General features: G+C 45.8%; 4 protein-coding genes, 2 long non-coding RNA genes and 2 pseudogenes across 16 annotated transcripts; 3 read left to right on the forward strand and 5 right to left on the reverse strand.

Moving 5' to 3' along the window:
- Nucleotides 1–16,214: 16,214 nt before the first annotated feature.
- On the reverse strand, nt 16,215–19,763 carry LOC102541374 (HLA class I histocompatibility antigen, B alpha chain-like). Of its 4 annotated transcripts, none has more exons than XM_072945441.1 (8): nt 19,610–19,763; nt 19,035–19,304; nt 18,561–18,836; nt 17,668–17,943; nt 17,437–17,550; nt 16,987–17,019; nt 16,796–16,843; nt 16,215–16,631 (listed from the first exon to the last, which is right to left on the reverse strand). In XM_072945441.1, the coding sequence occupies exons 1-8, from the start codon at nt 19,671–19,673 to the stop codon at nt 16,627–16,629; spliced, it is 1,086 nt and encodes a 361-aa protein (XP_072801542.1). In that variant the 5' UTR covers nt 19,674–19,763; the 3' UTR covers nt 16,215–16,626. The 4 variants fall into 4 exon arrangements, with proteins under 4 accessions (XP_072801542.1, XP_072801543.1, XP_072801540.1 ...); XM_072945442.1 differs by having other exon boundaries at nt 16,796–16,839; nt 16,983–17,019; XM_072945439.1 differs by having other exon boundaries at nt 16,593–16,843.
- On the reverse strand, nt 16,215–119,149 carry LOC102541718 (BOLA class I histocompatibility antigen, alpha chain BL3-6-like). 6 transcript variants are annotated; one of them, XR_012062269.1, is made up of 9 exons: nt 119,019–119,149; nt 118,440–118,709; nt 117,963–118,241; nt 117,069–117,344; nt 116,838–116,951; nt 101,606–101,638; nt 101,410–101,457; nt 73,153–73,284; nt 70,463–71,649 (listed from the first exon to the last, which is right to left on the reverse strand). XR_012062269.1 is itself a non-coding variant. In XM_072945437.1 (8 exons), exons 1-8 carry the CDS (start codon nt 119,080–119,082, stop codon nt 16,627–16,629), a joined length of 1,089 nt encoding a protein of 362 aa, XP_072801538.1. In that variant the 5' UTR covers nt 119,083–119,149; the 3' UTR covers nt 16,215–16,626. The 6 variants fall into 6 exon arrangements, 5 of the variants coding, with proteins under 5 accessions (XP_072801538.1, XP_072801536.1, XP_072801539.1 ...); XM_072945437.1 differs by lacking the exons at nt 70,463–71,649; nt 73,153–73,284 and adding an exon at nt 16,215–16,631; XM_072945435.1 differs by having other exon boundaries at nt 70,463–73,284.
- LOC140687865 (NADH dehydrogenase [ubiquinone] iron-sulfur protein 8, mitochondrial pseudogene) lies at nt 31,126–37,437 on the reverse strand (annotated as a pseudogene).
- LOC102542512 (popy Class I histocompatibility antigen, A-1 alpha chain-like) lies at nt 57,623–66,750 on the forward strand. The gene is made up of 7 exons (XM_072945432.1): nt 57,623–57,747; nt 57,953–58,222; nt 58,428–58,703; nt 65,530–65,805; nt 65,923–66,036; nt 66,439–66,471; nt 66,614–66,750. Exons 1-7 carry the CDS (start codon nt 57,624–57,626, stop codon nt 66,733–66,735), a joined length of 1,215 nt encoding a protein of 404 aa, XP_072801533.1. The 5' UTR covers nt 57,623; the 3' UTR covers nt 66,736–66,750.
- LOC102542278 (class I histocompatibility antigen, Gogo-B*0102 alpha chain-like) lies at nt 70,463–76,411 on the reverse strand. Of its 2 annotated transcripts, XM_072945445.1 has the most exons (8): nt 76,285–76,411; nt 75,700–75,969; nt 75,221–75,496; nt 74,338–74,613; nt 74,107–74,220; nt 73,640–73,672; nt 73,447–73,494; nt 70,463–73,284 (listed from the first exon to the last, which is right to left on the reverse strand). In XM_072945445.1, exons 1-8 carry the CDS (start codon nt 76,346–76,348, stop codon nt 73,262–73,264), a joined length of 1,104 nt encoding a protein of 367 aa, XP_072801546.1. In that variant the 5' UTR covers nt 76,349–76,411; the 3' UTR covers nt 70,463–73,261. The 2 variants fall into 2 exon arrangements, with proteins under 2 accessions (XP_072801546.1, XP_072801545.1); XM_072945444.1 differs by lacking the exon at nt 70,463–73,284 and having other exon boundaries at nt 73,358–73,494.
- Nucleotides 75,347–86,326, forward strand: LOC140687751 (uncharacterized). Its single transcript, XR_012062274.1, has 3 exons — nt 75,347–75,482; nt 82,875–82,988; nt 83,697–86,326. It is a non-coding gene; the product is annotated as an uncharacterized lncRNA (long non-coding RNA).
- Nucleotides 101,655–104,331, reverse strand: LOC140687748 (patr class I histocompatibility antigen, A-126 alpha chain-like; annotated as a pseudogene).
- Nucleotides 103,877–109,314, forward strand: LOC140687749 (uncharacterized). 2 transcript variants are annotated; one of them, XR_012062271.1, is made up of 4 exons: nt 103,877–103,958; nt 104,400–104,450; nt 107,856–107,975; nt 109,109–109,314. It is a non-coding gene; the product is annotated as an uncharacterized lncRNA (long non-coding RNA). The 2 variants fall into 2 exon arrangements; XR_012062272.1 differs by lacking the exon at nt 103,877–103,958 and adding an exon at nt 104,061–104,090.
- Nucleotides 119,150–120,612: the final 1,463 nt, after the last annotated feature.

The following is a 120,612-nucleotide window of genomic DNA, read 5'->3' on the forward strand; positions in this document are numbered from 1 at the left end:
TAACAATGCAAACACTGCACCGTGAGCTAATCAAAATGGTAAGATTTATAAATTTATGAATTATAATTATAGAGGGAGGATGGTGGTGTGGGAAAGAACCAATTAACTAAAGATGGTATATAAAACTGAAAAACAAGGAAGGAGTATTATAAACATGCTATTTAGAGGCATAGAAGAAATAATTAGAGAATCAGCTAAAAGTGTTTTAAAAAAATTTGGGGGGGAATTAGCTTTATTTATTTATCTATTTTTTTGATGAAGGTACTGAAGATTGAACCCAGGGTCTCGTGCATGCTAAACACATACTCTACCACTGAGCTATACCCTCTCCACTCAGTTAAAATTTGAAAAATAGCTTGTCTATGAGATTTAAGAGACGGGGGGACATGGAACAGTGAGCCATCTGCTTGGATATCAAGTCTTGTAGAAGTATTTTACTTTTTAAAACTATGTGCATATATCCATCATCTAAAAATAAGAGGACAACCTAGTAAATGTGAGATGGACTCGGGAACTGTTCTGTAAGAAGAGTCATAGACATGGGGCAAGTGTTGGGAGGAAACTGGACATAGAGTGGCAGATGTTTATGGGAGAGTTTTGTTTTCATTGATTTAGATTTGTTTGATTAATTTTAATGGGAGCAATGGCAGCTGTAGGCAGGAACAAAGGAGGCAGCAGGAGTGAGAAACTGCTGATACAGGGGACAGAGGAGCCTCATCCTGTGCCCTCTCTGAGAGGCAGCCTTAGACAGGAGGGACCATCCATCATCACTGGGGGGAAGGTGAGGATACAGGTGCAGATGCAGGAGTGTGGGAGGATGATGATGTCATTCTCACCTGAGTCCTCTTATTTTCTGAGTGAAAACAGAGCTCACCTTTAAGAATAAGGAGTGAGGAGGAAGTGGAGGGGATTGAGGAGGGAGGAGGAAGTGAGAGACAACCCTCTTAGGAGGTGGGAGAGTGAGCTGACTCAGGACATGGCATCTGAGAGTGCAGGGTGGGGGCCACTGAGGTCTGTGCTCATCAGCCTAGAGAAAGTTCCAGCACTTGGGCAGCAGCAGAAGGATGTGTAACAAAGTGAAAGAAAATGCAGTTATTGTTGGTGTGAGAATTATAGTTCATTTTTCTTTGTCATTTTAACATTTATACTTTGTTTTACAGTGAATATACATTATATTATATACTATACTTTACACATATACATTATAATAAGGATTTTAAAACTTTGTTAAATTTTTAAAAAGAAAGGCAGATGGATAGAAAAAGACAAGAGCAAGAACAGGGGAATGCAGAGCTGGAGCCACGCAGGATCTTTCCCTTCTTTTGGGGGTGTGGTCATTTATTAGTATCTTATAAACTCTTTGATACTTCTAACAATAATTTTTTTTGTATTTTATGTGGCATTTTTAGCTATATCCTTGGACAAATTTTTCCATACAATCCAGCCCATCTTTTCCAGCAATCTAATCTCTAGGCAGAAGAGCTCAGTCAAAAGGTGATGGGTCTGGAGTAGAGGATCAGAATGTGCGTCCTGACACATGAGCTGAAGAAGAATGTCAAGTGTTTCACAAGTGTAAGGGATTTTAATGTCATGTGCTTTTTGAAAACATTATTTATGTGCACAAAAGAGAATTCAAAAGATACTCAAGAGTATACAAAAATAAGTAAGTCATATTGTTTCCCTCATCCCCTGGTCACCCAAGTCCTCTACTCAGAAGCCACTGCAGTTAGTAATTTCTCACTTATCTTCCCAGAAAAATATATTTATGCATTGCTGTATACTGTTATCTGAGTAAAAGCTCCAGCCATGGACAGAGAGAAATTATTTGCAAATTCACATATCTGATTCAAGACCTGTTTTAGAACATACATAGAACCCTTAAACTCAGCAATATGAAAGCAAACAACAATTTAAAAGTGGAGAAAAGTCTGATAAAGATTTCATTATAGAAGATTTATTAGTGGAAATGGGTATGAAATGGTGGTCAACATCATGTTATCAGGATATGTAAATAAAAACAACAGTGATGCACCATCACACCTATGAGAACAGCTAGAATCCAGGAATAGGAGATGCCAAGTGCTGAGCAGGACGTGGAGCCGCAGAAGCCCCCCCACCCCACCCCACCGCCTCTGCACTGCTGCAGGAATGCGAAGCAGTGCAGCCACTGCAGGGACGGTCAGTAGTTTCTTATAAACACTGACACAGACTCACCGTCCAACCTGCTGATCACTCCAGTACTGTGTCATCTCATTTGAAAACTTATATTTGCACAAAACCCTGCACAGCAGTGTTTATAGCAGAGCACCCCTCAAGTGTGGGCTTCGCTTAGTGGCTTTCTTCTAAAGACTACAGTATGAAAAGCGGGGAAGGAAAAGTAAAAATCCAGGAGAAACCTGGGAAACCTACCGTAGCTAGGTGACGAGGTGAACTTGTTAGTGATAATCAAGTGGAGAGCACACAGCCTCGATGTGTGGAGAACGTCACTTCATCTCTGTGGTCTTTTTCCCCCAAACCCTTTGCCCCAGTCAATCAAGTCAAATGAGTCTACAACATCCCTGAGCAGTACACCCCATGTCATCAAAACCGGGGGATGTCTGCCACAGCCCGAGAAGTCTGAAGGAGACAGGATTGGGACTCAGTGCAGTGTGGTTTTGATAGGATCCTGGATCAGAAAAAAGGAAAATTAATGAAATCTAGATAAATTTTAGAATTCAATAATATTGTATCAATATTGCTTTATTAGCTGTGACAAATGTATGACAGTGATATAAGATATTCCCATAGGGAAACTGAGTGTGGGACATACAGTAACTCTGTACTAACTTTGTTACTTTTTTGTAAATCTCAAACTATACTAAAATTCAAAAAATTTTAATATTTGCCAGAAGTGAAGAGGCAGTGGAAGAAACTGATCAGCTTTTGAGTTTTCAGGTTGTTTTCATCAATGAGGTTGTGAAAGGGGTATTGAGGAGAAAAGACGGGAACCTTAGAGTCAGGGCAGGGTTCCAGAGCTCTCCTCTCCTCCACTCCCTGCCCGCCCGCAGCCCGAACCCAGAACTACTCAGAAGGCACCTTCATCTCCCATCTCTGACTCAGACCACAGCCCCTCTGCTTCCAGGACTGTGCTGAGTAGGAGAGAGCAGAGTGGTGGCGCCCTCGTGTGGCCACAGGGATGATGACAGGAGACCTGAGCTCCCTTTTTAGTCATTGTTCTGACTATTCAAAGTCCTTTGTATTTGCATATAAATTGTAGACTCAGCAGGTAAGTTTCTTAAGAGACACTGTCAGAGTTTTGATAAGCGTTTAGGATTCCGAATTGAATTGCTCTCAGTGCATAGATTGATTTTGGGAGAACTGGGGCCTTAACAATATTGATGATGCCAATAAGTGAATACGGAGTTTATCCCTATTTCTTTAGTTTTTCCTTACTTTCTCTCAGGCACACTATGTAGACTTCAGGGTTCAAATCTGGCAAACTCTCTTTAAAATGATGCCTGAATATTTTATTTTGATGCTATTATGAATGGAATTTTAAATTATTCATTTTCTTAATGTTACATTACTGGTACATAGCAACCCAATTGACCTTGTAGCCTGCAGTCTCCTTTTATTTACCTGTTAGTTCTAGAAGCTTTTTTGGGGGGAATTTCTATGCACACAATCATGTCACCTGCAAATAAATCCTTTTTTATATTTATATCTCTTTGATTGCTTTTCATTGATCAATGCTCTGGCTAGGACCTCTAGTACAATAGAAACATACTAGATGTTTAGTAGAAATGGTGAGTGTTGGCATCCTTACCTTGTTCCTTACATTAAGTAGAAAGTATCCAGTCTTTCACCATAAAGTATGATGTCAGTTCTAGCTTTTCCGACGATGTCATTCATCAAATTAAGCAAGTGGGTTTTTACTCCCAGTGTGCTGAGAGATTTGATACATTAATATGATATATTACAGATTTCTATATATTCATCCAAAGGTGCCTCCTGAGATAAATTGTTCTTGCTCCTAACATGTTGGCTTCCACTTGCTGATGTTTCCTTAAGGATTCATGAGTGACATTGATTTGAAGTTACTTTTTTTGACGTCTTTATCTGGTTTTGGTATCAGGGTATTACTAACCTCATAAAACAATTTGGAAGCCGTTTCTTCCTCCTGAATTTTCTCCAAGATTTGTATAGGACTGGTGTTGATACTTCAATGTTGGATAGAATCCACCAGGCTCCATCAGAGCCTGGAGTTTTCTTTGTGGAATTAAAAAAAGTTATGTATTTAATTTCTTTAATTCATAGGAGATTAATTAGTTTTCCTATTTGTTCTTAATTCAGTTCAGTATATGATGTCTTTAAAGAAATTGGTTCATTTTCATACTCATTATCTAATTTATTTGCTTGAATTGTTTGTAAGAGTCTCTTATTATTCGTTTAAAGTGATAAATCTCCCTCTAATGCTGCTTTTGAAACATCTCACAAATTTTTACTTCATTTCCATTTAGTTAAAAAGATTTCTAATTTCCCTTCTGATTTCTTCTTTAAGCCAGGATTATCCATGAGTTTAAATTGTGTTGGTTAATTTCTGAATGTTAATAAATTTTCAAACTTCCTTTGTCCTTCATTCTCACTATTTACTATTAGAAGTTGTTGAATTTATAGGTTTCAAAACACGGCACAACTATTATTTCCAAAAGACTTCAGGACACCAACAATAAGAAAAAAGAAAAGGCAAACAAACACGTTTTTCAAAAGTTGTGCAATACAGGGTAATGCTAAACTGATGATTTCCCTAACTCTCAGAGTGATGAAGGTACAGCCCAGGCACGCTGTGGCTCAGACTGCCTTTGGGCTCAGTCTGCAACATCAGCCCTGCCCTGGTCTCCAGCTTGCTCACCCAGCCGGCGCATTTTGGAATTGTAGCCCCACAGTCGTGAGAGCCAATTTTTAACTATATATGTACGCGTGTCTTGGGGCTCTGCATCTGTGATGCACCGTGTCTAATGCAGGACTGTTACAGGCACTAACAACAACAGCTAAACCCTTGCAGTTTTCAAGGAATTTCTAAGGCAGGTGGTGGCTGTGCAATCACGTGACACCCACTGGCCAGGAAAGCACATGAGCAGAAGAAACTCTTCTTGCTTTGGGGGAAGGTGGAGGATGAGGTGAACCATCCCTGAGGAAGTAGCGTTTCAGCAGAGATGAAGGGGGCAAGACCAGAGGTTAGGGCAGGTCGCTGGGGTGGAATGTGCCAGATGAGGGAAGAACAAGGGATCAGAAGTCCTGACATGGAAAGGACACATTTGAGACCAGGGTGGCTGGGACGAGGACAGTTGCAGGCTGTGGCTTCTATCCAGGGGCTCCCTCCCTCTGCCTGCTCTACCTCCACACTCAGCACGTGGACCCCCCGGCTGATTCAGAAGCCCTAGGATTACAAAATAGTAGGACCCGGAGGCCCTGGGCCTTCTAGCCTAGTGGCTTTGTTCTGGAGATACTGAAGCTGAAGCCACAGAGGGAAGTGACCTCCCCAGGAAACGGAGGGTGTGGCACGGATGGAACTCGCTGACTCTGAGGCCAGGGGGCTTTCCACGAAGACAACAGAGGTGATCTGGGGGAGGGGACTTTGTGGGGAGAGTGAGGTAACATCCAGGGGGTGAGATGCAGGAGACCTGGGGGGGAGTCCTACTTTCAGGCAAATGACACCTCTTTCTCTGCCATGAGAGCGTTTCCCAAACTCCCCCACTCCTCCTCATCCTCTGCTTCTTCAAGCCCTGCTCAAGAACGACCTCCTTCTGGAACGTTTTCTTATGGAGGTGTTGAACTAACATTTCCACTTTTTCTCTCCAAATACTCTCAGTGCCTATTCAGTGTGGGATTTGAATTCACTTGTGAGGTTGCGGTACAATTGTTTTTCCATCATTTTATGTTTGTGCCCTGTCTCTCCTATTACACACACAGACACACACAGGACAAACACCCTCATTTCTCACACACTGGGAAGGGAGCTCACTCAATGAATAGCGGAGCTTACTTTGAATCCACTGATGGTAACCCCAGGTCACACTCTCTGCAGCATTTCTGTGTGGCTGTGTCTGACCAGCTCCCGGAGTCCCTGCCTTAGTGCTTTTGGTTCATGGATGACAACTCTTCATCCCCATGACAGTGAGGAGGTGAAGGCGAAGTCTTGAGTTCAGGGCTTGATGCAGGAGCCAAGTTGCTTTGATGACGAGATCAGGATCTTCACAAGTCAGATTGAGATTTTCCAATAAATCTGAAAAACTGCAGTGATACTACAACCAAACAACGGAGCGTGGTCTGAACAAACAGCATCTGCTGCAGAAAGCAGGTGGGTGCCTGGGATAACAGGGGAAGCAGTGCTCATCACCTCACCCCGGTTGTAGGAGCGGGAAGTCCTCTGGACATGTGTTCCCACAGGGACAGGATTGGCAGGTGTATGTGTACAAGTTATCCCTTGAGAATGAAGGCTGGGGTCTTTGAGCCATTAATTAATTAATCATTAGCTCAGCAATCTCATTACATCACGGATACATGCATATAATTTGGGGGCTCTGGACGTGGGAGAACAGACCGTTGTAACCTAGTACTTGTCCTGAAAGAGCTTACTATTAATATGGGGCGGCACCCATACTTCTGGGGACGCCTTATTGACACTTTGATGCACATGCAGTGATGTCATAGATCAGAACTATCTTTAGGAGGAGAAGCAGAGAAATTGTTTACTCAAGTTCATAGGTGTGACACCGTGGCGGTTAGGGAGAGTTTATGAATGAGGTGGATTTTGAATGATTTGTGTGTGACTGTGTGATTAATGTGTAAGATTCGTGCTGACGAAGGACAAAAAGGAAAAAATGTTTCAAGGAGTCAGGAGTTAGTGTGCGCCAGGGTGGGGTAAATTTGACACAGTGAGTTTAGGAGATATGTTGTCATTTAATAATTTCTAGTTAATGTCTCTTGAGTGTTTAGCAGTATTGAAAGTTTGTGAAAGGCTTTGAGTGTTCATTCAAGGCATCAACCAGTGAGAAGTACAACTCAAGGTGAATAACGAGACTGTTCAGATTTTACCACTTGAATCTGTTAGGAGCATGAATTCAACAAAGGTTTACCAGATGGTCACATTCCAGGCACCCACGTAGTCCTGCCTTCTAAGGGCTCACAGTGTAGGAGGAGGGAGTGACACACAGTGATGTTGGTAAAGTGTGTAAGGGTTGGACTAAGAGCTTGAGCGGGGGGCTGTGGGCGCACCCTGGCGGGTGTGGTGAACCAGGCTGGGGCAGTCCCGGAATTATTTGTATTTGATTCTGAAATTCACTCAGCAGCTTTCTCAGCCGAAATTTGGTGCTTGTTAGTGTTGAGTTGTTTGCATCTCCAGCACCTCAAGGACTGAGCATGGTGCCCACTCTTATGTTCATAGTGTGCCCTGTGACTCTGTTCTCAGGAACTTGTACTCAGAATCTGAGACATTGGCAGAGAAGAGACCTGTGGGGTCATCATGTAGCCCTCCATTTACAGAAGATACAGAGAACCGTGGAAGTTAAATAACTTTCTTAAATGACACAGTTCATGGCAAACCCCAAATCTGTAAGTCCCCATCCAATGCTTTTTCGATACATCCTGGAAAAGAGTGTAGCCCACTCCCCAGTGCAGAGCTGACGGCAAGTAAAAGAGATCAGAGTCAGGGAACCACATCAGTTTATCTTACAGAGGGAAACCAAATATATGTGTTTTCGACACCAAGCGATTCTGACACTGACTGCCTGAGACCCCAGCCATGAAGGGCTCAGTCCCCCAAGACTGGCCCCACTTCAGATGCCAATTCAGCTCCATGTTGTTACCTAGGCTTCTGACCAAGTGGCTATAAATCAGGGGTTCCCATGGCCTCCTGCTCTGGTTTGACAATTTGCTAGGATGGTTCACAGAACTGAACAAAGTGTTTCCTGACTAGATTATCGGTTTATTACAGAAAGATACAACTCAGGAAGTTCCAGGGGCAAGATGCATGGATTAGGAGGGTGTAGAGCTTCCGTCCCATCTGCACATGTGTCACCCTCCTAGCACCTCAATGTACCCCCAGTACCGACGCTCTCTGGACTCTGTTCTCTCTGTGGAGGCTTCATTACATAGACGTGGTTGATTAAACCATTGGCCACTGTGACTGAGCTCAGTCCCAGCCATTCCTCCTTCCGGGAGTCGGTGATGAGGATGAAAGTTCCAACCTCCCAATCCCAAAGTTGGTTCCCTGGGCAACGAGCCCCCATCCTGCGGTTATCAGCTTGTTAACATAAACTCAGGTGGGGTTGTGAGGGGCTTGTGATGAAGGACAGGTATATTCACTTTTATGCTCAGACCTGATCCAGGAATGGAGGACAACAGACTGCATATTATAAAGAGACGCTTTTGTCACCTTACTGCTCTGGAGCTCTTTCAGAAACTGCGAACAAAAACCACGTATTATAATAAGAGATGCTCTGCTGGGCTCAAGGTTTAGGAGGTTACAAAGGCTGCAGGAGCTGTGTGCTGGGGCCCTGGATGACACAAAAACATATCCTTCTTACTGTGTCACAGTGTCACAATCTAGAATGTGAATGTCCCCTAAGGAGAAGCCAAGAGAATAGGAGGGGTATGAGGGGGCAGGGATCATGGATGGAGAGGCCTCAGAGGCCCGTCTGCCTGACTGACACTGCCTGGTCCTGGGGGCGGGCCAGCCCCCGCCCCTCCAGTTCACCTACGACCGTGATTTCTGGGAGGACGGCAGGACCACAGGGCCCTGGCTGTGATGGTGACGACTCCCTGAGCCTGGATATGGACTCTCGGCAGAACAACGCAGTCTCCTTCACGGCCGCTGCACAAAAATGGGAGGCCAGGGGTATCTTCATAGAGAAAGGGTGTATTTGAGGAGTGCGTCCTGTGGCTGCAGAGAGACTTGGAGCTCGGAGGGGAGAGTGTGAACCACACTGGGAATGACCTCCCGTGGCCCACCCAGTCCTCCCCCAGCACCCAGCCTTGGCCAGTTCTCTCTCCGCGGTGCTGGGGGCTCCCCAGGGCCCATCAAGCCAAGGGGACTCGGACATGCCCTGTGGGATGGATGGGGCCAGGGGGTGAGGACACCTCATCCATCTCAGTCTCCTGGGCGGGGCCACCTCACCCGTTCTTCTTGGGCCCTTGTGGGGTGAAACCACTGCCAGGAGAGCACAGAGGTAGTTTCTAGGCTCTCAGAGGTTTATATTCACACCACAGTCCCTTTCTCACTAGAGACCAAGCAGCTGGGAGTGTCTAAAAATGTTTATCAAGAAACATGGACTAATGGGTTTGATAAGAGGGAGCAGAGTCTTGGAAGAGGCTCCTATCCTGGAGGAGGAAGTTGAACAGACCTCTCATGCCCTTGGCTTGGCTTAGCTTAGTGCCCGTTCCCTTCTCCCCGTGCCGGGAGGATCTGCACTGCCTCGCGCTGCTTTGTATCCAAAACTTCAAGAGATATCGCATCTTTGTCTTTGGAGTTGATGCGGCTGAACAAGCCCTTCCCTGCGTCCCCCCTGCTTTGTCTACCACACAGCCTCCAGACCCACCTGACCCACATCCCGGCCTAAGAAGGACATCACCCTGAGGTGCTGGGCCCTGGGCTTCTACCCTGCGGAGATCTCACTGAGCTGGCAGCCTGATGGGGAGGACCAGGTCCAGGATACGGAGCTCGTGGAGACCAGGCCTGCGGGGATGGGACATTCCAGAAGTGGGCAGCCCTGGTGGTGCCTCCTGGAGAGGAGCAGATGGAGAGGAGCAGAGATACACATGCCACATGCAGCAGGAGGGGCTTCAGGAGCCCCTCACCCTGAGATGGGGTGAGGAGGGAGAATGGGGTGGGAGCTTCTTCTCAGGGAAGTGCCAGCCCACTAGAGACTTTCAGCAGGACCAGGTTCAGATGTGAATTCGGGGCCCCTCACTCCTTTTTCCTCCTGATATCAGTCTTCCCAGCCCAACATCCCCATCAAGGGCACATTTGCAGGCCAGGCTCTCCTTGGAGCTGTCATCAGTGGGGCTGTGTTTGCAGGAGTTTAGATTATTGGAACTTTGCTCACAAGAAATGTGACCTAGAACAAAAGAGACCAGATGAAGAAGAGAACCTTGGATTTATTGTTCTGACCTAAGGGTCTTTTACCCCAAAGGGTGGAATTGCAACTCCTGCCCTTGTGACTCCTGCAGCCAGTGTGCAGACTCCTGCTGTGCAGCAAAGCATCAGGGGACCCTGCCTGGTGGGAAGGCCAGCGGGGAAGCTACAGATGTGCTGGGAGCCTGGAGACCTGTTGACCTTCCAGAGCCCAAATCCAGGTCAGGCCAGGGCACGTGGCTGCCTCTGGACCCCAGGACCCTGATCTGAGGTCAGGTCCCCGGACGGTCTCTGTGGGTTCCAGGAGCAGGGCCCGTGAGGCCTAGAAGATAACAGGTGCCTGAGAAATGGGTCTCTTTCTAGTGGGACAAAAATTCTCAGGTTCGCCTCCAGCAGGATCCTAAATTTTTTACAAAGATGAAGTAGGAGTAAGCCAGGCCCTGAACTGAATTGGCAAAAGTGGAGGGAGAGGGTAATGTACATGTGTGTCTGTCTGTGTGGGTTCACATGGGTATAGAAACCTGTGCGGCACTTGAGTGTGGAGGATGGTGTATATGTGTGTACATAAGCATGTGTGGGTCTCTGTATGTGTATGTCCGTGTTTGTGGTGTGTGAGTGTGCGTTGCACTGACTCTTCCTCATCCTTAGGTCCACCCTGGCCTCCCCGTGTTGCCCCTCCTACCACAGGGGACAGAAAGGTCAGAACAGCTCTCTCTCTGCTTGTAAGAAGAGGCTCAGGTGATGTGTGTTGAGAAAATGGGTCCTTATCATCTTGGAAAAATGTATCAGGAGCTAAATCCATGGACTTTCTTTTTTCCCAGGATTCTTCATTAATAAAAGGATCAGATACTGTTTTAAGGAATTAACATGAATTAAATCATTTAAACCTCATAAGAGCCCTCTGAGATAGGGACAGCTATCAACCCCATTTTACAGACAAGGAAACTGAGGCCTCTGAAAGGTTGACTGACTCTCAGTTGGCTGAGCCATGATTCCAAGGAAATAGTGTGAACACTGAGCCCAAGTGTGTCCTTGCTCTGTCACGCTGAATCCCTGAACTGTTCACCTGCTTCACTGAGGGTCACCTCCTCTGGGGGCTCTAATCGTCTCCCTTTTCCTCCAGGCTCTGAGACTGGATGGGAGTCTGCTGTGTTTCTCACACCCGCTACAGCTGAGCCCATGGGGTGTGAGGTGACAGGAGACTTGGCCCCTCATTGGCTGATGGGGTATGTCTGCTGAAGGTGCTGGGAGGGGAGGGTCACACCGGGCTGTGGGGCATCAGTGGTGTTTGGATCCAGGCTGTGAGCTGGACGATCCAGATGCTGAAGGAGAGAGCAGCAGGGACCGCGCAGAGTTTACCCATCACTGTGTTATCTCACAGCCCGAAAGCACAGCCCCACATGCCCCTGAGAGTTACAGGGGTGGTCACTCCTCTCCTTCCCATCCCTGCTGCCCTGACTTCTCTCCTTCCCACTGACTCCCTGGTACCATCAGCTCCGAGGTGACACCACAGCCCTGCTCCCAGCACGTCCTCCCTCCCTGCCTGCCACTCCCTGCTGGGCTCCTGGATGGAGGGAGAGGAGAACAACTCGGATAGAGAGACAGCCTGACGTGTGTGCTGGTAAAGGGAAAGCGGGGGGTGTGTCCTCAAGAAAGGGAAGGGCTGCCTTAGGGAAGAGGCCTGAGCGGCTCCCTGTGGGCGGTCAGACTGGTGACCTCGGTCTCCTGCTGGCTGTGGGTCGGGCGCTGACCTCAGCTCCTTGCCACGTGGGCCTTCCCAGCGCAGCGGCTGGCTGCACCAGAGCTTGCGAGCCGTGCGGACAGTAGTGGTCAGCTAGCAGGATGGGGTCACGCTCTTCTAGGGTCTGATCACAGTTGTGACATCCCCGTTGTCACAATCTATTGGTTAAAAGCAAGTCCCAGGTCCCACCCACACTCTTGAGGGGGAGATTCCACAAGGTGTGACTCCCAGGGGGCGGGGATCGTTGGGCACCACCTCAGAGTCTGTCTGCACAGGGACGTCCCAGGTCAGAGAGAGCAGGACCACCAGGCAGTGCGGCCTCTGCCCTGGACGTGTTCACACACAGGCCGCACATCACTGAACACTCATTGTCACTGCAGATCCACGTTGGACAAGATGATCTGCAGGACTGAGCTGTGTTCACAAAGCACCGTCCTGGATACAGGCATCAAACTTTCCTTTGGAAGGTTTCTCTCCAGTTCTGTGTGAACCTGAGAGAGGGTCCTCTCGGAATATTTCCCTCTGATTTTCAGGTCTCCTACATCTTAGGAAAGATGTATCACTAAAGTGAACCATATTTTTCTTTCCTTGTCATCCTGCCAGCAGATCCTGGGCTCCCACTCTTCCTTCCAGCTTGCTTTCATAAAGGATCCCACAAATTCTGTTCAGGTGACTTTTAATTGGTGTTGTAAGCAGACAGGGTACGGGGTCTCCAGAGGAAACGAGGAAGGTACAGCTTTTCGACATAAGAGAGGCATTTGAGGACTAAGCCATTTTGTGATCTAAGCCTGGTCACATGCTTGCCCTTGAACAAGTCTCAGTAATAATGATCTTAAGGGAACAGAAGGAGTGACTGATCCCAGGCAAGAGAAGTAACAACAACTTAAATAATAAACCAGGTAATAAAGACCCCAGTTCCATGATTAAGTGCTGGATAATATGATGACCCAGATGTGCAGTTTTAAATTTCGATCTTAAGGGAAAGAATTTTTCAATGCCTTTGCTTTCTCTGGTTGTTCATTTAACATGGTCTTAGCTACCTTGGGTCATGCCAACAAGGGCAGGGGGCCAGGGACAGTAGAGAAGGCAGGTCAAGGGACCTGGATGCCTGGACAGCCTCGTGGTGCAGACACACCCGAGCTGCCCTGGAACTGCCTGCCTCCCTGTCATGGAGACACAGACAAGCTTCCATCCTGTTAGACCACTGCTATTTGCGTTTCTGCTGCACACGCTGAGTTAATCCTTACGGAGAGAACAGGACTTCCCACGGGTGTGTGGCCAAGATGGTCTGTTCTGGAGATGAGCAGACATTTATTCACAGTGTCATCCCTGTGGGCTCCTGGGACGTTACTGTAGTTGGAGAAGAGGGAGCTGGGCCCCAGGGGGCAGCACAGGGAGACTGCAGACTATTATCCTCCTCATATTTCTACATGGGGTGTGACCTAGGGGAGTGTGTGGGTCACCATTTGTTAGATTTGGGAACCTTCCCTTCTTCACTTCCTTCCTGTCCTTTTTACAGACATTTCCCCCTACGTTCCAGCCGGGATGAGAATCACTGCTGGTGTCTCTTCCTCCTTCTCATCCTGTCTGATGGCACGGGGTGTTGGGGCTGAGATCTAGAGGAGAAGCTCCTCAGGAAAGGAATGCAGGGTCACTGCCATTGGGCTCCATGGGAAATCTCTGCTGCCCCAGCCTGGCCTGGAGAGCCAGCCTGAGACAACTGACCCCAGGTCCCTTGTGTCTCCTCTCCCAGTGATTCCAAAATACACAGCCCAGCACCTGCCCTGTTCTGTTTGTTACATGCAAGTCATTAGGTCCAGGTTAAATTTCAAAAGTATGTATTACACATGGGCGTGATACCAGAGAGGGAACACTGGGGACCAACGTAAAGTCTGCCAACCGCAGGGTGACTCTGGGAACCATCTGACATCATGGCCTCTCACAGGGCTGAAGCTAGGAGTGAGGAGACTGGAATAAATAAAGAGATCAAGTTCACAGGATTTGGTGCTCACTCCACAGCAATCCGGATCAAAACTATGTTCTCAAAAAAAACTCTCCCAGTCTTCCAGGTAATTTGGAATTAAAAGAGACAACTGTGTAGATAGAAGCATAAAGGTAGGGAATGAAAAGAAAGGCAGCCGTGCTGAGTTAGCGCTGTCTCACTGCCATTGGCCATGACCCTTCCAGTTTGTGCAAGAACTTCAGGGGTGAATCAAGTGGTTGTGTGAGGGGGACCCCCCCATCCTTTAAGTCTCTGAGGAGGACATTTACCTCTGTCATTACCCCCAAGATACAACATTGTCTTTAATGTTCCATCTTGGCTGAGCTTGGGGGGTTTTTCAGGGGCTTCTACTTGGCTTTTCTCACTAAAAGCTTTTATCCCGAAGGTCATAGAACCAACATGAGGATTCTGGCCAACTCTGCATACATCACCTCTAAAGACATATTTGGAAACTGGGAAGATTCCCATCAAGTGGATGTGTGGAGACAGAGAACCCACTGAGATACGGGTGGATCGAAAAGGACTTGAATTATGTCCTCCTGTTCCCCAAAAGCTTCTCCTCTAATGGGGTTTCATGCTGGAACTTTTGTTTCCAGATATCATTGTCAAAATGGACTTTATCCAACAGACATAAAGGGACTTAGGTCTTCCCTTTTGTCAATGAATGAAAATCTTAAAAATAGCCACTTGTCCCTACACAGAAAGACGTGGAGAATTCCTACCGCACACAGTTGCCATGTATCGCGGGGTATTTCCTCAGGGGACCTCGGCTCCCTTCAGCCAGTGAGTCCTGGGTCTGAGAATTGGCTCAGGTCTGGAAACTGGATAAGGGATGGTAACTTTCTATTAGGCAGCTCATCTCAGCCTAAAATTTAGTTATTCTTATCTATTGATTATCATGCTCGGCAACTCTTGTTGTCTGTCCACCCACCTTGCCCCAGAAACACCACAATCTACGAAGCATTTCCATAAAGTCCTTGCAGTCAGACTTTCCTGCTTCCATTGTGACATCGCTGGTTTTAGGGATTTAGTCCTTGTTTCTGTCTTGCTGTCCCCTGTCCTCTGACTTTCTGGGACCCTATTACCCCTGTTGCTGCTGTAATATTATCTCCTAGAGTCAGTCCCTGCCTGCAAAGGACAGACACTCTGAGGTCCCTACTCTGCTCACTTGCTCAGTCCTTATTGCCTGAGAAAGTTTCCTTTGTAAGACAGACACCTGGGTTTCTTCCAGTTTTATTTTATGCTAGAATGTCCACTTCCTTGAGCTTTTTCATGTCTTTCTTTTCAATCACCACGGTGGTTCTGGCATCTCTGCTTCATCTGATATGGGGCCAGAACCTTTCGTTAGAACAGCTTTATTGAGATATAAATGAGACAGCTCACTCAACCATTGGAAAGAATCGATTACAGCATATTCACAGAGAGGTGTCAGGGCAGCCACAATAAATTTTCGAACATTTTCATTACCCCAAACCATTTTTCCATCTCTCGCAAGTGGTGATCTCCCGCCCACCCCACAGCCACCTGTCTCCACAGCACACACAATATTTGTTATCTTCAGAAAAAGATATCCTATGCTTATGGGTCTCCTATTACATCCTGCTGTGAATCTGCATTACATCTGTGGTATAAACCATGAGTTTGGCCTGGAGCCAGCACTAGGATTACTAGTGCTAAAGGCAGAGAGAGGGAGTGGCTGCAGAGAAGACAGAAATCCAGTAAGAATTAAATGAAGATGGGAAACTTTTGGGTCCCTCTTCTTTGCTAATTCTAGAATCTAGTTCCTTAAAAAAGATGGGAGAAAGATGCAAAGAAGAATCAGGCCAGAGCTGGATAACACTGAGAGTTTCTCTCTTGATACCCCTGAGAGCCTGTGGGCAGGGACCCCTTGGAATTGTGGGGACATGACAGGCAAAAATGACTCCTCCTGCTGTCACAGATGGGGGACACCCAGAGCAGAATGAAGCCAGAATTCTACACACGAAAAAGAACATCATAATTTAAAAAATCCTAAAAGGGCAAAATATGAACGCACACACAAATAGACAGGGGCTGAGGGCTGGACTTTTTCCTGAGCCCAGGGCGACATGGTCACAGGTAGGCCTCGCTGTCAATGTCCTCCAGACAGGACAAGGCCCAGGTGACTTCTGAGTCTCTGTGATCACAGGTCCTGGTGGGACCAGGTTCTACTGAAATTACAAGGACACAGGACCAGAAGATGACCTATCCCAGTAGTGACCCCTTCACAGCCCACAAGGAACTGAGCACTGACTGCGCACAGTCCTTGCCACACTCCCTCCTCACAGCCTTCTGTCCCCCCTGCAACAGGCGCAGTACAACAAGCATGCAGATTCTGGAAGGTTCTGAGTGCTTCTTTATTTCCACTCACAAATTTTAGGAATCTTCACCTTTATTATTTCATTAATGGCTTATGGCACCAATTACAAAAAAAAAAAACCAAATTCATATCCAGATTTATTTTCATTAGGAAAGTAAGAAATTATTATAAAATGCAGCACAAAGTTAAGACAGAGATGGAGATGGCCCAGCCCCACCTCTGCTGGAAGAAAAGTCAACCAGGGAAGAGAACACAGGTCAGGGTGGGGAGGGGTGTGGGGGGCAGGGGTGGGCCAGTCTCCCCACCTCCTCACATTATGCTAATAGGAGCACAGATGTGCAGTTGCAGAAACAGGAGTCAGGGGATCTGAAGTCATAAAGTGGGTCGTGAACACATCTTGCACCACTCAGTGCACTCACAAGGCAGCTGTCTCACACTGTGAAAGAAAAGAATCAGGAACCAATTCAGGTCAGCCATGGAAGTGCTGACATTCTCAACAGCCCCCCACATGCTCAAAATGTCCCACTCAGAGAATCCCCACACCCACAGTATCCCCTCTGCCCCAAACCCTCTCCCAATCCAGGCCCCCCAGGGTGTCACCTCTGGGATCCGTGAGAGACACATCAGAGCCCTGGGCACTGTCACTGTCTGGGGGAGAACAAAACCAGGACGTGGTCAGAGCCCACAGGAGAGAAACCAGAGAAGGAATTCTGAGGCTGGTGAGCTCCCCACATGGCGTCCCAGGTCCACCATCACAAGGGTCTCAGGAACCACACTCACTCCGTACTTACTTGCAGCCTGAGCATAGCTCCCTCCTTTTTCACCTGTCAGAAGAAAACATCTTGTGAGAGGCCAGGGAGAAGCCTGACTCATGAGAGGAACCCCTTGTTCTGGACCACAGAGAACTTTCTAAAACTGTGACCAAAAATCAAGGACAGGATCAGAACATGAAGGAAGGACATGTGGGGGGACTGGGCCAACTACCTTCTTCAGGTCTGTCCTCAATGGGGGTCTATCCATCTGACTTTTGACTGCTGGGAATCTGATCCCCAACTGCAATTCCAAGCTGAAAAATTTGTCTTTCATTTTCATAAGTGCTTTACAAAGTGTTAGCCCTCAGCTCCAGACGGGCAAGCACGTGTGTGAACAGTACCTCCCAGTAACGAGGCAGGCAAACTTATACTGGGCTTGACACCCCTCAAGTTAGACAAGAAAAGTCCAATTCCCCCTCCCTTCCCTACCTGAGCGCCTCTTCCTCCAGATCACAAATCCCCCCACCACAGCTCCAATGACCACAAAGAGAACCAGGCCAACAATGATGCCCATGATGGGGACGGTGGGCTGAGGAGGTGGCTCTGCAAAGAGAAGGGAACAGGCCCTGACCTCAGGCTTGAGTCCCGACCTTGCTGAAGGTCACCAGAAGGGCTTCTGCTTTATCAGAGAAGAAGCTCCACCCCCGTCTCCCTCCTCACCCCATCTCAGGGTGAGGGGCTCCTGAAGCCCCTCGTGCTGCACGTGGCACGTGTATCTCTGCTCCTCTCCAGGAGGCACCACCAGGGCCGCCCACTTCTGGAACGTCCCGTCCCCTGCAGGCCTGGTCTCCACGAGCTCCGTGTCCTGGGCCTGGTCCTCCCCATCACGCTGCCAGGTCAGTGAGATCTCCGCAGGGTAGAAGCCCAGGGCCCAGCACCTCAGGGTGGCCTTATGGTCAGAGGTGGGGTGATGCGTCACATGTGTCCTTGGAGGGTCTGAGGAAGAAGAATCAGAAACTTGTCACTCTGGGTTACCTCCATGAGCCACTGATGCAGCATCAGGTGACCATCCTGAGACTGGACAGGATGATGGGTTTGAAAAGAAGCACAAACCCAGGACACAAGCCTGCACCTGGATGTCTGGGAATATCTCCTAGTCCTCGGAATGTTTAATATTTCAGAATGAAAGACAATATGGGAGGCTCCAGGAATGTAAGGTGGGGAATACAGGGTCATGTTCATGACTTTGGTGGAGGATCAATGCCTCAGAAATGCTGGAATCTGGATTCAAACACGGTCTCGGGCTGAGAACAGGCCTGAGAAAGAAGGTCCTGGTTCACAAGATGGCGGCCGGGGTCAAAGGGCACCGCGGGTCAGTTATTTCGGGGACGGTCTCCCCCTCTTTATCCTGAAGAGCCTGGATTTCCTCACTGTCCTTTAGAGAAGTCGGGCCCCTGGCAAGTCACTCTCCTGTACAGAATACGGGGACCTGGGCGGACCCCTCCCTCTGCAGCAGGAAGCCCGGCGGTTTCCCGCAGGATCCCTCCTCCCCTCCTCGTGGGATCCGAGCGGCAGCCCGAGGGGAGGCCTGGAGGCCCCGCGGCCCCTCGTACCTGCGCGCTGCAGCGTCTCCTTCCCGTTCTCCAGGTATCTGCCGAGCCACTCCACACACCTGCCCTCCAGGTAGTTCCTCTGGCGCTCCGCCTCACCGGCCGCCTCCCACTTGCGCTGGGTGATCTGAGCCGCCGCGTCCGCCGCGGTCCAGGAGCGCAGGTTCTCGTTCAGGGCGATGTAATCCTTGCCGTCGTAGGCGAACTGCGTGTACCCGCGGAGGAGGCGCCCGTCCGGCCCCACGTCGCAGCCGTACATCAGCTGGAAGGTGTGAGACCCTGACCCCGCCCCGCCCCCCACAGTGATTAAACCTCAACTGAAAATGAAACCGGGTCAAGGTCCCGCCGGCTCTTCCCGGGTCGAGGGCCGGGCGGGCCCCGCAATGTCGGGGTGACCCTCGGACCCGGAGACTCGGGGGCCCCCGGCCCGTCCCTGGGGAGGGGGTCGTGAGCTGGACCCGGGCCCGCGCCGCTCACCGGCCTCGCTCTGGTTGTAGTAGCCGCGCAGGTTGTTCAGGCTCCCTCGGAACGTCTGTGCGGTGTCCTTGCAGATCCGCGTGTTCCGTTCCCAGTACTCCGGCCCCTCCTGCTCCACCCACCGCGCCCGCGGCTCTTCCCTCGGATTCGGGGCGTCGCTGTCGAACCGCACGAACTGCGTGTCGTCCACGTAACCGACGGAGATGAAGCGGGGCTCCCCGCGGCCGGGCCGGGACACCCCGGTGTAGAAATACCTCATGGAGTGGGAGCCTGGGGGCGCGGAGGGGTGAGACCCGGCCCGACCCTCCTACCCCCTTGGGTCCCGGGTCCGAGGTGACGGGCGGGGAGGAGGGGGCGCGTGAGACGGAAAAGGGGCGGCGGGTGGAGAAGGGTCGGGATCAGATGGGAGAGAAGAGGGGGCGGGAAGCAAGGGAGCGAGGACCCGGGATCCGGGTGGGGTGATGGGTCTGGGCGGGGGCCGGCGAGGTCGCACCATCCTCGGGGTCCTGCCCTCCTGTCCAGAGGCCCCTCGCTCCTCCCCCGCAGAGGCCGTTCCCTCCCGACCCCGCACTCACCCGCCCGGGTCTCGATGAGGGCCAGAGCCCCCGAGAGCAGCAGGAGGAGGGCTCGCGTCCCCATGACTCGCCTTCCCCGACTCTGAAGACAAGCTGAGTGGAGGCAGGTCCGTGCGGACTTTATAACCGGGAACCGGGGTGACGCTGATTGGCTTCTCCAGAAACAGAACTCGCAATGGGACTGAGAAGTGGGGCCGCGTCACGAGTGTCCAGGCAGGAGCGCCCGACACAGGTTGTGAGAGAGAAAGTGAAACCTGGAGAGATGGGGAACCCCCAGCACGGAGCGTCCCCGCCCCAGACCCCACCCTAGGCACACCCCGAGAACCTTGCCCTTCTGGGGACCTGGGACTTTGCCCTGATCCCTCCCCTCCTGCACCGAGGGCTCTTTGACACACTGTCTCCCCGGGTCCTGGCCCAGGGCTGTGTCAGTTTGTGATTTTGAAAACATTTTGGTCAGAATGCTCACACAGTCTTACAAATGAGTGAGAAGCCAAGGATTATTCTGTGTATGTGGGTACATCTACCGATATTTTTCATAGTAGGAATAACAGTTTAAATTTTTGTATTAACTTTTGAGAATAATATTAATAATCCATGCATTTAATATAAAGATAGTTTCCCAAAATAAACATGGTAGTGAGAAGGCATAGCTTTTTACATTTTTACATTTTTTCAAGTCTCTTTCTAATTTGTCTCAATAGAAGACCATTGGATTTTCATGCTTGCTGTTCCATTTAATCAACATAAGTGAAGTCTCACACTTATGTAGGAGTAGTATTTTAAATAACCTTTTCAGATCATTATGGATGGTCCTCTTTAATGCTAAACTAAAACTACACACATGGTAGTTTGTCAAAGTTATTTGCAAAGTGGACCTGAGACAGATCACTGAATATTTCCTATTACATTAGAATCCAAAGCCTGTTTTGCACACTGAATGTCTCTGTACTAATGTAAGATTTTAAAAAAGTAATACATTGTTTCAGTAAGTTATACAGATCTTCCAATGTCATTCATTCTTTCAAGTAAAAACAGTATTCCATAAAAAAGAGGGTAGTTCAGTTCACACAAATTATTTCACATGGGACACAGTACTTTGAAATGTAGCAGAAGTGCTTTATGTGTACGTCCCATGTCATCATAGAAGATATTAAGGATGAAGACTTAGGAACGATAATTTTAATGCTTCATCCAGGACGTTTTAAAGCAAACCTTATTTTTGCCCTGCAAAAAGTTGTGAAAATAATTACTACTACAGTTTGCTTCCGTAGTCTCCATTACTTTGAAGCTGTACTGTACCTCAAAGCAGATGTCAACATAGTGAGGAAGCAAATAGTATCTTAGTAATGCTCTGAAAATAATTTTGACTGGGCATCTGACTGACTCTCACCCATAGGGAAGGCAGACTAGAGCGAGGATACAGCTGTATCTGGACAGAAGTAGTGGTCGCTGTGTTAGCACAGGGAGAGGTTTGGTGCATTGTGAGGGTTGCAGTGCCAGCTTGTTTGGTCTGTCCTTAGACAGAATATGTCATGGTCTTGTCTTGTCTTGTCTTCCTGTATCATGGTCTCAGGTGTCCCTGTCTGACGTTGATGTTCTGTGAGATGACTTATGTCAACAGCAGAATAACCTGGCCGAGTAGGGAGCATCAGCCCCGCTTCCGACAACACTGAGGCCCGTGTAAGTGTCAGACCAGTTCCTGTGGGCAGAGGCTGCTTTGTGCATCTTGAATTCAATATTTTAAAATAACTACATCCAAAAAAGAAAAAGAATATTAAAGAATGATTTGGAAAAGAAGAAATGCTATATGAACATATTAGTAATAAATGTAAACAAACATGAAAATGTGGAATAAGAAATGGGAATGAATTCAAATCTATCATCTTTGCAAAGATGAAATGAATGAGGGGAGGACTGACAAGAAATGAGGGAGAACAGACTGTTGTAAAGACTGATGAGATTGAAAACTGGTACAGAAATCTTAAAGGTCCTTTTGCAAAATGTCTCAATAATTTCAATATGTTAACACTGAAATATAGACATTTTTCTTTTACAAATTTATCCTAAGAAGATAATCACACATGTTCTCCAAAATAGATACTGAGGGATACATCTTGAATCGTGGTTTATAGAAGCAAAGAGTGGAAATAATCTAAATGCTACAATCACTGTAAAGATGGTCACTATGAACAGAGGAGCACTGACTATGTCTCAGGCAGTCATTCCATGTGATTTACATGCAGAGTCAAATTTATGCCTCAAACCCATGAGGCACCCAGCCTGTGATCCCTTTGAGCAGACAGGGAAAGGAGACTCAGAGAAGTTAAGTAGCATCTATTTCGAGGCCACCTTGCATCAGGATCTGGAGACATCGGAGAAGAGCAACAGTTAAGCCCCAGGTGATGGGCGATAGGCTCTGCTGTGCTGGAGAGGGACAGAAATGACTGAGACAGATGCACATCACGACTGTCCAAAGTGCTGTGAGGAAGAGCTCATGATGCCATGAGAGCAGATAACAGGAGTCCTGACAGGTCCCCTGCTGCTGTTATCAATAATATCTGAAAGACAGAAAGGATAAATGGAATATGAAACAAAAATAGAATTCTATACAGTTATATACAGTCATAGAATGAAAAAGAATTCTTGGGATTAAAAATATGATCATAGAAATGAATAATTCCATAGATGAATTGGAAGTTTACAGTCATGCTCCCAATAAGTAGATGGAAAAGTAATGGCAAGGAGGAGAGAGGACCTGTAAGAATATGTCTGTCGGTCACAACCTTCCAACAAGTTACAAATACAAGTTTCAAAACTAATGGAGAGTAGGGAATGATAAAAAAAATCAAGAAGACTTCTCAGAGTTTACAGACAAAATTTACATCTTGAACAGCCTACACAAATTCTTAGTGCACTAGATGGAAACAGACCCACACCAGACACATCAAGTGAAATTTGAGAAACAGGTTGGAAAAGAAGAGACCTTGAAAACTAAGAGGCAACAAACATGTGCCCGGAGGCTAGAAGACATTGAGCAATGCCTTCTCAATTCTGAGGAAAAAATAAGTGTTTCTAGCACAGAGTTGTGTATCTAGTGAAGATGTGAGTCAGTCCTAGGGCAGCCTAAGGCCCTTCAGGGTTACAGTGTTTCACTTTCCTTGTTCCTTTCCTCAGGATACTGCTAGGCAAAGTGGGGGAAAATGGTGGAGTAAATCAACAATGGGGAAGCCATGGAATCCAGGCCCCAGGGGAGCCAAACAAAAGAGCTAGAGGGCTGCCCAGGAGGCGGTGAAGGAGATCCAGGGCGTCAGCCCTGCCCCAGGTGTGCAGGGACCCCTTCCACACGAGGCAGGCCTGAGGGCTGTGGGACAGGGCTGTGCAAAGAGACGAAGTTAGTAGAATATCAGATGTACTCAAAGATGTTCATGAAGACTAGACTCTGAGGAGACCTTGGGATGGTTTAAAATGAGTATAATAACACAATTATTTATTCCAGGGAAAATTAAAAATTCATTCAAGAAAATGAAAGGGAAAAAATGAAAATAAAAGGAAAGTAATCATAGTCTACTAAATGCTCAGTTGTGTCTTTCATGTCCATCATCATCATAATGTAAATATTGCAGATTGAGCTAATCAAAATTGCAAAATTGATAAATTTGTAATTATAAATTATAATTGTATTGGGAGGACAGGGGTGTGTGAAAGAAGAACCAATTAACTAAGATGATGCATAAAAGTGAAAAACAAGGAGTATTATAAAGAGGATGCTAACTAGAGGCATTGAAATAACAATTAGAGAATGAGCTGAAAGAACTAAAACAGCTTGTCTCTGAGATTCAGGAATTGGGGGAGCGTGGAAGACGGAGTCATCTGCCTTGATATCAAGTCTTGTAGAAGTGTTTTACTCTTTAAAGCTATGTGCATGTGTTCATTAGCCAAAAGTGAAAGGATACCCCGGTAGGAGTGACAATGGACTCAGGAGCTGTTCTGTAAGGAGAGTCACAGACATGGGGCAGTAGTTACAATAAAACAGGACATACAGTTTTTATGGGATGATTTGTTTTTATTTATTTAGTTTAGGTTGATTATTATTAAATTTTTTACTGGAAGGAATTACAGCATACCTGTAGGCAAGAAAGAACGATCCAGAAGACAGCCAGAAGCTGCTGATACAGGGGAGGGAGGAGCCACACCCTGTGCCCTCCCTGAGGGGCAGCCTTAGATAGGAGGGACCATCCATCATCACTGGGGGGAAGGTGAGGATACAGGTGCAGATGTGGGAGTGCGGGAGGATGATGTCATTCTACCTGAGTCCTCTTTTATTTTCTGAGTGAAAACAGAAGTTCATCAGTAAGGATAGGGAGTGGGGAGGGAGTGGAGGGCATTGAGTAGGGAACAGGAAGTGAGAGACACCCTCTCAGGAGGTGGGAGAGTGAGCTGACTCAGGACATGGCATCTGAGAGTGCGGGGTGGGGGCCACTGAAGTCCGTGCTCATCAACTTAGAGACAGAAAGTTCCAGCCCTTGGGCAGCAACAGAAGATTGGATAATAAACTAAAAGAAAAAGCAACAAAATATCTCCTGTGTGAGGATTACAGTTCTTTTTACTTTGTTATTGATCACTGTCAACACTTTGTAACTTGTTTTACAGTGAATATACATTGTTATCATATATGATACATTACCTGTACATCATAATCAGAATTAAAAAACTATGTTTATATTTTTAAAAAGTAGAAGCAGGTGGATAGAAAAAGTCAAGAGCGTGGTGGAGGCGGAGAGCTGGACGTGCCGGGCTCCACGCCTGGGCTGTGGGCTGTGAACTCACGGAGCCTTTCTCCTTGTCGCAGGACCATGTTCTCTGCGGAGGCCAAACAGGATCTTTCCCTTCTTTTTTGGCATGTGGTCTTTTATTAGTATCTTGTTGCCTCTTTGTTGCTTTTAGGATGGTTTTTGTATTTTACATGGCATTTTTAGCTATTTCCAGTGGGGAGAATTGTCCATACAATGCAGCCCATCTTCTCCTGTAATGGAAATTCTGTGTCAGAAGAGCTCAGTCAAAAGGCTGAGAATGTGCGTCCTCACACATGATCTGCAGATGATCTGTCAAGTGTTTTTGGAGCGTAAGGGATTTTAATGTCTTTTAGTTTTTGAAAACATTATATGCACACAGACAATTTAAATGATACTGAAGAATATAAAAAAAAAAACCTCTTATTGTCCCCCTCACCCCCTAGCCATCCAAGTCTTCTAGTCAGAAACCACTGCAGTGAGCAGTTTCTCTTCCCAGAGAAATATATCCATGCGTTAGTGTGCAGTGTTGTGTCAGTCATAGAGCTCAGGGCACAGGCTGGGAGAAATTATCTGCAGATTCACATGTCTGATAGAGGACTTGTTTAGAATGTACATCAGACTCTTAAACTCAGTAATATGAAAACAAATAACGCAATGAAACAGAATAAACAAAAGCCTGAGCGGATACCCCATCAAAGAAGATACACAAATGGAAATACACATGAAAAGATGGTCAACATCATATATTAGGATATGGAACTTAAAACAATGACTTTTTGTTTGTTTTCCCCAAGGTTTCTGAAAACTTTATTTATTTATGTATTTATTTTACAATACCAAAATTTTAAACTGAAGTATAGTTGATGTACAGTATTATATGTTACAGGTATACAATACAGTGATTCTCAATTTTTAAAGGTTAGGGGATAGTGATTATAAATTATTGGCTATATTCCCCGTGTTGTACATACATCCTTGTAGCTTATTTTACACCTGATAGTTTGTACCTCTTAGTCCTCCACCTCCATTTGCCCCTCCCCTTCCTTCTCCCCACTGGTGCCCACTAGTTCCTACTCTACATCTGTGAGTCTTTTCTGAAAAACAATGATGTTGTCCTATCACACACTGATGAGAACAGTTAGAATCCAAGAACGGGTGATGCCAAGCGCTGAGCAGGATGTGGAGCCGCAGAAGCCCCTGGCACTGCTGCAGGAACACGAAGCAGCGCAGCCACTGCAGGGACGGGCAGCAGTTTCTCATGAAGCTACACAGAGACTCGCCGTCCCACCTGCTGATCACTGCAGTACTCCTCCACCTCGTTAAAAAACTTATATTTACAGTATGTACATTCCTCAAAAGACTAAAAATAGACTTACTGTATGATCCAGCAATCTGACTCCTGGGCATATACCCTGAGGGAACTTTAATTCAAGAAGATACCCACACCCCAATGTTCATAGCAGCACTGTTTACAATAGCCAAGGCATGGAAACAACCTAAATGTCCATAAACAGATGAGTGGATAAAGAAGTTGTGGTATATTTATACAATGGAATACTACTCAGCCATAAAAAATAATAAAATAATACCATCTGCAGCAACATGGATGCAACTGGAGATTGTCATTCTAAGTGAAGAAAGTAGAAAGAGAAAGAAAAATACCATATGATATCATTTATATGTGGGATTTTAAAAAAAGACAAATGAATTTATTCACAAAGCAGAAACAGACTCACAGATATAGAAAACAAATTTATGGTTACCAGGAGTGACGGGGGTGTGAAAGGATAAATTGGGAATTTGAGATTTGCAGATACTAATATATATAAACTAGATAAATAACAAGTTCATGCTGTATAGCACAGGGAACTATATTCAATATCTTGTAGTAACCTATAATGATAAAGAATATGAAAAGGAATGTATGTATGTATATGTATGACTGAAGCATTATGCTGTACACTAGAAATGTATATATTGGAAACTGACTATACTTTAATAAAAATATATAAAACTTATATTTGCACAGAAATCTGCAGATTAATGTTTGTGGCAGAGCGCCCCCCACATGTGGGCTGCACACTAGAGACTACAGCATGGAAAGTGGGGAAGTGAAAATATACGTTCACAAGGAGACACCTGGGAAATGTACCTTAGCCAGCGGAGAGGAAATTCTCCTTTGTGTGGAGAATGTCGCTTCATCTCTGTGACATCTCTTCCCCGAAACGCTTTGCCCCAGTCGATCAAACTCAAGTTGAGAGACAGTCTACCACATCCCTGAGCAGTGCTCCCCCAAAACATCAAGGTCATGGGAAAGGAGGGAAGTCTGAGGGACTGTCACAGCCAGAGGAGCCTGAAGGAGACACGACTGGGACTTAACGTAATGTGTCTGTGATCGGATCCTGGATCAGAAAAAAAGAAAAACATGAAATCCAAATACATTTTGGAGTTTAGTAATAATATATCTGGAATATTTGATTAGCTGTGACAAACGTATGAATCTGACCTAAGATGTCTCCTGAGGGGAAATTGAGTGTGGGATATACAGGAACTCTAGTAACTTTGCTACTTTTTAATAATTCTCAAAGTATTCTAAAATAAAATAAATTGAAATATCTCTCAGAAAGGAACAGGGGGTGGAAGAAACAATGATTACCTTTGAGTTTTCCAGGGTGGTGTCATCAAGGTGTGCAGAGGAGTACTGAGGAGAAAAGGTGGGGACCTCAGGCACAGGGCAGGGCTGCAGGGCTCTCCTCCCCTCCACTCCCTGCCCCACCCCCGCGCCTGGCCCCAGAGCTACTCAGAAGGCATCTTCATCCCCCACTGCTGTCCAGCCTCCAGGTCAGACATCTCTGTGACTCAGACTATAGCCCCTCCTGTCCCAGGGCTGTGCTGAATAGGAGAGCGCAGAGAAGCAGCGCCCTCGTGTGGCCACAGGGATGATGACAGGAGATCTGAGCTCCCCTTTGACCTCCTCAGCGGGAACCTGCCCAGGGCCTCCTTGGGCTCCCAGTCGTGGGACAGGGCTGTGCCCACAAGGGGGTGCCCCATCCAGCCTCAAGTTTAGAGTCTGAATTGTTTCCCAAAATACACACTGACATAGACGTTTTCCACCCATTAAATGACTAAGCATTTTGGCCTCAGGGAGGAGCCAATCTTCAGGGAGTAACAGCTGGTTCCTGGCTCTAGGGCGGACCCCACAAACATACAGGGTATCTGCAGTCTCCTGGGATGGGACCTTGAACCTCAAGTCCCTGTCACTTGTTCCTGCTGCTGCTTTCAAAGATGGAGGCTCCTCCTCCAGGAAATCCAAACTGGTTTCTCCATCCCTCAGATGGGATAAAGAAGGGAGGCTGAGGAGAAAGAGATCCCCAGGGTGATGGCCTAGGAAGCAGGGAAATCTGGAGAAGTGCAGAGAGGGAGGAAAGCGTGACAGTAGGGGATGGAGGCCAACAGGACTGGAGAAGGAAGAAGCAGAAAGGAGAGGGGCGGGGAAGGGGTCAGATCAGTGGCCACGAGTGCAGGAGAGATGGGGGTCTGTGTGGGGAGAGGCACAGGGGCTTTGGCCTGGGCAGAGGCAGAGGCTCCAGTTTTCACCTGGATGGTAATTAGGGTGTTAGCTCTTATTTTGATGGCAAACTCTACTTAAGTTTTAGGTATTTTTCTGTGCTGAGAGGTATGGTACAACAGACAACATGACTCATGTTACACAACTCAGAAATACACACGGAAGAAAGGGAAAAGGAAAAAGGAGAGAGGGGAGGTAATAAGGAATTCCTCTTGGTCCAGAGAAATAACCCTCCCATCCGCAGCACCCACATCCCCCACAGATGCAGGATGCTGGCTGCAGGGAGAGTCAAGGAAGAGAGGACCCGTCCCCAGCGCACAGCCCCAGGCTACTGGACATCGTCTTTATATGAGCTAAGACAGTAAAGAATGCTCTGCCAAAATGACTGTCCCCAGGGCTGAGGAAAAGAACTGCCCTGCTGGTGCCCACCTGGAGAGCAGAGGACAGGATGTCAGGAAGAGCCTGGAGACCACAGTGGTTACAAGGAGATCAGCCAGGAGTCTGGGCTGCGGTGTCCTCTGAACATTTCCCTGAGAACACAAAGACCACCTTTCGCTTCTGAAGACCTGCAGGACCTAGGGGCCAAACAGGGTACCCAAGGATGCAAACGGTGAACACTCCCATTGAGGCATCACACACCCTTTGAAGCCTTGATGCCCTCCCCCTCTCCCATCCTGAGAGCGCAGCAACTCAGCCTCCTGCCTCTTCTCCCCTTTCACGGACCTAACAGACAGGGACCTGCTGTCTGGGAACCTCAGGCCTGTCTCCAGCCATCTTCAAACCCTGAAACTAAAGGTCTGCAGTCTTGGACACAAAGCTAATTTCTGACACTGAGGCTGATGCAGGGTTAGGGTTAGGGTCAGGGTCAGGGGAGCTCCCCAAGGCCCCACAGGCTGCAGCTGACCCCCACCTCCCACTGTGCAGAATCATAAGATTCTGGACATAAGACTGGGACCTGGAGGAGACACATCAGCCTCATGAAGGAGGGAAAAGCTGCCTTAGTCTCTCTCCTTACATCCACAACCAGTGAACAAACACAGCACAACAAAGGTGACTCTGCCCACCACACCAGGACTCTGGAGAATTCCACACAATGGACGTGTAGAGGTGGGTAGTCTGGAACCCCTGGAGGAGGCATAACCCAGGGAACAGCAGAGACAGAGCCTGCGATCCTGGTCCCCAGCTGTGGCCATTGAGCTGGAAACCCCAGGACACCCAGTGTAGCAGGGAGGTGACTCATAGGAATCCAGCCTTCCAGCCACAGCAGTGCCCAGGGCCCCAGGTACCTAGGCAGCAGCAAAAGGTGGTCCTGGGCCACTGAGATACCCATGACGTTGATTCCCCAGCTGCCCCTGTTCCACTTACAGCAGTGGAGCCAGAGAACCTTACAACACAGGACATGGTAGAGGTGCCGGCACCACTCCAGGTTGCCCTGTTCATCCCTGGCCCCTGTGACTCAGGGGATCTGGGACACGAGAGAAGATCCCACTATCCTGGTTCATCAGGCAGCGATGCCAGCGGCACTGGGAGCAACAAGGCATCAAGGACCCTGGAGGCACAAGAAGCAATAAGGGCAGGGGGCCACCCCTGACAGAGGTGACAGAGGATGGGAAGTGCCAGCTCTCAAACAGAATCAGAGGCCGCTCAAGTCCTATAATGGCACCCACTGGACCACAGAAGAATGGCCTCTGCTTGCTCATCTTCTGAATGGTTAGAATCAAGCAAAAAATGCTATTTCTGATGTGTTGGCAGAGGAGCGACACATCAGGCAAGGTGAAGAACCACAGTAACACTGTATCACAAAGAGTAAATGACAATTCTCCAGAAATCAAACATACAGCCATGGAATATTGCAATCTGACCAATAGAGAATTCAAAATCGCTGTCATGAAGAAACTCAACAAACTACAAGAAAACTCAGACAGGCAGTATAATGAGCTTGGGAATAAAGTGAATGAACAGAAGGAACACTTTATCAAAGAGACTGAAATGCTAAAGAAAACTAAGTAGATTTAACTGTACGAATCTGGCACATGTTCTTTTAGTTGAAAGCTAAATATTTTCTTCTGATGCTATTACAAGTTGAATTCAAATTTTTTATTTTCCTAATTGTATGTCACTGATACAGAGAAACCCAATTGACCTTATACACTGCAGTCTTCCTAAATTCAAGTATTGCTTCTAGAATATTTTCTTGCCTGAGGAATTTATGTCCATGATCTTGTCAGCTGCAAATTTAATGCACTTAACTTCCTTTTTATAAACTATATCCCTTTTATTTCTTCTCCTTGTATTAATGCTCTGGCTAGGAGCTCCAGTGCGATGTGTGATAGCAATGGTGACTGTTGACATCTTTGCCTTGTTCCTTGCCTTAAGTAGAAAATGTTCAGTTTTTCACTATAAAGTGTGGTATCAGCTGGCGGTCTTTCCCAGATGCCCTTTACCAAATGAGGAAAGTGGCCTTTTATTCCTAGTTTGCTGAGAGTTTTATTGTGAATGGCTGTTGAATTTTTAAAATGATTTTTCTGCATGGAGATGACCCTACATTTACTGTTTTTTATTCTATTACTGTGACACCTTGCACTGATGTCTGTATATATTGTCCAAACCTGCCTCCTGACATGAAACTCACTTGGTCATAATGTGTTGGATTCAATTTGCTGATGCTTTGTTAAGGATTTATGACCGTCATTGGTCTGAAGTTACCTTTTGACATCTTTGTCTGGTTTTGGTATCAGTGATAAAGTATAAAACAGTTTGGAAAGTGTTTCTTTTCCTGTATTTTCTCTAAGAGTTTGTGTAGGAGTGCTGTGAACACTTAAATGTTGGGAAGAATTCACCAGGGAAGCCAGCTGAGCCTGGAAGTTTTTTTGGAATACGTTTTAAATTATGAATTTAGTTTACTTAGTTCATAAGGGATTATTTATGTTTCCTTTATCTTTTGAATTCAGTTCAGTAAATGGTGTCTTTAAAGAAATTTGGGTCAGTTCATATCAGTTATCAAATATATTTGCTTACATTGTTTATCAGAGTCTCTTATCCGTTTAAAATGATACATTTCTCTCTAACACTTTTTTTGGGGGTGGGGTGGGGGGTGGGGGTTGGAGAGCTTCTTTATTGGGCAGGAGGGGCCACGGGCCGGCTGGGCGGGCACGTCAGCGGTAGAGGTAGTCAGCCTGGCAGCGATCTCGGCCTCCCACTCGTCCCCGTTGTTGAGCAGCTTGTCCTTGTTGTACAGTAGTTCCTCGTGCGTCTCCATGGAGAACTCGAAGTTGGGGCCCTCGATGGTGGCGTCCAGGGGGCAGGCCTCCTGGCAGAAGCAGCAAAGTTGCAGTTGGTCATGTCGATGTTGTAGCGCCTGGTCGGGCGGCTGCCGTCGGCCCGTGGCTCAGCCGCGACGGTGATGGCCTGGGCGGGGCAGACAGCCTCGCAAAGCTCGCGGGCGATGCGGCGCTCCTCCCGCGCCGGGTAGCGGCGCAGTGCGTGCTCCGCCCGGAAGCGGGGGCTCAGCGGGCCCTTCTCAAACGGGTAGTTGGTGGTGGCTGGCTCCCGGAACAGGTGGCTCAGGGTCACGCCCAGGCCTCGGAAGAGCTCGGTCCTGCTCGGAAGAGCAGGGTCGGAGCTGCCCGGTCGGTCACCGACTTCATGTCCATCGAGGGCTCCCGCATGTTCACATATTTGTAGGTGGCTGCGACCGCGCTGCTGTGGAGGCTCCGGCCACTGGGATGCCCGGCACGTGCAGCCAGGGCCGGGCCCGAAGCAGCACGCGCGTGGTCAGGCAGCATCTTGAAGCGCAGCCGTTCCTTCCGTGCGGAGCGGTCTGTCTGCCGAGACGCCTCTCTAACACTAACACTGGTTTTGAAGCAACTCACAAATTGTGACTTCATTTTCTTAGAGTTAAAACGAATTCCATTTTTCTTCTGATCTCTTCTTAAAGCCATGATTATCCATGGGTTTGAAGTGTGTTGGTTAATTTCTAAATGTTTAGGGATTTCCCAGGTATCTTCGTGATACGCATTTCTGATTTCATATAATTGTAGTCAGAGAATATACTATATGATTCCAGTCCCTTTCAACTTCTTGAGACTTGTTTAGACCCAGAATGTAGTCTATTTCTGTGAATGTTCTAGGCGCACATGGAAAAGAAAGTCTATTCTATCCTTGTTAGTTGTGATACTCAATACATGGCAGTGAGGTCAAGTGGGCTCTTGCTCTGGTTTAAGTCTTCTATGACCCTAGCTATTTTTTATTTACTTGTTCTTATTATGAGATAGGACAATTGATCTAGAAATATAATTGATTTGTGAAGTTCATTAATATATAAAAATAATAGAGAGCAATATATTTCTTTATCAGTTCTGTTACTTCATACCCATCTATTTTAGGATCTGTAATTAGGTTTTTATACATGTATTACCTTTCTCTTGTGATACAGACCTGTTATTATAAAAAATCCTTAGTCCAAGGTATATCTTGGTGAGTCTGACAATGAAATTTGAAAATAATACAAAGAAATAGAAAGATATCCCATGTTCTTGGATTGGAAGAATTTCTGTTGTTAAATGTTCATCCTACCCAGGGCAATCTACACATTTAATGCAATCCCTATGAAAACACTCAGGACATTTTTCACAGAACTAAAGCAAATAATCCTAAAATTCAAAAGACTCCAGAATGGCCAAGTAATCATGAGAAAAAAGGAAGAAAGCTAGAGGTATCCTTTTCCCTGACTTTAGAATATACTACAAAGCTAAGGTAATCAAAGCAGCATGGTTCTGGCACCAAAACAGACACATGGATCAAGGGAGGGAAATACAGAGCCCAGAAAGAGACCAATGCACCTATGGTCAATTAATCTACAACAAAGGAAGTAAGAATGTACAATGGAGACAAGACAGTCTTTTGTATAAGTGGTCCTGGGAAAACTGGACACATACATGTAAAAGAATGAGATTAGAACATTTCCTCACATATACAAAAATAAACTCAAAGTGAATTACAGACCCAAGGGCAGGAGCTGAAAACACAAAACTGCTCAGAGCCTAAGCAGAACACTCTTTAGCATGAATGGTAGCAATATGTTTTTTTGATTAGTCTCCTAAGGCAAAAGAAATAAAGCCCAAAATAAACAAAAACAAATGGGACTGAAGGAAACTTAAAAGCTTTTTCACAGCAAAGGAAACCATCAACCCAATGAAAAGAAAACCTACTGAATGGGAGAAAATATTGGCAAATGATATGACTGACAATGGGTTAATATCCAAACTATATCAACAGCTCTTACAACTCAATATTCAAAAACCAAAATAACCCAATCAAAAAGTAGGCAGAAGACCAGAATATACATTTTTGAAAAAAAGACATATGGTGGCTAAACGACATGTGAAAAGGTGCTCAACATTGCTAATTATGAGAGAAATGCAAATCAAAACTGCAACAACGTATCACCTCATAGTCATTAAAATGGCCATCATCAAAAAGCATATAAATAATAAATGCTGGAGAGGGTGTGCAGAAATGGCAACCACTGTACACTGCTGGTGAGAATATAAATTGGTGCAGCCACCAGGGAGAACAGTATGGAGTTTCCTCAAATAACTAGAAACAGAGCTAACATAAGGCTCCAGCAACTCCACTCCTGGATATATAGCCAGAAAAAAGTGAAAACACTAATTTGAAACGATGCATGCACCCCAATGTTCATAGCAGTGCTATTTATACTAATCAAGATATGGAAAACCCCAAGTATCCACCAACAGAAAATATATAAACAAAATATGGTGTTTCTATATATATGTATATACATACACACATACATTATATATGCAATGGAATATTACTCAGCCATAAAAAGGAATGAAATTCTGATATTGCCAGCATTGTGGATGGACCTAGAGAATATTGTGCTTCATTAAATAAATCAGACAGAGAAAGATAAATACTGTATGATATCAGTTATACATGGAATCTAAAAAATAATATAAACAAATGTGTAAAGTAAAACAGAAACAGATTCACTAATATAGAAAACAAACTAGTGGTTACCAGTGGAAAGAGGGAAGTGGGGAGGGGCATGATTAGAAGATGTGATTAAGAGATACAAACTATTTAACATAAAATAGCTGAGCAACAAGGATACATTCTATAGCATGGGGAATCATAGCCATTGCCTTGTGGTAAATTTTAATGGATTATAATCCGTAAAAACACTGAATCACTATGCTGTACACCTGAACTTAGTATAATACAGTAAATCAACTATACTTCAATGAAAATAAGGTAATTAAAAAAGAATACAGAAGTCTATGATCATCAGTTATATGGAAAATGGAAACGACGTGCTGCATGCACTTTCCCTACATACAATATTCATGCAGTCATGAGTCAACACTTCCGTATTTCCACAGATGCAGATTACCCTGACAGGTTAATGATTGACTAGATAGTGAAACCATAGAGATCTAAGGGGCCTCATAGAGAAGAAGAGACTGAAATGGATTGAGGGAGTAAAATGAAGAAGTGATTAGGAACAGAACAAGGGTCCTATAAGACCAGAGTGTATTGAAGTGGGTTTGGGGGAACATTAAGTACAGTTTTGTAGCAAATGTTCCCTAATGACCTAACTCTAACCATATGTCTGAGAAAGAACACCTCCCTCTCCCTCTCATTGTCCTGTTCACTCCAGAACTGATGGCCTCTTGCTCAGAGAATAGTCACATTCGCTGATGAAATCACGACCCGCGTCCAGGCATGGCCGGGTCTCTGCAGAGCTGGGAGACGGGCTGCAGAGGAAGCAGCAATGGTCGCAGAGGAAGGAGAAGTCAGGGGCTGATCGTGAAGAAACTGTGAGGAAATGGGGCGTGTACAAGTCACGGTTAATACCTCCTCGGTTTTCCAGGTGATCCAAGCAGCAGGAAGTTAGGAATGGAGTTTAATTGTCAGAAGAAAAGCTTAGGGCCCATTTGTGCAGGGTTTCAATATAGGGATCCCAAGAAAGAAGTAAAAACAGATTAAGATTTTTTTTTAAAGTAAATAGCTTTTGCCCACTTTAAAAAAAAGAATTTGTAGACATGATTTGTCTTCATCTAAGCGAGACAGAGCCCTCAGTCCTCCAGGGAGCACACATTCAACTCCACGGAGGGTCACTTGAGACCGTCCATCTCCTGAGCAGCTCCACCCCCACCCCGGCCACCGCTGATGAGACTATGAGGGGTGTCACCATGAGTGTTCTCGGCATATGTTGGTTCTCCACTTTCTAGACTCACAGTGAGACTGACGTCTTGGTCCTACTGTCGTGTGTGTGGCAGATGGGAGTTCAGGTCAGGACTGTGCAGTAAGTTGTCAGCAGGGGTGACAGGGATCCCTCCTGCACGGCGTTAACTGCAGGTGCGGCCCCCACTCTCTCCCCTCCGGCACAGCAGTACCCGTGTTGAGCTGGAGGCTGTCCTGTGCCTCCAATGAGCAGAGCCCCTCTCACCATCCACCACAGACAAGGAGCACTGGAAGGAAAGAAATCTTTTTCTTTTTCTTTTTTTTTTTGACATGAATATTTTGTCTTTTATTTTTCCTCATGTTAACTATATCTCTTTATGTGGCATAAAGGCTTGTCTCTAAATTCACACCTAGAACGTGATTTTCAATCTTCCCTTGCCTCCTCCTTCTATTGATATTCTGTAACAAAGGATTTTTTTCCCCAAGACAGATTTCTGTTTCTAGTATTGATAATCATATTTTTTAAAATTTCAGTTTGATCTAACTCTGTTACTTTTAACAAAATATTAACTGCTGCTATGTATGTATGCTTATTTTGTGTGTGTGTGTGTAAATTTCACATTCAGAATTCTGAATGTTCTGTTCATTCTGATGCTATTATAAATGGAATTTAAAATGATTCATTTTCCTAATTTCATGTTACTGGTACACAGAAGCACAGCCACCCACCACAGGCAAGGACCACTGGAAGGAAAGAAATCTTTTTATTTACGCCACCGGCAGAGGGGTGTTGTTTGTTACTGCAGCATAATCGAGTCCATCCTGATACACTGAGACACTAGGATTGGAATCTGACCTCAGCTTCTAGCCCTAAAGCTTGCCTTTAGCTGACGCTTCAGCCAGCCCCTCAGCGGTACCCAGCACAGCTAAGCCAGTGTGCAGACCACTGACTCAAATTCATTCCTTGGATTTTCCACTTCAGGACCAGGGAGAGTAACTCTCAGTCTTTCTTTGTTGGCAAGATGAGAGGTATGACCCTAGACATGGCTGAGGGTACAGTTTGTACAGGTCAGTGGTCTGAAAAATGAGTCAATAAGAGCAAAGAGGAAATAAGAAGTGGGAGTGTTAGTTGCAGTCAAGCCCCTGGTGCTACTTGTACCTGAGACTCCCTGGTCCCCTGCTTTCCTTTAATCTGTTCAGGAAGATATCGACCCCCGCTGACCAGGCTAAGTTGAATTTCTGACACTTTCAGCCAAAAAATACTGATGAATATCACAAGGTTTTACTTCTCTAGAAATAACAAAGTGTTTTTATTTATCCGAATAGTAGAGCCCATGTGAAGTAAAAGCCCTATTTATCAAGAGCATTTTTGGTTTTACAACTCTGTCCAATCATGTTTCTTTCAACCCTGGAAACCCGGAGGGGATCCTGGAGGGGATGCGAGGTCTCAAGCAACCCCAAGGCTGCTGTGTCTGCAGGTGGAGAAGCTGCGATGCCTCTGCTGCTGGAGACGTTTAGAGACAGTGAGCACTCACAGCGATTTTAACGAGTAGAACCCAGGCTTGAAAGAGCAGCTCTTGGTGCATTTAGAACTGTGTCTAGAACACAGCAGCTTACTCGTCTGTACTAGTGAATAAGGCAGTAAGAGTGCAAGCCACCCCAGAGTTTGCACCTGGTTCAGACAAGACAGTGATGGGCTGACTTACATCGTGAGGCCTAGTGTCTCCCTCCTCCTGCAGCCCCGAGAGGCACTTGTGCTCTGTGAGATCTTTGCAAACCACACACAGGAATAGCTGTTCCTCCTGGAAAGAGAGAAAGATGCTTTTCCTGTGCTGCTCACAGAACCAGACTTCCTGTGCTGAAGTCTCACCCCTGGGCTCCAGTGTTAGGAGGCTGGGGACCAAACTGGCCAGAATCCAGTTGGGCCCGATGCCCCCTCTTGAAATGGCTGCTTGCAGAAGGGACAGCACAGAGCTTCCTCGATGGATCTGAAAGTGACCTGGCACCTGGTGACGCAGGCCTGGCAGGAGCAGTGGCCACAGAAGAGGCTCACAGGGTCCAGCACGTGCTCCAGGCAGACCCTGCAGGTCACCTCTCCCAGGAGGTCCCCACAGTGGGCCCACTTGCCGTGACACCGTCCACTGTGTGCTCAGCATTTCCTTCTCAGCAGTGACTCTGGCAGGAGGAGGATGCGGTGAGGAATGTAAACAGTACCTGAGGTGGGAAGAGGAGGATTTGGGATGGAGAGGGGTCATCTCGGCCACTGGTGCGGGGCCTCCCCAGGAGCATCCTCACTGGTCCCCACACATACTTCTCATCCTCTCTAGTCTCTTCTCCGCTTGCAGATGGAGGGATCTCTTTGAGAATGGAAGCTCACCTGTGCTGCTCTGTTTCCAGCACCAGGCGAGGAGGGCTCCGAGGGCCTGGCCTCTCTCCTCAGCCTCCCCTCTCTGTCCCACCTTGTTCCCCTCCTGCCACCAGAGCAAACAGGGTTGAGCATCAGCTGTGTGCGCGGCACTGTTCTGAGCACCTCACAGGTGTCAGCTCAGCCAGTCCTCACCTTGTCTATAAATCCTCACCCATTTTACAGATGAGGAAAGTGAAGGGCACTGGGGTCAGTCACCTGCCAGGGTCACACAGCGAAGTGGGAGAGGGAGGAGATGCCGGGTCCAGGCTGTCCAGGTGGAGCCCGCACTCTTCAGCACCATGTCCGGCTTCCTCCAGCCTCCCTGGACCTGGTCAGTCCCACAAACCACCCCACACTGTCCAATATACATACAGGACTTCTCATCAGTGGTTTCCCTCCATGTAGAACACACCTGCCCTGTCAACCCCTGTTCATCCTCAGGGCTCAGTTCCCATGTCACTTCCTCAGGGAGGACGTCCTGAGCTGCTCCCAAGTAGGGTGGGCGCCCTCGCTCTACACTCCAAATGCCTGCCTTTCCACTTGATTATTTAGCGTCTAAAGATGCAGGGCATATTTGACTTGCTAATTTAGGCTTCCCCCCTGCCTGGCAGATATCATGCTCTAACTGAATACCATTTGAGTTAAAAAATGAACACACTTCCCCAAAGTGTTGATAGGCAGAACTTTATGTTTCCAGTGGGCTGAAACGTATTTGGACCAACCTTACCCATGATAATAGTTTTTTTTCTTTACCTTGATGCAATATACCTTGCTTATTAATAGAATACACTTCAAATGTTTGGAGAATGTTATGTGAAGAATTAAACTAATTCTATTTGACCATAGAGGTGAAAAATCGGTTGTTTCTGTGGAAGCATCACAGAGACAGAATTGGGCTCATCATAAGGCTTTGTTTGTTTCGTTTTTTAATTAGACTTGACACAGGAGTCCGCTTCCTTGGTAGCAACTGAGTTCTCCATCACTAAAGGGCTTCAGCCGTTCCCTCTTGATGTTGTAGAGAGAAGCATGACCCTTGAGGGGACCAAGCACCAGGTCTCCAAGAACCTTCCACACTGAAATGACCATTGTAGATGGAGCCCTGGCCGGGGTTCTGGGGACCTGGGTTCTGTGAGCCGTGTGATCCTGGGCTTGGCACTTCTGAGTCTCATTCCTAACACTGGACAGTTAAGCTGGGATTATAACACCTGCCTGCCTTCACAGAGATGTGAGTGGAATACATTGGATAATCCATGTAAATTCTTGTTTTATTTTTGGTTTTGTTTTTTCTTTGCATCACAGCAGCCAAGATCAACTCTTCCTTCTCCCATTTTTTTCTGATTGCACAACATCACACACCAACAAAAAGGACAGCAAATAAATTTTTTAATGGGAAAAAAATTCACTCGCAATCCCACTACCTAATATAATAATATAACATGTTCATTTTCTTCCTGTTGTCACCAAGAATGGCCTTGGGAACTAACTTGAAAAACCACATCAGTTAACAGCACCCCCACCAGTCCTGGGAGCCTTATGCTCTTCCAAAACTTGTCATGTGTGAGAACAGTAAGAGTGGTGCTTGCTTGGACGGTTGGAAGGGAAACAGATTTCAAAGGTATGTATGGGAAAGAGAAAATAAATAAACATGGTTTTGTCTCCTTTCTCCAGACCTTTGATCAATATAACTTGTTCCCTCCCCTCCGCTGTTCTCCTGTCTCCTCACGTGCTGTGTGTAGACACGTGAGTGAATTCCAACTCAGTCCTGTCTGCCCTTTTCCCTCTGAGAATGAATACTAAGAAGATTCATCCTGAACGCAACACATGGTGAAGAAGGAAGGGAGGGGGAGAAATAGCCTGGCTTTTGCCTGAGATCCTGCTGCACACAGAGAGGTCAGCCTGGGAGAGATGGGGGGAACTCAGGAGACTGAAAAGAAACCACCATTGTATGCCCTCTATCATTAAACCTTGCGCTAAGGAGCTGAAATAGACACTATTCCATCTCCCCTCTTCCTCCCTAGAGCTTTGGACAAGGGTTCAGGTCAGCAGTCGGTATCGACCTGTGTTGATCGTGAGTCCCGAAACCAAGTCAGCCAGGGCACACACTCCCCCCATTCCCAGCCTGTTGGACTCCCTCCCTGGCCACCCTCCTGACGTCTGTTGAGCAGAGTGGGACAGCAGAATGAGGAGTGGGTTCTGGGAGACGGCACTCCCTACAAGGATGGAGGAGACCCCGTTGTGGTGATGGAAGGTGCCCTCTGTCTGCCCCTCAGGAGAACGCTCTGCCCTCACTTTCCTCTCTTGTTTTGGATCCCATCCAGACTGCTCCACCTAAAGACTCAAGCTTCCTCTCCCCACAGGCAATCAGGAAATGACTCCTTTCCTGACTAGGTCTGTCTAGTGCCCAGTGAGCTCAGTTACTCAGAAAATCCTCCCGCACCCTCGACCCCGCAGCTTCACGCCCTTGGAGCTGCTTAGGGAGCTTGTGTTCTCCTGACTCCTGCTGCCCTCACCTGTGCAGCTCACCGCAGAGCTAGTGGCAGCCACCAAAGCACACAAATCCTCGGCTTCATCAGGAAACGGGGGAAGAAGAACAGTCCTGCTCCCCTCTGAGCCTTGTCTCCAAATGGAGATGCCCATGTGGACAAGTCAGTGTAACTGAGCAGGGCCCTTTGGGGCCTTCCCGGCACAGAGCCCTTCCCCGTGTCCTCTGCTGCAACTGCTCCCTGAGGTGCCCAGAGGGAGACAATAGTACCGGATGCAGATTTCCTGAGTCTTACAGGTGCCAAACCACCCCTAGGTGAAGAAAGTAACTCCTTGATGACCATGAGACCTACTGGACCCTAAGGACTGATGATGTTAACCCCTGTGACCCAGTCTTGTTACCTCACCATCAATCTGAGAATTGTGTACCAGCGGATCACGTAGCCTGGGACCCCCTCGCTCACCTGGCCTTAACTCTTCGGGAAGTTCGAGGTTTTTGAGCACAGGCCACCCATCCTGTTGTATTGTCCCCTTACAACACGGTAAATGCCGCACTTTCCTTCACCACAACCCTGTGTCAGTACAATTGGCGTTACTGTGGGACGACAAGAGGACCCAAGTTTGCTTTGGTGACATCAGCCGGGTCCAAACAAGGCAAAGAGTGAGCATGAGGAAGTCACATGACTTCTGCTATTCTATTCCTCCCTGTGCCTGTCCTTTCTGTTTCTCAATAGCTCTGCTCACAGATAAACTGTTAACAGGAAAGGCCTGGGAGCTGCTGGACTCGCAGAGCCCAATCCCAGGTGAGGGCAGGCGCGTGGCGGCCTCTGGCCTCCAGGACGCTGATCTGAGGTCAGGTCCCCAGCCCCGCTCTGAGGGCTCCAGGAGCAGGGCCCTGTGAGGCCCGGAAGGTACCAGATGCCTGGGGATCTAGTGGGACAGACATTCTCAGGTCCTCCTCCTGCATCATCCTGATCTTGTTTGAAAGGTAACAAGGCGGTAAGCCGGGCCCACACTGAACTGACGAATCTGAGGGAGAGTGCACTGTGTGTGAGTGTGTGTGCGGCGCACATGGCTCCACAAATGTGTGTTGTGTGAGGAGGTGTGTGTATGTGTGGAGGTGAGTGAACTTGAAACTGTGTGGGTCTTTCTGCCTTAATAACAGTGTCAGACATCGTTGTTTTTATTCTTTTTAAAATAATAGTTGGTTTACAATGTTGTGTTCCTTTCTGGTGGACAGCAGGGTGATTCAGTTGTGCATGTATGTGTCCTTTGTCATTGCTGGTTATTACAGGATGTTGACTGTAATTCCCTGGGCTATGCAGCAAGACCTTGCTGTTGATCTATTTTATATTGAGTAGTTTGTATCTGCTAATCCCAAACTCCTAATTTCTCCCTCCTCCCCTTTCCCCTTTAATAATAAAAAATTTGTTTTGTGTGCCAGCGAGTCTGTTTCTGTCTTGTAAATAAATTCATTTGTATCTTTTCTTTAGATTCCAGAGATAAGTGATATCATATGGTGTTTGTCTTTGTGTCACATATTGTTTAAATGGATTTACAGGAATTATATCATTTATATCTCATGAGAGCCCTCTGAGATAGGGACAGCTATCAACCGCATTTTACAGACAAGGAAACTGAGGTCACAGAGAGCCTGACTGACTCTCAGTTGGCTGAGCCATGATTCCAAGGAAATAGTGTGAACACTGAGCCCAAGTGTGTCCTCGCTCTGTTACGCTGAATCCCTGAACTGTTCACCTGCCTCACTGAGGGTCATCTCCTCTGGGGGCTCTGACAGCTTCCCTTCCCCTCCAGGCTCTGAGACTGGCCAGGAGTCTGCTGTGTTTCTCACACCCCGTACAGGTGAGTCCATGGGGTGTGGGGTGACAGGAGAATTGGCCCTTCATTGGCTGATGGGGTGTGTCTGCTGGAGGTGGTGGGAAGGGAGGGTAACGCCGGGCTATGGGGCATCAGTGGTGTTTGGATCCAGGCTGTGAGCTGGACGATCCAGATGCTGAAGGAGAGACCAGCAGGGACCACGCAGAGTATACTCATCACTGTGTTATCTCACCGCCCGAAAGCACAGCCCCACATGCCCCTGAGAGTCACAGGGGTGGTCACTCCATCCTTCCCATCCCTGCTGCCCTGACTTCTCTCCTTTCCACTGACTCCTTGGTACCATCTGCTCCGAGGCGACACCACAGCCCTGCTCCCAGCACGTCCTCCCTCCCTGCCTGCCGCTCCCTGCTGGGCTCCTGGATGGGGGGAGAGGAGAACAACTCGGATAGAGAGAGAGCCTGACGTGTGTGCTGGTAAAGGGAAAGCGGGGGGTGTGTCCTCAAGAAAGGGAAGGGCTGCCTTAGGGAAGAGGCCTGAGCGGCTCCCTGTGGGCGGTCAGACTGGTGGTCTCAGTCTCTTGCTTGTTGTGGGTCGGGCGCTGAGCTCAGCTCCTTGCCACGTGGGCCTTTCCAGTGCAGCGGCTGGCTGCGCCAGAGCTTGTGAGCAGTGCAGACAGTAGCGGTCAGCTAGCAGGATGGGGTCACGCTCTTCTAGGGTCTGATCACAGGGGTGACATCCTCATGGTAATATTCTATTGGTTATCAGCAAGTCCCAGGTCCCACCCACACCCCTGGGGGCGAGATTCCACAAGGTGTGACTCCCAGGGGGTGGGGATCCTTGGGCGCCACCTCAGAGTCTGTCTGCACAGGGACGTCCCAGGTCAGAGAGAGCAGGACCACCAGGCAGTGCGGCCTCTGCCCTGGACGTGTTCACACACAGACCGCATGTCACTGAACAGTCATTGTCACTGCGGGTCCACGTTGGACAAGATGATCTGCAGGACTGAGCTGTGCTCACAAAGCACTGTCCTGGATACAAGCATCAAAGCTTCCCTTGGAAGGTTTCTTTCCAGTTCTGTGTGAACCTGAGAGAGGGTCCTCTCTGAATATTCCCCTCTGAATTTTCAGGTCTCCTACATCTTAGGAAAGTGCCATCAGTAAAGTGAACCATGTATTTCTCTTGTCACCCTGCCAGCAAATCCTGGGCTCCGACTCTTCCTTCCAGCTTGCTGTCATACAGGATCCCACAGAGTCCCTTCTGGTGATTCTACTTTGCTGGTGGTGTTAGCCGGCAGGGCAGGGGGTCTCCAGAGGAGATGAGGCAGATACAGCTTTTTCACATAAGAGAAGCCATTTGAGGCCTGAGCCATTTAGTGATCTAAGTCCGGCCACAATGCTTGCCCTTGAACTGGTCTCAGTAATAATGATCTTAAGGGAACAGAAGAAGGAGAGACTGATCCCAGGCAAGAGAAGTAACAGCTTACATAATAAGCCAGATAATAAAGACCTCAGGTCTGTGTCAATAGTAAAATGGGCCTGAAGCACTTTCTTGAGGGTTTTGCAGAACTTCAAGCCCCAGCGGGCGCTCAAACTCCAGGTGACCTGGAAACTTAGGGATGATGCTGCTGACCTTTATGAACCCGGAGACCTCCATCTACTTAAACTTGGACTTTGTTGCCCTTTGCCCCAATTCTATACCGAATTTTCCTCTGCTTAAGCCCCTTCATTTGTACCCTTAGCTTAAAACCTCCCCAACTTGGCTGTGTGGGGAGACGCTGCTTTGGGAAGATGCAGCGTGCTCTCTTCAATTGTTGCAAGTAATTCAGGCCCTTCCACCCCTGTGTGAACTCTTGGTGTTTCACTCACTGAGGCCCAGTAGAGAGCCTGACATCCAGGATAAATAATTACTAAGTGAGTGTGGGGTTTTCTCTCGTCCTTCAACATTCATTTCAATAGACTAATACATGCACAAGGTTGAAAAAATTCCTATGACATAAAAGGGTAAACAGTGAAAATTACATTTCTGAATTCATCCTATTCATAATTCTTCCAAATTCCCTCCATGGACAAGGTGACTGTTACCAGTCTCAACAGTGGTATAGAGATTCCATTGTATCTGCTGTTATTTACCACACATTCTCTCTGAAACTTTGTTAACAATTAACAATATATTCTGAGATTATGCCATTTTTTAAATACAAATATGGTTCAAGATAATTTTAATAACAATTCTGCACTTCTGATATTTAAAAATGTATGTATAGCAAAAGTCATCTCTCTTCCACACTAGTGGAGTATTTTTCCTGGGCTCCATCTCCCAGATTAAAAATTACATTCATTCTCCAGTCTCTCCTGAGGCCAGTTGTGTCACTCTGATTAACTTCTGGCCAATATGATGAAGCAGATGTGAAGTTTTAAATGTCCACCTTTAAGGGAACAATCTTTTCTTCAGTCTCTACATTCCCTGGTTGCTCATGAAACATGGACATGGTCTTAGGTCCCTTGGGTCATGCCAGCAAGGGTAAGATCCCAGGGACAGTAGAGAGGGAAGGTCATAGGATCCTGGATGCCTGGACAACCCCGTGGTGCAGAGGAACCCGAGCTGCCCTGGAACTGCCTGCCTCCCTGTCATGGAGACACAGACAAGCTTCCATCCTGTTAGACCACTGTTATTTGTGTTTCTGCTGCACACGCCGAGTTAATCCATATGGAGAGAACAGGACTTCCCACGGGTGTGTGGCCATGGTGGTCTCTTTTGGAGATGAGCAGAAATCTATTCATAGTTTCACCCCTGTAGGCTCCTGGGGCATTATTGTAGTTGGAGAAGAGAGATCTGGGCCCCAGGGGGCAGCACAGGGAGACTGGAGACTGTTGCCCTCCTCATCTTTCTGCATGGGGTGTGACCTAGGGGAGTGTGTGGGTCACCAGGTGTTAGATTTGGGTATCTTCCCTTCTTCACTTCCTTCCTATCCTTTTTACAGACAGTTCACTCAACATTCCAGCCGGGATGAGAATCACTGCTGGTGTCTCCTCCTCCTCCTCATCCTGCCTGATGGCAGGGGCTGTGGGGGCTCAGATCCAGAGGAGAGACTGCTCAGGTAGGGAAGGACCTCAGGGTCATTGTTGTTGGGCTCCATGGGAAATCTCTGCTGCCCTAGCCTGGCCTGGACAGCCAGCCTGAGACAACTGACCCCTGGTCCCTCATGTCTCTACCCCGGTGATTCTAAATCATACATCCCAACACTTCCCCTGTTCTATTTGTTACACGCAAGTCATTAGGTCCAGATTATATTCCAGAAGTGTGTATAAAATAACAAAAGTGGAGGGTCAGGTTGGGAGTGGGGCAGGGAGTGGAGGAGAGGAGAGCCCTGCAGCCCTGCCCTGTGTCTGAGGTTCCCATCTCTTCTCTCCACAACACACTCTTCACCCTTGATGAAAACACCCTGAAAAACTCAAAGTCTGTATTGTTTCTTCCACTCACTGTCAATTTCTAAGGGATAGTTTTTAATTAATAAAACTTTTTTGAGATTAATTTGAGATTTACAAACAAATTGCAAAGTTAGTAGAGAGTTCCTGTATATCCCACATTCAGTTTCCCCTGAGGAAACATCACCATCACAAATTATCACAGCTAATGAAGAAACATTGGTACGTTATTAATAAACTCTAAAATTTATTTGGATTTCAGTAGTTTTTTTTTTCCTGTTCCAGGATCCTATCAAAGACACATTATATTAAGTCCCAGTCCTGTCTCCTTCGGGCTCTGTGGCTGTGGCAGTCTCTCAGACTTCCCTCATTTTTGATGACCTGTATATTGTGGAGAGGACTGCTCAGAGATGTTGTAGACTGTCTCCCATTTGACTTGAGTGACTGGAGCAAAGTGTTTGGGAGAAAAAGAGCACAGAGATGAAGTGACATTCTCCACACATCCAGGGTGCATACTCTCCACTTTGCTGGTGTTGCGATATCATGTACACATACACACCGTATGTGGAGAGAGCTGATGGCTACTCTGAAGCTTTATTAAGTTACACAGTCTTATATAGCAAAGGATGACAAGGGAAATGATTAACAGGCAGCGTCTGGCTCTAGGTCAGAAGACCCTTTATGTTTTGGTTCGTGTTGGCACCAGCGAGCCCCACAGCTTATCAGGGTGGAACGTATGAGAAACGGCTGCTTTACAATATTCTTCTTGGACTCAGGTGGCTGTGCCTGTCTTAGGTTGCCCCCCTCTGGGGATCTTACTGGTCCTTGGGTAACCAGCCTTCTCACCTCTGAGTCTGCAGCTTTTTATAACTTGTTTACCATTCCAGCCCAAGGCTTGTTCCTTTGTTCCCACAGTGGGGGGCTTACATATCCCCCTTTATTATTTTGTTTTAAAGCAACGAAACAATCATGTTGCATAGAAGCTAGAAGCCCCAACATAGCCAATGTTTGTTTTCAGCCTGTTGTTGTTTACACAACCAACATATACACCGCAACATACATGGGATAGTAACGCCGAGGAGGCAAAAAAGCCCTACATGGAGAAAGGTTTGTAAATTTAGTTCTGAGAACCAATTTTTTGGCTTGAGCCAATATAAGCCATTTTGTATTTGTTTACTCTAAAAGTACATGTAAACTTTGCTCATTAGACCAGGTTTTGTTAAGTGTTACAGGAAACCAGATATGAGCTTTTTTAAAATACCAAAATAAAGAACACATTTTTAGAGGTTACATTAGCATTGGATAATCAGTCAAAGTATTAAAAAGGCGAGGGTAAATTAACCATATATAATTAACAGTAATATTAGGCCTGTTAGGCCCCCACACCAAGATATATGGATGTGTAATACATATCATAACAGAATTAGAAACATTTTGTTTCAGTTTTATAGAGTATTTACCAGAATGGTTGTTATAGTGGCCATGATAAAGAACCCTGTTAATAAAAGGCAACCTTAACCTCCAAATTGTTTTATGTCTAGGACTAAAAATTGTATTTCCATCCATGAGTTGCAGAATAGGCCTGGATAGACTGTGTTTACTCCATGTGATGGGCACTGAGGAATTCGTATTGAATTGTATGGTGACGTTGTTACTGTTTAAATGTCCGTGAGGTTCCCAATTTAGTAGAGTCACGTTAAAAATGGAGCTTTCCTTAGGTTGAGGAATTTGACAAGGAGTCCATTGTACCGAGTAGAACTTACACTTCCAGTCCGGTTTTGGTCGGCAAATGGGTACAGGAGGAACTTGAGAGGCATTCACAAATATTTCGGAGGATGTAGGTATGGCAGTAATAAGTGTAAGGTTTGTTGTAGTGTTTCCCTTTTTAGGTTGGTAATATAAATACAATTGAGCTTGTAATTGTATGCAAGGAGAATTACTTGTATTATTAAATGGGATTCATATAGGAGGATTTTAAGAGTACAGGATCAAAAAATCGTTGCTGCGCTGATAATTTTCAGTACTGGTCACCGGTGGGATCCATGTTTCACCTGTTCACTCAGAATCATTAGAGGCAAGAGGGGGATCTGCATGCCACCAAGTTAAAGGTGTGAATAAAGGAGGGTTCAGAACATAAGTCCAGTAAGATAGGTTAAGCTCAGCATGCAAGCAGGCAAAGAAGAAAGAAGTAAGTATAAGGGTGTAGAACCATACTTCACCCATCTTCAGCTGTCCTTTTCAATGAACTTCTTAACACTCTTCTGGGTAAAGTACCCACTTTAATCCAGCACCTGTATCAATACATAAAGACTCCCTCTCCCAACATTTTACATCAAAAGGCCCTTCCCAAATATCAGTAAATGGTTTTCTTATTTACACCTTAACTCCTTTTACATCTAAGGGTGTGTTTATAAACTTTCTAGCTGGTGTCAATCTATCTAGTCCTTGATTTAAAAAATTAAGTGTAAAAAGTGCATGATGTAATATATTATGGCTTTTCGTATTCTATAATTACTCCCCCTTTTAATTTATGCAAATAAGATTTTAATGTTTAATGATGACATTGCTTAACAATAGCTTGACCAGTGGAATTATAAGGAATACCAGTAGTATGGTCAATTTTTAAATTTTGACAAAACTGTGAAATAATTTGTGCAGAAAACTCAGGACCATTGTCAGTTTTAATTTTGTGGGGTTTACCTAAAACACTAAAAGCAGATAACCAATGTCGAATGACGTTTGCATTACATTTGGTATGCAAAGTGGCGTATATAAAATTAGAAAAAGTGTCCACAAGGAACTATGATATATTTTAAACGTCTGAAGGAGGGAAACAAGATGGTGTCTGTTTGCCAAATTTGATTACCCTGAATACCTCTTGGATTAACATCCTCTAAATTATAATTTGGTTTAGCAATTGTAAATTGATTACATTGTGAGTATGTCTGTATGATTTGTTTTGCTTGTCTTTTAGTTTTATCATAAATAGCTCTTAAGGCCTGGACATTGCAGTGGTGTAAGGCATGAAATTGTTTAGCCTTTTTAAACTTACTAATAGCAGGTTGGGTTTGAACATAATTAGATACTGTTTTATCAACATAATTGTTGCCTTCTAACAATGGTCCTGGTAAATTAGTATGAGATCACATATGAGCAATAAAACAGGATATTCTCTATTGTGTAAAATATTTTTAATATTTAAAAAATGTTGTAAATGTATTTTTGAGGATGCTTGAAGCAATAAAGCAGTGGTTAATAATGGCAATGCATTTGCCGTATATTGAAAATTAGTAATTATATTTAAAGATTTATTCGTTTTTTTTTAATAGGGCTAGCTATATTGTAGCAATTTTAGCTATCTGAGTACTTTTTTGTCTTGTAGTAAAGTTTGAATGCCATTGTTTTTTATTAAACCATGCAATGGCAGCCTTGGACGTGTTTTGAGAACCATTAGTAAACAATGTAACTGCCTGCAATAAGGGTTTTTTAGAAATAATAGTCATTAATTTTAGAGGCATTTGTGTGTAAAATTGTAATAGGGGATGTGAATTTTTTAAATGTAATTTTTTTCAGATAATTTTTTAAAGAGGCCTGGATAGCCTCATTTTGTATAAAATATTTTTGGAATTGGCTGGCAGTACATGGTAACTTTATATTTTGAAGATCTTGTCCCATTAACTATAAACAGCGATGTCGAATTTTGTTTATGATATTAGCGTAGACATGGTAAGTAGTGGTTAAGGCCCGAGTTAATGAGTGAGACACATAAACCCACTTTAATAAGAATAAAGTGTCTCTTTTTTGTATAAGTACCCCTGTAGGTGTTTGAGGTGTATTTAAAACATTAAGAATAATAGGTAATTTAGGTTGTAACCGGTGTAAAAATTGACAATTTAAAGCTTTAGGGGTTACTGTACGTAATGAGGCAGGTTTCTTATCTTCTTTTAACAATTGAAATAAATGATGTAATTGGACTGTAGATATTTCTAAAAAAGGTCTGACCCAGTTAATATGTCCTAGCAATTGTTGCAATTGAGCTAATGTTAAACAAGGCTTGATATTTAATTTCATATGGTGTGGCCTAATAGTTTGTGTGTTAATAGTTATTCTAAGAAATTTTTAAGGTTGCATTTTTTGTACTTCATCCTGAGCAATAAAAGGCCCTTAGTTTGTAAAAACGTAATAGTTTTCTGAAATAATAGAAGGAGGTTAGGTTTGTTATTTACAGCCAGGAAGATGTTATCTATATAATGAAAAATATATATTTGAGGAAATTGTTGACGTATAGATTTTAAAATTTTTTACTAATTGCTGACATATATTAGGACTATTTTTTATACCCCGAGGAAGGAATTTTTATTGATAACGTTTAGGAATCTCCTGATTGTTATAGACAGGAACAGTAAAGGCAATTTTTTTTATTAGCTTTGTGCAAAGGTAATGAGAAAAAACAATCCTTTATGTCAATAAGAATTAAGGGCCAAGAGTCAGGAATAAGTGAAATACTGGGTAGCCCCTTTTGTAAGGGTCCCATAGGTTGCATTATAGCATTTATAGCATGCAAATCTTGCAATAACCTCCATTTTTCTGATTTTTTCTTGATTTCAAAAACAGGTGTGTTTTAAGGACTAGTAGAAGGTTTTAAATAACCCAGCTTTAGTTGTTCTGTAGCCAATTTTTATAATGCTTGTAGTTTTTCTTTAGGAAGGAACCATTGCTCCACCCAAACAGGTTGCTGTTGGGTCCATGTTAGAGCAATGCAAATAAAATTTGGGATAGTAGCAGCAGCCCCTATTAAAAATGATCAATCTTTAAGGTTAGGTTTTACTGAGCAAGAAGGTCCTTGCCCCACAGAGTGCAGGGTATTGGTAATATAAAACGAGTTACAAAGGCCATTTTATTTTTAGGCCCTCGGATCTTTAGTGGGTGAGAACTTATTTTAGGTGCCATTAATCTATAAACTCCTTGTACAGTAACATCAGATTTGTGTTTTTGCCAATCAGAAGGCCAATGAAAACTAGAAATAATAGTTTTGTCCACTCCTGTGTTCAATAACCCCGTAAATTGCTTTTCTTGTATTGAAACTGTTAATATAGGTCTGTTATTGGTTAGTGAATGTGTCCAAAAAGCTTGCTGTCCTGTCCGAAGCCCTTATCTCCTCTACTATTTTTAGCAAATTTTTGAGCAGGTAAATAAGGCATTAAAATAATCTGAGCGATTTGAGATTGCTTAGGAATAATGTAAAAGAAGAGGCATGAACCATAATTTTAACTTCTCCAGTATAATCATTATTAATAACACCAGGTAAAACTGTTAACCCTTTCAAGCCCACAGATGATTTCCCTATTAGCAATCCAAAATACCCAGAAGGTTAAGTTCCCCAAACTCCAGTAGAAATTAAGTAGGTTTTATTACTGTCACTTATCAATTCATTATCAATAGTATCTAAACTTGTGCTCCTGGGGAAGCTGTGATGAGGTCAGAAATGCTGGGATGGGACTTTGGCTAAGAGTGATTTCCTATATTTGTTTTTGAGGGGCACCTGGGAGGGTGCCCTACTTTGAAATAGCCTTTAAATAAATCCTCTGTTGTACTGTCAGTTGCTGTCCCATGGTTAGTTCGCAGCACGCCTGATAGGCTGAAAATCCCCAATATAAATTTTTCCCCTTACTTACATGTAGTTGCTACGCTGATATCACGTCGGGGTCACCAAATGTTGGTGTCGCGATATCATGTACACATACACACCATATGCGGAGAGAGCTGATGGCTACTCTGAAGCTTTATTAAGTTACACAGTCTTATATAGCAAAGAAGAATGACAAGGGAAATGGTTAATAGGCAGTGTCTGGCTCAAGGTCAGAAGATCCTTTATGTTTCGGTAAATCATGTTCGTGTTGGCACCAGCGAGCCTCACAGCTTATCAGGGTGGAAGGTATGAGAAACAGCTGCTTTGCAATATTCTTCTTGGACTCAGGCGGCTGTGCCTGTCTTAGGCTGCCCCCCTCTGGGGATCTTACTGGTCCTTGGCTAACCAGCCTTCTCACTTCTGAGTCTGCAGCTTTTTATAACTTGTTTACCATTCCAGCCCAAGGCTTGTTCCTTTGTTCCCATATTTGGGGGCCTACACACTTGATTATCACTAATAAGTGCACCTCATCACCTGGCTAAGGTACGTGTCCCAGGTTTCTTCTTCTGAAGTTTTATTTTTCCTTTCCCACTTTCCATACTGTAGTTTTTAGAAGGAAGTCATTATGTGCACTTGAGGGGCACTCTGCTATAAGCATTGGTGTGCAAGGTTTTGTGCAAACATGAGTTCTAAAATGAGTTTTGTAAGTACTGGAGTGATCAGCAGGTGGGACGGCGAGTCTCTGTGTAGCTTCATGAGCAACTGCTGCCCGTCCCTGCAGTGGCTGCGCTGCTTCGTGTTCCTGCAGCAGTGCCAGGGGCTTCTGCGGCTCCACGTCCTGCTCAGCGTTTGGTATTACTCATTCTTGGATTCTAGCTGTTCTCATTGGTGTGTGATAGGATAACATCATTGTTTTTCAGAAAAGAAACAGACTCATAGATGTAGAGAAGGAACTAGTGGTTACCAGTGGGGAGGAAGGGGGAGGGCAAGATGGATGTGGAGGATTAAGAGGTACAAACTATCAGGTGTAAAATAAGCTACAAGGATGCATGTACAACACGGGGGAGATAGCCAATAATTTATAATCACTATACCCTAACCTTTAAAAATTGAGACTCACTATATATTGTATACCTGTAACATGTAATATTGTATATCAAGTATACTTCAGTTTAAACATTTGGTATTGTAAAATAAATACATAAATAAATAACATTTAAAAACCCTGGGGGGAAACAAACCAAAAATGATTGTTTTAAATTCCATATCCTAATAACATATGATGTTGACCATCTTTTCATGTGTATTTCCATTTATATATCTTCCTTGATGAGGTATCTGCTCCGGCTTTTGTTTATTCTGTTTCATTGCGTTATTTGTTTTCATATTACTGAGTTTAAGAGTTCTGTATATATTCTAAAACAAGTCCTCTATCAAGGACATGTGAATCTGCAGATAATTCCTCCCAGCCTGTGCCCTGAGCTCTATGACTGACACAACAGTGCACACTAACGCATGGATATATTTCTCTGGGAAGAGAAACTGCTCACTGCAGTGGTTTCTGACTAGAAGACTTGGATGGCTAGGGGGTGAGGGGGACAATAAGAGGTTTTTTTTTTTATATTCTTCAGTATCATTTAAATTGTCTGTGTGCATATAATGTTTTCAAAAACTAAAAGACATTAAAATCCCTTACGCTCCAAAAACACTTGACAGATCATCTGCAGATCATGTGTGAGGACGCACATTCTCAGCCTTTTGACTGAGCTCTTCTGACACAGAATTTCCATTACAGGAGAAGATGGGCTGCATTGTATAGACAATTCTCCCCACTGGAAATAGCTAAAAATGCCATGTAAAATACGAAAACCATCCTAAAAGCAACAAAGTGATGACAAGATACTAATAAATGACCACATGTCAAAAAAGAAGGGAAAGATCCTGTTTGGCCTCCGCAGAGAACATGGTCCTGAGAAAAGGAGAAAGGCTCCATGAGTTCACAGCCCACAGCCCAGGCGTGGAGCCCGGCACGTCCAGCTCTCCGCCTCCACCACGCTCTTGACTTTTTCTATCCAACTGCGTTTACTTTTTAAAAATATAAATGTAGTTTTGACTTCTGATTATGATGTACAGGTAATGTATCATATATGATATAATGTACATTCAGTGTAAAACAAATTACAAAGTGTTGAAAGTGATCAATGAGAAAGTAAAAAGAACTGAAATCCTCACATGGGAGATATTTTGTTGCTTTTTCTTTTAGTTTATTATTCATCTTTCTGTTGCTGCCCAAGGGCTGGAACTTTCTCTAAGTTGATGAGCACAGACCTCAGTGGCCACCACCCCGCACTGTCAGATGCCGTGCCCTGAGTCAGCTCACTCTTCCACCTCCTGAGAGGCTGTCTTTCACTTCCTTCTCCCTCCTTGATCCCCCCCACTGCCTCCCCATTTCCCATCCTTAATGGTGAACTTCTGTTTTCCTCAGAAAATAAAAGAGGACTCAGGTAAGAATTACATCCTCCTCCTCCCCTACTCCTGAATCTGCACCTGTATCCTCACCTTCCCACCAGTGATGATGGATGGTCCCTCATGTCTAAGGCTGCCCCTCAGCGAGGGCACAGGGTATGGCTCCTCCCTCCCCTGTATCAGCAGTTTCTGGCTCTCTTCTGGATCATTCCTTCCTGCCTACAAGCATGCTATAATTCTTCCCGCTAAAAAAAAAAAAATAATAATCAAACTAAACTAAATAAATCAAAGCAAATCATCCCATAAAAACCCACCACTATGTCCAGTTTCATTTTAACTACTGCCCTATGTCTGTGACTCTCCTTACAGAACAGTTCCCGAGTCCATTGTCACACCTACTGGATTATCTTTTCATTTTTATCTAATGGATATGTGCACATAGCTTTAAAGAGTATAAGACTTCTACGAGACTTTATATCAAGGCAGAAGACTCAATCTTCCAGGCTTCCCCAGATCTTGAATGTCAGAGACAAGCTGTTTTAGTTCTTTCAGCTGATTCTCTAATTGTTACTTCAGTACCTCTAAACAGCATCCTCTTTATGATGCTCCCTCTTTGTTTTTCAGTTTTATGTATCATCTTTAGTTAATTGGTTTTTCTTTCACTCTCCCCTGTCCTCCCACTATAATTATAGTTCATAATTAAAAATTTATCAATTTTGTAATTTTGGTTAGCTCAACCTGCAATATTTACATTATGATGATGATGGAAATGAAAGTCACAACTGAGCATTTAGTAGACTATGATTATTTTTCTTTTATTTTTTTGAATGAATTTTTTATTTTCCCTGGAATAAATGGTAGTTTTGTTGTACTAATTTTAAACCATCCTCAAACTCTCCCCAGAGTCTAGTCTTCGTGAACATCTTTGAGTGCATCTGATATTCTGTCCACTTCCTCTCTTTGCACAGACCTGTCCCACAGCCCTCAGTCATGCCTCGTATGGACAGGGTCCCTGCACACCTGGGGCAGGGCTGAAGTCCCGGATCTCCTTCACTACCTCTTGGGCAGCCCTCTTCCTCTCTTGTTTGGCTCCCCTGGGGGCCTGGATCCCATGGCTTCCCTATTGTTGATTTTCTCCATCATTTCCTCTGACTTTCCCTAATGGTATCCTGAGGAAGGGAATGTGGAAAGTGAATCACTATAACTCTGAAGGGCCTTAGGCTTCCCCAGGACTGACTCACATCTTGACTAGATGTACAGATCTCTGTTGGAAATACTTATTTCCTCAGAATTCTGAAGGCATTGCTCAATGTCTTCCTGGCACGTGTTTGTTGCCTCTTGAGGTTTTCAAGGTCTCTTCTTTTCCAACCTCTTTCTCAGGTGTCACTGTGATGGGCCCTAGTGTGGGTCTGTTTCATCTAGTGCACTAAGAATTTGTGTAGGCTGTTCAAGATACAAGTTTTTGTCGGTAAACTTAGCAGTTTTCTTGAATTTTTTTTTATCATTTCCTACTCTCCATTATTTTTGAAACTTTTATTTGTGACTTGTTGGAACATCGTGACTGATAGATATATTCTTACAGGTCCTCTCTCCTCCTTGCCATTAGTTTTCCATCTACCTACTGGGAGCATGACTGTAATCTTCCAATTCATCTATGGAATAATTCATTTCTATGACCATATTTTTAATTCCCAAAAGCTCTTTTTTATTCTATGATTGAATATAATTGTATAGAATTGTTTTTGTCTCATATTTCATTTATCTTTTCCATCTTTCAGGTATCATTGATTACAGCAGCAGGGGACCTGTCAGGACTCCTGTTATCTGCTCTCATGGCATCATGAGCTCTTCCTCACGGCACTTAGTGTAGTCGTGATGTGCATCTGTCTCGCTCATTTCTGTCCCTCTCCTGCACAGCAGAGCCTGTCTCCCATCAGCAGGGGCCTAACTGTTGCTCTCCTCCAGAGTTTCCAGATCCTCATGCAAATAGATGCTCCTTAGCCTCTCTGAGTCTCCTTTCCCTGTCTGCACAAAGGGATCACGCAGTGAACACCTCATGGGTTTGCTTTGAGGGATAATTTGACCCTGTATGTAAATCACATGGAATTACTGCCTGAAACATAGTCAGTGCTCCTCTATTCATAGTGACCATCACGACAGTCATTGTAGTATTTAGATTGTTTCCATTCTTTGCTTTTATAAAGCACAATTCAAGATATATCCTTGACTAACTATTCTTGAGAACATTTGTGATTATCTTCTTAGGATAAATTTCTAAAGGAAAAATTTCTGTGTCAAAATGGAGACGTATTGAATATATTGAGACATTTTGCAAAAGTGACCTTTAAGATTTCTGTACCAATTTTCAATCCCATCAGTCTTTTCGACAGCCTGTTCTCCCTCAGTTCCTGTCAATCCTCCCTTCATTCACTTTCATCTTTGCCAAGATGATACATTTTAATTCATTCGCATTTCTTATTCCACATTTTCATTTTTGTTTACATTTACTTAATACTAATATATTTGTTTAACATTTGCATTTCTTCTTTTCTAAATCGTTCTCTAATATTCTTTTTTGGGGGAGAGGGTATAGTTGTTTTAAAATATTGAATTCAAGAAGGACAAAGCAGCCTCCAACCATAGGAACTGGTCTGACACTTACACAGGCCTCAGTGTTGTCAGAAGCGGGCTGATGCTCCCCACTTAGCCGTGTTACTGTGCTGTTGACATAAGTCATTTCACAGAACATTGACATCAGACAGCGACACCTGAGACCATGACACAGGGAGCCAAGACAAGGGCAGGACATGATTCTAAGCACAGACCACATAAGGTGGCACTGTGTCCCTCACAGTGCACCAAACCTCTCCCTGTGCTCATCCAGTGACCACTGCTTCTGCCCTGTTACAGCTGTATCCTCTCACCCAATGGGTGAGATTCAATCAGATGCCCAGTCAAAACTATTTTCTTAGCATTACTAAGATACTATTTGCCTTTTCACTAGGTTGACATCTGCTTTGAGGTACATCTTAGAAATAATGGAGATTATGAAAGCAAACTGCAATAGTAATTATTTTAACAATTTACTTGCAGGATAAAAAAACAGGTTTGTTTTAAAACATCCTGATTGAAGCACTAAAATTATTATTGTTCCTAAATCATCATCCTTAAATCATATTTTAAAAATATTTTCTATGATGACATGGGACGTACACATCAACCACTTCTGCTACATTTCAAAGTACTATGTCCCATGTAAAATAATTTGTGTGAACTGAACTACCCTCTTTTTTATGGAATACTATTTTCACTTGAAAGACTGACACTGGAAGATCTGTATAACTTTTTAGTGAAACAATGTATTATTTTAAAAAATCTTCTATTAGTACAAGAGACATTCAGTGTCCAAAGTAGGCTTGTAAATTTTAATGTAACAGAATAACAAATATTCACTGATATTGTTTCAGGACCACTTTGCAAATAACCTTTGACAAACAACCTCTTTGGTAATTTTAGTTTAGTATCAAAAAGGACCATCTACAATTATCTGAAAAGGTTATTAAAATACTGCTCTTACATATGTGTGAGAGTTCAATCAAAATAACGTAATAAATGCAGCAGCAAACAAGAAAATCCAGTGGTCTTTTAATGAGACAGACTAGAGACTTGTAAAAATGTAAAAAGCTCCAGTCTTCTCACTACTATGTGTATTTTTTGGAAATTATTTTTTATATTAAATGCAAAGGTTGCTAATATTATCCTTAATAAAAAATAAAAATTTATTATTCCTAGTGTGAAAAATAGCGATGGAAATAACCACATAAAATTATCCTTGTGGTCATCACTAATTTGTACGAGTTTACGTATTCTGACCAAAATATTTTGAAAATCATCAATTTACACAACCCAGGGCCGGGACCCGGGGAGACAGTGTGACGAAGAGCTCTCAGTGCAGGACGGGAGGGATCGTAGCAAAATCCCAGGTGCCCTGGAGGGCGTGGCTCTCGGGGTCTCACCGAGGGCGGGGTCTCGGGCGGGGACGCTTGGTGCCGGGGGTTCCCCATCTTCCCGGGTTTCACTTTCTCTCTCACAACTTGTGTCTGGTCCTCCTGCCTAGACACTCGTGACAGAGTCCTAGTTCTCACTCCCATTGGGTGTCGGGTTTCTAAAGACGCCAATCAGCGTCACCGGGTTATGAAGTCCTCGTCGATCGGTCTGGACTCCGCTTCTCAACTGACTCCGAAGATGCTGGCCCTGGGGCCCCGAACTCTCCTCCTGGTCCTCTCGGGGGCCCTGGCTCCGACCGAAATCTGGGCCAGTGAGTGTGGGGTCGGGAGAAAACGGCCCCTGTGGGGCAGGAGCGAGGGGACCGCCCGGGGGTAGGGGCGGGCAGGGATCCCGAGAAAGGTGCGAGGTCGCCGTCCCCCGCCCAGACCCATCACCCTACCCGGCCACATCACCTCGGACCCGGGGCCTCGCCAGGAGGAGGGTTGGGCCGGGTCTCACCCCCTTCTCGCCCCCAGACTCCCACTCCATGAGGTATTTTAACACGGGGGTGTCCCGGCCCGGCGGCGGGGAGCCCCGCTACATCTCCGTCGGTTACGTGGACGACACGCAGTTCGTGCGGTTCGACAGCGACGCCCCGAATCCGAGGGAGGAGCCGCGGGCGCGGTGGGTGGAGCAGGAGGGGCCGGAGTTTTGGGATCGGAACACGCGGATCTCTAAAGACCACGCACAGATTTTCCGAGTGAACCTGAACAGTCTGCGTCGCTACTACAACCAGAGCGAGTCCGGTGAGCCCAGGTCACGACCCCCAGCCCCAGGGACGGGCCAGGGTCTCCTGAGTCCCAGGGTCCGTGGGTCACCCCGATATCGCGGGGCCCTCCCGTCTCCCCGAACCCGGAAGAGCCGGCGGGGACTTTCACCCGGTTTCATTTTCAGTTTATGTTTAATCAGCGGGGGGCTGGGGGAGCGGCGCTCACCTCGGGGCGGGGTCAGGGTCTCACACCTACCAGAACCTGTACGGCTGCGACGTGGGGCCGGACGGGCGCCTCCTCCGCGGGTACGATCAGTTCGCCTACGACGGTGCGGATTTCATCGCGCTGAACGAGGACCTGCGCTCCTGGACCGCGGCGGACGCGGTAGCGCTGATGACCCAGCGCAAGTGGGAGGCGGCCGGTGAGGCGGAGCGCCAGAGGAAATACCTGGAGGGCAGGTGTGTGGAGTCACTCAGACGGTTCCTGGAAAACGGGAAGGAGACGCTGCAGCGCACAGGTACGAGGGGCCGCGGTGCCTCCACGATCTCCCCTCGGGCTGGAGCTGGCGTCCCGCAAGGAGAGGAGGATGGGATCCTGCGGGAATGCAGCCCCAGCTTCCTGTTGGGAGAGGGAGGAATCCGCCCAGGTCTCCATATTCTGTACAACCGAGTGACTCGCCAGTGGCACCACTTCGCTACAGGACAGTTCAGAAATCCAGTCTCTTTTAGGATAAAGACGGGGAGACTATCCCTGAAATAACTGATCAGTGGTGCCCTTTGACCCCGGCTGCCATCGTGTGAACCAGGACTTTCTCTTTCAAGGCCTGTTCTCAACCTGAGAGCATGTTTGGAGGCCTGACTCCAGCTTTTCTGATTCATTCATCCTCCCCCAGAGTCATGAATATTACTCTGTATTCTCCCCCTTACAGTTCTGGAGCCTTGTACCTTGGCTTTCATCCTGATTCTTGAATTTTCCAAGGACTAGGAGATATTCTCGGATATACAAGTCCAGGATGGTGTCTGGGATTTGTGCTTCTTTTCAAAACCATTTGTTGGGGGACACAGCGATCCAGTGCACAGGCAGTTAAAGAATTTACCAAAGACAAAGGGTGAAAATAGGCAAGAAGTTTATTAGGTACACTGTCATAGACAACAGTGGGCCACACAGACGAGGGGTTGCCTGTGCGAGCACCGAGGGTGACCGTGCAGGGTCTTTTATTGAGGAAGGGGCTGTGAACACAATGGGATAGGGGAGCAGATTTTTGATTGGCTAGAAGTGAGGTAAGGGGCTTTGGTATACTGGAGGAGAATAAGTTTACAGCTCCAGTAAGATGGAGACATGGGCTGACACGAGCAGGGTAATGGGATTTATGACTCCAAAAAAAGAGGAAACGTGGCCAGAGACAAGTCAGCCTGAGCTGTGGGGACGTTAGCTATTTTCCAGGGCTGTTAATTCTGCTAAGGCAAACACACATCAGGAAAGGGTGTACTTTGTTTTTTTGAAGGATTGTAGGCGGACATCTCAGAGCACAGGAATGGGGGTCACAGGGCCTCAGCAGGCACCAGGTGGCACCGCTTCCCCCTCAACAGATTGGCAACATCAGATCTTTGGCATGTGGGCAGAGGTCTCATCTTTTGGTTTGTAAGAACAGCTCTCTTTAATGGCCAAAGTAGATGTCACCATTAATGATTTTAGTATTTTTCTAGATATGAGAAGATGCAAGAATTGAGCTCATAACATCTTTTCCTGAAAATGTCTAACTATCTGAAGGCCTATTTTGCCAGTTGTCCCAGAGCACAGTCCCAGTCTCATTCCTGATCTCCACCCTGAGCTCCTTTTAGAGTGTGCTGGAGGTTAGTGACTGTAGTGGCAGATGGCAAGTGCTAACTTTAATTGGCAGGGCCCCTGATGATCATAAATTTGACCACAGCTTGGGAGGCATTTTATGACCATTTTGTTCCACGGTGCTAGGAATGCTCATCCCTAGGTCAGGTGAAGATTTTGTCGATAGGCCATGTGTTATTATGGGAGTAGGCCTTATTAACAGCACCAAAAAGGCTCTGGACCACCTGTCTTGCTAGTCTGTTATGGTCCAGGAAAATATTCCCTCTTGTTGCTTCTTTTCATATTTAGAGTTACACTATTACAATCATAAATCTATAGAACTATGTATCTGGCTAACTGCTTTAAGTTGTCATCATTTTATCAGAGGCTCAGTCACACAGTTATGTAAGACTTAGCTCTGCATAAGATTGTGAGATACATTTAGTTTCTAAGCAAAGGTGTGAACAATTATCAAAGTAATTGGTATGGAGGCCTGATCTGCTGTCTCGGGTCAGCTGTCTACTTCAGATGTCGTCTTTTTCTCATTCTGGTCTGGTAGCTTTTTCTCCATTTGAGCATCATTTTAAGGTGCAGCAGCCCTCTCTATAGGGCAGTCCAGTGCGGGGGCCCTTTTTGGAGTGGAACTTAATCCAAAAGTCAATTTCCTTCAATTTACTGTGAGCTAATTAAGAGTACCTGATAAAGGTCCTTCCATTTAGGTTGAAGATTGCTCTTAAATTATGTTGTTTTTAGTATGCATAATTTCTGGTAGGTCATGGGGCATTTGATTTTCATCCAGGGCTAGATTACTGAGCTTCAGAAACAAACCTAGTTTCCTTTTAATAATTTAATTAAACTTTGTAACAATATAACATAACAACAAGGAATGGTCTGGGCAGAGTGTCTTAGTAAATACAGATGTCAATTAACAAAACTAAAATATCCACTGAAACATAATCTTGTTTTCCTCTATAATTACCCTCATTTATCAAATATAGACAAATTAAGATGAATTTGTTTGTAAATTGTCTGATTAACTGGTCATATAGGCTCTTTTAAATTGGTTGTGTTGGAATTTTTTTTTTTTGTAAGTTGTCTCAGGTTGAATTTTTAAAAGGTCTCTCAAGGCCAGGAAAGCCATGTCTTACAGATTTAGGCGAATTTTAAAGCTGTTGAGAGCCTAAGAGTTTTCAGTCTTTGGAGGAATCAGGTAGAGACAAAAAGATAAATGTTTCACTTTTGTTTACAGAGGTATAATTTACTGAATTGTTACATCAGAATTAGCTTGAGAAGGATTTTTTTTTAATATCTGGAAAAGCACGGATTAAAAGCCAGTACTATTTCAGATAAAATTAAAAATTATAACCATATTTATTATTTTACTCAATTCCATGTAACTAATCTTTTTTTAACAGTTTTATGAAATCAGAGTTTTTATTAGCTTAAAAACATTTTATTACCCAGTTTAGCAGTATGATTTAAAAGTTATTAGAAACCTGTACGTGTTAAGGAAGTCCTTTTTTAAAATTAACCTTTTTGAAGAGAAAGCATTTTTTCAAAACAGGCATCAGAGTAAAACTGTACTGTTTATGAATGACAAAAGACTTAAGCAGACACAGCTAAAACCCTGTTTACAAAGCAATTGTCCAGAAACTTTGTCACTACTGTGACAGAACAGTTTAAGATAGTAACTAGAATTATAACTGGTAACATTTTACCAGACATACCAGATCTTTAGGATTCCTTAAAATCTTTAGAATATCTATACTAATAACATTTTTTCATACAGTATAAACTTAGAAGATTTATTATTTATTTGACAATAGTTCCCATGTAATTTAACGTACCAAATGAACCTAACTAGTTTCAGTCTCGCTTTGGGAAGTTTCAGGGGCTCTCTGAAGCATTCCAAAGTTAGCTGGAGGTTAAAAGGACATTAATTACAATTTGATATTTGGGAGGCTTGTTAAAAGTTTTAAAACATTTGGTCAGGTAAAATCATTGGTCACTGTGAAACAGTACTTATTCATTCAACCAAAGTGACAGTGGTTTTAAAAACAGATATAAGTCACTTAAAGGCACAGATACACAATCTGTTATCAAAAGTTGTACTCTAAGAAACTTAATTTTTTTAACATAGAGAATCAAAACCCAGTATGTATCAACTTACTTTTAACAACAAAATCTATTTATTTAGACTAAGTTTAGTCAATCCCAACCATACACAAAACTCTTTTCTCAGGATTTCTTCTCTACAAACCTTTTATCACTTTTTGAATCCGTATTACTTTGTCCCTTATTTTTCCATCCAGAAACAACTAGCTATAGGACAAACCTACTTTTGTTTTCCCTGAACACAATTCCATCCCTCATACCTTTCTTACTGAAAACATATATCTCACTTTCCTACTGTATACTGAAATGTTTCCTTTATTTTTCCCTAGTAGCTCCAAATAAATATTCAAAATAGAATCGTCAACTCTTAAATTGGAATTTCCAGTGAAAACTAAGAAGTAGGCAAGTATGAATTGTCTTTTATATTAGCATTCTGTAGATTGGCAAACATAAATACTAACAATTTCTAAAAACCACGTTTTCTTACAGAGAACATCTCAGGGGGGCACCAAACGTATTTATTAATAGTCTTAAATAGTTTAAGTTTCTCTCCAAGTGGAAGCCAGTGTTTAGTAATTAATGTTTTAGTGTCTTATTACCTCATTTGTATTTAATTTACTTATAAGAATTTCACCATACCAAGTTATTTTTTGTTGACAAATTTGTAACAGATATAACAAGGTCTTATTTGACTTTTATTAAACCTATGTACAACAGAAGTATAGTGTTTAACATGGATGACTTGTCTATATTAATTAAATTAGCAAACTTTAATGCCAGGTACTACTAATTTAATACTGAATGTTTTCCACTTCATTTGACCCTGAAAGTTACTTTGTTTAGCTATTTTAGAATTAGTTTGTAAGCACTTATTTTAGGCCAATTAAATAGAGCTCTTTTATAAATTTAATTTTGATAACATTTTTAGAGGTAGAGACATCTCATGTGTATAATGTGTGCACAGACATACATATATCCAGACAGACACAGACAGAGATCTCATAGTTTTTCTGCTTGAGTTTTTAGAAGGCCTTTTACCACTTTTTTCCTTTGGTTTGAAATTTTACTAATTAGCCCAATGCTGAAGTCTTAGACATAGCAGGCTGTGTTTGTATTATAAGGACATTATAAAGGTTAACTTCAAGCTTTCTCTTAGGAATATCTTTGTTTTCTCAGGTTTAGGATTTTGAAGCTAGTTTTTTTTTTCTAACTATATATGCAAAAGAACCAGTTTTGGAATTTTCAAAGAGCTTCTCTAAACCATTTTTCTTTGGAGACTAAAGAATATTGTGGCCACACAGTGTTATAATATAATTTTTTTCTCATACGCTCATAACTAAAATCTTTCCAGTTAGACAGAATTGCCCAAGAGGACTCCGTGGTGGAACAGAACCAGAATTTCCCATTTCCCAAGACAGAATGAGAATTACAAATCATGAGACAAACAAAGTACAAAATACACACATGTACGTCTGTCATAGACTGACCAGTACGAACCCTAATTTTTGAGAGACAGCCATAAGGCTTGGACATATGGGACCTTGGGCTATTTGTTTAAGTTGTGGCTGAAGAGATCGAGCTGACAGATGGTGTTATAGAGTCCCAGTAAGGGGCCAAGTGTCCTGATATGGGAGTTGGTATTGTGGCCAGGCAGTGTTGGAGAAAAAGACAAGGCACTCTCTCTTTAAGGCCTGGGGATCACACTTATCCCAGTTCTTTAAAATGAAACCCAAAGGTGAGTCCTGGGGGATAGAGGGAGCATTTCCTGTAGTGATTAAGGGCAGGTATCAAAGAGAGAAGGAAACCAGCGCAGACTCTATTCTGGGGCGTCTGTCCCCCAGAAAGAGAGAGGCTAACAAGAAAGAGGCAGCTAAACCCAGAAAAAGAGAGGTCAACCTTCCAGCATCCTCTTACTTTGGGCACCCCGTAAGAAAGAGAAGCTGAAACCAGTGCCAAGGCCACCAGTGCAGAGGCTGAGAAACCGACCAGTGCAAGAGCTGAGGGCAACCAGCCCACCAGCACCAAGGCTAAAATGGAGTTGGTGCCAAGGCTGAACCGGCACAAGGGCTGAGCAGTTTAGAAAGAAGGGAAGAGGGGAGAATCTCATCCGCTGGCAGCTTCTACCTGGCATGGGGATCGTAGACTCAGCTGATGTATTTGAAGTGTCCAGGTCACAGAGGCAGCGTGGGAGGGAGACGCAGGAGGAGAGCGTCTGGCAGTTAGGCTCAGAAATTGAGGCCACAGAGAGCAAGAAGAGGCAAGTCTGTACTGAGTCACAGTGGGGAGTTTATGGGGTGGACCTCCCAGTGCTTTTACTTGCTGGCCTGACCGCTCCCTATTACATGTCTGAAGCCGACCAGGAGACAGGGTCCTGGGTGTCCCAAGGCAACAGATGACCAGTCCTTATGTGTGCCTTCCCCGACTAGATGCAAAGTCCCCTCTGACCCAGACACGGGACATGTAGTAGCAGGGAGGAAAGGAGCAGAGGTACTTGGAAAAGAAGGCCCTCCCCGTGTGCATCACCACTGTGGGCCAGGGTCACTCCCCTCTGTCAGACCGAGTTTTAGAGCCCACTAGAGTAGCCCACCCAGGGTTCCTCAGTCCTCCCTAAGGCTTGGGGAAGTCCCAGACGCTAGGGAATAGCAGGAAGGGAAGTGGGAGAGAGAGTAAAGCAGAGAGGGGGATGGGGAAGCCGCCCTGGCAATCTGCCCTCCAGTATGCAGCATTCATCCAGCCAAGGGGAGCGGCTCCCGTAGGAAGGGGAGGGAGGACAGAGAAAGGGAGATCCACCCGTAGGGCTCATCATAATTGGTGGGGTCCCCATGTGTTTTGGGGTTCCCTATATGGGCCACCAAACATTGGGGGACACAATGGGCTGCTGCACAGGCAGTAAAAGAATTTACCTAAGACAAAGAATGAAAATAGGGAAGGAGTTTATTAGGTACCCTGTCATAGACAACAGCGGGCCACACAGATGAGAGGTGCATGTGTGAGCACCGAGGGTGACCGTGCAGGGTCTTTTATTGAGGAAGGGGCTGTGAACACAATGGGATAGGGGAGCAGATTTCTGATTGGCTGACCTGAGCAGCATAGTGGGATTTATGACTCCAATAAGGAGGACATGTGGCCTGAGACAAGTCAGCCTGAGCTATGGGGAGGTTAGGCATTTTCCAAGGCTGTTAATTCTGCTAAGGCAAACACACATGAGGAAAGGGTGTATGTTGGTTTTGTGCGGGATTGCAGGCAGATACCTGAGGGCCCAGGGATGGCGATCACAAGGCCTCGGTAGGCACCATTTGGCACCGCACAATTATCCTGTCCTGTCTCAGGATGGTCACATGATGCTGTTTCAGTTGCCCATGGAGGTAACCCAAAGTGTGAATTTTCTGATTCTTTTTCCTCAGACCCTCCAAGGACCCATGTGTCCCGCCACCCCATCTCTGACCATGAGGCCACCCTGAGGTGCTGGGCCCTGGGCTTCTACCCTGCGGACATCTCACTGACCTGGCAGCGTGATGGGGAGGACCAGGCCCAGGACGTGGAGCTCGTGGAGACCAGGCCTGCAGGGGATGGGACCTTTCAGAAGTGGGCAGCCCTGGTGGTGCCTCCTGGAGAGGAGCAGAGATACACATGCCATGTGGAGCACAAGGGGCTTGAGGAGCCCCTCACCCTGAGATGGGGTGAGGAGGGACACGGGGGTGGAGCTTCTTCTCAGATAAAGCAGAAGCCCTTCTGGAGACCTTCAGCAAGGCCAGGACTCAAGCCTGAGGTCAGGGCCCCTTCTCTTCTCATTGCAGAGCTGCCTCCTCAGCCCACCATCCCCGTCATGGGCATCATTGTTGGCCTGGTTCTCTTTGTGGTCATTGGAGCTGTGGTGGTGGGAGTTGTGATCTGGTGGAAGAGGCGCTCAGGTACGGAACGGAGAGGGAATCTGACTTTTCTTGTCTCACTGGGGTTTCAAGTCCAGGTAGAAGTTTGTCTGCCTCATTACAGGGAAGAACTATCCACACACACGTGCTTGCCCATCTGGAGCTGAGTGCTACCACTTATTGTAAAGCACTTGTGAAAATGAAAGATTTTTCACCTTGATAATTCCAGTTGGGGATCAGATTCACAGCAGTCAAAATTCAGAATGATAGACTCCCCTCAGGAAGGGAGTTGGTCCAGTCCCTCACATCTCTTCCTTCATACTCCTGATCCTGTCCTGGATTTTTGGTCACAGTTCTGGAAAGTTCTCTGTGGTTCAGGACAAGGGGTTCCTCTCACAACTCAGTGTTCTCCCTGGCCTCTCACAAGATGTTTTCTTCTGACAGGTGAAAAAGGAGGGAGCTATGCTCAGGCTGCAAGTAAGTACGGAGTGAGTGTGGTTCCTGAGACCCTTGTGATGGTGGAGCCGAGAGGCCATGGGGGGACCTCACCCCCTCAGAGTTCCTTCTCTAGTTTCTCTCCTGTGGGTTCTGACCACGTCCTGGTTTTGTTCTCTCCCAGGCAGTGACAGTGCCCAGGGCTCTGATGTGTCTCTCACGGATCCCAGAGGTGAGACCCTGGAGGGCCTGGATTGGGAGAGGGGTTGGGGCAAAGGGGATGCCCTGGGTGTGGGGATTCTCTGAGTGGGACATTTTGAGCATGTGGGGGGCTGTTGAGAATGTCAGCACTTCCATGACTGAACTGAATTGGTTCATAATTATTTTCTTTCACAGTGTGAGACAGCTGCCTTGTGAGGGACTGAGTGATGCAAGATGTGTTCACCACCCTCTTTGTGACTTCAGATCCCCTGACTGCTCTTTCTGCAGCTGCATCTGAATGTGTCTGTGCTCCTATTAGCATAATGTGAGTAAGTTGGGAGAGTGCCCCACCCCTGACCCCCAGGACCCCTCCCCACCCTGACCTGTGTTCTCTTCCCTGATTGACTCTTCTTTTTCAGCAGAAGCAGGGCTGGGCTGTCTCCATCCCTGTCTTAACTTTGTGTTGCTCTGAGTAATACTGTCTTACTTTCCTAATGAGAATGAATCTGGATATGAATTTATTACTGCTTTGATGGGTTGATGGAATAATAAAGGTGAGGATTCCCAAAGTTTGAGAGAGGAAATCAATGGAGCCCTGAGAACCTTCCAGAATCTGCATGTTTGCTGTGTTGAGTCTGTTGCAGGGGGGACAGGAGAAGTATGTGAGGTGTGGGCAGGGACTGTGCCCAGTCAGTGCTCAGTTCCTTGTGGGCTGTGGAGGGGTCACTACTGGGACGGGTCATCTCTGTTCCTGTGTCCCTGTAACTTCAGTAGAACCTGGTCCCACCAGGACCTGTGATCACAGGCACTCAGAAGTTACCCGGGCCTTGTAGAGGACACTGGTAGTGAGGGCTTCCTGTGACCAGATCAGCTTAGGCTCAGACCAGAGTCCAGCCCTCAGCCCATCTTTTTTTTGTGTATTTATATTTCACCTATTTAGGATTTAAAAAAAAATTATGATTGTTCTTTTCCAAATTTAGAGTTCTGGTCTCATTCTGCTCTGGGTGTCTCCCATCTCTGACACTAGTAGGAGTCATTTTTACCAGTCATTGTCCCCACAAATCCCAGGGGTCCCTGCACACAGGTTCTCAGTTCTCAGTATCAAGAGAGAAATTCTCAGCCTCATCCAGCTCTTGCCCTCCTTCTGCCACTGTTTCCGGGATTCTTCTTTGCATGTTTTCCTCGTCTTTTTTTATGAAACAAAGATGAAAGAATTAGCGAAGAGGAGGGACTCAGTAGTTTCGCATCCTCATTTAATTCTTACAGGATTTCTGTCTTCTCTGCAGCCTGTTCTCTCTCTCTGTGCCCTTAGATCTAGTAATCCTAGTGGTGGCTCCAGGCCAAACTCATGGATTTGTAACAGAGTCTAATGTAATTTCACAGTGGGTTGGACCATAGGACCCATAAATGTAGGATCATCTTCTGAGGAGACAAACCTCATTGTGTGTGCTGTGGAGACAGGTGGCTGTGGGGTGGAGGTGAGATCATCACTTGTGAGAGACAGAAAAATGCTTTGGGGGGATGAAAATGTTCCAAAATTGTCTGTGGGTATGGTCACACCTCTCTGAATATGCTAAAATCAATTCTAACATGGCAACTATGTGCAGTAGGAATTCCCCACGTCCTTCCATATAGGTACCAATGGCCATTTTTCAGATTTCCATTCACTGAACAAAGGAAGATCTAGGTCCCTTTATTTCTACTGGATACAGAGTCCAACTTGACACTGATACCTGGGAACCGAAGTACCACCATGAACCCCTATGAGAGGAGAAGCACATAAGGAAGATGACAAAATTCAAGTCCTCTCTTAAGTCCACGCGTATGTCAGTGGGTTCTCTGTCTCCACACATCCACTTGGTGGGAATTTCCCCAGTTTCCAAACATGTCATTGGAGGAGACATACGTAGAGTTGGCCAGAATCCCCATATTGGTTCAAACAAAAGCTTCTAGCAAGTATTCTCAGTTGCAGAATAGAGCTGGGCCCCAGGGGGAAGAACAGGAAGACTGGAGACTGTTACCCTCTTCATCTTTCTACATGAGGTCTGACCTAGGGGAGTGTGTGGATCACCAGGTGTTAGATTTGGGAGCCTTGGTTTGTTCACTTCCTTCTTGTTCCTTTTACAGACAGTTCCCTCGACATTCCAGCCAGGATGAGAATCACTGCTGGTCTCTTCCTCCTCCTCATACTGTCTGACGGCAGGGGCTGTGGGGGCTCAGATCTAGAGGAGAAATTCCTCAGGTAGGAAAGGAACACAGGGTCCCTTGTCACTGGGCTCCATGGGAAATCTCTGCTGCCCCAGCCTAGCCTGGACAGCCAGCCTGAGACAACTGACCCCAGGTCCCTTGTGTCTCTTCCCCCAGTGATTCCAAAATATACAGCCCAGCACCTGCCCTGTTCTGTTTGTTACCATTACATCCAGTTTATATTCCAAAAGTGTATATTACACAAGAGCATGATACCAGAGGGGGGAACACTGGGGACTAACGTAGAGTCTGCCAACCACAGGGTGACTTTGAGAACCATCTGACGGCCTCTCACAGGGCTGAGACTAGGAGTGAAGAGCATGGAATAAATAAAGAGATCAAGTTCACAGGATTTGGTGCTCACTCCACAGCAATCCAGATCAAAACTATGTTCCCAAAAACCTGTCCCAGTCTTCCAGGTAATTTGGGATTAAAAGAGAGAACTGTGTAGATGGAAACACAAACGTCAGAAATGAAAAAAAAGGCAGCAGGGCTGAGTTAGCGCTGTCTCACTGCCATTGGCAATGACAGTTCCGGTTTCTGCAAGAACCTCAGGGCTGGATCAAGTGGTTATAGGAGGGGGACCCCCCATCCTTTAAGTCTCTGAGGAAGATGTTTATCTCTTTCATTGCCCCCAAGATACAACATTGTTTTTAATGTTCTGTCTTGACTGAACTTGGGAGGCTTTTTCAGTGGCTTCTACTTGGCTTTTCTCACTAAAAGCATTTGCTCTGCAGGTGATAGAACCAATATGAGGATTCTTAGAAACTCTACATACATCGCCTCCAATGAGATATTTGGAAACTGAGGAGATTCCCGCCAAGTGGATGTGTGGAGACCGAGAACCCACTGACATATGGGTGGGCCTAAGACAGGACTCAAATTAAGTCATCTCCCCAAATGCTTCTCTAATGGGGGTTCAGGATGGTACTTTGGCTTCCAGACATCAGTGTCAAATTGGACTCTATGCAGCAGACATAAAGGGACCTAGATCCTCCTTTGTTCAGTTAATGGAAATCTGAAAATTGGCCATTGGTTCCTATATGGAAGGACGAAGGGAATTCCTACTGTACCCAGTTGCCATATATTCTAGGGTATTTCCTCAGGGGACCTCAGCTCCCTTCAGCCAGTGAGTCCTGGGTCTCAGAATTGGCTCAAGTCTGGAAGCTGGATAAGAAATGATAACTTTCTATTAGGCAACTCATCTCAGCTCTCAATTCAGTTATTCTTATTAATTATCATGTTAAATGACACTTTTTTAAAATTTAAAATATTATTTATTCAAAAGCCAACAAGCAGCTGGAGGAATAACTCTCCTAGACAATACTACAGAGCTACAGTAATCAAAACAACATGGTATTGGTACAAAATCAAAAGTCAACAAGCAAATATGGGGGGGAGGCAAAGTTCTTACAGTCCATGCAGGGGTCTCAGCCAAAACTGCTTACAAGAGCCAGTAGGCATGTAAATGTGGATATGAGCTAGAGGGAGACACATCTTCCAAGAGGCACTGAAGTCTTCAAGGATTTAGCTCAGCTAAACACAAATTTAACTTAAAGAATAGATTTAATTTCTCAGGCTGTAATAAGGTTTCTTAATCTTTTTTTTCAGTTTTCAGTTTTATTAGGTAGAATTGTTACAATTTGACTGCACATATATAATATATTGCATGTAAATACATATACACAATATACTGCATGTATTTTTAAAAATTAACATATATGTACCGTTCATTGTTTCTAAGAATGTTTAGAGCTTTAAGCTTTTTAAACTTACATAGTTATCAAAGGAATAAAGCCAACAACAAAATAAAAATTAATTCAAAAAGATACATACACCCGCTATTAATAGCAACATTATTTAAATTGCCAAGATATGGAAGCATCCTAAGTGCACATCAATAAATGAATGGATAAAGAAGATGCAGGACATACATGTAACAGAATACAACTCACCCATAAAAAGGAAGGCTATTTTGCCATTTGCTCCCCTTCAATAATTTTTTTTTCACTTCAAAAACCAGAATTTTATAACTGGCATAAACATTCCCATTGCATCAAAAACAACAAAATACCTGGAAATAAACTTAGCCAAGGAGGTTACCTATACTCTGAAAACTGTAAAACACTGATGAAGGAAACTGGAGATGATACAAAGAAATGGAAAGATAGCTTGTGCTCCTGGATTGGAAGAATCAACATCATCAAAATGGCCATACTACCCAAAGCAATCTACAGATCCAATGCAACCTCTGTCAAAATACTCACGACATTCTTCACAGAACGAGAAAAAAACAATTCCAAAATTTTTATGGTACCATAAAAGTCCCCAAATTACCAAAGCAATCTTTTATAGGTCCCCCCACCCCATTCTTATTTTTGTTCTTTTTTCTTACTTGATGACTAGAGAAGTTCCTTTAACATTTGTTGTAAAGCTGGTTTGGTGGTACAGAATTCTTTTAGCTTTTGTTTACTGCAAAGGTTTTGACTTCTCCATCAAATCAGAACAAGAGCCTTGCAGGATAGAGTATTCTTGGTTATAAGCTAAGCAACACTCTTGCTGGCTGTCATCCACCTTGTCCCTAGAAATGCCACGATCTACCAAGCATTTCCATAAAGACCTTGCAGTCAGATTTTCCTGCATCTATTTGACATTGTTGGCTTTTAGGAATTTAGTCCTTGTTTCTGCCTTGCTGTCACCTGTCCTCTGACATTCTGGGATCCTATTATCCCTGATGCTGGTATAATATTATCTCCTAGAGTCAGTCCGCTCCTAGAAAGGACAGACACAATGGGGTTAATAATCTGCTCACTTGCTCTTTCCTTATTACCTGAGAAAGTTTCCTTTGGGAAACAGTCTCCTGGGTTTTTTCCAGTTTTACTTTATGCTGGCACGTCCACTCCCCTGAGCTTTTTCATGTCTTCCTCCTCAGTCACCACAGTGGTTCCGGCAATTCTGCTTCATTTGATGTGGGGTCAGAACTTTTTCTTAGAACAGCTTTACTGAGGTATAATTCACATATCTCATTCAACCATTGGGAAGAATTGATTTTAGCATATTCACAGAGGGGTGTGATGATAACCACAGTCAATTTTAGAACATTTTCATCCCCTCAAAGCATTTTTCCATCTCTCACAAGTGATGATCTCCCCTCTACCCCACAGCCACCTGTCTCCACAGTACACACAATGATATCTGTCTTCTCAGAAGATGATCCTATGCTTATGGGTCCTATGGTCCAACCTACAGTAAATATACATCAGATCTGATCTATTAATCCATGAGTTGGGATTGGAGCCATCACTAGATCTAAGGGCAGAGAGAGGGAGTGGCTGCAGAGAAGACAGAAATCCTGTAAGAATTAAATGAGGATGCGAAACTACTCGGTCCTTCCTTTTCACTAATTCCAGAATCTTTGTTCTACAAAAAAGGTGAGGGAAACATGCAGAGAAGAATCCCAGAAATAGCAGTAGAAGGCGGGCAAGAGCTGGATGAGGCTGAGAATTTCTCTCGTGATACCATGGAAAGCCTGTGTGCAGGGACCCCTGGGACTTGTGGGGACAATGACTGGCAAAAATGACTCCTACTGGTGTCAGAGATGGGAGACACCCAGAGCAGAATGAGAACAGAGCTCTAAATTTGAAAAAGAACAGTCATAATTTAAAAATTTTTTTAAATAGGCAAAATATAAACACAAAAATAAATGGGCTGAAGGCTGGACTCTGGTCTGAGCCTTCACTGCCCTCACTGCCAATGTCCCCCAGAGAGGACAAGGCCCAGGTCACTTCTGGGTCCCTGTGATCACAGGTCCTGGTGGGACCAGGTTCTACTGAAGTTACAGGGACACAGGAACAGAGATGACCCGTCCCAGTAGTGACCCCTCCACAGCCCACAAGGAACTGAGCACTGACTGGGCACAGTCCCTGCCTACACCTCACATACTTCTCCTGTCCCCCCTGCAACAGACTCAACACAGCAAACATGCAGATTCTGGAAGGTTCTCAGGGCTCCATTGATTTCCTCTCTCAAACTTTGGGAATCCTCACCTTTATTATTCCATCAACCCATCAAGGCAGTAATAAATTCATATCCAGATTCATTCTCATTAGGAAAGTAAGACAGTATTACTCAGAGCAACACAAAGTTAAGACAGGGATGGAGACAGCCCAGCCCTGCTTCTGCTGAAAAAGAAAAGTCAATCAGGGAAGAGAACACAGGTCAGGGTGGGGAGAGGTCGTGGGGGGCAGGGGTGGGGCACTCTCCCCACTTACTCACATTATGCTAATAGGAGCACAGACACATTCAGATGCAGCTGCAGAAAGAGCAGTCAGGAGATCTGAAGTCACAAATTGGGACGTGAACACATCTTGCATCACTCAGTCTCTCACAAGGTAGCTATCTCACACTCTGAAAGAAAATAATTGTGAACTGATTCAGTTCAGTCATGGAAGTGCTGACATTCTCAACAGCCCCCCACATGCTCAAAATGTCCCACTCAGAGAATCCCCACACCCAGGGCATCCCCTCTGCCCCAACCCCTCTCCCAATCCAGGCCCTCCAGGGTCTCACCTCTGGGATCCGTGAGAGACACATCAGAGCCCTGGGCACTGTCGCTGCCTGGGGGAGAACAAAGCCAGGACGTGGTCAGAACCCACAGGAGAGAAACTAGAGACGGAACCCTGAGGTGGGGATGATCTCCCCCCATGGCTTCCCAGCTCCACCATCACAAGGGTCTCAGGAAAGACAGTCACGCTGTACTTACTTGCAGCCTGAGCATAGCTCCCTTCTTTTTCACCTGTGAGAAGAAATTATCATGTGAGATGCCAGGGAAGAAGACTAAGTCATTAGAAGAAACCCTTGTCCTGGACCACAGAGAACTTTCCAGAACTGTGACCAAAAATCCAGGACAGGAACAGGAATGTGAAGGAAGGAGATGTCGGGTATACAGATCAACTGCCCTCCTGGAGGCCTGTCCTCAGTGGGGGGGGGGTCTATCCCTCTGAACTTTGACAGCTAGGAATCTGACCTTCAATCCAGAATTATCAAGGTGAGAAATTTTCCTGTCATTTTCACAAGTGCTTTGCAAAGAGTAGGTGCTATCACTCAGCTCCAGTCGGGCAAGCAATTGTGTGTGGATGGTTCTTCCTAGTAATGAGGCAGACAAACTTCCACCTGGGCTTGAACCCCAAAATGAGACAAGAAAACTCAGATCCCTCCTCCCTTCCCTACCTAAGCGCCTCTTCCTCCAGATCACAACTCCCGCCACCACAGCTGCAGTGACCACAAAGAGAACCAGGCCAACAATGATGCCCATGATGGGGACGGTGGGCTGAGGAGGCGGCTCTGCAACGAGAAGGGAAGGGGCCCTGACCTCAGGCTTGAGTCCGGACCTTGCTGAAAGTTTCCAGAAGGGCTTCTGCTTTATCTGAGAAGAAGCTCCACCCCTGTGTCCCTCCTCACCCCATCTCAGGGTGAGGGGCTCCTGAAGCCCCTCATGCTCCACATGGCAAGTGTATCTCTGCTCCTCTCCAGGAGGCACCACCACGGCCGCCCACTTCTGGAACGTCCCGTCCCCCGCAGGCCTGGTTTCCACGAGCTCCGTGTCCTGGGCCTGGTCCTCCCCATCACGCTGCCAGGTCAGTGAGATGTCCGCAGGGTAGAAGCCCAGGGCCCAGCACCTCAGGGTGACCTCATGGTCAGAGATAGGGTGATGGGTCACATGGGTCCTTGGAGGGTCTGAGGAAAAAGAATCAGAAAATTCTCACTCTGGGTTACCTCCATGGGCAAATGAAACAGCATCATGTGACCATCCTGAGACTGGACAGGAGAATGGGTTCGAAAAACGGACAAACCGTTTTTCATGGGTATCTGTGAATATCTCCTAGTCCTCGGAATGTTCAAGTGTCAGAATGAAAGACAAGATAGAAGGTTCCAGGACCGTAAGGGGGAGAATACAGAGTCATGTTTATGACGGAGGCGGATGACCGACTCAGAAAAGCTGGAGTCAGTCCTCCAAACACGTTCTCGGGCTGAGAACACGGCTTGCGATAGAAACTCCTAGTTCACAGGATGGCAGCAAGGGTGAAAAGCACCACTGATCAGTTGTTTCAGGGATGGTCTCCCCTTCTTTATCCTAAAAGAGACTGGATTAGTTAACTGTCTTTGAGAGAAGTCGGGTACTTGCGAGTCACTCTTTTGTACAGAATGTGAAAACCTGGGCAGATTCCTCCCTCTCCCAACAAGACATTAGGGCGATATTCCCGCAGGATCCCATCTTCCTCTCCTTGTGGGATTCGAGCTCCAGTCTGAGGGGAGGCCGTGGAGGCCCCGCGGCCCCTCCTACCTGCGCGCTGCAGCGTCTCCTTCCCGATCTCCAGGTGTCTGCGGAGCCCTTCCACGCAGGTGCCCTCCAGGTAGTTCCGCCCCTCCTCCGCCTCACCGGCCGCCTCGCACTGGGGCTGTGTGATCTGAGCCGGCGCGTCCGCCGCGGTCCAGGAGCGCAGGTCCTCGCTCAGGGCGAAGTAATCCGCGCCGTCGTAGGCGTCCTCGCTGTACCCGCGGAGGAAGCGGCCATCCGACCCCACGTCGCAGCCAAACATCCTCTGGTAGGTGTGAGACCCTGACCCCGCCCCGCCCCCCACAGTGCTTAAATCTAGATTTTAGAAAATGAAACCAGGTCAAAGTCCCTGCCTGCTTTTCCTGGGTCGGGGGCCAGGCGTGTCCCTCAATGTCGGGGTAACCCACAGACTCGGAGACTCGGGGGACCCCGGCCCGTCCCTGTGGATGGAGGTCGTGACCCGGACCCGCGCCCACGTCGCTCACCGGCCTCGCTCTGGTTGTAGTAGCCGGGAACGGTGCGCAGTTTTTCTCGGAAAATCTGTGCGGTGCCTTTGTATATCCGTGTCTCCCGTTCCCAGTACTCCGGCCCCTCCTGCTCCACCCACCGCGCCCGCGGCTCCATCCTCGGATTCGGGGCGTCGGTGTCGAACCGCACGAACTGCGTGTCGTCCACGTAGCCGACGAGGACGAAGCGGGGCTCCCCGCGGCCGGGCCGGGACACGGCGGTGAGGAAATACCTTACGGAGTGGGAGCCTGGGGGCGGGGACAAATGAGACCCGGCCCGACCCTCCTCCGAGTCGGGCCCCGGGTCCGAGGTGATGGGGCTGCGATGGGGCCAGGAGAGCGTGTGAGACGGAAACCTGGTCGCGGGTCGGAGAAGGGTCGGGCTCCAGTGGGAGAGAAGAGGGGGCGGGAAGCTAAAGAGGAGACGGGACCCGGGTGAGATCATGGGTCTGGGAGGAAGGCAGAGACGTCTCAGCTTCCTGGGGGTCCTGCTCCCCCTCCATCTCCGGGCCGGCCCCTCGCTCCTCCTCCGCAGAGGCCGTTCCCTCCCAACCCCGCACTCACCCGCCCAGGTCTCGGTCAGGGCCAGGGCCCCCGAGAGCAGCAGGAGGAGGGTTCCAGGCGTCATGACCCGCCTGCTCTGAGTCGGGGAAGCTGAGTGGAGGCGGGTCCGTGCCGACTTTATAGCAGGGAGTCGCAGTGACGCTGATTGGCTTCTCTAGAAAACAGACACCAATGGGAGTGAGAAGTAGGGTTGCGTCAGGAATGTCCGGGCAGAAGGGCCAGACACAGGTTGTGAGAGAGAAAGTGAAACCCGGGGAGATGGGGAGTCCGCAGTACCGAGCGTCCCCGCCCCAGACCCCGCCCTCGGTGAGACCCCGCCGGTGATCCCTCCCCTCCTGCACTGAGAGATCTCATTATCATGCGGTTTTCCTGGCTCCTGGCCCAGGGCTGTGTCAGTTTGCTATTTTCAAAACATTTGGTCAACATACTTACACAATCTTACAAATGCCTGAGGACCTCAAGGATAATTTTGTACATGTGGCTACATCTATCGATATTTTGCATATAGGACTAATAGTTTAAATTTTTAAATTAATTTGTTGAGAGTAATATTAATAACCCATACATTTAATATAAAAATAATTTCCCAAAATAATCACCGGAGAGAGAATAGAGGAGATTTTACATTTTTACATTGTTTTGCAAGTCTCTTTCTAGTCTGTCTCATTAGAAGACCACTGGATTTTCATGTTTGCTGCTGCATTTATTCCGTTATTTTGATTGAAGTCTCACACATACATAGGAGTAGTATATTTAATAACCTTTTCAGATAATTGTGGATGGTCCTCTTTGATACTAAACTAAAACTACACACATGGTAGTTTGTCAAAGGTTCTTTGCAAAGTGGACCTGAAACAGTATCAGTGAATATTTCCTATCTGTTACATTAAAATCCACATGCCTTTTTTATACACTGAATATCTCTTGTACTAATGGAAGATGTTTTAAAAGTAATACATTGTTTCACAAAGTTATACAGATCTTCCAGTATCATTCAGTCTTTCAAGTACAAGTAGTATTCCATAAAAGAGAGGGTATTCCACTTCACACAAATGATTTCACGTGGGACACAGTACTTTGAAATGTAGCAGAAGTGGTTGATGTGTATGTCCCATGCCATCATAGAAGATATTTTTAGGGGGGAATTAGATTTATTTATGTACTTTTGTAATGGAGGTACTGGGGATTGAACCCAGGACCTTGTGCATGCTAAGCATGCGTTCTACCACTGAGCTATACCCTCCCCCATAGAAGATATTTTTAAAACATGTTTTAAGCATTATGATTTAAGAATGATAACAATTTTAATGCTTCAACCAGGATGTTTTGAAACAAACTTTTTTTTCCTTCAAGTAAGTTGTGAAAATGATCACTGTTAACAGTTTGCTTCCATAATCTCCATTATTTCTAAGATGTACCTCAAAGCAGATGTCAACATAGTGAGAAGGCAAATAATATCTTAGTAATGCTGTGAAAATAGTTTTGACTGGGCATCTGATTGAATCTCACCCATAGGGTGAGAGGATACAGCTGTACCTGGACAGAAGCAGTGGTCGCTGTATGAGCACGGGGAGAGGTTTCGTACACTGTGAGGGACACAGTGCTTCCTTGTTTGCTCTGTGCATAGACAGAATCATGTCGTGGTTTTCTTTGTCTCCCTGTGTCATGGTCTCAAGTGTCCTTGTCTGATGTCAAAGTGCTGTGGGATGACTTATGTCCACAGCGGAATAACATGACTGAGTGGGGAGCATCAACCAAGCTTCTGATGACACTGAGGCCCGTGTAAGTGTCAGACCAGTTCCTGCGGTCAGAGGCTACTTTGTCCTTCTTGAATTCAATATTTTAAAATAACTACATCCCCCCCCCCCACAAAAGAATATTAGAGAATGATTTGGAAAAGTAGAAATGCAAATGTTAAACAAATATGTTAGTATTAAATAAATGTAAACAAAAATGAAAATGTGGAATAAGAAACGGAAATGAATTCCAATCTATCATCTTGGCAAAGATGAAAGTGAATGAGGGGAATATTGACAGGAATTGAGGGAGAACAGACTGTCAAAAAGACTAATGGGATTGAAAACTGGGACAAAAATCTTAAAGTTTTGCAAAATATCTCAGTATTTTAAATATGTCTCCTTTAGAAAGTTATCCCAAGAAGATAATCACACATGTTCTCAAAAATATTCAAGGATGCATCTTGAACTGTGCTTTATAGAAGCAGAGTGGAAACAATCTCAATGCTGCAATCACTGTAATGATGGTCACTATGAATAGAGGGGCACTGACTATGTCTCAGGCAGTCATTCCATGCGATTTACATACAGGGTCAATTTATGCCTCAAAGCAAACCCATGAGGTGATCACCACGTGACCCCTTGGAGCAGACAGGGAAAGGAGACTCAGAGAGGTTAAGGAGCATCGAGGCCACCTTGCATCAGGATCTGGAGACACTGGAGGAGAGCAACAGTTAGGCCCCTGCTGATGGGAGACGGGCTCTGCTGTGCGGGAGAGGGACAGAAATGACCGAGACAGATGTACATCACGACTGCGCTAAGTGCCGTGAGGAAGACCTCATGATGCCATGAGAGCAGATAAGTGGAGTCCCGACAGGTCCCCTGCCGCTGTTATCAATAATATCTGAAAGATGGAAAGGATAAGTGGAATATGAAACAAAAACAGAATTCTATACAATTATATACAATCATAGAATGAAAAAGAGCTCTTGGGAATTAAAAATGCAATCATAGAAATGAACAATTCCATAGATGAATTGGAAGATTTTAGTCGTGCTCCCAGTAAGTAGATGGAACAGTAATGACAAGGAGGAGAGACGACCTGTAAGAATATGTCTGTCAGTCATGACGTTTCAACAAGTTACAAATACAAGTTTCAGAAATAATGGAGAGTAGGAAATGATAAAAAAAATTCAAGAAAACTTCTCAGAATTTACAGACAAAAATTTATATCTTGAACAGCCTACACAAATTCTTAGTGCACTAGATGAAAACAGACCCACACCAAGACACATCAGGTGAAATTTTAGAAAGAAGTTGGAAAGAAGAGACCTTGAAAACTTCAGAAGGCAACAAACAGGGTCCTGGAGGCTAGAAGACACTGAAGCAAAGCCTTCTGAAGTCTGAGGGGGAAAAAAAAGGTATTTCCAACAAAGAGTTGTATATCGAGCCAAGATGCACGTCCTAGGGAAGCCTAAGGCCCTTCAGAGTTAGAATGTTTTCACTTTCCATGTTCCCTTCCGACGATATTGTTAGGCAAAGTCAGGGAAAATAATGGAGAAAATAAACAATGGGGAAGACATGGGATCCTGGCCCCAGGGGAGTCAAACAAGGGAGGGCGAGGGCTGTCTCAGAGGAGGTGAAGGAAACCAGAGACATCAGCCCTGCCCCAGGTGTGCAGGGACCCTGTCCACATGAGGCAGGACTGAGGACTGTGGGACAGGTCTGTGCAAAGAGATAAAGTGGCAGAATATCAGATATCCTCAGATATGTTCACAAAGACTAGACTCCAGGAGAGTTTGGGGATGGTTTAAAATGAGTACAACAAAAGGATAATTAACTTCAGAGAAAATAAAAAATTCATATAAACATGTTTATAAATTATAATTATATTGTGGGAATAGGGTGTATGAAAGAAGAACCAATTAACTAAAGGTGATACATAAAACTGAGGAAAAATAAGGAATATTATAGGGAGCATGCTGTCTAGAGGCATTGAAGTAACCATTAGAGAATCAGCTAGACCAGCTCGTCTGTGAGGTTCAAGATCTGGGAGGGACACGGAAGATTGAGGACATCTACTTTCATATTAAGTGTAGAACTATTTTACTTTTTGATACTGTGCATATATCCTTTTAGCTAAAAATGAAAAGGTAACTCGGTAGGTGTGAGAATGGACTTGGGAACTGTTCTATAAGGAGAGTCATAGACATGGGGCAGATGTTGAGAGGAAACTGGATGTTGAGTGGTGGGTTTTTATGGGAGGATTTTTCTTCTGATTTATTTAGTTTTCATTGCTTTTTGATGGGAGGATTATAGCATGTTTGTATGCAGGAATGAAGGAGGCAGCAGAGAGTGGGAAACTGCTGATACAGAGGAGGGAGGAGCTGCATCCTGTGTCCTCCCTGAGGGGCAGCCTTACACAGGAGGGACCATCCATCATCACTGGTAGGAAGAGGATACAAGTGTAATTGCGGGAGTGTGGGAGGATAATGATGTAATTCTCATCTGAGTCCTCTTTCATTTTCTGAGTGAAAACAGAAGTTCACCATTAAGGATAGGGATCGAGGAGGGAGTGGAGGGGATTGAGGAGGGAGGAGGAAGTGAGAAACAGCCCCTAGAGGAGGTGGGAGAGTGAGCTGACTCAGGACATGGCATCTGAGAGTGCAGGGTGGGGGCCACTGAGGTCCGTGCTCATCAACTTAGAGAAAGTTTCAGTACTAGGGCAGTAGTAGGAGGATATATAAAAGAACAAAAACAAAATGCAACAAAATATCTCCGGTGTGAAGATTCCAGTTCTTTTTCCTTTGTCATTGATCACTTTCAACACATTATAACTTGTGTTACACTGAATATACATTATATCATATATGATACATTACATGTAAATCATAATCAGAATTTAAAAGGTTTGTTTAAATTTTTTAAAGGGAAAAGAGATGAATAGGAAAAGTCAAGACTGGGGGACGCAGAGCTGGTCACGTCGGGCTCTGGGCGGTGAACTCATGGAGCCTTTTCTCCTTTTCTCAGGACCATGTTCTCTGCAGAGGCCAAGCAGGAGCTTTCCCTTCTTTTTGAGGTGTGGTCCTCTATGAGTACCTTGTCACCTTTTTGATGCTTCTAAGATGGTTTTTGTATTTTCATGGCCTTTTAAGCAATTTTCAGTGAGGAGAACTGTCCATACAATCCAGCCCATCTTTTCCAGTCATGGAAATTCTGTGGAAGAAGAGCTCAGTCAAAAGGTGATGGGTCTGGAGTAGAGGATCAGAATGGGCGTCGTGACACATAATCTGAAGATGATTGTCAAGTGTTTTCTGAGTGTAAGGGTTTTTAATGTCACCTTTGAAAGCATTATTTATGAGCAGCAAGAGAATTGAAAAGATACTCAATGTACAAAAATAAATAATTCACCTTATCCCTCTGATCTCCCAGTCGCCCAGGTCCTCTACTCAGAAAACACTGCAGTTAGCAATTACTCATTTCTTTCCCCAGGAAAACATCCCTAGGCATTAATGAATGCTGATATGTCAGTCATAGAGCTCAGGCCACAGACTGGGAGAAATTATTTGCATATTCATGTATCTGATAAAGTACTTGTATTAGAATATACACAGAACTGTTAAACTCAGTAATATGAAAATAAATTGTTCAGATTAAAAAATTCTGAACAGACACCTCCTCAAAGAAGAGTTGTCAATGGAAATGCATAAGATGCTCCACATCATGTGTTAGTAAGACATGCGAATAAAAGCAACAATGATGCACCATCACACACCGATAAGAACAGCTAGACTCCAAGAACGGGTGATGCCAAGCGCTGAGCAGGACGTGGAGCCGCAGAAGCCCCCGGCACTGCTGCAGGAACACGAAGCAGCGCAGCCACTGCAGGGACGGGCAGCAGTTTCTCATGAAGCTACACAGAGGCTCACTGTCCCACCTGCTGATCACTCCAGTACTTACAAAACTCATCTGAAAACTCATGTTTTTAGAAAACCCAGCACACCAATGTTTATAGCAGAGTGCCCCTCAAGTGCGGCCTGCACATAGTGACTTCCTTCTAAAAACTACAGTGTGGGAAGTGGGAAAGGAAAAGTAAAACATCAGAAGGAGAAACCTGGGACAGGTACCGTAGCCAGGTGATGACGTGCACTTATTAGTGATAATCAAGTGGAGAGCACACAGCCTGGGTGTGTGGAGAATGTCAGTTCATCTCTGTGGTCTTTTTCCCCCAAACTCTTTGCACCAGTCACTCAAGTCAAATGAGAGAGACAGTCTACAACAGCCCTGAGCAGTCTTGTCCACAATATACAGGCCACTGAAAATGAGGGAAGCCTGAGAGACTGTCACAGCCACAGAGCCTGAAGGAGACAGGACTGGGACTTAATATAATGTGTCTTTGATAGGATCCTGGATCAGAAAAAAAAAGAAAAACAAATGAAATCCAAATAAATTTTAGAGTTTACTAATAACGTATCAATGTTTCTTCATTAGCTGTGATAATTTGTGATGGTGATACGTTTCCTAAGGGGAAACTGAGTGTGGGATATACAGGAACTCTGTACTAACTCTGCAATTTTGTTGTAAATCTCAAACTAATCTCAAAATATTTTTTAAAAATTTTAAACTATTCCTTAGAAATGAACAGCAATTGGAAGAATCAATACAGATGTTGAGTTTTCCAGGGTGTTTTCATCAAGGGATGGAGAGTGCATTGTGGAAAAAAAGGATGTGCACCTCAGACACAGGGCAGGGCTGCAGGGCTCTCCTCTCCTCCACTTCCTTCCCCCACCCCTGCGCCTGACCCCAGAGCTACTCAGAAGGCATCTTCATTTCCCATTGCTCTCTGGTCTCCAGGTCAGCCATCTATCTCCCTGTGACTCAGACCACAGCCACTATGCTTCACGGGATGTGCTGAATAAAAGACAACAGAGTGGCTGAGCCCTTGGGTGGCCACAAGGATGATGACAGGTGACCTGAGCTCCCCTTTGACTTCTTTACCAGGGACCTGCCCAGGGCCTCCTTAGGCTCCCAGCAGTGGGACAGGGCTGTGCACACAAGGGGGTGACCCATCCGGTGTTAAGTTCAGAGTCTGAAATGTTTCCCCAAATGTAGGCTTACATAGATGTTTTCTCCCCATTAAATTACCAAGGTTTCTCAGAGAGGAGAAAATCTTGAGAACCATACAACTGGTTCCCAGGCTTACGGTGGACCCCACAAACCCTCAGTGGAGGACCTCAGTCTCCAGGGATAGTACCTTAAGCCACAAGTAACTGTCACCTGTTTCCACTGCTGCTAACAAGGATATAGGCTCTTGCTCCAGGGTATCAAGTCTGGAACCTCCACCCCTAGGATTATGTAGAAGTGGGGGGATGGGGAGGAGATCCCCAGAGTAATGGGGGTCCTTGAGATGTGAGAAGGAAGAAATCATGACAGTAGGAGATGGAGGCCAACAGGACTGGAGAAGGAAGAACCAGAGAGGAGAGTGGCAGGGGAGGGGCCAGCTCAGTGGCCACGTGTGCAGGAGGGATGGGGTCTGTGTGGGGAGAGGCACAGGGGCTCCTGGGCTGGGTGCTGGGAGAGGCTCTAGTTTTCACCTGGATGTTAATTACACAGGCGTTAGGTCTGTGTTTTGCTGGTAAACTCTACTTAAGTGTCAGGTATTTTCTGTACTTACAGGTCTAGAACAACTCAAATACACATGGAAGAAAGAGAAAAGGAAAAAAAGGAGAGAAGGGAGGTGACTTAAGGAATTCCTTTCTTCCAGAGAAATATCCCAATTGCCAGTACCGACTCCACCCCACCCCCACCCGCCAGGATGCTGGGGGCAGGGAGAATCAAGGGAGAGCCTGTACTCAGCTCACAGCCTGGGCTACTTGGACACCATCTCTTAATTTGCTAAGACAGTGGGGACCACTGTGCCAAAAAGACTGGCAGCAGGAGTTGTAAAAAGACCTGTCTAGCTGGTGAACATGGAGGTCATTCCTGGAGAGCAGAGGACAGGATGTCAAGTGGAGCCTGGAGACCACAGTGACTACAAGGAGATTAGACAGGAGTCTGGGTTCAGGTGTCTCCTGAACATTTCCCTGAGAACACGAAAACCACCTGCCCCCCCCCTCAAGACCTACAGGACCCAGGCGTCCCAACACTGTTCCCAAGGACACCAAGCATGGACCCTCCTGTGCAGGCATCAAACTTTCCACTCTTTGAAGCTTCAAGGACTCCCTATTCTCCTCCTCAGTCCCGAGAGCCCAGGACCCCAGCATCCTGCCTCTTCTTTCCCTTTGTGGACCTAACAGACAGGGACCTGCTGTCCGGATCCCTGAGGTCTGTCTCTAGCCACCTCCAGACCCTGAAATTAAATGTCCTGTATTCCTGGACCCAAAGCTGATTTTTAGGCCTGCCTAATGACCCAGGGTTGGGGTCATGGGTCAGGGGAGTCTCCCCAGGGCCCCACAGTTTGTAGCTCAGCTCCACCTCCAGCTGAGCAGAATCAGGTGATTTTGGATAAAAGACTGGGACTTGGAGGAAACACATGAGCCACATGGAGGAGAGAAAATCTGCCTCAGTCTCTCCCCTTCCATCCACAACCAATAAACAAACACAACAAAGGTGACTCTGTGCAACACACCAGGATTCCAGAGAATTCCACACAACTTATGTGTAGAGGTGGGTGGACTGGAATCCATGGAGGAGGCAGAACCTAGGGAAGAGCAGAGGCAGAGCCTGCGATCCTGGCCTCCAGCTGTGGCCAACGAGCTGGAAGCCCCAAGACACCTAGTGTAGCAGAGAGGTGACTCATAGGAATCCAGCCTTCCAGCCTCAGCAGTGCCAGGGCCCCAGGTATAACTAGATACCAGCAAGAGTGGGTCCTGGGTCCCCAACCCACCAGCCACTGGGCCACCTGTGACTTTGGACCCCCCAACCCCCCACTCACAGTAGCAGATCCGGACAGCCTTAAAACACAGGACATGGCAGAGGTGCCAGCACCACCCCATCTCCCCATCTCCCTGCATTCCTGAAGGAGAAATAATAAAATGGCCACGCTTAGGCTAACTAATTCCTGGCCTTATACTTACTGTTTGCTTTTGAAATGGTCAGCAAATCTAACTGATCAGACACTGCTCCAAACTCCGGCCTCTTGTTAGAATTAGAGTTAGAGTTAGAGATATGGATTCCCTGTGTGTTTTACCTTCCTCTGGCAATTGAAATTTACAGTCATGTGTGGATTCTGAGTCATTCCCCCAGAAAGGGAGTCACAGGACGACGATCTCAGGAGAATGACCAGACCCTCCGAAGTCCCTCCTGGCGCCCGATGAGTCTGATGAGATTAAGAAGGTCACGGGCTGATGACCCTCCAGACCACTGGACAGTCCTAAGATGCGGGACAGAAACACCAAGATTTAGGAGGAAGCTTCACAAGAGACTCTTGTTGATTGATATCCCCATTTAACGCCCCAAGTTATTCACTATATAATTAGTAAGGCCCAACCCTAAGGCGACTTCACGGTTTTGAAGGCACTAGTCTGCTGTGGGTCCCCTTTGCTTGGCAAAGCAATAAAGCTGCCTCTTTTCTTCTAAACTGTGAAACACAGTTGCTGAGTTAATCAACTCATCAAGGACAGGGGCGGGTCTTTCAGCAACATTCCGCCTCTTACTCAGGGGATCCCAGACCCGAGGGCAGAGCCCACTATCCCCATTCACCAGACAGCGATGCTCGGGGCACTGGCAGCATCAAGGCACCAAAGTACCTGGAGGCACAGGAAGCAGTAAGGAGGGCTGGGCCACACCTCTGCCAGAGGTGAGGGAGGAAGGTGCCAACTTTCCCAACTAGGGACACAAAGAAGAGAACCCAAAACCTGTGCTCTATCGCTGCCTCCTAGAAAACAAGAAAGATCTCTACCGTCTCATCTGTTGAATTGTTAAATTCAAGCAGAAAAGTGCTCTCTGCTTCAAATGAGTTGGCAGAGGAACCACGCATCCAGCACGATGAGAACCACAGTAACACGTACTACAAAAAAATAAATGGCAGTCCTCCACAACCACACTTCCAGTCATGGAATATTCTGATGTAACTGACGGAGAATTCAAAATCGCTGTCATGAAGAAACTCAGCAAGCTCCAAGAAAACTCAGAAAGGGAGTATAATGAGCTCAGGAATGAGATGAGAAAAGAAGGAATACTTTACCAAAGAAGCTGAAACTCTTAAAAAAAACTATGTAGATTTCAATGTACAAATCTGGCACCCTTTTTTAAACAGATACCTGATTATTTTATTCTGATGCTATTATAAATGGAATTTAAAATGATTCTTTTTCCTAATTTCATGTTACTGGTACACAGAAGCACAGCTGACTTGGTCCCTGCAGTCTTGCTAAATTCAACTGTTACTTCTAGAAGACTTCTTCACCCAAGTAATTTATGCACAGGATCATGTCAGCTGCAAATGCATATACATACATTTTACATAACTTTACTTCTTTTTCTTCTTTTTTTTTTAAATAAATATTCTCCTTTTATTTCTTTTCTCCTTGCATTCTTGCTCTGACTAGGACCTCTAGTACAACAGAAATGTACCAGAGGTGTAATAAAAATGGTGAGAGTTGACATCCTTGCCTTCTTCCTTGCCTTGAGTAGAAAGTGTTCAGTCTTCCACCATCAAGTATGTTGCCAGCAGCAAGTCTTTCATAGATGCCCTTTATCAAATGAAAGACGTGGCCTTTTATTCCTAGTTTGCTGAGAGATTTTATCATGAATGAGTGTTGAAGTTTTTAATGTTTTTTTCTCCGTAGAGATGACCATACGGTCATTGTTCTTTATTCCATTAATACGACACATTACATGGATGTATATACACTCATCCAAACAGGCCTCCAGAGATAAAACGTACTTGGTCACAATGTGTTGGATTTGATTTGCTGATGTTTTCTTAAGGATTCATGAGTGACACTGGTCTACAGTGACCTTTCGACATCTTTTTCTGGTTTTGGTATCAGTGTTAAAACTAGCCTCATGAAACAATTTGGAAAGTGTTTCTTCTTCTTGTATTTCTTCCAAGAGTTTGTGTAGTGCTGCTATTAATACCTAAATGTTGGATGGAATTCACAAATGAAGCCATCTGAGCCTAGAGTTTTCTTTGTGGAGTATTTCTAATGATAAATTTAATTTCTTTAATTCCTATAGTATTATTTAGGTTTCCTGTTTCTTCTTAATTCAGTCCAATAAGTGGCTCTTTAACGAACTTCACTTACTTCATACTAGTTGTCAAATTTATTTGCTTAAGTTGTTTGTAATAGTCTCTTATTACCCTTTAATGTGATAAAGTCCTTCTAACTCTGCTTTTGAAGCCTTCCACATGTTTTGATTTCATTGTAATTGAGTTAAAAAGAATTATAATTTTTATCTGATTTTCTCTTTAAGCCATGATAATCCACGGATTTGAAGTGGGTTGGTTAAATTTCTAAATATTTGTGGATTTTGCAGATATGCATTTCTGACTTAATGTAACTGTGGTCAGAGAATATACTCTGTAATTTAGGTCCTTTAAACTGCCGGAGACTTGATTAGGGCCATAATGAAGTCTATTTTTGTGAATGTGCCAGGTGCACTTGAAAAAGAAAGTCTATTCTCTTCTTTTAGGATGTGATACTCAATATATGACAAGTAGATCAAGTTCGCCCATGATCTGGTTTAAGTCCTCAATGTCCTTACTTGTTTTTTGTTGACTAGTTCTATTATTGAGCTAGGACAATTGATTTATGAATATAATTGATTTCTAAAAGTAATTGATATATAAATATTAGGGAAATAAATCTAATTCTTTATCAGTTCTGCTACTTCATGCTTCATCTATTTTGGAGCTCTGTAATTAAACATTTATACATTTATTACTTTTGCCTTGTCATACAGACCTCTTATTATAAAAAGTCTTTGGTCAAAGATTTATTTTGCTGAGCCTGATGAAGGAATTTGAAAATGATACAAAAAAAAAAAAAATGGAAAGATATCCCATGTTCTTGGATTGGAAGAATTCATACTGTTAAAATGTCCATGCTACCCAAAACAATTTACAGATTTAATGCAATCTCTATCAAAACACCCATGACATTTTTCACAGAATTAGAACACATGATTCTAAAATTTATGTGAAACCACAAAAGACCCTAGATTTGCCAAAGCAATCTTGAGAAAAAAACCAAAGCTGAAGGTTTCCTGCTCCCTGACTTCAGACTCTACTACAAAGTTACAGTAATCAAAACACCATGGTTCCTACACAAAAACAGACACGTGACTCTACGGAAAAGAATAGAAAGCCCAGAAATAAACCAGTGCACCTACGGTCAATAATCTATGACAAAGGAGGCAAGAATATACAGTGGAGAAAGGATAGTCTCTTCAACAAGTGGTGTTGAGGAAGCTGGACAGTCACACGTAAAACAATGGAATTAGAACATTCTCTCACATCATATACAGAAATAAACTGAAAATGGTTTAAAGACCTAAATACAAGACCTTAAACCATAAAAATCCTAGAAGGGAACACAGGTAGAACACTCTTTGGTATAGACTGTAGCAATATTTTGTTTGGATCAGTCTCCTAAAGCAAAAGCAATAAAAGGAAACAAACAGTTGGGACCTGATTAAACTTAAAAACTTTTGCGCAGCTTTTAAGGAAACCATTGACAAAACAAAAAGACAACCTACTGAATGGGAGAAAATATTTGCAAATAATATGACTGACAAGGGTTTAATATCGAAAATATATAAACAGTTCCTTAACTCAGTTAAAAAAAAAACCACCCAAATAACCCAATGAAAAAATGGCAGGAAGATGTGACTGGACATTTTTCCAAGGAAACATAAGGATGGCTAATGGACACATGAAAAGATGTTCATCATGGCTAATAATGGGAGACACGTGAATCAAAAACAAAATGAGGGATCATTTCACACCTGTCAGAATGGCTATTATCCAAAAGTATACAAATAATAGATGCTGGAGAGGCTGTGGAGAAAAGGAAACCCTCCTTCACTGCTGGTGGGAAGGTACACTGATACAGACACTATGTAAAACATAGAGTTTACATAAAAGTTTCCTCAAAAAACTGACGCTAAAACTACCATAATGATCCAGCAATTCCACTCCTGGGTATACATCCAAAAAAAACCCAAAAACACTAATTTGAAAAGCTACATGCACCCCAATATTCATAGCAGCCCTGTTTATTATAATAGCCTAGATATGGAACAACTCGAGTGGCCATCAACAGATGAATGGATAAAGAAGTGGTATGGTATGCATAGACAATGGACTATCACACAGCCATCATAAAGAATGAAATTTTGCCATTCGCAGCATCATGGATGGATCCAGAGAAACTATACTTAGTGGAGTAACTCAGTTAGAGGAAAACAAATGCCGTATGATATCACTTATACATGGAATCTAAAAAAGCATACAAATGAATGTGTATAGCAAAACAGAAACAGACTCAGTGATATAGAAAACAAACGAGTGGTTACCTGTGGGGAAAATGAAGTGCGGAGGGGCAAGTTAGGGGCATGTGATTAAGAGATACAACCTACTATGTATAAAATAGATGAGCAATAAGGATATATTGTATAGGACAGGGAATTAGAGCCATTATCTTGTAATGACCTCTAATGGAGCATAATCTGTAAAAAGACTGAATTACTATGCTGTACACCTGAACCTAGTATAATATAGTGAATCAAATGCACTCCAATTAAAAATAATTTAAGAAGAATACGAAAGTCTATGATCATCAGTTATATGGAAAATGGAAACGATGTGCTGCATGCACTTTCCCTACATACAATATTCATGCAGTCATGAGTCAACACTCCCATATTTCCACGGATCCAAATTATCCTGACAGGTTAATGATTGACTAGATAGTGAAACCATAGAGATCTAAGGGGCCTCATAGAGAAGGAGAGACTGAAATGGAATGAGGGAGTGAAATGAAGAAGTGATTAGGAACAGAACAAGGGTCCTAGAAGACTAGAGTGTATTGAAGTGGGTTTTGGGGAACATTAAGTACAGAGTTTTTCAGCAAATGTCCTCTGATGACCTGCCTCACTCTAACCATGTGCCTGATAAAGAACACCTCCCTCTCCCATCTCATTGTCCTATTCACTCCAGGACTGATGGCCTCTTCCTCAGAGAATAAAGTCACATTCGCTGATGGAATCCCAACCCGCATCCAGGCACAGCTGGGTCTGTGTGGAGCTGGGAGGCTGGCTGCAGAGGGAGCAGCAGTGATCGCAGAGGAGGGAGAAGTCAGGGGCTGATCGTGAAGAAAGTGTGAGGAAATGGGGCCTGTGAAGTCACGGTTAATACTTTCTTGGTTTTCCAGGCGATTCAAGCAACAGAGGTTAGGAATGGAGTTTTATTGTCAGAAGAAAAGCTTAGGGTCTATTTGTGTAGGGTTCAATATGGGGATCCCCAAAAAGAAGTAAACACTGATTAAGATTTTTTTTAAGAAAATAGCCTTTGACCACTTTAAAAAAAAATGAATGTGTTAGACATGGTTTGCTTTCATCTAAGCAGGACAGAGCCCTCAGTCCTCCAGGGAGAACCCATTCAGCTCCACTGAGGGTCACTTGAGACCGTCCATCTCCTGAGCAGCTCCACCCCCACATCCGGCCACCGCTGATGAGACTATGAGGGGTGTCACCATGAGTGTTCTCGGCATGTGTTGGTTCTCCACTTTCTAGACTCACAGTGAGATTGACTTCTTGGTCCTAGTGTGGCATGTGTGGCAGGTGGGATTCAGGTCAGGACTGTGCAGTGAGTTGTCAGCAGGGGTGACAGGGATCCCTCCTGCACGGGGTTAACTGCAGGTGCAGCCCCCGCTCTCTCCCCTCCGGCACAACAGTACCCCTGTTGAGCTGGAGGCTGTCCTGTGCCTCCAATGAGCAGAGCCCCTCTCACCACCCACCACAGGCAAGGAGCACTGGAAGGAAAGAAATCTTTTTATTTACGCCACCGGCAGAGGGGTGTTGTTTGTTACTGCAGCATAATCGAGTCCATCCTGATACACTGAGACACTAGGATTTGAATCTGACCTCAGCTTCTAGCCCTAAAGCTTGCCTTTAGCTGACGCTTCAGCCAGCCCCTCAGTGGTACCCAGTACAGCTAAGCCAGGGTGCAGGCCACTGACTCAAATTCATTCCTTGGATTTTCAACTTCAGGACCAGGGAGAGTAACTCTCAGTCTTTCTTTGTTGGCAGGATGAGAGGTAAGACCCTAGACATGGCTGAGGATACAGTTTGTACATGTCATTGGTCTGAAAAATGAGTCAATCAGAGCAAAGAGGAAATAAGAGGTGGGAGTGTTAGTTGCAGTCAAGCCCCTGGTGCTACTTGTACCTGAGACTCCCTGGTCCCCTGCTTTCCTTTAGTCTGCTCAAGAAGACAGTGACTCTCTCTTTGACAAACCTAAGTTGAATTCGGGCCATTTTCAGCCAAAACAGAAGTGACGAATACAGCAAGATTCCCTTTTCTAGAAATAACAGTGTTCTTATTTGCCCAAATTGTAGAGCCCACATAAAGTAAAAGCCCTGTTCAACAAGAGCATTTTTGCTTTTACAACTCTGTGTCCAATCATGTTTCTGGAAATCTGGAGGGGATCCTGGAGGGGATGCGAGGTCTCAAGCAACCCCAAGGCTGCTGTGTCTGCAGGTGGAGAAGCTGCGATGCCTCTGCTGCTGGAGACGTTTAGAGATAGTGAGCACTCACAGCGATTTTAACGAGTAGAACCCAGGCTTGAAAGAGCAGCTCTTGGTGCATTTAGAACTGTGTCTAGAACACAGCAGTTTACTCGTCTGTACTAGTGAATAAGGCAGTAAGAGAGCAAGCCACCCCAGAGTTTGCACCTGGTTCAGACAAGACAGTGACGGGCTGACTTACTTCGTGAGGCCGAGTGTCTCCCTCCTCCTGAAGCCCCGAGAGGCACTTGCGCTCTGTGAGATCTTGGCAAACCACACACAGGAATAGCTGTTCCTCCTGGAAAATGAGAAAGATGCTTTTCCTGTGCTGCTCACAGAACCAGACTTCCTGTGCTGGAGTCTCACCCCTGGGCTCCAGTGTTAGGAAGCTGGGGACTGAACTGGCCAGAATCCAGTTGGGCCCGAGGTCCCCTCTTGAAATGGCTGCTTGCAGAAGGGACAGCACAAGGCTTCCTCCGTAGATCTGAAAGTGACCTGGCACCTGGTGACGCAGGCCTGGCAGGAGCTGTGGCCACAGAAGAGGCTCACAGGGTCCGACACGTGCTCCAGGCAGACCCTGCTGGTCACCTCTCCCAGGAGGTCCCCCGCAGTGGGCCCACTTGCTGTGACGCTGTCCACTGTGTGCTCAGCATTTCCTTCTCAACAGTGACTCTGGCAGGAGGAGGAAGCGGTGAGGAATGTGAACAGGACCTGAGGTGGGAAGAGGCGGAATTCGGGATGGAGAGGGGTCATCTCGGCCTCTCATGTGGGGCCTCCCCAGGAGAATACTCTCTGGTCCTCACACACACTCTCATCCTGTCCATTCTCTTCTCCACGTGTGGACGGATGCGCCTCTCTCAGAATGGAAGCTTACCTGTGCTGCTCCGGTTCCAGCACCAGGGGAGGAGGGCTCCCAGGACCCGGCTTCTCTCCTCAGCCTCCCTTCTCTGTCCCACCTTTTTTCCCCTCCCACCATGAGGACAAATAGGGTTGAGCATCAGCTGTGTCCCTGGCACTGTTCTGAGCACCACACAGGTGTCAGCTCAGCCAGTCCTCACCTTGTCCCTAAATCCTCACCCATTTTACAGATGAGGAAAGTGAAGGGCACTGGGGTCAGTCACCTGCTGGGGTCACACAGCTAAGTCGGTTTGGGAGGAGATGCCGGGTCCCGGCTGTCCAGGTGGAGCCCGCACCCTTCAGCACCATGTCCAGCTGCCTCCAGCCTCCCTGGACCTGGTCAGTCCCACGAACCCCCACACTGGCCAATATACATACAGGACTTCTCATCAGTGGTTTCCCTCCATATAGACCACACGTGCCCTGTCATCTCCTGTTCATCCTCAGGGCTCAGTTCCAATGTCACCTCCTCAGGGAGGACGTCCTGAGCTGCTCCCGACTAGGGTGGGCACCCTCGTTCTACCCTCCAAATGCCTGTCTTTCCAGCTGGACTCTTAAGCATCTAAACACACAGGTCATATTTGACTTGATCACTTAGGCCTCCCCCTGCCTGGTGGATATCATGTGCCAAATGAACATCATTTGAGTTAAAAAATTAACACACCTCCCCAAAGTGTCGATAGGGAGAACTGTATGTTTCTAGTGGGCTGAAACGTATTTGGACCAACCTTCCCCATAATAACAGCTTTTTTTTTTTTGCCTTTATGCAATGTACCTTGCTTACGAATAGATTATTCTTCAAATGTTTGAAGGATGTTATGTGAAGACTTAAACTAATTCAGAGGTCAAAAATTGGTCATTTCGGTAAAAGCATCACAGAGACAGAATTGGACTCAACGTAAGGTTCTGTTTGTTTTATTTTTTAATTAGACTTGACACAGGAATCTGCTTCCTTGGTAGCAACTGAGTTCCCCATCACTAAGGGGCTTCAGCCGTTCCCTCTTGGTGTTGTATAGAGAAGCGTGACCCGTGAGGGGACCAACCACCAGGTCTCCGAGACCCCTCCTCACTGAAGTGACCATTGTAGATGGAGTGCTGGCCAGGGGTCTGGGGACCTGGGTTCCGTGAGCTGTGAGATCCTGGGCTCGCACTTCTGAGTCTCATTCCTAATACTTGACAGTTCAGCTGTGATTATAGTACCTGATTACCTTCACAGAGCTATGAGTGGGATAAATTGGATAATCTATGTAAATTCTTGTTTTGTTTTTGTGGTTGCTTCTTCTGTGTTTTATGATGGCCAAGATCAACTGTTCTCCTTCTCCTGTTTTTTTTTTCCTTTTCTGATTGCACAACAACACACACAAACAAAAACAACAGCAAATGCATTTAATGGAGAAAAAAACTTACCCACAATTCCAAAACCTATTATAATAATATTACTTTCTTCATTCTCTTCCTGTGTGACCAAGAATGGCTTTGGGAACTAACTGGAAAAACTGCATCATTTAACAGCACCCCCACCAGTCCTGGGAGCATCTTGCTCCTCCAAATAGCGTCATGTAATAGAACACTGAGGGGTGCTTTCTTTGGATGGTTGGAAGGGGAACTGATTTCAAAAGTATAAATGGGGAAGGGAAAAATAAATATTCTTTTGTCTCCTTTCTCCACCTTTTGAACAATATAACTTCTTCCCTCCCCTCTGCTGTTTTCCTGTTCCTCACATACTATGTGTATGTTTATTTAAAAATTGAAGTATCATTGATTTCCCATGTTGTGTTCCTTTCACAGCAGAGTGATTCAGTTGTGCGTGTACATGTTCTTTGTCATTATCAGAATTACAAGACACTGACTATTGTTCCCTGCGCTGTGCAGCGGGACCTGGTTGTTGACCTATTTTATACAGCGTAGTTTGTAACTGCTAATCCCAAACTCCTAATTTTTCTCTCCTCCACTTTGCCCTTTGGTAATCATAAATTTGTTTTGTATGCATGTAAGTCAGTTTCTGTTTTGTAAATAAGTTCATTTGTATCTTTCTTTAGATTCGACAGATGAATATCATATGCTGTTTTTCTTTGTGTCAGATATTGTTGTAAGGGATTTACAGGAATTAAATAATTTGTATCTCATGAGAGCCCTCTGAGACAGGGACAGCTATCAACTCTGTTTTACAGACAATGAAACTGAGCCCACAGAGAGGCTGACTGACTCTCAGTTGGCTCAGCCATGACTCTAAGGAAATAGTCTGAACACAGAGCCCAATTGTGTCCTCACTCTGTTACGCTGACTCCCTGCACTGTTCACCTGCCTCACTGAGGGTCCCCTTCTCTGGGGGCTCTGCCAGCTTCTCTTCCCCTCCAGGTTCTGAGACTGGCCAGGAGTCTGCTGTGTTTCTCACACCCACTACAGGTGAGTCCATGGCGGTGTGGGTGACAGGAGAGTTGGTTGTTCATTGGCTGATGGGGTGTGTTTGCTGGAGGTGCCGGGAAGTGAGGGTCACACCGGGCTGTGGGGCATCAGTGGTCTTTGGATCCAGGCTGTGAGCTGGACGATCCAAATGCTGAAGGAGAGACCAGCAGGGACCACGCAGAGTTTACTCCTCACTGTGTTATCTCACAGCCCGAAAGCACAGCCCCACGTGCCCCTGAGAGTCACAGGGGTGGTCACTCCTCTCCTTCCCATCCCTGCTGCCCTGACGTCTCTCCTTTCCACTGACTCCCTGGTACCATCTGCTCCCAGGTGACACCACAGCTCTGCTCCCAGCACGTCCTCCCTCCCTGCCTGCCGCTCCCTGCTGGGCTCCTGGATGGAGGGAGAGGAGAACAACTCAGATAGAGACAGAGCCTGACATGTGTGCTGGTAAAGGGAAAGCGGGGGGTGTGTCCTCAAGAAAGGGAAGGGCTGCCTTAGGGAAGAGGCCTGAGCGGCTCCCTGTGGGCGGTCAGACTGGTGGTCTCAGTCTCTTGCTGGCTGTGGGTCGGGCGCTGACCTCAGCTCCTTGCCACGTGGGCCTTCCCAGCGCAGCGACTGGCTGCACCAGAGCTTGCGGGCAGTGCGGACAGTAGCGGTCAGCTAGCAGGATGGGGTCACGCTCTTCTAGGGTCTGATCAGAGGGTTGATACCCTTGTTGTCACATTCTATTGGTTAGCAGCAAGTCCCAGGTCCCACCCACACTCCTAGAGGGCAGATTATACGAGGTGTGACTCCCACGGGGCAGGGATCCTTCGGCACCACCTCAGAGTCTGTCTGTGCAGGGACGTCCCAGGTCAGAGAGAGCAGGAACGCCAGGCAGTGTGGCCTCTGCCCTGGTCGTGTTCACACACGGGCTGCTCATCACTGAATACTCATTGTCACTGCGGGTCCACGTTGGACAAGATGATCTGCAGGACTGAGCTGTGTTCACAAAGCACCGTCCTGGATACAAGCACCAAAGCTTCCATTGGAAGGTTTCTCCCTGGTTCTGTGTGAACCCGAGAGAGGGTCCTCTATCAATATTACCCTCTGAATTTTCAGGTCTCCTACATCTTTGGAAAGCTCCATCACTGAAATGAATCATATTTTTCTTTCCTTCTCATCCTCTCAGCAAACCTGGGCTCCCACTCTTCCTTCTAGCTTGCTGTCATACAGGATCCCACAAAGTCCCTTCTGGTGATTCTGCTTTGTTGGTGTTGTAGGCAGACTGGGTAGGGGGTCTGCAGAGGAGAGGAGGCAGGCACAGCTTTTTGTCATAAGGGAAGCCATTTGAGGCCTGAACCATTTTGTGATCTAAGCCTGGTCACATGCTTGCCCTTGAACTGGTCTCAGTATTAATGATCTTAAGGGAACAGCAGAAGGAGTGACTGATCCCAGGCAAGAGAAATAAAAACAGCTTATATAATAAATCAGGTAACAAAGACCCCAGTTCTGTGCTAATAGTAAAGCACTTTCTTGAGAGTTTTGCAGAACTTCAAGTCCCAGGAGGCACTCAACCTCCAGATGACCTGGAACCTAAGGGATGATGCTGCTGACATTTACTGTACCTGGTGACCTCCATCCACTAATGTTTGGGCTCTGTTGACTTTGTCCCAATTCTGTGCTGAATTTTCCTCTGCTCAAGCTCCTTCATGGATCTGCTTGTGCCCTTAAAACCTCCTCAATGTGGCTGTCTGGGGAGACGCTGCTTTGGGAAGATGCAGGGCGTTCTCTTTAATTGTTGCAGGTAATTCAGGCTCTTCCACCCCAGTGTGAACTCTTAGTGTTTCACTCACTGAGGCCCAGCAGAGAGCCCGACATCCAGGATAAAAAAATTACTAAATGAGTGTGGGGTTTTCTTTTGTCCTTCAACGTTCATTATGCACAAAGGTTGAAAAAATTCCTATGTCATAAAAGGATACACAGTGAAAATTACATTTCTGGTTTCGTCCCCTTCCTAATTCTTCCAAATTCTCTCCCTGGGCAAGGTGACTGTTATGGGTCTCAATAGTGTTATAGAAAGAGATTCCATTGTATCAGGTGGTATTGACCACACATTCTACCTGCATCTTTGGTGTCAATTTAACAATTATTCCATTTTTAAAATATAAATGTCGTTCAGGTCAAGATATTGATAATAACTATTCTGCACTCCTGATTGTTAAAAATTCATGTATAGCAAAACTCTTATCTCTTCCACACTAGTAGAGTGTTTTTCTGGGCACAGTCACCCTAATTGAAAATTACGTTCATTCTCCAATCTCTCCTGAGGCCAGTTGTGTTCCTGTGACTAAGTCCTGGCCAATATGATGAAGCAAATGTGAAGATTTAAACATTTGTCTTAAAGGGAAGATACTGTTCTTCAGTCTCTGCTTTCCCTGGTTGCTCACGGAACAGGTACCTTGGGTCACACAAACAAGGGCAAGATCCCAGAGACAGCAGAGAGGGAAGGTCATAGGATCCTGGATGCCTGCACAATCTCATGTTGTAGAGTCACCTGAGCTGCCCTGGAACTGCCTGCCTCCTTGTCATGGAGACACAGACAAGCTTCCATCCTGTTAGACCACTGTTACTTGCATGTCTGCTGCACACACTGAGTTAATACATACGGAGAGAACTAGACTTCCTGGGGTGTGCGGCCGTGGTGGTCTGCTCTGGAGATGAGCAGAGATCTATTCACAGTGTCACCTCTGTGGGCCCCTGGGGCATTATTGTAGTTGGAGAAGAGAGAGCTGGGCCCCAGGGGGCAGCACAGGGAGAATGGAGAGTGTTACCCTCCTCATCTTTCTACATGGGGTCTGACCTAGGGGAGTGTGTGGGTCACCAGGTGTCAGATTTGGGAGCCTTTGTTTCTTCACTTCCTTCTTGTCTTTTTATAAACAGTTCCCTCAAGATTCTAGCCAGGATAAGAATCACTGTTGGTGTCTCTTCCTCCTCCTCATCCTGTCTGATGGCAGGGGCTGTGGGGCTGAGATCTAGAGGAGAAGCTCCTCAAGACAGGAGCACAGGGTCATTGTCATTGGGCTCCATGGGAAATCTCTGCTGCCCCAGCCTGGCCTGGACAGCCAGCCTGAGACAACTGACCCCAGGTCCCTCGTGTCTCTTCCCCCAGTCATTCCAAAATACACAGCCCAGAACTTCCCATATTGTATTTGTTCCAAGCAGGTTATTAGGTCCAGTATATGTTCCAAAAGCATATATTACGCATGGGCGTGATACCAGAGGAGGGTACACTGGGGACCAACATAATGTCTGCCAACCACAGGGTGACTTTGGGAACCATCTGACATCATAGCCTCTCACAGGGCTGAGGCTAGGAGTGAGGAGACTGGAATAAAGAAAGGAATCAAGTTCACAGGATTTTGGTGCTCACTCCACAGCAATCCAGATCAAAAGCATGTTCCCGAGAAACTGACCCAGCTTTCCAAGTAATTTGGAATTAAAAGAGAGAACTGTGGGGATAGAAACACAAAGGCAGGAAGTGAAAAGAAATGCAGCCGTGCTGAGTTAGCGCTGTCTCACTGCCATTGGCAATGACCCTTCCAGTTTCTTCAAGAACCACAGGGGTGAATCAAGTGCTTGTATGAGGGGGACCCCCCCCAACCCTTTAAGTCTCTGAGGAGGACGTTTACCTCTGTCATTGTCCCCAAGATACAACACTGTCTTTAATGTTCCGTGTTGGCTGAGCTTGGGAGGCTTTTCAGGAGCTTCTACTTGGCTTTTCTCACTAAAAGCTTTTACCCCAAAGGTCATAGAATCAACATGAGGATTCTGGCCAACTCTGCATATGTCCCTTCGAATGAGATATTTGGAAACTGGGGAGATTCCCACCAAGTGGATATGTGGAGACAGAGAACCCACTGACACACGGGTGGACCTAAGACAGGACTCAAATTAAGTCATCTCCCCAAATGCTTCTCCTCTAGTGGGGTTTCATGGTGGTACTTTGGCTCCGAGGTATCAGTGTCAAATTGGACTCGGTATCCAGTAGACATAAAGGGACCTAGATCTTCCCTTCTGTCAGTGAATGGAAATCTGAAAAATAGCCATTGATATCTACATGGAAGGACATGGGAAATTCACACTGCACACATGTATTGTCATGTGTTTCAGGGCATTTCCTCAGGGGACCTTGGCTCCCTTCAGCCAGTGAGTCCTGGGTCTAAGAGTTGGCTCAGGTCTGGAAACTGGATAAGGGATGGTAAGCTTCTATTAGGCAAGTCATCCCAGCCAATTCAGTTATTCTTATCTATTATACTAAGCAACACTCTTGCTGGCTGTCCATCCACCTTGCCCCCAGAAACACTAGGATATACTAAGCATTTCCAGAAAGCCCTTGTAGTCAGAATCTGCTGCTTCCATTTTGACATTGTAGTTTATTTAGGGATTTAGTCCTTGTTTCTATCTTGTTGTCACCTGTCCTCTAACTTTCTGGGACCCTATTATCCTCGTTGGTGCTGTAATATTGGCTCCTAGAGCCAGTCCCCACCTACAAAGGACAGACACACTGAAGTTACTACTCTGCCCATTTGCTCAGCCCTTACTGCCTGAGAAAGTTTCCTTTGGGAAACAGTCTCCTGGGATTTTTCCAATTTTACTATATTCTAGCATGTCCACTTCCCTGAGCTTTTTCACGTCTTTCTGTTCAGTTACCATGGTGGTCCTCCCATCTCTGCTTCATTTTTTGTTGGGCCTAATTGTTTTTTTTTTGTAGAACAGCTATATTGAGATATAATTCACATATCTCATCCACCCATTGGAAAGAGTTGATTTTAGCATATTCACAGGGAGGTGTGATGGTACCCACAGTCAATTTTGGAACATTTTCATCCCCCAAAGCATTTTTCCATCTCTCACAAGTAGTGATCACCCCTCCACCCTAAGCAACCTGTCTGCACAGCTCACACAATGATATCTGTCTCCTCAGAAAAGATGATCCTATGCTTATGCGTCCTATGGTCCAACCTACTGTGATTCTACATCAGATCTGCTCTATAAATCCATGAGTTGGGATTGGAGGCAGCATTAGCATTACTAGATCTAAGGGCAGAGAGAGGGAGCTGACTGCAGAGAAGACAGAAATCCAGCAAGAATTAAGTGAAGGTGGGAAACAATTGGGTTTCCCCCCTTTGCTAATTCTAGAATCTTTGTTCCTTAAAAAATGTGGTGAAAACATGTAAAGTAGAATCCTGGAAACAGTGGTAGAAGGATAAGAGCTGGATGAGGCTAAGAATTTCTCTCTTGATACCACTGTGTGCAGGGACCCCTGGGACTTGTGGGGACAATGGCTGGCAAAAATGACTCCTGCTGGTGTCTGAGATGTAGAACACCCAGAACAGAATGAGGCCAGAACTCTAAATTTGAAAAAGAACAGTCATAATAAAAAATAATTTTTAAATAGACAAAATATAAACACACACACAAAAGACAGGGGCTGAGGGCTGGACTCCGGTCTGAGTCTAGGCTAACATGGTCACAGGAAGCCCTCGCTGTCAATATCCTCCAGACAGGACAAGGCCCAGGTGACTTCCGAGTCCCTGTGATCACAGGTCCTGGTGGGACCAGGTTCTACTGAAGTTACAGGGACCCAGGAACAGAGAAGATGACCCATCCCGGTAGTGACCCCTTCACAGCCCATAATGAACTGAGCACTGACTGGGCACAGTCCCTGCCACACTCCTCACATCCATCTCCTGTTCCCCTTGCAACACACACAGCACAGCAAATATGCAGATTCTGGAAGGTTCTCAGTGCTTCCATTTATTTCCTCTCTCAGAGTTTAGGAAGTCTCCCCTTTATTATCCCTTCAACCCACCATGGCAGTAATACATTCAGACCCAGCTTCATTTTTATTAGGAAGTTAAGACAGTATTACTAAGTACAACACAAAGTTAAGACAGGGATGGAGATGGCCCAGCCCCACCTCTGCTGGAAAAGGGAAGTCAACCAGGGAAGAGAACACAGCTCAGGGTGGGGAGGGGGTATGGGGGGCAGGGGTGGGGCACTCTCCCCACTTACTCACATTGTGCTAATAGGAGCACCAACGCATTCAGATGCAGCTGCAGAAAGAGCAGTCAGGGGATCTGAAGTCACAAAGTAGGTTGTGAACACATCTTCCATCACTCAGTCCCTCACAAGGCCCCTGTCTCACACTGTCAAAGGAAAGAATCATGAACCAATTCAAGTCAGTCATGGAAGTGCTGACATTCTCAACAGCCCCACATGCTCAAAGTGTCCCACTCAGAGAATCCCCACACCCAGGGCATCCCCTCTGCCCCAACCCCTCTCCCAATCTAGGCCCTCCAGGGTCTCACCTCTGGGATCCGTGAGAGACACATCAGAGCCCTGGGCACTGTCACTGCCTGGGAGAGAACAAAACCAGGATGTGGTCAGAACCCACAGGATAGAAACTAGAGAAGGAAGTCTGAGGAGGGTGAGCTCCCCCCCCCCCATGGCCTCCCGGGTCCACCATCACAAGGGTCTCAGGAACCACACTCACTCCATACTTACTTGCAGCCTGAGCATAGCTCCCTCCTTTTTCACCTGTGAGAAGAAAACATCCTATGGGAGGCTAGGAAGAAGGCTAAGCCATGAGTTCCTAGAAAACCCCATAGTTCTGGACCACAGAGAACTTTCCAGAACTGTGATGAGAAATCCAGGACAGAATCAGGAACATGAAGAAAGGAGATGTGGGGGGACTGGGCCAGCTGTCCTCCCAGAATTCTGTCCTCAGTGGGGACCTTCCCATCTGACATCTGACTGCTGGGAAATCGGTCCCCAACCAGAATTATCAAGGTGAAAAATTTGTCTTTCATTTTCACACGTGCTTTACAAAGAGTCAGTGCTAGCACTCAGCTCCAGAATGGCAAGCATGTGTGTGTGGATGGTTCTTCCCAGTAAGGAGGCAGGCAGACTTGTACCTGGGCCTGAATCCCCAGTGAGACAAGAAAACTCAGATCCCCTCCTCCCTTCCCTATCTCAGCACTTCTTCCTCCAGATCACAACTCCCGCCACCACAGCTGCAGTGACCACAAAGAGAACCAGGCCAACAATGATGCCCATGATGGGGACGGTGGGCTGAGGAGGCGGCTCTGCAAAGAGAAGGGAAGGGCCCTGATCTCGGGCTTGAGTCCTGGCCTTGCTGAAGTTCTCCAGAAGGGCTTCTGCTTTACCTGAGAAGAAGCTCCACCCCCGTGTCCCTCCTCACCCCATCTCAGGGTTAGGGGCTCCTGAAGCCCCTTGTGCTCCACATGGCATGTGTATCTCTGCTCCTCTCCAGGAGGCACCACCAGGGCCGCCCACTTCTGGAAGGTCCCGTCCCCTGCAGGCCTGGTCTCCACGAGCTCCGTGTCCTGGGCCTGGTCCTCCCCATCGCGCTGCCACGTCAGTGAGATGTCCGCAGGGTAGAAGCCCAGGGCCCAGCACCTCAGGGTGGCCTCACAGTCAGAGATGGAGTGGCGGGTCACATGGGTCTTTGAATGGTCTGAGCAAAGAGAATCAGAACATAAAGACTTTAGGTTACCGCCTTTGGCCACTGAAGCACCATCAGGTGACAGTCCTGAGAAAGGAGAGGACAATGGGTTTGAAAAGAAGCAGCACAAACCCGGGACACCAGCCTGGATCGGGTGGGTATGGGAATACCTCGTATTGCTTTCAAAGTATAGAATCAGGTTGAGAGTCAACACAGGAGGCTTCAGGAGTGCAAGAGGGGAAATGCAGACTAATGGTCTTAAGTGAGTGGAGGTTGAATATGTTAGAAAAGCTGGAGTCAGGATGCAAAGATGTTCTCAGATGAAGAACAGGCCTCGAGAGAGAGAGTCATGGTTCACAGGATGGCGGCCTGGGGCAAAGGGTACAGCTGATCAGTTAATTTCAGGGATGGTCTCCCACTTCCTCCCAGAAGAGGCTGCATTCCTTAATTGTCCTTTAGCGAAAATCAAGGCACTGGCGAGTCACTATGTATATTCTGTGCCCTACGGATCCCGTCTCCCTCTCCTCGTGGGATTCGAGCTCCAGCCCGAGGGGAGATCGTGGAGGCCCCGCGGCCCTTCGTTCCTGCGCGCTGCAGCGTCTCCTTCCTGTTCTCCAGGTGTCTGCGGAGCCCTTCCACGCAGGTGCCCTCCAGGTAGTTCCTCTCCTGCTCCGCCACACCGGCCGCCTCCCATTTGCGCTGGGTGATCTGAGCCGCAGGGTCCGCCGCGGTCCAGGAGCGCAGGTCCTCCTTCAGGGCGAGGTAATCCTTGCCGTCGTCGGTGTCCTGCACGTACCCATGGAGGAAGCGCCCGTGCGGCCCCAGGTCGCAGCCTTACCTGCCCTAATAGGTGCGAGACCCCGCCCCCGCCCCGGGTCAGCCCCGCCCACTCAGCCCCGCCTCCGCGGTCAACCGGGCCGCTGGCCTGACCGACAGCGGTGATTAAACCTAAACCGAAAATGAAACCCGGTGAAAGACCCGTCGAGTGCTCCCGGGTCGAGGGCCGGGCAGGTCGCTCAATGTCGGGATGACCCACGGACTGGAGACCCGGGGGATCCCGCCCCGTCCCTGGGGATGAGGATCGTGACCTGTACCCGGGCCCGCGTCGCTCACCGCCTCGCTCTGGTTGGAGCAGCCGCGCAGGGGGTTCAGGCCCACTCGGAAAATGTGTGCGTCCTCCTTGCTTCTCCGTGTCTCCCGATTCCAATACGCCGGTCGCTCCTGCCCCACCCACAGCCCCCGCGTCTCCATCCTCGGATTCCGGGCGTCACTATCGAAGCGCACGAACTGCGTGTCACCCACGTAGCCGACTTCCATGTACCAGGGCTCCCCGAGGCCAGGCCGGGACACCCTCGTTTCGAAATACCTCTTGCAGCCTGGGGGCGGGGAGGGGTGAGACCCTGCCCGACCCTCCTCCGGGCGCGTGTCAGGATCTGCGGTCTAAGGGGCGGAAGTGGGGCGAGGATGAGGGGGCTCGCGAGACGGAAAAGCGGTGGCCGGTGGAAAAAGGGCCAGGACCTCAGGGTGGGAGAGCGGAGAGGGCGGGCTAGAGGTGGGGTGACGGGTCTGGGCAGGGGGCGGCGACGTCGCACTTTCCCCGGGGGTCTTGCCCTCGCTACCCCGGGGGAAGAGGAGCCCTCGCTCCTCCCCCAAAGAGGCAGGTCTCTCCCAACCCTGCACTCACTCGTCCAGGTCTGGGTCAGGGCCAGGGCCTCGGAGAGCAGCAGGAGAAGGGTTCGGGGCCCCCAGATTCTCATCCTCAGAGTCTGCGAGAACTAGAATGAGAACAGACCCATGCTGAGTTTGTAACTGGAAACCGATTGGCTTCTTTAGAAACGCGACACCAATGGGAGTGAGAACTGGGACTGTGTCGCGGGTGTCCAGGTAGGAAGGCCCGGGGAAATGGGGCATCCCCAGCACAGATTGTCCCCGTCCTCGATGAGACCCCTCCACCCCTGAGAGCCACGGCCTCCTGGGGACCTGGGACTTCGCTGTGATCCCACCCCTCCTGCACTGAGAGCTGTTCTTCACACCATCTCACTGAGTCCTGTCCCAGTGGCTAATTCAGCAATTTTCAAAGCTTTTGGTCAGAATATCTATACAGTCTTCCAAGTTAGGAACACCTTAAGGATGATAATGTTTACATGGCTACTTCTATCGATATTTTCGATACTAGGAATAATAGTGTTAAATTTAAAAAATTGTAATAACCTTTAATGGAAAAAAATATGAAAACGAATATATGTATGTATATGTAAGACTGGGACATTGTGCTGTACACCAGAGATTGACACATTGTAGTTGACAGTACTTCAATTTAAAAAATTCACTTAGGTAAATATTTGTGGGAATACAGAACAATGTGTTGTCTCCTAAAGAATAACGAGTATACAAAATTCCCTTGTAACAGGTTAAGGCTGTTAAACAGAAACCAGATGCTTCCTGGAGGCAAACGATGTTAGTCTCAGAAAACTGAGCAAACATGAACAGAAAACTGCTCCAGCATTTACACTCTGCCTTTGCTAAAGGGAGGTCAAAAGGCTGTCTGTGACACAGACCTGACCAATTCACAAGTTGGAAGAATGAAGCCAGGAGGAGACAGGACGATGACTATCTTTTAATAACTAACCTAGAGCGCTGGGGGCCTGGTGCTTGCTACTAGGCTTCAGTCACCCTCTAAACTACTCTTAGGTTATTTCCTGCTAGAGAATCATAATAAATATGATGCAGACCGGGCATTCAGGGCTCTTGATTCATGAGGTCTTGACTCCCCTGGTCCCATCTTTTATCTTACTCTTGTATCTGTTTTTCGTAAGTGCTGTGTCGCCTGTTTACAGGAACCGTTGTTGCGCTGGCCGCAACAAATATTAATATCCCACTATGTTTAATACGAAAAATGACTATTTCCCAAAATAAGCATGGTAGTGAGAAGGTGGAGCTTTTTACATTTTTGCATTTTTGCAGGTCTCTTTCTCGTCTGTCTCATTAGAAGACCACTGGATTTTCAAGTTTGCTTCTGTGTTTAATCCTTTATTTTGATTGGAGTCTATAAAGAGTCTCACACATATGTAGCAGTAGTATTTTTAATAACCTTTTCAGATAATTGTGGAATGTTCCTTTTTGATACAAAACTAAACCACAAGTGGTAGCTTCTCAAAGGTTATTTGCAATGTGGGCCTGAAAGAATATGACTGAACATTTCCTATTCTGTTACATTAAAATCCATAGGCCTTTCTTGCACACTGAATGTCTCTTGTATTGATGAACAATGTCTTTTAGCTAATACATTGTTTCACTGAGTTATATAGATCTTCCAACGTACACAATGATGTCATGGTCTTCTTTTGTCTCACTGTATCATGGTCTCAGGTGTCCTTGTGTGATGTCGACATTCTGTGAGATGACTTATGTCAACAGCAGAATGACACAGCCGAGTGGGGAGCCCCGGCCCTGCTTCTCACAACACTGAGGCCCGTGTAAGTGTCAGACCAGTTCCTGTGGTCAGAGGCTGCTTTGTCCCTCTTGAATTCAATATTTGAAAGTAACTATATCCCAAACGAAAAATAACTAAAGAGTATTAGAAAACAATTTGGAAAAGAAGAAATGCTAATGTCAAACAAATATATTAGCAATAAATAAATGTAAGCAAAAAATGAAAATGTGGAATAAGAAATGGGAATGAATTAAAATCTATCATTTTGGTACAATGAAAATAAATGAGAGAATTGGTTTTGAAAGGAAGTTAGGGAAAATATACTGTTATAAAGATTAATCGGATTGAAAACTGTTACAAAATTTCTAAAGGGCACCTTTGCAAAATGTCTCAACAATTTCAATATGCTTACATTTTGACACAGAAATTTTTCTTTTAGAAATTTATCCTAAGAAGATGATTAGACATGGTCTCAAAAATACATTCAAGGATGTATCTTGAATTGTGGTTTATAGAAGCAAACAGTGGAAACAATCTCAATGCTACAATCACTGTAATGATGGTTACTGTGAGTAGAGGAGCACTGACTATGTCTCAGGCAGTCATTACATGTGATTTACATACAGGGTCAAATTATGCCTCAAAGCAAACCCATAAGGGGCCCAATATGTGATCCTTTTGTGCAAACAGAAAGGGAGCCTCAGAGAGGCTAAGGAGCACCTATTTCGAGGCCACCTTGCATTAGGATCTGGAGACACCAGAGAGCAACAGTTAGGCCCCTGCTGATGGGAGACAGGCTCTGCTGTGCAGGAGAGGGACAGAAATGACCGAGACAGATGCACATCACAACTGCGCTAAGTGCTGTGAGGAAGAGCTCATGATGCCATGAGAGCAGGTAACAGGAGTCCTGGCAGTTACCATGCTGCTGTTATCAATAATATCTGAAAGATGGAAAAGATAAATGGAATATGAAACAAAACCAGAATTCTATAGAATTATATACAATCATAGAATGAAAAAGAGCTCTTGGGAATTAAAAATAATATCACTGAATGAATAATTGAATAGATGAAGTGGAAGATTAGAGTCATACTGTCAGTAAGTAGTTGGAAAAATAATGACAAGGAGGAGAGAAGACCTGTTAGAACACTCGCCTGTCAATCAAGGGATTCTAACAAGTTAATAAAAGGAGTTTCAAAAATAATGGAGAGTAGGAATCATAAGAAAACTCAGATTAAGACCAACATTTACATCCTGAATGGCCTAACCAGATTCTTAGTGCAGTGGATGAAAACAGACCCAGCCCAAGACACATCACAATGACATTTCAGACAGAGGGTGGAAAAGAAGAGACCTTGAAAACTTCAAGGGGCTAGAAGATAGTGAAGCAATGCTTTCTGAATTCTGAGAGAAAACAAGTATTTCCAACAGAGTTAAATATGAAGTCAACATGTAAGGCCTAGGGGAGCCTAAGACATTTCAGAGTGTCAGTGTTGTACTTTCCGTGCTCTTTTCCCTGGAATACTATTAGGCAAAGTTGGTGGGGGAGGCGGGGATGATGAAAAAACAAGGAACAGGAAACACATGGGATCCAGACCTCAGGGGAGCCAAACAAGAGAGGGAGAGGGCAGCCCAGGAGGTGGTGAAGGAGATCGGGATGTCAGCCCTGCCCCACGTGTGCAGGGACCCTGTCCACACCAGGCAGGACTGAGGACTGTGGGACAGGTCTGTGCATAGAGATGAAGTTGGTGGAATACCAGATGTGCTCAAAGATATTTGGGAAGCCTTAGGCTCTGTGGAGAGATTGGGAATGATTTAAAGTGAGTACAACAAAACTAAGGTATTGTTTATTCCAGGGAAAATAAAAAAATCATTCAAGGAAAGGAAAGTGATCATCGTCTACTAAGTGCTCAGTTGTGACTAGCATTTCCATCATTATAACAATGCAAACACTGCACCGTGAGCTAATCAACATGGTAAGATTTAAAAATTTATGAATTACAATTATAGTGGGAGGATGGTGGTGTGTGAAAGAAGAACCAATTAACTAAAGATGGTACATAAAACTGAAAACAAAGGAGTATTATGAACATGCTATTTAGAGGCATAGAAGAAATAATTAGAGAATCAGCTGAAAGTTTTTAAAAAAAATTTTGTGGGGGAATTGTTTATTTATTTATCTATTTTTTTGATGAAATTACTGGGGATTGAACCCAGGACTTCGTGCATGCTAAACACATACTCTACCACTAGGTATACCCTCCCCACTGAGTTAAAAGTTAAAAAAATAGCTTCTCTCTGAGATTCAGGAGATGGGGGGAACTGGAAGATTGGGGACATCTGTTTGATATGAAGTCTTGCAGAAGTATTTTACTTGTAAAGGTCTATTCATATATCCATTAGCTAAAAATAAAAAGACAACCCAGTAGATGCAAGATGGATTCGGGAATTGTTCTGTAAGGAGAGTCATAGACATGGGGCAAGTGTTCGAAGGGAACTGGACATAGAGTGGTGGATATTCATGGGAGAATTTCAATTTGATTTATTTAGATTTGTTTGATTAATTTTAATGGGAGCAATGACAGCTGTAGGCAGGAATGAAGGAGGCAGCAGGAGTGGGAAACTGATAATACAGGGGAGGGAGAAGCCACACCCTGTGCCCTCCCTGAGGGGCAGCCTTAGACAGGAGGGACCATCCATCATCACTGGTGGGAAGGTGAGGATACAGGTGCAGATGCAGGAGTGCGGGAGGATGATGGTGTCATTCTTACCTGAGTCCTCTTTTATTTTCTGAGTGAAAACAGAAGATATTAAGAATAAGCTTTGTGGATGGAGTGGAGGGGATTGAGGAGGGAGGAGGAAGTGGGAGACAGCCCTCTCAGGAGGTGGGAGAGTGAGCTGACTCAGGACATGGCATCTGAGAGTGCAGGGTGGGGGCCACTGAGGTCTGTGCTTATCAGCTTAGAGATAGAAAGTTTCAGCACTTGGTCAACATCAGAAGGATGTGTAATAAACTAAAAGAAAATGCAAACAGATATCTCTGGTGTAAGAATTATGGTTCACTTTTCTTTGTCATTGATCATTTTAACATTTATACTTTGTTTTACAGTGAATATACATTATATTATATATTACATGTATACAACATAATCAGGATTTTAAAACTTTGTGAAATTTTTAGAAAGGAAGACAGATGGATAGAAAAAGACAAGAGCAAGAGCAAGGAGGTGCAGAGCTGCAGGACAACCAGGATCTCTCCCTTCTTTTGGGATATGGTCATTTATTAGTATCTTATAAACTCTTTGGCAATTCTAACAAATTTGTTTTTGTATTTTGTGTGGCATTTTTAGCTATATCCATGGACAAATTTGTCCATACAATTCAGCCCATCTTTTCCAGTAATGGAATTTCTGAGGCAGAAGATCTAAGTCAACAGGTCTGGAGTAGAGGATCATAATGTGCGTCCTGATACATGAGCTGAAGATGAATGTCCAGTGTTTCAGAAGCGTAAGAGACTTTAATGCCATTTGCTTTTTGAAAACATTATTTATGTGCACAAAAGAGAATTCAAAAGATACTCGAGTATACAAAAATAAATAAGTCATATTGTTTCCCTCATCCCCTGGTCACTCAGGCCCTCTACTCAGAAGCCACTGCAGTTAGTAATTTCTCATTTCTCTTCTCAGAAAAATATATTTATGCGTTACTATATACTGTTATCTGAGTAAAATCTCCCGCCATGGACAGGGAGAAATTATTTGCAAATTCACATATCTGATACAGGACCTGTTTTAGAACATACATGGAACTCTTAAACTCAGCAATATGAAAGCAAACAACAATTGAAAAGTGGAGAAAAGTCTGATAAACTTTATATCATAGATTTATCAGTGGAAATGGGTATGAAATGATGGTCAACATTATGTTGTCAGGATATGTAAATAAAAACAACAGTGATGCACCATCACACCTATGAGAACAGCTAGAATCCAAGAACAGGAGATGCCAAGCAGGACGTGGAGCCGCAGAAGCCCACCCAGCACTGCTGCAGGAATACGAAGCAGCGCAGCCACTGCAGGGACGGGCAGCAGTTTCTTACAACCTAGACATAGACTCACCATCCAACCTGCTGATCACTCCAGTACTGCTTCATCTCATTTGAAAACTTCTGTTTGCACAAAACCCTGCACACCAATGTTTATAACAGAGCACCCCTCAAGTGTGGGCTGCACTTAGTGGCTTTCTTCTAGAGACTACAGTATGGAAAGTGGGGAAGGAAAAATAAAGTTCAGAAGGAGAAATCTGGCAAACGTACAATAGCCAGGTGATGAGGTGAACATGTTAGTGATAATCAAGTGGAGAGCACACAGCCTGGATGTGTGGAGAATGTCACTTCATCTCTGTGGTTTTTTCCCCCAAACCCTTTGCCACAGTCAATCAAGTCAAATGAGAGACAGTCTGCAACATCCCTGAGCAGTGCTCTCCAAGGTCATCAAAACCAGGGGAAGTCTGCCACAGCCCGAGAAGCCTGAAGGAGACAGGATTGGGACTCAGTGTAGTGTGGTTTTGATAGGATCCTGGATCAGAAAAAAGGAAAATTAATGAAATCTAGATAAATTTTAGAATTCAGTAATATTATATCAATATTGCTTCATTAGCTGTGACAAATGTATAAGATGTTCCCACAGGGAAACTGAGTGTGGGATATACAGTAACTCTGTACTAACTTTGTTACTTTTTTGTAAATCTCAAACTATACTAAAAATTTAAAAAATTTAATATTTGTCAGAAGTGAAGAGGCAGTGGAAGAAACTGATCAACTTTTGAGTTTTTCAGGTTGTTTTCATCAATGAGGTTGTGAAAGGAGTATTGAAGAGATAAGATGTGAACCTTAGAGTCAGGGCAGGGGTCCAGAGCTCTCCTCTCCTCCACTCCCTGCCCCACCCCCAGCCTGAACCCAGAACTACTCAGAAGGCATCTTCATCTCCCATCTCTGACTCAGACCACAGCCCCTCTGCTTCTTGAGCTATGCTGAATAGGAGAGAGCAGAGTGGTGGCGCCCTCGTGTGGCCACAGGGATGATGACAGGAGACCTGAGCTCCCTTTTCAGTCATTGTTCTGACTATTCAAAGTCCTTTGTATTTGCATATAAACTGTAGAATCAGCAGGTAAGTTTCTTAAGAGACACTGTCAGAGTCTTGATTAGAGTTTAGGGTTCCGAATTGAATTGCTCTCAATGTATAGATTGATTTTGGGAGAACTGGGGCCTTAACAATATTGACAATGCCAATAAGTGAATACGGAGTTTATCCCCATTTCTTTAGTTTTTCCTTATTTTCTCTCAGGAGTAGTATATAGACTTCAGCGTTTAAATCTGGCACACTCTCTTTAAAATAATGCCTAAGTATTTTATTTTGATGCTATTATGAATGGGATTTTAAATTATTCATTTTCTTAATGTTACCTTACTGGTACATAGCAACCCAATTGACCTTGTAGCCTGCAGGCTCCTTTCATTTACTTGTTAGTTCTAGAAGCTATCTTTGGGGAATTTCTGTGCATACAATCACGTCACCTGCAAATGAATACACTTCACTTCTATTTTATCTTATCTTTACTTATCTCTTTTATTGCTTTTCCTTGGTCAATGCTCTGGCTAGGACCTCTGGTACAATAGAAATGTATTAGATGTTCAGTAGAAATGGTGAGTGTTGGCATCCTTATCTTGTTCCTTACATTAAGTAAAAAGTATCCAGTCTTTCACCATAAAGTATGATGTCAATTCTAGCTTTTCCGTAGATGTCATTCATCAAATTAAACAAGTGGCCTTTTACTCGCAGTGTGCTGAGAGATTTGATACATTAATATGATACATTATATTGATTTCTATATATTCATCCAAAGGTGCCTCCTGAGATAAATTGTTCTTGCTCATAATATGTTGGATTCCACTTGCTGAAGTTTCCTTAAGGATTCATGAGTGACATTGACTTGAAGTTACTTTTTTTGACACCTTTATCTGGTTTTGGTATCAGGGTATTACTAACCTCATAAAACAATTTGGGAAGTGTTTCTTCCTCTTGCATTTTCTCCAACAGTTTGTATAAGACTGGTGTTAGTAATTAAATGTTGGATAGAATTCACCAGGTTCCATCAGAGCATGGAGTTTTCTTTGTGGAATTAAAAAAATTATGTATTTAATATCTTTAATTCATATGAGATTAATTAGTTTTCCTATTTTTGCTTAATTCAGTTCAGTAAATGATGTCTTTAAAGAAATTGGTTCATTTTTTTGCTCATCAAATTTATTTGCTTAAATTGCTTGTGAAAGTCTCTTATTATTCGTTTTAAGTAATAAATCTCTGCTTTTGAAACATTCCACAAATTTTTATTTTATTTTCATTGAGTTAAAAAGATTTCTAATTTCCCTTCTGATTTCTTCTTTAAACCAGGATAATCCATGGGTTTAAAGTGTGTTGGTTAATTTCTGAATGTTAAGAAGTTTCCAAACTTCCTTTGTCCTTCATTCTCACTGTTTACTCTCAGAATTTTATTTTAAGTTCTTGAATTTATAGATTTCAAAACACAGCACAACTATTATTTCCAAAAAATTACAGCACACCAACAATAAGAAAAAAGAAAAGCCAAACAAACACGTTTTTCAAAAGTTGTGCAATACAGGGTAATGATAAACTGATGATTTTCCTAAATCTCAGAGTGACGAAGGTACAGCCCAAGCACGCTGTAGCCCATACTGCCTTTGGACTCAGTCTGTGACATCAGCCCCGCCCTGGTGTCCAGCTTGCTCACCCAGCAGGCACATTTTGGAATTGCAGCCCCGCAATCACGTGAGCCAAGTTTTAAATGCATTTTTATCTATATATGCACGCATGTATTGGGGCTCTGCTTCTCTGACGCACAGTGTCTAATACAGGACTGTTACAGGCACTAACAATAACTGCTAAACCCTTGCGGTTTTCAAGGAATTTCTAAGGCAGGTGGTGGCTGTGCGATCACGTGACACCCACTGGCCAGGAAAGCACGTGAGCAGAAGAAACTCTCCTTGCCCGGGGGGAAAGGTGGAGGGTGAGATGAACCATCCCTGAGGAAGGAGCGTTTCAGCAGAGATGCAGGGGTAAGACCAGAGGTTAGGGCAGGTCGCTGCGGTGGAATGTGCTAGATGAGGGAAGAACAAGGGATCAAAAGTCCTGGCATGGAAAGGACAGATTTGAGACCAGGGTGGCCGGGACAAGGACAGCTACATCCTGTGCCTTCTATCCGGGGGCTCCCTCCCTCCACCTGCTCCACCTGCACACTCAGCACGTGGACCCACCGGCTGACATCAGAAGCCCTAGGATTACAAAATAGTAGGACCTGGAGGCCCTGGGCCTTCTAGCCTAGTGGCTTTGTTCTGGAGATACTGAAGCTGAAGCCACAGAAGGAAGTGACCGCCCCAGGAAACGGAGGGTGTGGCAGGGATGGAACTTGCTGACCTGAGGCCAGTGGGCTTTCCACAAAGAGAACAAATGTAATTGGCGGGGGAGGGGGCGGAATTTGAGGGGAGAGTGAGCCAACGACCAGGGGGTGAGATGCAGATATTGGGGAGAGTCCTACTTTCAGGCAAGTTACACCTCCTTCTCCATCATGAGAGCATTTCCAAAACTCCTCCACTCCTCCTCATCCTCTACTTCTTTAAGCCCTGCTCAAGAACTACTTCCTTCTGGAATGTTTTCTTATGGAGGTGTTGAACTAACATTTCCACTGTTTTACTCCAAATACTCTCAGTGCCTAATCAGTGTGGGATTTGAATTCACTTGTGAGGTTGTGGGGTTTCATGCTGGTACTTTGGTTCCCAGGTATCATTGTCAAAATGGACTTTATCCAATAGACATAAAGGGACCTAGATCTTCCCTTTTGTCAATGAATGAAAATCTAAAAAATAGCCATTGGTACCTACATGGAAAGACGTGGGGAATTCCTACCGCACACAGTTGCCATGTACTACAGGGTACTTCCTCAGGGGACCTCGGCTCCCTTCAGCCAGTGAGTCCTGGGTCCGAGAATTGGCTCAGGTCTGGAAACTGAATAAGGGATGGTAGCTTTCTATTAGGCAGCTCATCTCAGCCTAAAATTTAGTTATTCCTATCTATTGATTATCATGCTAAGCAACTCTTGTTGTCTGTCCATCCACCTTGCCCCTAGAAACACCACAATCTATGAAGCATTTCCATAAAGACTTTGAGGTCAGAATTTCCTGCTTCCATTGTGACATTGCTGGTTTTAGGGATTTAGTCCTTGTTTCTGTCTTGCTGTCACCTGTCCTCTGACTTTCTGGGACACTATCACCCCTGTTACTGCTGTAATATTCTCTCCTAGAGTCAGTCCCCGCCTACAAAGGACAGACACACTGAGGTCACTACTCTGCTCACTTGCTCAGTCCTTATTGCCTGAGAAACAGTTTCCCTTGGAAGACAGACTCGTGGGTTTTTCCCAGTTTTATTTTGTGCTACCACGTCCACTCGCCTGAGCTTTTTCATGTCTTTCTGTTCAATCACCACGGTGGTTCTGGCATCTCTGCTTCATTTGATGTGCAGCCAGAACTTCCTGTTAGAACAGCTTTATTGAGATATAAATGAGACATCTCTTTCAACCATTGGAAAGAATCAATTACAGCATATTCACAGAGAGGTGTGACCATACGCACAATAAATTTTGGAACATTTTGGTCCCTCAAACCATTTTTCTGTCTCTCACAAGTGGTGATCTCCTGTCCACCCTACAGCCACCTGTCCCTACAGCACACACAGTGATATTTGTATGTTCAGAAAAAAAGATCCTACGCATATGGGTCCCCTATTCCAACCTGCTGTAAATCTATGTTACATCTGTGGTATAAACCATCAGTTTGGCCTGGAGCCAGCACTAGGATTACTAGATCTAAGGGCAGAGAGAGGGAGTGGCTGCAGAGAAGACAGAAATCCAGCAAGATTTAAAGGAAGATGGGAAACTTTTGGGTCCCTCTTCTTCACTAATTCTAGAATCTAGTTCCTTAAAAAAGATGGGAGAAAGATGCAAAGAAGAATCGGGCCAGAGCTGGATAATGCTGAGAATTTCTCTCTTGATACCACTGAGATCCTGTGTGCAGGGACCCCTTGGAATTGTGGGGACAATGACAGGCAAAAATGACTCCTCCTGCTGTCAGAGATGGGGGACACCCAGAGCAGAATGAGGCCAGAATTCTACATATGAAGAAGAACATCATAATTTTAAAAATCCTAAAAGGGCAAAATATGAACACACACAAAAAGGACAGCGGCTGAGGGCTGGACTTTTTCCTGAGCCTAGGGTGACATGGTCACAGGAAGCCCTCGTTATCAATGTCCTCCAGACAGGACAAGGCCCAGGTGACTTCTGAGTCTCTGTGATCACAGGATCTGGTGGGACCAGGTTCTACTGAAATTACAGGGACACAGGACCAGAGAAGATGACCCATCCCAGTAGTGACCACTTCCCAGCCCACAAGGAACTGAGCACTGACTGTGCACAGTCCTTGCCACACTCCCTCCTCACAGCCTTCTGTCCTCCCTGCAACAGGCTCAGTACAACAAGCATGCAGATTCTGGAAGGTTCTCAGTGCTTCTTTATTTCCACTCACAAATTTTAGGAATCTTCACCTTTATTATTTCATTAATGGCTTGTGGCACGAATTACAAAAAAAAAATTCATATCCAGATTTATTTTCATTAGGAAAGTAAGACATTATTATAAAATGTAGCACAAAGTTAAGACAGGGATGGAGACGGCCCAGCCCCACCTCTGCTGGAAAAGGAAAGTCAACCAGGGAAGAAAACACAGGTCAGGGTGGGGGTGGGGGGAGGTCGTGGAGGGCAGGGTTGGGCCAGTCTCCCCACCTCCTCACATTGTGCTAATAGAAGCACAGACACATTCAGGTGCAGCTGCAGAAACAGGAGTCAGGGGATCTGAAGTCACAAAGTGAACACATCGTGTATCACTCAGTCCCTCACAAGGCAGCTGTCTCACACTGTGAAAGAAAAGAATCAGGAACCGATTCAGGTCAGTCATGGAAGTGCTGACATTCTCAACAGCCCCTCACATGCTCAAAATGTCCCACTCAGAGAATCCCCACACCCAGGGCATCCCCTCTGCCCCAACCCCTCTCCCAGTCTAGGGCCCCCAGTGTCTCACCTCTGGGATCTGTGAGAGACACATCAGAGCCCTGGGCACTGTCACTGCCTGGGGGAGAACAAAACCAGGACGTGGTCAGAGCCCACAGGAGAGAAACCAGAGGAGGAATTCTGAGGTGGGTGAGCTCCCCACATGGCCTCCCAGGTCCACCATCACAAGGGTCTCAGGAACCACACTCACTCCATACTTACTTGCAGCCTGAGCATAGCTCCCTCCTTTTTCACCTGTGAGAAGAAAACATCTTGTGAGAGGCCAGGGAGAAGCCTGAGTCATGAGAGGAACCCCTTGTTCTGGACCACAGAGAACTTTGTAAAACTGGACCAAAAATCCAGGACAGGTTCAGAACATGAAGGAAGGGGGGACTGGACCAACTACCTTCTTCAGGTCTGTCCTCAATGGGGGTCTATCCATCTGACTTCTGACTGCTGGGAATCTGATCCCCAACTGCAATTCCAAGCTGAAAAATTTGTCTTTCATTTTCATAAGTGCTTTACAAAGTGTTAGCCCTCAGCTCCAGACGGGCAAGCACGTGTGTGAACAGTACCTCCCAGTAACGAGGCAGGCAAACTTATACTGGGCTTGACACCCCCCAAGTTGGACAAGAAAAGTCCAATTCCCCCTCCCTTCCCTACCTGAGTGCCTCTTCCTCCAGATCACAACTCCTGCCACCACAGCTCCAATGACCACAAAGAGAACCAGGCCAACAATGATGCCCATGATGGGGACGGTGGGCTGAGGAGGCGGCTCTGCAATGAGAAGGGAACAGGCCCTGACCTCAGGCTTGAGTCCCGACCTTGCTGAAGGTCACCAGAAGGGCTTCTGCTTTATCAGAGAAGAAGCTCCACCCCCGTCTCCCTCCTCACCCCATCTCAGGGTGAGGGGCTCCTGAAGCCCCTCGTGCTGCACGTGGCACGTGTATCTCTGCTCCTCTCCAGGAGGCACAACCAGGGCCGCCCACTTCTGGAAGGTCCCGTCCCCTGCAGGCCTGGTCTCCACGAGCTCCGTGTCCTGGGCCTGGTCCTCCCCATCACGCTGCCAGGTCAGTGAGATCTCCGCAGGGTAGAAGTCCAGGGCCCAGCACCTCAGGGTGGCCTTACGGTCAGACGTGGGATGATGCGTCACATGTGTCCTTGGAGGGTCTGAGGAAGAAGAATAAGAAACTTGTCACTCTGGGTTACCTCCATGAGCCACTGATGCAGCATCAGGTGACCATCCTGAGACTGGACAGGATGATGGGTTTGAAAAGAAGCACAAACCCAGGACACCAGCCTGCACCTGGATGTCTGGGAATATCTCCTAGTCCTCGGAATGTTTAATATTTCAGAATGAAAGACAATATGGGAGGCTCCAGGAATGTAAGGTGGGGAATACAGGGTCATGTTCATGACTTTGGTGGAGGATCAATGCCTCAGAAATGCTGGAATCTGGATTCAAACACGGTCTCGGGCTGAGAACAGGCCTGAGAGAGAAAGTCCTGGTTCACAAGATGGCGGCCGGGGTCAAAGGGCACCGCGGGTCAGTTATTTCGGGGACGGCCTCCCCCTCTTTATCCGAAAGAGCCTGGATTTCCTCACTGTCCTTTAGAGAAGTCGGGCCCCTGGCAAGTCACTCTCCTGTACAGAATGTGGGGACCTGGGCGGACCCCTCCCTCTGCAGCAGGAAGCCGGGCGGTTTCCCGCGGGATCCCGTCTCCTCTCCTCGTGGGATCCGAGCGGCAGCCCGAGGGGAGGCCGTGGAGGCCCCGCGGCCCCTCGTACCTGCGCGCTGCAGCGTCTCCTTCCCGTTCTCCAGGTATCTGCCGAGCCACTCCACGCAGGTGCCCTCCAGGTAGTTCCTGAAATGCTCCGCCACATCACCGGCCGCCTCCCACTTGCGCTGGGTGATCTGAGCCGCCGCGTCCGCCGCGGTCCAGGAGCGCAGGTCGTCGTTCAGGGCGATGTAATCCTTGCCGTCGTAGGAGAACTGCATGTACCCGCGGAGGAGGCGGCCGTCCGGCCCCACGTCGCAGCCAGACATCCTCTGGAAGGTGTGAGACCCTGACCCCGCCCCGCCCCCCACCGTGATTAAACCTCAACTGAAAATGAAACCGGGTCAAGGTCCCGCCGGCTCTTCCCGGGTCGAGGGCCGGGCGGGCCCCGCAATGTCGGGGTGACCCTCGGACCCGGAGACTCGGGGGCCCCCGGCCCGTCCCTGGGGAGGGGGTCGTGAGCTGGACCCGGGCCCGCGTCGCTCACCGGCCTCGCTCTGGTTGTAGTAGCCGCGCACGTTGTTCAGGCTCTCTCGGTACCACTGTGCGTTGCCCTTCGCATTCCGTGTCTCCCGTTCCCAATACTCCGGCCCCTCCTGCTCCACCCACCGCGCCCGCGGCGCCATCCTCGGATTTGGGGCGTCGCCGTCGAACCGCACGAACTGCGTGTCGTCCACGTAGCCGACGATGATGAAGCGGGGCTCCCCGCGGCCGGGCCGGGACACGGTGGTCTCGAAATACCTCAGAGAGTGGGAGCCTGGGGGCGGGGAGGGGGTGAGACCCGGCCCGACCCTTCTACTCCCTCGGGTCCGGGGTCGGAAGTGATGGGGCCCGGAGGACGGGGGAGCTCGTGAGACGGAAAAGGGGCGGCGGGTGGAGAAGAGTCAGGATCAGATGGGACAGAAGAGGGGGCGGGAAGCAAGGGAGCGAGGACCCGGGACCCGGGTGGGGTGATGGGTCTGGGCGGGGGCCGGCGAGGTCGCACCTTCCCCGGGGTCCTGCCCTCCTGTCCAGAGGCCCCTCGCTCCTCCCCCGCAGAGGCCGTTCCCTCCCGACCCGCACTCACCCGCCCGGGTCTCGGTCAGGGCCAGGGCCCCCGAGAGCAGCAGGAGGAGGGCTCGCGTCCCCATGACTGGCCTGCCCCGACTCTGAAGACAAGCTGAGTGGAGGCAGGTCCGTGCGGACTTTATAACCGGGAACCGGGGTGACGCTGATTGGCTTCTCCAGAAACAGAACTCGCAATGGGACTGAGAAGTGGGGCCGCGTCACGAGTGTCCAGGCAGGAGCGCCCGACACAGGTTGTGAGAGAGAAAGTGAAACCTGGGGAGATGGGGAACCCCCAGCACGGAGCGTCCCCACCCCAGACCCCACCCTAGGCACACCCCGAGAACCTTGCCCTTCTGGGGACCTGGGACTTTGCCCTGATCCCTCCCCTCCTGCACCGAGGGCTCTTTGACACACTGTCTCCCGGGTCCTGGCCCAGGGCTGTGTCAGTTTGTGATTTTCAAAACATTTTGGTCAGAATGCTCACACAGTCTTACAAATGAGTTAGAACCCAAGGATAATTTTGTGTATGTGGGTACATCTACCGATATTTTTCATAGTAGGAATAACAGTTTAAATTTTTGTATTAACTTTTGAGAATAATATTAATAATCCATGCATTTAATATAAAGATAGTTTCCCAAAATAAACATGGTAGTGAGAAGGCATAGCTTTTTACATTTTTACATTTTTTCAAGTCTCTTTCTAATTTGTCTCAATAGAAGACCATTGGATTTTCATGCTTGCTGTTACATTTAATCAGTTATTTTGATTTGACGTCTCACACATATGTAGGAGTAGTATTTTAAATAACCTTTTCAGATCATTGTGGATGGTCCTCTTTAATGCTAAACTAAAACTACACACGTGGTAGTTTGTAACAGTTATTTGTATAGTGGACCTGAGATAGTATCACTGAATATTTCCTGTTACGTTAGAATCCAGAGCCTGTTTTGCACGCTGAATGTCTCTGTACTAATGTAAAATTTTAAAAAAAGTAATACATTGTTTCACTACATTATACAGATCTTCCAATGTCATTCATTCTTTCAAGTAAAAACAGTATTCCATAAAAAAAGAGGGTAGTTCAGTTGACACAAATTATTTCACATGGGACACAGTACTTTGAAATGTAGCAGAAGTGCTTTATGTGTACGTCCCATGTCATCATAGAAGATATTAAGGATGAAGACTTAGGAATGATAATTTTAATGCTTCAACCAGGACGTTTTAAAGCAAACCTATTTTTTTCCTACAAGAAACTTGTGAAAATAATTACTACTGCAGTTTGCTTCCATAGTCTCCAGTACTTCGAAGCTGTATTGTACCGCAAAGTCGATGTCAACATAGTGAGGAGGCAAATAGTATCTTAGTAATGCTCTGAAAGTAATTTTGACTGGGCATCTGATTGAATCTCAAACATAGGGAGGGCACACTAGAGCGAGGATACAGTTGTAACTGGACAGAAGCAGTGGTCGCTGTGTTAGCACAGCGAGAGGTTTGGTACACTGAGAGGGACACAGTGCCACCTTGTTTGGTCTGTCCTTAGACAGAATATGTCATGGTCTTGTCTTGTCTTCCTGTATCGTGGTCTCAAGTGTCCCTGTCTGATGTTG

The sequence above is a fragment of the Vicugna pacos genome, chromosome 20 (genome assembly GCF_048564905.1).
Source record: "Vicugna pacos chromosome 20, VicPac4, whole genome shotgun sequence".
Lineage (NCBI taxonomy): Eukaryota > Metazoa > Chordata > Mammalia > Artiodactyla > Camelidae > Vicugna > Vicugna pacos.

Excerpts from the sequence above, each read along its gene's own strand:
- LOC102541374 (XM_072945439.1), bottom strand. The coding sequence starts at position 19,673 with ATGGGGACGCGAGCCCTCCTCCTGCTGCTCTCGGGGGCTCTGGCCCTC. Across the intron at positions 19,305-19,609 it reads CCTCATCGAGACCCGGGCGG|GCTCCCACTCCATGAGGTAT; the intron begins GTGAGTGCGGGG and ends CCGCGCCCCCAG. Across the intron at positions 18,837-19,034 it reads CTACAACCAGAGCGAGGCCG|GGTCTCACACCTTCCAGCTG; the intron begins GTGAGCGGCGCG and ends GGGCGGGGTCAG.
- LOC102542512 (XM_072945432.1), top strand. The coding sequence starts at position 57,624 with ATGAAGTCCTCGTCGATCGGTCTGGACTCCGCTTCTCAACTGACTCCG. Across the intron at positions 57,748-57,952 it reads TCCGACCGAAATCTGGGCCA|ACTCCCACTCCATGAGGTAT; the intron begins GTGAGTGTGGGG and ends TCTCGCCCCCAG. Across the intron at positions 58,223-58,427 it reads CTACAACCAGAGCGAGTCCG|GGTCTCACACCTACCAGAAC; the intron begins GTGAGCCCAGGT and ends GGGCGGGGTCAG.
- LOC102542278 (XM_072945444.1), bottom strand. The coding sequence starts at position 76,348 with ATGACGCCTGGAACCCTCCTCCTGCTGCTCTCGGGGGCCCTGGCCCTG. Across the intron at positions 74,614-75,220 it reads GGAGACGCTGCAGCGCGCAG|ACCCTCCAAGGACCCATGTG; the intron begins GTAGGAGGGGCC and ends CTTTTTCCTCAG. Across the intron at positions 74,221-74,337 it reads GCCCCTCACCCTGAGATGGG|AGCCGCCTCCTCAGCCCACC; the intron begins GTGAGGAGGGAC and ends TTCTCGTTGCAG.
- LOC102541718 (XM_072945434.1), bottom strand. The coding sequence starts at position 119,082 with ATGGGGACGCGAGCCCTCCTCCTGCTGCTCTCGGGGGCCCTGGCCCTG. Across the intron at positions 118,710-119,018 it reads CCTGACCGAGACCCGGGCGG|GCTCCCACTCTCTGAGGTAT; the intron begins GTGAGTGCGGGT and ends CCCCGCCCCCAG. Across the intron at positions 116,254-116,396 it reads GAGCTATGCTCAGGCTGCAA|GCAGTGACAGTGCCCAGGGC; the intron begins GTAAGTATGGAG and ends GTTCTCCCCCAG.